The sequence below is a fragment of the Epinephelus lanceolatus genome, chromosome 19 (genome assembly GCF_041903045.1).
Source record: "Epinephelus lanceolatus isolate andai-2023 chromosome 19, ASM4190304v1, whole genome shotgun sequence".
NCBI lineage: Eukaryota > Metazoa > Chordata > Actinopteri > Perciformes > Serranidae > Epinephelus > Epinephelus lanceolatus.
Genome location: NC_135752.1, coordinates 29,132,669 through 29,237,838, shown reverse-complemented (window position 1 = coordinate 29,237,838; position 105,170 = coordinate 29,132,669). Strand labels below are relative to the sequence as shown.

The 105,170-nt window shown below is 41.3% G+C and overlaps 1 protein-coding gene across 1 annotated transcript; it reads left to right on the top strand.

Moving 5' to 3' along the window:
* Positions 1-1,749: 1,749 nt before the first annotated feature.
* On the top strand, positions 1,750-100,648 carry npr2 (natriuretic peptide receptor 2). Its single transcript, XM_033646468.2, has 22 exons — positions 1,750-2,759; positions 18,455-18,636; positions 24,504-24,617; positions 25,051-25,186; positions 27,166-27,260; positions 34,107-34,242; positions 39,231-39,315; positions 51,547-51,667; positions 52,910-52,984; positions 55,622-55,699; positions 58,095-58,199; positions 62,406-62,477; positions 66,356-66,515; positions 66,629-66,784; positions 73,878-74,046; positions 85,468-85,614; positions 89,106-89,229; positions 93,242-93,310; positions 93,498-93,672; positions 95,589-95,687; positions 97,897-97,988; positions 100,064-100,648. The coding sequence occupies exons 1-22, from the start codon at positions 2,063-2,065 to the stop codon at positions 100,124-100,126; spliced, it is 3,150 nt and encodes a 1,049-aa protein (XP_033502359.1). The 5' UTR covers positions 1,750-2,062; the 3' UTR covers positions 100,127-100,648.
* Positions 100,649-105,170: the final 4,522 nt, after the last annotated feature.

Below are 105,170 nucleotides of genomic sequence, written 5' to 3'. Positions count from 1 at the left end.
ACACTACAAGAGTTGGACAGGGCCGTGGAAGGGCATCAACCCAGCAGCAGGACCGGTATCTGCTCCTTTGTGGGAGCAGGAACAGGAGGAGCACTGCCAGAACCCTCCAGCAGGCTACTGGTGTGCATGCTTCTGACCACACTGTCAGAAACAGACTCCATGAGGGTGGCTTGAGGGCCCAATGTCTTCTATTGGGACCTGTGCTCACAGCCCAGCACTGTGCAGCTCCATCAGAGAACACCCGAATTGCCAAGTCTACCGCTGGTGCCCCGTTCACAGATGAGAGCACGTCTACACTGAGCACATGTGACTGGCGTGAAAGAGTCTGGAGATGACGTGGTGAACGTTCTGCTGCCTGTAACATCAACCAGCATGACTGGTTTGGTGGTGGGTCAGCGATGGTCTGGGGAGGCATATCCTTGGAGGGTCACACATACCTCCAGGTCATAGCCAAGGGTACTTTGACTGCTGTTCAATGCCGGGATGAAATCCTCAGAGTGATTGTCAGACCGTACGCTGGTGCAGTGGGCCCCGGGTTCCTCCTGGTGCAAGACAATGCCCGGCCTCATGTGGCCAGAGTGTGTAGGCAGTTCCTGGATGATGAAGGCATTGATAACACTGAGTGGCCCTCTTGTTCCCTTGTTAATTTATGATCCCATTTGTTTTAATAATTCAATCCCAACCCCTAACAATTTTGTCTCAAAAACTTTAAACGTCAACATCAGAGATTTTTAACTCAATATACCCATCAGTTTCTTTTCAATTTCCCAAAAACATGTAGTTTTCTTGATATTGAGAGACAATTTATTGACATCAAATTAGATTTTAAAGATTTCCAACTACCTTTAAATAGCTCCCTAGAGCAAAATAAGTTTTTATTGTACAATAAATAAAATAATAATAACAAATTTTAACAAACCAGTAACATTGCAAATATCATTTATGTAAAGGTCAAACATCAAAGTAAACTTACACCTTTTGGGTGGAGAGGGAACTTTAATTTTCCCCTGAGCCAGGATCCAAGGCGAGTCCAGCAGGGGGAGCACTTCAGTGACTTTGATTGATAAGCTGTCATGGGTATCAATCAAATTAATCAATCAGTCTTCAGCACCATCAGCAGGCAGCCGCTTATTTAATACAGCAGCTGACATCTGCTAAAACCTATGAAATCAACTGGAAGCTGCACGCGCGTGGGGCCATTAAATAACCATCAATCACTCAGCAGTAATTACGCACTGGAGACTGTAACAACTGTGGGGCTGCTGTGTGAAACGGCCGGCAGGGGGCGACACACGCCCGTTTTAAGGGCTTTATGTATACACTGCAAAAAAAGAGTGGGTCTAAGGAATATTTTAACATATAATTCAATCAATCACACTTTGCTTTACAGTCACAGTTTTCCTTAAAGTTGAACAACTTGGCTCCAGGTGCACACCTGTTACGCTTTTTTTCTGATGCAGTTTCATTTGTGATTTTTTTTCTTGAAGAATAAAAATTAGTCAGAATCTGCTTTATTATGTAAGAAGGGAGAATAAAACTCATCTCTCATATGATAATAAAATACACATCTACACTGAAATGATTTAATTCCATTTGAAGCACACTAAGGAACATGTTTACCTGAGCAATTATCATTTTAACGCCAGTGGTCAACTGATTAATGAGGTGGACTTTTCTTGCAGTGTGTGACGTGTGGGGGCCGAGCAGAGGGCTGCACTGATTTAAGTTGCAGTCATCTGGATGGATGTTATCACTCTCCGAGAGACTGACAGTGTGAGGACCACGCTGCGCTGAAGAAGTCGCGTTGGGAAGTACACGAACTTCATTTAACGTGGATTTACGCAGCGGAGACGCATGGCACCGCCGGGCTGGCACCACAGGATGATACCTTTACCGACTTTATTTTACGTTTGAGAACGAGAGAAGGAAACGGGGAGCGAGGGAGACGGATACTTATGGTGTGGTGTCAGGGTGCCTCAGCCGGCCGTGTCTCCTCTCCAAGCGGTGCGCTCTCCGTGGCCGTACTTTCCTCTGTGGGACTTCCGAGCGGCTGGGACGCGAGATGGGATACGGAGGCGCGCTGGGATGCTGCCTGCTCGCTGCGCTGTCCTGTTGCCTCCTCCCCGGCTGCAGAGGTAACATAACCGTGGCGGTGATGCTCCCGGACAACCACCACAAGTACCCGTGGGCTCTGCCGCGCGTCCTCCCGGCCATCCTCATGGCGCACGAGGACCTGCACGGCAAACACGGGCTGCTGCTCGGCCGCGTCATCAACATCTTGAACTACAGCACCGAGGACCCCATCGCGGGCTCTTGCGCCGAGAGCAGGGCGCAGGTTGTAGCCGTGGACGCCAAGCTTTACATCCGCCCGGACGCTTTCTTCGGGCCCGGGTGCGTGTACCCGCTCGCCTCCGTGGGGCGCTTCGCGTCCCACTGGAAACTCCCGCTGATCACCGCCGGAGGACCCGCGTACGGCTTCGACAAACGAGAGGAATACCGGACCATCGTGCGCAGCGGGCCGTCCACCACCAAGCTGGGGGACTTCACCAACGTCCTGCACACGCACTTCAACTGGACGTCCCGGGCCGTGGTGATCTTCCACGACCTGCGCCACGACGACCGGCCGCACTACTTTCTCTCGGAGGGGATCTACCTGAACCTGAAGGAGGAGATGAACATCACGGTGGAGGCCCAGCCGTACGAGGACGACTTCAAGTACTACAAGGATCTTATTAGTTTCATGAAGGAGCGCGGGAGAAGTAAGTCCATGCTGCAGGAAAAGGTGTGATTGAGTGTGAAAGTTTGAAATCCACGAGCATAGCGCAGTTGAACAAATATCCAGACTTGTAGTGTCCTAGATATCACCTCCAAAACAACTTTAACTGTATCTGATCTACATTTTATAAAAACAAATTCTTTAGTGTCCTTTGCGCCTTATCTTTGACGCATGTGCCTTTATCTCTACATAGAGCAGATCACCAGCTGGTTACTATAAAGATAATGTCCGCGGATTGGAAAGGAAATTCCCTCTAACAGGATCATCTGGGAAACTGTTTGGTAAAATTATCTCCCGCTTGCAGGCATCTCCTCTTTGCGGAAAAAGTGCGCTAAACTGCGAGGGAGGCAAAAACAGCTGATAAAAATATGTCTATATAACTTGTTTTTAAAAAAATGCTGCAATAACAGATTCCTCTCTTCCACAGTGAGGTCACACTGAAGTTTCTCCCAGCAGATACAAACAGAGGTGGACTGGAATAGGTGCAGGGAAAAGCCTGTTAATTCCGGGAGTTATTACAGAGGAATGTTTAGGCTGTGGGCTGTCTGCTGCTGCTGCTGGTTTATTGCCTGCAGGATGACCACCACCTGCGCTCTTTAAAGGCAGAGACAGACGCAGAGGGTTGTGATTGAATGGGTGCCCTCTCAGTCTAAACATGCCTTGTTATATGTGGCTTCTTGCTGCTGGTGTTCATTCACTTGTAATGAGGAGCTCATTCCAGTCCACACAAGTTTAGGTTTTAAATTCAAGTGGAGATGCCATCCTAAGATATAAAATCAGGTGGCTAAATGTGAGGGAAATGTGTGTAAAATGATGCACAAGACATCTAGAATATTTCTGTTTGTTGCCATAAAAACATGGAGGCTTGAATATTTCACTCAAGTGGAAACACACATCTTCAATTCAGAGCTGGAACAAGATGACACACACTATATATGCTCTCAGCAGTGTGGCATAAGATGATTTTCTGCCCTTAATGCTGCTTATAACAAAAGCAAGGGAGTTAAATGGTTAATAGAATTAATTATGAAATATCTGATCAAGTTGCAAAACACTCATTTTCTTTTTCACCCGCGTAGATCGCAGCTGTGTTGGCGATGAGGCGTAAATCACACAGCAGAGTGGCTGTTAATCACTCGTCACTGTTCTCGCTTTAAGTTTAATTAACTGGAAACATTGTGAGGCTGACTTAATCATTACTGCTGTTGTGAAAAGTTGATTGTGGGACTGAGAGGCTGGATTATGGCTCGTGCAGCTGCACATGTGTTTGAGGAGAGACAGAGATCAGCTATAAGAACACAGAGGGAAGTAATGGCATATTCCTGCACCCCAACATTTAGCTGTAGCTCTTGGCTTTTTTAATAGTAAATAACAGTAACAACCTTTGGGTTTTCCAGGTGTGTATAAACGCCTGTCCTGTCTTGTCCTTACTTTATAGTAATATTGTGGTTATAAGCGTTAATAATTCATTAAAGTCACAGTTTAATATTAGATAAATTACCTGTATTTGCTTGCTTTCCAAAACTTAGATGAGAAGATCAGTTCCATGTCTGTGTCAGGAGGCAATTAGCTTAGCATTAGCACAAAGACTGGAGGCAGGGAAAACCATAGACATATTAAGGTCCATGTAGACGTTATATTGACTGTGTCAGACTGTTGCAGTGACATGTCAACATCACTGCCATATTGGAGGGGGCAAGAATTGCCTGTTGAGAAATGCAAGTAACTGGGGTGCTGCGATTTCTCTGGATTTCAGTGAGTTGTTTTTATATTCATAAGTTTAGTTGGAAGAGTGAGTACCAGTGAGTATGCTATAGATATAGCTAACTTTTTTTCCCTAATACATGGAGATCATAAAATCAGTAAAACTGGATGAGAAATGTTACGGTATTGTGCTATTTATCCAGAAAAAAATGCCGCTACCCCTGGTTACTTGCATTTGTTTACGGGAAAGTCTTGCCCTCTCCAAAATGGTGGCAGTGTTTACGTGCAATCCAGCAGCCAATGAGGCATCAGCATCTATGTGGGGCAGGGATTGACAACGGTTACTGTCAAACGAGCAATGTTTAGCCAAAAAAAGAAAACAGCCTTGTAAGTTGAATCTAGCCTATCAACATTACTAATAAATTTACATGAGCATTTGTTAATATGTTTCAGCACAAGGTGGCAAGATTGCAGTGGGCAATTTATGATTATATGGTACTTTAACTTTGCAGTGTTGCAGATGAAAGCAACATAATTGGTGAAGAATCATTTAGGCCTATAATAATGAATAGAAATTAAAATGTTAAAAAAAAGAATGGTTATTCATCACCATCTAATTTTTTTGTCAAAGCCATAGTGTGCCATTGGAGAGCGCCTAAAGAGCCACATGTGACTCTGGAACCACAGATTGCTTACTCCTGAGATGGGGAAAACATCTTTGCTCAAAGTAAAAAACATACACCTGTACAGCTCATTAATCAACATGTTGTATCTTGTTTGTTTGGGCTATACAAGAACACTAAAGTAAAAATCTCAGTGTGTTGTTTTGGTGGCAGTTATGTGGTGGAAATATTTCCTGATGAACAACAGCCGGACTCAGTGACAGCATGCAGCTTCCTCAAGTCTTGTCATAGTGAGGTTGCCAGGTGTGGTACCATCATGCTTGTACAGAGATGAAAACCAAAAGCGCAGCTCTCGACTGTATCTGGCGGCCCGCACTGCAGCCAGAGATGCTGCATGGAAGTACTTGTCAGATGGATAAATCAACCTGGTGTCACAGAAATATGTGAAATGACTATGACCTCTTATCGCATTACATGAAATTTCATGCCGGCACAATGGAAACTATGCTGTTGCAAAGTAATTTATTATCCTTTGTCGTGGTAGTAACACACATTCTCTGGTTCAGTGGTGTCATGCAATGGGCACAGGTATATATTACCACCCCATAGGTGCTATATAGAGCAAGAAAGTTTGCTTCAGGAGGAAGGTTGGGATGATGGATGGGTTAAACAAACACTGGACTTCACCTTGGAGACCGTTGTTCATGTTCTGTGTCAAACTTAAGGTTAATGCTTCTTTTAACTCAATATACTTAAGTGCTTTATGTAGTTACATCACGTTGCATGATGTACTTATGTCACTTTATGTTGTATTTAGGTCTTGCATGTAACAAACAGTTATTTCAACCAAAAAACAATCTTTTTCTAAACCTAAGGAAGTAGTTTTGCTGCCTTAACCCAACTGTGCCACCACCATATAATTTCTACACAATATGTGCCTCCACTATGTAATGCAGTGTTAAGAGATCATGGTCACCTTATATATTTCTGTGAAAACGCGTTGAGATAAACTGTTTTTTGTCAAAAGATAGTTCTCTGTAACTCCCAGTAAAACTGCAAATAGGATTTTATATTTCTGTTCATGTATAGAGGCAAACAAGATATTCAGTATTTACTAGGGCTGCCCCCTTATAGTCGACCAAACGTTAGTTGACCAGAAAGGTCATTAGTTGGCAAGATTTCATTGGTCACTTTGTCGCAGAAAAGAACAGAAAAACAACAACATGAAACTCTATTAGGAGCTGTGCCCTGTCAAAATAAATCAAAACCTATATGACTTGCCCATGTGGGAATTTAATTTTAAAGGACAGACACAGGAAGTGGCCGTGCTCAGCAGTCAGATAGGAGTCAGGTTAATTTCCAGGGCTGGTACCTGCGGTTATTCCACAGGCTAGTTAATAACATATCGGGCAGGAAATCCAAAGCGTGGGATCATTTTGAGAAGGTGAAGGACGAACCCAAGGTGATATGTAAACTCATCTTCATTGGTCGACTACAAACATGACGTATCATCTGAAACATGGAAGTAGCTGCATGCCCATTAGCCCACAGCGTCATTAACAGGCGGCTCGCTCAGTGTGTGACGTGCACTTGTAGATAAAATATAGGCCTATATTAATGAAGGTTCATTAGTACGGTTTGTATTTCTCTGTAATGTAGCACAGTGTTAACAATGTTACTGATACTATTCTTTCTCACACCTTCAACTCAAACCATTGTGCTGCCCCGCCCAAAATATATCATTTAATAATTACGTTAACATCGTAAAAATGCAGGTGACTAGTCTAAATGACAACTATTGGTCGACTAGGAAAATTCTTAGTTGAGGGCAGCCTTAGTATTTACCATTTTAATGAGTTTCAGAGGTGTTCAAAAGTCGTATCTTTGAACTTTGGGGTGACCCAGGCTCAGTTTTCACTGAAGTAAAGGTAAACAAAAAGGGGCGCCTAAAAGAAAACAAAATCCCCAAACTGAAGATAAGGATCAATAAAATAGTTGGACGAAAAATAATCAAATTCTGGGGATTTCCATGCTTTCAGAGCAGTCAGAGGTATTACATGCTCTTCTGAGACTGTCCTCTCAAGAAAAAACTGTAGCATCAGTTTTGTGCCTGAACCAAACCTTAACCAGAGAGCGGTCATATCAGAAACACTAACATTAACGTTTTGTTAATGGTTATTTGTGACAGTTTTGGAAGGCACTGACAAACAAAGGCTTCCTGCCGACAGGGACGTCAAAACACTTGTGCAAGTTTTTTTGCAGGGAGATTCCAAGTGACACATTTTGTCCTTTAGTTTGGAGAACATCTCCAGGTTCGGATAGTTCTCTGAAACACTTGAGATGATGTTTTAAAGTCACTGTGTCTTACGATGTGTCTTTGCAACCATCAGGTGAAAGTACAATATTTCCCTGTGAGTTGTGTCAGTTTGAGTACACGTGCTTCCCACCTTTTCTTGTTGTTACACACAGTTATGTCAATTTAGTATTTTTCTCTAATTGGCATGTTCTTTAGAATGAATATTGCATCGATGTGTTGCAAAATGTGTTTCTCCCGATACTCCTGGCAACGTTTGGAGGGAATCATATCTGGAACCAGCTCAACATCTTGGAGCGAAGTTTGCTTCCAACCAGTAAATCTTGGAATATTATGGTCTCTGGCACTGTGAAACAAACAAGACTTTTACAACAATCTGTTGTTACAGTAACGGCATCAACAAATAATGGAATAAACACAGCGTAAAGGTAATTAAAGGGCGGTGTGGCAGCGAGGGAAAGAGGTGAAAGGTGCAAGCCGCCAAACACCCCCACTCCTTCCCCATTCCCAAATGAATTATGGTGCTACCGCAGTGAACTGGAGGTCACGGAAGCTAATGGTTTTGTCAGGGCTTGTCCCGGCTCGGCATTCAGCTCACTTTTATCCCAGCAGATAACCTCCGGGCTATCAGCTCTGTAATGTCACCCGACTGCTGGTTGGCTTCAAATGGTGGGAGGCTGGGCCAAGGTGGGAAAGGAAAACGGGGGCTTTTAATGTGAAGCCACACATCATTGGAGCTTTGACAGCTGACCAAGTAATTGCGTGCCATTGTGGAGTTAAACATCCCTCCCACCACGGCCTCTAATTCCCTGAATTCCTCATTTTAATACCTGGTAAATGCAGATGTGGGATACAAATACACAAACTCAAGTTTTCAGGAACCTCACTTGAGTATTTTTTCCTTATGCAAGACTTTCTAGTATTCCTCGACTGCGTTCATTTTACTGCCTCTGACAGCTGGGAATACTTCACATTGAAGATCCTTATTTTACATTCAGCACTAGATAAGCTCATTACCAAACACCCAGACTCTTCAGGCCCTCTGGAAGTCCCAGGTTGTCAATATTTCACGGTAGTTTGATTAATTGCACATTTGTAAGGGAATCTGCACCAGAACAATATCAACTCAGGCAGGTCCTGCATTATTACCACTGTAATTTTGTGGCCCTGTCTTGTTGAGGGTCCAGGCCTCTAAATCACCGCCAAGTAGCTCTGGTGTCATGTTAATTAAACAAGACTAAGAATCTACAGCCATGCTAGCAGCTCTGTGAGGCTGTACCTTGGAAGTATAAGGAGAGCTGGATACAGCATTGGAGATAGGGCTCATTATCTCCTATGAAAGTTGCTCAGTGGTACGTGGTGCCAAAAAAGTTCAACTTCTCAGGTATAAAATTACCTGGATCAGGCGCACTAGAGGTTTCTGCTGTCCGAGCCAGCTTCTCACGGTTTAGTCTAACTTGAATGTTATCGGACCAAATGGCTCAATTTCATTAGGGCTCTGATACTCAGCCCCATGGCGTCACATGATGCATCCGGAAGTTGTCATCCAACAGTTTTACAACTCAGTCAAATTGGCTTCAAAGCCCGGTGTTGTTGCAGGGTGTATGGGCTGTACATGCTAACGCCTTCATGCAGTTTAGAGTGTTAGCATGCTAACATTTTCTATTTAGGACTAAACACAAAGTACAGCTGAGGCTGATGGGAACGTCATTAGTAAGGGCCCAAGCACTGGACGCAGTTGGTCACGAGGGCCCTGTTGGAATTGAAGGGATTATTATTATTACGATTTTTATTTGCGGTCTTTGAGCACATTTTTGGGATGCGTGGGATGCTCGAAAACTCATTAAACTTTGCACACTTGTCAGACGTGGTAAATAGATATCTGATGGGGGTTTTAAGTTTAGGCCTGGCAAATTGGCTCAGTAGCACCCCCAAACATTTTTCAAAGTAAAAGCCCCCACCTTTAACTTTAACGTCATAGACAAATGAAATTTGGTAGGCACATGTAACACTCCAAGACGTACAAAATAGCCTCTTGGAGCCATACTCTTAACCTAACAGTCTAAAAGTCTGCCATTTTGAGTTTACTGTGCAATTTTGATGCATTTATAGTGCAGGGTCTGACTTTTACAGAAATGAACATGGGCATCAGCCAGTGTCTTGCCAGCACCCCCAAGCTGCAAGGGCCCGTTCATCACTGCTTGCAGCTTTAATTTTGTGTTTTGTCATAAACCAAATTGTTGTACAAATTTGTGAGCTCCTGACTTTTCATAGCTTCGTCGTCAGCTCAAAATGTTAGTCGTTACATGCCCCCTTTACGTACCTTAAATATCTGCCCCAAATTTCGCAGCAGTCTGTCCAATAGTTTGAAATATACATACCTCATAAACAAAAGTCAGCCTCATGGCAGTGCTAAAGGCGAAGTCAGGAAATCAGCAGTGGATAGATGGGCAATGAAATTCACAGAACGAATGACTGTGCCATCCCTGTAGCTATGCCTCTAGAGGTGCTTAAAACAATCAAGCCAGTCAGAGCTTTGTAGAAAGGATCAAAAGTAAGGATGTCATCTTCTTGAACCAGAAAAATAGGCACAATAATGAGGACAATCATGAATGAGATTGACACAGCTAAGTCCACTTCCAGAAATAACTCTTGAATTGGCCAATTTCTGGAATTGTGGGATAAAGTTAACTGCATGGGCTCGGCAAGGAAACACTGTCTGGGGATTCAGAGCAAGGACGTTTTGCACTAAAATGAATGTAACTTTGGATATGACTGCAACCAATAGCTCTCTCATGTACATATGAATGAGTGAGCATTGTATTACGATAGACTTGAAAAATGTGAACCTATCCTTTAATGGGAATTTGGCAATGACAGGGTACATACAGAAGGCATAGTAGATCATAGGTGATGGCTGGAGAAGGGCCCAACAGTGAATATTTTGCACTGGGATCTCCCAACCAGTCACTCCAGCCATGGCTAACTAAATCTCCAGAGTGTCAACATTTCAGAAAGTCCCTGTTGAAGTCGATGCTCAAATCCATTTCAGACATACCTAAAGTGTTTTCTCATCCTGTAATGGAGAACATAACCTTTCCACTGATGTGAAAATCTATTTCCTTATTATCTCATTGTCTCCAGTTTTGGGGATTTTTATATTTATAACACTCTTACAGAGACCAGTCCTCACACTCTCCCGGTCTTCCTCGAAACTACTTTTTTTCCCAAGAAAAAATTCCTATGAAAACTGTTCTCACTCAGTGTATTCTGTGGATGGAGCATTATATTGGGGTGGAGGCAGAAATTGCAGAGATGGAAATCTAAAAACTTGGACAGATAAAAGCAAAACTATCCATATGGCTGCATGACCCTTTAAGTAAAAGGTTCGGAGCCCCTCTTCTGGCTCCGGCGCAGAGTGAGATGAAAGCATTATTCTGACCGCAGTGAATATATTCAAGTTCCCAGCACATTGCCCAGTGACACTCTTGCCTCAATGCTTTTCAGTCCGCACAAGAGGGAAAATTTCAGCTGTATGAGTGGAAGAATACATGAGGCTTTTAAATTTGTTTTTCACGTTCATTTGCCTGTGGTTAGTAGCTCCTGGTGAGTGATGAAAAGAGTGGCTCTTCACAATGAGACTCAGGTATTGCCGCTGTATAATCACAGGGATCCTGTTCCCTGTGAAAACACTCCTAAGATACAATAATAGCAGACAGAAATATTAACCACACGTTGCTTTCACAGACTTTGTTTTGCTACATTTTTAATGCAAATAATTGCAACAAAGCAAAGCGTACGAGTCGTAAGAGCCCCGCAGACAGATTAGAGCTTGAAGAAACAAAGAGCTGGAGGATAATCTTCTCTGATTCAGACAAGACAAACATTACAGAGTCGTGTTAGAAAATCAAGCACAATCCAATCAGAAAAGTGACAAAAACACATTGAGTGCAGGAAGTACTTTGTTTGTGCACTTGTGGAGCTCTTCATTACGAGTTGTCATTTCTTAAATGTGTGAACGAATCTGCAGACAAATCAGCTTGTTTTCAGTGATATTTGCTTGATAGCTCATTCATCTTTATGTCTTGTTTTAAGACACTCTCACTTACAAATATATTCCTCAAACAAGAAGTAATGCAAACATGTACGAAAAGAATGGACAAGATGGAGGATAAGAACCCCACAACCTGAAGAAGGATAGTGCTTCTTCCAGCAACTTCACTAGAGATGTTGAATCAGCTCAGTCAACCATGATCATGTTGTTTGTGCTGCTGTTGAATTGAATTTTGTTAGAGGTGTATCTGAAATGTTGTCCACCCCATGATGCAGCCTATGTTGATAACGGTAGATTAAAACATGGACATTATTACATTCATGAAGGGAGGACTTGTTGCAGGACTGTTGTTGTGCTAGACTGTAGGTGGACCAGATAAGCAACAGAGTGTAGATTGCATACTGTGAAAACTACTATTGGCATGGGTTAGCGCCGATGGCACTAAGTTTGGTAACAAATACATTGTTTTTCTTTGAGTGCTTTACAATAAAAGCCACCTTGTGTTTCGCCATTTGAATGCTTTGAAGCAATAGCAGTAGGAAATGCTGTAACAGTACAGCTCTGATACCCAAATACAGTGAGATCAAATTACTGTACAATAATGCTGGATTACATGCTCCACTGTTTCCTGTGGAACACTTGTGCACTGATTGTTAATCTGAATCCTGCTTGGGAGTGGCGGACTCCACCACTGACAATAAAAACTACTAAAGAAGTAATACCAGAATGCAATTACATTGGTTGACTATTGCTGAAAAAAAAAATCCAGCCTCAAAAACGGAATCTGTCCTCACTCCCAGCTCATCAAATACAGACACTTGGTCAGGGGCCCTCCGAATAGCAGATAGCAACGCGTCAGGCACCCTTTAGCATCTGTAAGACAGTGGTTCCCATCTGGTCCAGCCACGGGTCCAGATTTCTCCTCACTCATTAGTTCAGGGTCCACACAGTTTAATACATTCAGCGTCATACTTGCAGCATTTGGACATGTCATTGAGCTAGTTTGCTGTCTCTGTCAAGTAGCTGTCCATTAGTTACTCACTCTACAGTAGGAAACAGCACTTCAAAGTAAAACTTTGTGCCAGAAATTCACTTCATTTAAAAATTAAGTGTGTTTTTTACAAACTTGACACGTTTGTGAGTTGCTTGCAGTCCATTCAGAGTGGTCCCACGACCCTGTTTTGGACCATGTCCAACCAGTTGGGAAACACTGCTGTAAGAGATGGAGCAGGCCGCATCATTATTTGATGTAGGGCTGACCTTCGAATCCATTTATCGACATTCGAAGCTTCAGAGCTCAGAACAAAGTTAATTCGAAGCATTCGATGATGGGGGGGGGTTAAAAAAAAAAGAAGGCGAAAACGTGGTTTCTTCCAACACTAGAATTAAGATAAAAATATTCACAAACGAAAAAACACTAATGGTCGGTGATAAGTAATGTTTAACTTTTGATTGAACACTAAATCTAAATTAAAACCCTCGGCGCATACTGCAGCACAATCAAACAGATGCGCAACTCAGAGCATCAGAAGAAGACTCAGAGCGGACCGGTGGAACTGGAAAATGCATATTAGGCCTACTACTTACTACTTACGTTTTTCAAGTGATTTCCCAAATTTGTTGTTGAGTTGTGATATGCCAATTGCTTTTGGCAAATCTGGCACTCTGCTTTCTGGGGGTTGTTGGGGCATATTTTAAAATTGCAGCCACACATCTGATGACCTCTTGGACATGTCTGCCAGCTCTGAGTGCGCTCGTTGTCAGTATCGGACTGGTGGGGGTTAGTGTTGCGTTTATGGCCTCCCCCCCAAAAAAAAAAAAAAAGCGCCGAAGCTTTGAATTTTTTTTTTCATAATTGAATCCCATGCCATCGAATGAAGCTTCGAGGCTTCGAATTTTTTGGGTCAGCCCTAATTTGATGTCCACAGTATAAAGAGCAAGAGACTGTGTATAGGGTGGGATGGACTTTCACCCAGGTGACCACTGTTCGTGTCCCATGTGAAACCAAATATCAACGTTGCGTTGTTTTAAGAACGTAGTGTAGTAGACATGTGTGATGTACTGCATGTCATGCGACTTACATTACATTATGTTAGGAAGAGACATAGTTATTTTTACCTAAAACTAAACCTAACTACATACTTTTGTTGCTTAAACGTAAGGAACCTAAAACAAGTAAAGCTACATTGGAAGTTAATTTTGAAACAAGACTGTATACATTTAACACTATATATAACAAGCAGAAATTGACACGCCATCCCTGAGCGTCAGTTTGATGAGTAGGGCCACTGACCAAGTGTCAGTATTTTATGAGTTGGGAGTGAAAATGTGTTGAAATAGTATAAATAATGGGGGGACTGATACAACCACAAGGATTTAACGGTAATCAGAAACATGTATTCATTAGCAGTGGATTGTTTTATCCACAATGCAGAGTTTATCTTTAGAAAAACCAGCGAGCAAAGCTGAGAAACATCCCCTTTAAGAGCTTATATCATCTGCTACTCAGCTCTCAGGAGTTTCTTACGAGGTGAGATAATTCTATGTTTTATTACATTGTTCTCCTTGGCACAATTCTGTGTGTCATTATCTTGAAACATGGCAGACTGCATTGTTATCAAGGAGAGAGCACTTAGAGTGCTCGCACATCCATCATCTGTATCTGTGTTCTTGTATGTGTTATTTTAATCATGGAGATGTTTAGGACTTTAGATTCAGAGGGTCAATATCGGATAATCACAGGGTGTACGGTGCAGTTGTTCATGGGAAAATACTGATTTTGCTATGTTGCAATGTTGAGAAATTGTGTTTTAAAATCCTGGATCTTCATCAAAACCCAAATTGCTTGTTCTTTGGCTCGAGCGTAGAAATCTGTCAATAAGGTTTTGGGATATTTTACCAAATCAGTCAAAAAACTAACAGTGCTTAAAACACTGGCTCCTTAGTGGAGGCAAGAATAAGACTTGATTATGTAAAATTCTTCAAACAAACAAGTGTTATGAAAATATAAATATGGGACTTAATAACAGGCTAAATTATATAAGAAGGATATTTTCTGCAGTGTGGAGAGCCGAGCTGATTGCCATCCTGGAGTCTGTGAAGTGGAACAACTTGTACCAAACAATTTAATGTGCATTTGTGTGAAGTGAAGTCTCGGCAGGTCTATATACTCTACAACTGCTACAACACAGGAGGACATTTTCCCCCGGCTGTGTAGCACATTTATTTTGGGAGCGGTCCAGGAGACAGCAGGACTCCTTGGCATGGTGAACCATGTTGGAAGAGATGAGAGTTGGGGTCTAAGCAGCAGCCGACTTTGGTCTAACACATGAGGAAATGTCTGCTAACTGGGAGGACTGCCTCGCAGCTGGCAGCAGCCGCTCTCTGACATACGCTGCGAATGGAAATAATGCTACGCTTTTTTTTTTTTTTTTTTTTGCCTTTTTTTTTTTTTATTCATGACTCAACAGCAGGAGGGTGTAGGTGGCAGGGTGAAGGTAGTGGGTAGACACACTGTCAGAGCCTGTAGCAGAGGTCTAGAGTTTGATTCCTGCAGCAGCAAACGTTGATGTGTTGCAGTGTCTTTGAGCAAGACCTGCTCATTGAGTTTAAAGGTAAAATGTTCAACTTTCTATTCATGTTTGAGTAGGCGTGTGTATTGAAACTCAATACTTTTTTGGTGCTGTTCAAAATGTGTTTGTAGTACCTAGTATCCAGAGATGTACTGACAGTGGGCAGACATAGGGTTTAAATGATGAGATTATGTTTTATGTAGGCAAAGTTCTTGTACAACTGATACCTTTGGTCATGTTTTAGGTACAAAAACAAGGGACAGAGTAAAGTTAATGGTTAGAGTTAAGTAGGAAAGTAAGGAAGGAAACTTTTGTTGTCATGGTTACAATAATAATGACTGTTACAGAAAGAGAATGACCATGGCTGCAGATAAAAGAAAAGCAATTATAATAGGGAACAGAAAATGAATGGCGATGCTCCATTTTAAAGTCCAGTGTTTTGATCCAGCCGTTCAGTGTTGCTCTTTAATAACCTCACCTAAATTCCTCTTTTGCACCCCATGGAAAGGAGTTATAACTCCCACCTTTGCTAGAGGGCTTTGTCACTTTCAAGGTCTAGTGCAGGGGTGAGCAACCTTTACCATTAAAAGAGCCATTATTAGCCAAAAATAAAAGAAAAATAATCTGTCTGGAGCTGCAAAACATATTCCAATAAAGGTAACAACCTATCAAGTCTAAATTAGCCCTATCAACATTACGAATAGGTCTAAATGAGCAGTCATTAATATGATTTACAACAAGGTGGCTACTCTGCAGTTGGCTATTTATAGTTATTCAGTACTTTAACTTTGCAATGTTGGCGGTGAAAGCAAATGAATGAATTAATGAATGAATCCCTGGTCTAGTGTGTGGCATCTAGTGGCGAGGTTGGAGATTGACACCAACTGAATATTCTCACCTGTGCCAAGCGTGTATGAGAACCATAGACTGTATGAGATAATGGATGTAGCCACCATGACATCACTCACTGGTTGGAGGACTCCTATTTAAAGCCTTGAGCTTAGCATTTTAACTGTCGCCATCTTGGTTTTTGGATCCAGAAGTGACCAAATTTGGACCAAAGGCTGAAGCTATGGAGAAGTGAGGGGTCTATCTGACTCATAGAATATAGTGACGCAGCGCAGAGAGCCTAGCACTCAAAGTGGCCTGCCAAAAGGCCTGACCTCAAACATGCATAATTTTAAGCCTTAATGAAATGTTAATGAGTTATTTAAAAATTCATCCCCCCTTCAGCTGTCATGAAAAGGGAATTAAGTTACAGAGACCAAAACTGTTTTTTATACCAGGCTGTAAACATGTTTAGTTCTGCTGTAAGGTTGAACAATGAACATTTAAACATGGGGGGGTCTATGGGCGTTGACTCACTTCTGGAGCCAGCCTCAAGTGGCCATTCACAGAACTGCAGTTTTCTGCACTTCTGTGTTGGCTTCTTGTTTCAGCCCTGGAGGTTGTTGCTTGAGGAAAACAACAATGGCTGATGCAAAACCCCAAAACGCAAAAATGTGAGCTAGTGTTTAATTTGTCCATTTTGGGCTACTGTAGAAACAACATTGCAGACTTCATGATAGAGGACCCGCTCCTTAAGTAGATGTAAATGGCTCATTCTGAGGTAACAAAAGATTGTTTTTTAGTTTCAGGTGATTATACCATAATGAAAAAATAGTTACGAATATTATATACCAATATATCCTACCAATACATCCCCCTGAATCCTTCACACTGGACCTTTAACAGAAATACAAGATGTTTGGGGCATTTTCAGAAAGGAGTGAGGAGGTTGCTTTTCCTTCTTTCCGATTCCTCCACTGTGAGAAGTCCTCTGACCTAACATTCACCCTCATCCTCAAATGATTTCTGTCTCCATTTTGGCTTCTTTGTTGCCTCTGATAGATGTTTGAGGTCTTTTTTTTTTTTTCATTTTATGCAAATCATGCAGGAGATTGACAATCCCTCACCTCTACAGGATATCTGAATAAAACATTGCAAATGTGAAATATATGTGGAGCAGAAGAGCAGAGCTAGCGGACTTCCTAGAAATGTCTGAAACTTATTTTTGTGATAGGAGTGAGTATATCGACAGAATCAAAGGTCACTTGAGGCAAAAGTATAGACTTGAATGTCTGGCTGAATATTTTATTCCTCTATCCAAGTCTGTTATCTACTATACTGTTGATTTCAGTATGTGCAGCTACAAAAAATGGTGGAAAATATGGCACTCGACTCTGGTTTTAACAGATATTGTTGGTTAGCTTGAATAGTAGCGAGCAATTAAATGGAAAAACACATAGAAGCAAATCCAGCCACAGTAAATATGCATGCTCTGCAGCCTCATGCACATAACATGAAAATGTTACAATATTATAACTAAAAGAAGTCACATATCTCCCCCTATTTTCCTCCCAGCTCACTGCAGATGTTTTGAAACTCAACATAGGTCACAGCAGAGGTTCAAAACATCAACACAGAGCTAGCCGAAAGGAAATTTGGGGATTGGACAAGCAGCAACAAAATCAAGGAGTCTATTTCAGGGCAAAGAGGCGAGTAAAGCCCTGCCCACATGCTTCAAGCTCCTCCCACTGCTCTAGTGGACCCTCCAACCTCTGAACGCTGGGTTTCCAAGCCCACCTCCTGCTCCCCAGCCTCAGTTATTATGTCTGTCTTGTTTGTGCCTTTTGCAGATGGCGATCTGGCTGTGCACGGGCTTACATCTGGAATTTATTCCTGTATGCTTACTGCTTGTTTTGAGTGTAAATAATCAAATGTGGCTCACTGCTGTAACTGGAAATGAACAGGTGGCCAAGATTTAGAAACTAGACCAGCTTTGGAACAGTGTGTTGAGTCCTCTGGTGTAAATGTGGCCTTTGACTTTGCATTGAGAGCAAGTGAAATGTATCTACCAACTTACTCTGACTGTAGTTAAAAATCATTTATTGATTCATGGGTCGAAACGCTTCCATGGTGCTGAACCATAGACATTTACACTGAGTGAGCTGGCCAGTCATTTTTTATACCCCTACTGCAGAGCAACCATTAGCTTTAGAGCTTCGGATTATTTTTCCCTTTGATTTTTTTTTTTAAGCAAAAATTGGTTGCAGTTAAAGCCCCCTGCTCTGGGTGATTCCCTAGCTGCCGGCCTATGTCCATTTAGGAAGAGCTGCCGCTGTTATCAAGCAATATCGGTCCATTATTGAGCCCTAAAAGGCTCATTTCACCTGTTTTCAGCACAAATCAACTTGTTTCAATGGTGATCTTGAGTGTAAGCATCAGAAAGAAGACAAAATAGTGCAGGCTGCTGCATGAGAATGAAGGAAATCATGCTTAAATCCACAGGGTCTCAACAAGTTTAATGAAAAGCAACATTTTAAAGAAGCAAGTGATTGATCAAGATCTTTTCTTTTGTTCTTTCTGCAGTTGTATACATCTGCGGGCCCCTGGAGACTTTCCTGAACATCATGAAACTGTTCCAGAGCGAGATCCAGGACCCAGAGAACTATGCTATATTCTACCTGGACGTGTTCGCAGAGAGCTTGGTGGATCGCAAACCGTGGCAGAGCGCCGACTCTGACTGGACCGATCTCATCAAGGTCTTTAAGGTAAAAACGAACACAGAACACACATACATGCGCATACAGGCACTCATACACAGTCTGTAGCAACAGCTGTGCATCTGTTAATAAATTGAGACTGTGTTCAGATTCTTTGCAGATTTATTAAATGTGGACTGTCACAGTTTCACCCACATTGTAATTGGAGGCAGGAAATAAGGCAAGACCAAAACCACCATTTGGCATGAGAACTGGAGGTCTCTGACAACGCATATTTTATTCACTGTTTGAGTTCATTTTCTCTCTAAGTCCCATAATCTTTATCAGACTGAACTTATTGAGTAGCACAGAATAAAGTCCTCAAATCCAGCTAAAAACTGACAGTTGGTTCAGAATCAGTTGCATCTGATTAAATATCACTTTTTCCAAGAAGTTTCTTAAAACACATCAAAACTGCGGGAAGCTTTTATGGTAACGACAGACACGTATGTGCACTCCAACTAATGATATTAGAAGGCTATGTCATTTCTGCCAATAGGCAAATTGAGTCTCCCAAAGGACGAGGACCCCTCAATCCTTTTCGACCATGTTAAGGCTTGAAATTCTTGTTTGACATTAATGAATGGGGGGGATGTGTTTTCACAGGAAGCCATTTAGCCCGACAAATTAGTGCACTGAGACGTAAGAGAGTGGGCACAGATGTGTCGCTCGTCTAATTTGTCTCCCTAAATGTCACGCTGGCTTCTCTTAATTCTCTTTGATTCAGTGTTCACAAAGTTTTGATGGAGAGTGGCTTTCTGAATAATGAATCCAACATAATGTTGAATTGATTATGGCAATTTCTATCATAATGGACTTCACTTAAAATGCCTTAATACAGTTGAAACATTAACTTAAGAATTTAATGGAAATAAATGCCTTCCTTTGCTTTCTATTCGTGGGACTTAAATGTGATTTAGTGTTAATGCATAACTCCACATCTCCAACTTCTATACCCCCACTTAATATTTGTCCCGGTGAAATCTGTTGTTTGCTAACAGCGTAGCAAATGCAACCCAGTTAGCAGAATGAATGTTGGCATTGTATGTTTCTGCAAACCACAGATATGTAACATTTGTTCAGTATTATGTAATGGATATGTTGAAACTTTGGTGGCACACCGTTGTTTCAATTACCCAACATTTCAAAGCCCTGTTAGTCCAACAAATGTCCCATTGGACCAAAGTCCCATATCTCCAACAGCCCATTCTTCCCAAACAAATGCCCATTGCTCTGAAGTCGCATTTCTCCAAAAATACAAACTCTCCGCAGTTAGTTTCAGTTTCCCAGCAGCATTAGAGCCACTGCTGGGTGTTTTTCAGTGACCCGTCCCTGCTTTTCTAGCAACTTCTGTGCCACCAAATTTGAATCATTTTAGGCAAAACATATCCTTTCCTAACCATGACCAACCACACATTCACCACAGCATTGCTGACAGATGTAACATATTCATGGCTTACAGAAATGTACAGTACATTTTTTCTGGGGCTTGCTTTGCCCAAATGCAGGGAGTGTGTATTTTCGGAGGAACAGGACTTAGGAACAATGGGCATTTTTATTTGGGGATAACGAATTGTGGGAGAAATGGGCTTTTGGTCTAATGGAATTTTGAGCCAATAGGCAGTCCACAAAACCTTATGTCGCTTTACATTTCAACAATGCTGTGGTTACTGTGTGGTTGTGTATGTCATCCAAGAAAGACAATAAAAACTAATGGAATGGTCAAAGTTGTGGCGGTGAAATTTAAGGTGTACTGATGGATTCATGTTGTCAACTCATACATTGAGTAACATTACAAGCTAACGTTCCACCTTAAAAGTTGCCGGCAGTCGGCCCAGTGAATTCAAGTATTTTTTTTCTCTCCGACTGCAGCTGCTGCGAGAGGCAGCAAAACATCCTTTCATTTTATAATATAACTCTCCACGGCAAACAGAGGTTACATGAGCTTCAAAACCAGCCACAACTCAGCCCTGAGCAGAGTGACTGTCCTCTACTGACCAATCAATGGACTGCAGTGTTCACAGTTCCACCATCCCCCTCTGTTGATCCCCCCCAACAGAAGGGGGACCAAACATGGGGATGGTACAGAACGGTTCCTTTGGTACCATCCACAACTTTTCACAGTGGAAACAGAAAAAAAAAAGCTTACAGAACTGAACCATACTGCTCGGTGAAAATGGGGCTTAGGTTTCAAACAGCTGTGGTCCACGGCATGGCAACCATGCATGCAACGTACAAATGTAATGTATCTGTGGTTTGCAGAAACATGCAATGCCAACATTTTCTTCTGAAAACTGGAACCATTAAACAAGTAATCTCTTTTGTTCAGTCAAAGCACACAAATTGATAATTCAGAAGACCAATTTTCCCTATTTTATTTGCAGCTAAAGTTTTTTTATTGTTATTTGAAAAAAATCTTCAAACAACTATTTTAATCAGCCAACACACATTTAAGATGTCATGAAAGATTTAAGTGATTTGAAACCATAAACTGGTATCAAACAGCTCTGGCATCAAACACAGTGATCTCAATATCTGTTTATCTGCACTTCCCCTAACCTTGGCTGCAGAACAAAACTTTGGCTGCCATTTCTGCTGATCACGCAAGGCGTTAATTTGTCTGCGAGTCATAACAGGGCTCATTATCGCAATATGCTTCCTTCATTGCAGTAATTGCTTGTGGAAGTTTGTGGTGGGGTTCAAATAACTGTTGTAACATGAAAAACGATCTACAGCTCTTCCAGTTACGAGCAGAGCAAGAGGATTTCCCAGAAATGTCCAAAACCTGTTTTTCTGATAGGAGCAATCAATCGACAGGATCAAAGGTCACTTGAGGCAAATAGTTGAACTGAAATGTCTGGCTGAATAATTTAATTCACTATCCAAACACTTGATCAAACATTAAACGTCTCTGTCAACACTCATGTGGTGTTCGAGCTATTTGTAACACATTCCAAATCAAAGATCATGAAAGAAGTGAGAACACTCTCTCAGCCTGTCATTTTAGGACCAACAATGTTTTCATATCCAAGCATAATCGCATCATAATGAACGATGATGGGTTTTTTTTATCAATCCTGTATCCTTGTCGGTGTTTCAGTTCATTTGGAGTTTACTGAAATATATTGAGGAGTACAGTGTTTTCCACTGTGTTCATAATTCATTAGCTGCTAACATCTGCATTGAGCCTCAAGCAGAACGATGAAATACTGTAACACTAGTACATGTACTAAAAACAAGCTTATTGTCTTGTAGTGACACTCCTTTTATTATTTATTGTGTAATATTATGTATTTTTATAATGTTATATCTTTTATATTTCATTTTATGTGACACTCATTTCTAGAAAATCTTATTAATAGTTGTAGCTGATCTTATTTTGTACTAATGTGGCCTATTACAGACCACAGCTGTTGTCATTTACATATAATATCCGCACCAGATGACTGCAGTAGTATGCCAAAGTAATTTGGGGTCACAAAACGCTGAGAGGGCAGGAATGACTGTTAGCCTTGGTTGACCGAATATTTTATTTAACCTTTACAGAAAACACTTCTTGTCCTGTATCTTGTGTATTTGTATACTTTGCCAGATATTTAATACTCTGTTGTTCTAAAACTGGGCCCAGTGAGTGACCCTGACCCAAGGAAACCCACTGGATGTTCTGGTTGTGAACGTTGTGGTTACTGTACTTAGTGTTACTGTAATTTGAAGAGTTCGCTGGCACAAGTATTTCCTTTGAGAGCAATAAAGTTGATCGAACTGAATTGAATTATATTTAATCCGAGAAAAACCAATTGAGATTAAAAAAAAATCTGTTTTTCAATGGTGCCCTGACCAAGAAGACAGCAGAGTTACTGAGAGTACATGTTGATTATGTACAAAAAAGTACATCAAGACAGGCTAAAATTGTTTTGCATCGTAGCAAGAACAATTTGTGGTAAGGACCTCTTTTAACATTTGCTTAAAACTGGTCAGAGAAATAATATAATAATAATATAGACTCCTTTTCCAGCCTCAGTCTGCACCGGTTGCATCTTTACTTGTGGAAGATTATTGGATCTAAGATTGTAGGCGTCATACTTGCGTTTGGCTATGTCATCGTGATAGTTTGCTGTCTCTGTCAAGAAGCTGTCAATAAGTCACTCACTCTACAGCAGGAAATGGCACTTCAAAATAAAAACTCTTTGCTGGAAACTCACTGTACTTGAAAATAGAGTGTTTTTGACAAACTTGACATTTTTGTGAGTCACTTGCTGTCCATTCAGAATGGACCTGTGACCCACTAGTGCTGTATCCCATGCTTATTAAGTGAAGACCCTCCGACCAGACTGTACAATGTGCAGTAACGAGTCCTGTAGCTTGAATTTGAAATATATCTCAAAGCAGCACGATAATGTGGTTGGAAAAATCTGTAAATTAACATGAAGACAGAGAGGAACTTGACTATAATCTGTCAGAAATTCAGCAAAACGACTAGCTGCTTAGGCAGTTAACAGTGTGTGACTCTCAACCACAAACAAAAAGGTGTCACTGACGACAATTCTTCATGGATAGTTTGGGATTTGATATGTTGAAGTAGGCCTACAAAACGGTCAGTTTTAGGATTATTGACGACTAAAACCAAGACAAAACAGAGCAGCATGTCGACCTTTACCCCATTAGCATACTTTTAAATGATTTTTTATGATTAAGGATGAAAACAAGACTAAATAACATGTAACAGCAATTTTATGTTACAGTTAGAACATTAAAGTCACAAATATTTGTTTCTGTGAGATTCAGTGTCTTGTTCAGCCTGATACATTGGATACTTGTATGCCTCTGTGCTGGCAATAGCCATGGCTGAGGCCTTATGTTTTCAGGTTGTCCATCTGTACGTCCTTACGTATGTCTGTCTGGCCAATTCTTGTGAATGTGATATGTCAAGAGCGCCTGAAGGATATATACATATATATATTTTTTTTTTTTTTTTAAATTTGGCAAAACTGTCCCCTTGGATTCAAGGATGAGCTGATCAGATTTTGGTGGTTGTAAGTCAAAGGTCAAGGTCAGTGTGACCTTGTCTGTCTTATCCTTGTCAACACAATATCTCAAGAACACCTGGAGGGATTTTCTTCAAATTAGGCATAATAGTCCACTTGACTCAACAATGAAAGGTCAAGGTCACTGTGACCTTGCATCTGCCTCATTCTCACGAACAAGAAGTCTCAAGAACACCCTGATGGAATATCCTCAAATGTGGCTCAAACATCCACTTAGACTTAGCAATGAACTGATTAGAATTTAGTAGTCAAAGGTCAAAGGTCACTGTGACCTTGCATCTGTCTCATTCTCATGACCAAGAAGTCTCAAGAACACCTTGAGGGAATGTCCTCAAATTTGGCTCAAACATCCACTTAGACTCAGCAATGAACTGATTAGAATTTAGTGGTCTAAGGTCAAGGTCACTGTGACATTAGACCACTAAATTTCGGGCCAATATACTGATTATGACTAAACTTCACAGAAATGTCTAATAGGATAAAATGATGAAGTGATGACATTTTATATCCAAAAGGTCAAAGGTCAGCTTCACTGTGACAGTAATGTTCTGCGAAAACACTTTTCTGGCCATTATTCAGCATCATAACTCAGTAACAGAGGAGTTTTTGGTCACATACTCAATTGGTGACTTTAATCTTGGGTGCCCACCTTGAAACTGTGCTGATTGTTTAGATCTTCTGTGCTGCCGGGGAGAAGATGTGTGTGAAGCAGCCGTGTTTTCACAGACATGGATGTACACTGTAACTACAACTTGACGGGTGCGCAGAGACATACAACCGCAAGGCAGTAATTCTAATTTTTTGTTTTTCCACCTTCTGTGTCCCCTCCAGTCTGTTTTCGTCATAACTTATCGGCCTCCTGATAATCCCGAGTACAAAGACTTCCAGAGGAAACTCCATGCCAGAGCTCAGAGGGATTTCGGTGTGCATTTGGAACCATCACTGGTAAGTTACAGCCTAGAAAAACTGTTTTCTCAGCAGCATCACAACCTCTTTCATCTTTTATAATATTCTGTGCAAAATCCCCACTGTGCAGTGTAACTGGCAGCGGTTAATGATGAATGCTGTTGACAATGATTTGAGCAATTAATACTTTGTCTTTTATTACTGCTTTGATCTCAGCCATCAAGCATGGGAGTTTCAGAAAAGTGAATTAAACTGTATTTTTTCAAAGAATAATCATTTAGTGTGATTGTTGGCACGTGGCACTTTCACTGACCAAACTCATATTGTTTCACAGAAGCAGGCCTTTGAATGTGAACTGAATAATAGGCCTGTCCTCCCTTAAATTCCAGCATTAAGGTCTTTGATCATAGTTGTGTGGAGTTCACGAATTTTCATTGTTGCTGGTTCTTTGAAATGATCCCTACCCTTGCAGATGGACTACATCGCCGGCAGCTTCTATGATGGTTTCGTGCTGTACGCAATGGCCTTGGACGAGACGCTGGCAGATGGTGGAGCCCAGAACGATGGCATCAACATCACAATGAGGACGCAGAACCGACGATTCTGGGGTGAGCAACTGGTGACATGCTTCATACATTATAGTAGGTTTTAAACAAGTGGCGACCTCCAGGGCTGCCAAAAACTACAGTTCCTTGAATGGCCACTAGTCAGCAAGTCAGTCCCCACTGCCCCTCATGTTAAAATGCCCAGCTTTAAAGCAGAAATATACCTTTATTGCATAGTACAAAAAATGGTTTTGGTCTCTGTAGCTAATTTCCTTGTTCATGACAACTGTACATGGGATGAATTTTTATACAACTCAGCCGTTTAAATGTTATTAAGGCTTAAAGTTACACATAGTTAAGAGTATGGTTACTTTGAGTGACAGTTGGGTGCCGTCTATTGACAAGTCGTTGCCACAGTGACAACTTTGGTTTGGTAACCATGACGTAACCGCAGATTAGTCAGCGGCATAGTCAGATTTAGCTGCAGAGTGAGTGCTCTTCACTTTATGCTGCCCTTTGATACAGACAGCTGCAAACACGCAAGCAGCTACCCAGAGAAGAGAAGGCTTTCCCTGGAGGCTCCAAGATAAAGTTATCGTCTGCCTTTTGCTTAGGCAGCTTACAGCAACTTGAGACAGTACAGTCTCTGGCTTTTGTTTGGTATCTAGTGTTGGCAAAATGTTGTTGCCTATTTACGATCCATCTTTATCGTAGTTAGCTTGTTTACTATGTCCCACCAAACATCCCGCTGATTTCGCATCTGACATAGATCTGAGTCTGGCGCAGCACTAGCTATTTTATTGTGTTTCCATTTCATTAAAGTTAATTGTAACTCATTGTTTGCTAAAAAAAAGTTTTGTTCAGAGTTTGGTTGTGGTAAAAGACCCTCTAAGGAGTTGAATGTTCAGCTTTCGCAGTAAGTACATTTTGTTTAAATGGTTTCACCATGCTAACCAAACCAGCAGCTAGCATGAGGGTTAGCTCCAACTTCTCGTCCAAATATGGTGACTTCTGATCACAAAAATCCAAGATGGCGGCAGTCATGGCTTCAAAATGGAAGTCCAGAAACTAATGGGTTACATCATGGTAGCTACGTACATTATTTTATACAGTTTATGATTTCAAACAATAAAAGTTTGACTGTGGCAATCTGTCATATTTGTACTGTTTTACGCACACTCTAGTACTTTTTGGTTTAGATGTGTGTGTGACACTGATCCCACATCAGTTTGACATTGTGTATATGAACTTGATATTGATAGACAGTGTAAATGCAGAAGTCATTTTGCCATAAAGCCATGGCTGCCTCTCAGATAACAGAGAATGGTGCTCTCATCTTGCTGTTATTGGACAGCACCATTGAACCCAAAATGAGATTGAATATATAACCTTTCAACACAATAGTGTTATTGAACAGTTATCACACAACAGTCCGGTATATAGTCCATTTGATGTTTGATGAGGGTGCCCACGCACTTCCTTGTTTACCTAGCCGGCTGCCAGATCTGCGTTCACATCATATTGGAAGATGCAGAACAATGGGATGTTGTTGCTTCAGATTAAAAGGGTTGATGAGGGCTGTTTTGCTCAGCATGATGGGAAACAACAAGGAAAACAGGGCCATGTTGAAAATAATGATGGAAACTTTGGCTTCATTACTGTGCATGTTTTGACGTGTTACCTTGTTTTACAGAAGCAAAAGCTTTTTCAAATTTTGTAATGGGGGTCATGTTCCAAATATTTTTCAATCTTTTCTACATGATCAGTAATTATAGAGGTTAGTTAGAGAGAAATGCACAGTGTGTAGAGCCATAAAGTGCTGCAGAGTCATCTTAAACAGAACTAAATGACACAGGCAGTAAAATCAGCCTAGTAAATACTGTACGGATAAATAAAGAGTCCAGGTTTATGATGCAAACACTGAAGACATTAAAAACTGTATAGTGAATCATCCACATTTGAATGAGCAGTTCTCAGTTTATATAAGCACCACATACGATGTTGAATCAGACCCTTAATGTGAACATTGCTTGTGTTTTTAGGAGTTACAGGGCTTGTTACCACAGACCACAAAAATGCCAGGGATATAGACGTCAACCTGTGGGCGATGACCAACCAGGAGACAGGAGAGTACGGGGTAAGTCATGGTTTCACTATTACTGTCGATAATTCACTTTGTGTTTAATGTGGTGGTGATGTTCAACATGATATGGGGAGGTAATAAATGACCGAAGAGACAGTTTTTTGCTCTAGTCCTTTAAAGTGCACTGTAAATAGATGATTTTCTCCTGTGGTGTGAAATGGTTTTCCATGAATGCGGTGGTTTGGCACAGGATTTAATGTTGGGAGGAAATCCCTTTAAAAGAACAGAAGTCAATGAGATAAAACATCACTGATATTAAAGCTGCTACAAGGAACTTTTAACTGGATATGCAAAAGTTTCTCGTTTCTGCTGATGTCTGTGCGTGACCTACAACAGCAAATGAGACCATCGGTGTGAAGATAAGCTATTTCTATATAGTGCATATCCATACCTTTAGGAAACTGTCCCCGGGTCCGCCCCAGGTCACTTCCAAGACGAAATGATTTACGGCACTCAGACGGCACACGTCATCTTACCTAGCTGCTTATGTTTATAGTGACTCTTATAAATAGTCGCTATTCCTCCTCCTCGACCCGACATCCACGGGGAGTTAAAATAGCAGCGATCATCGGGTAAAAGTTCTGTGAAAGCACTGGACTCACCAACAGTCAGCCACGTCTCAGTCATACAGAGAAAATCCAGTCCTCGGGAAGTCAGGAAATCCTTCAGGATAAACGTTTTGTTTGCTAGCGATCTAGCATTTACCAGCCCAATCCTGGCAGGAGCCGGCGAGTCCACGGCTTTAGCTGTTTGGGGAGCCACACACAGAGGCCGCAGGTTGCGCAGATTCACCTCGCACTAGCAGGGACGAGGAGAGCAGGCGTGGGACTGGAACACCTCATCCGGGCAGACGACAGGTACCAGCCAGGCGTCGACAGGGTCCAGTGAGTGCCAAGAAATAAAGAGGCGAGGCACCGCTCCATACTCAGTCCAAGAAGCCGTGGAAGTGCTTACGCCAGAGAGGTGGAGATGGGGCGCGGCAGAGGTGAGCTGGGATCCCCGATAGGAGTGGGGGCAAAGTTTTCCCGTCTTGTTGTTTCATTCATCCCCAAAACAAACACATGCGCAAGCCAGGTAAGCGTCTTTATGACAATACTCGCTAGAGCTCATGGGAAATGTAGGCTTCATTCCGGCAAAACACTACCGCTTTTGTCCATAGGGTCGCCAAAATCAACTCAAAATGAAAGTTCCTTGTCGGGGCTTTAAATAAGATAGAACTGGGTTAAAGAGCAGGGAGGTCAGCTGAATCACCATGATCTCATCCCTAGTCGTCATATCTTGATTCTTGGGCAGTCTTTTGCATTGTATTGTGACACAGAAGGGTTTGGCAGTTAGGTTTAGAAAACAACTTGCTTAGGGTCAGGAAAAGATCGTAGTTGACGTTAGTCATGAGTCACATCAGTTGGCTCACTTGACTGATCAGCAGTGTGTCAAAATAACTCAACACTGACTTTTAGTTTCACATGGGACACAAACACCAGTGTCCTGGATCAAAGTCCTGTGCTTGTTGGACCCATCCACCTCCTCTCCCAACCACCCTAAGCAGACTTTCTCACTCTTTATACTACGTCTGTTGCTCTGAAAATCTAGTAATGATGCAGATGGATTTACTTTGGAGATGGTTGAAAGCCTTGTGCATCTCATACAGACGCTAAAGGGTGCATTGTGTGTCTGTATCTGGCGTTTTTTGATGCCCTGGGAGTTAGACCAGGCTGGCTAAATGGACCAAAATCTCTTTACTGGTTCAAATTTTCATAAATGCCCCAGAGTGCAGAATTTTGGACCATTTGTAAGAAAATTGGATTTTAATAGCAAAATAAATACAATTTACATGTGTTTTGTGTCAAACCTGTGTTTGGACTGTACTGACAGATAGTGCAACAATGCACTCAGGGGTTTTTCCCTGGCTGCATTGTTCGACACTTAAGAGGCACATTTGGCATTGAGACATTTTGTTAGGCATGGACTGGGCTGATAAGCAAATGAGGAGGGACTTTTTCTGAAGTACCGTGTTATTTTCATTCTTATTTTTCAACACTAGTATTGTCTGAATCCCACGCCTTTCTTAATACTTTTCTTAAAGAAGTATGAATAGATTTTTATACAAGTCGTTTCTTGTCGTCTTTCTTCTTTCGGCTATCTAATTAAGGCATGCAGCAACCCCCCCAAAACAACCATTTATTGAAAGCAGAATAAGCGCAATGTGACTTTTTTCAAAAGGTATTTGTTGGGGCTTTTTGCCTTTATTTGATGGGACAGCTAGAGCATGAAAGGGGACAGAGAAAGGGTGAATAACATGCAGCAAATGGCCATGGGTTGGAATCAGACCCGCGTCTGCTGTGCCAAGGACACAGCCTTTGTACATGGTGTGCCTCTCTGTCAGGTGAGCAAGTGGGCGCTCCAGCACAGTGTGACTTTGCCCAGATAAAAAAGTCTCATAGTGGACAGATTCAGATTAAGAGAGCAAGTCAACAAGACTACAAATCAGCCCAATCGCCAGAAAAAAATGGCTTTTTCCATTTCTGCGAACCACAGATATGTTACATTTGCACGTTAATAATGCTTTGGTTAATGTGTGGTTAGATCAAAGCACAAAAACGACTTGGTTATGGTTGGGAAAAGATCATGTTTTGGCTTAAAATACTTGCTTTTGTGCCACTATCCAGGCAGGAAATAAAGCGATGTCTTAGGTAAATAACAGCTGCTTTATGTGGTGCTATCTCCATTGGAAAAACAGTGATGGGGCACTATGAAGAACCCATGTTTGGTGCCTAAAAAGCTGCTTGAAATATAGCAATGACCCGCTAAATCACAACCCTTTTTTGTTGTATGTTGGTCTTGAACGGAGGTCTTCAGTAGTCTGCAGCTTGGCAGCCGTAAAACCTAGATGACACACCATCCACCGTCCATTCCATCATCCGTTGACATTCAGCTCATATACTACCTGACTTTTGAAACACTGATATGATACATTTGAAATGTACAAAATGTAAGTTATTCATGGTTTGTAGAAAAATACAATGCCTACATTTTCTTCTGGTGATCATGTATGCCAACTTTTGGTCTTTGGCAGTTTTCAGTACTCAGTGTTACAAACCCATTTTGGTTGGGAGCCAAAAAGAACAGAGGTTCAGTTAGAAACATTTTAGTGACCATAGGGGTATTAAACAAACACTTATAATATTAATCAACTTAAAAAACATAAAACATGTCATCTCCAAAAAGAAAAAAGTTTTGGGAACCTTTTGATATAAACTGTAAAACTTACTCATCATGAATCATTTTCATCCTCAGTATGTCGAGCTGTTGACACAAAATAATGACATTAACTGAAGACAATGCAGGGCTTATTCACTTCATGTGTCTCTAATCACTCTAATGAGAATCCTCTCAAAGTTCTTTTTAACATGATACTTAAACCCTCAGCCTTTCTTTGTGTTTGCTTGTTGATGCATTGAGAGCAGAAGAGTATTACTATCTGGGACATATTCTGGGGTCCTGACTTCTCTAATGATAAGATGCATAAAACCTCAAATTTCCCGGTCCCAGTCCGATGAAAATATTTGTGTATGTTGTACTCTGCAAACACTGTTTAGTGTTTTTTTCTCTCTCAAAGGGAAGAAGAAGTGGGTTAGCTCGATTTGACTTCAGTTAGAATTTCATAGCAGTCCTCAGAGGCTGTCAGCGTGACTTCCTGGTCTCATTTCTCTCCGGCTTTTAATTGGTCCATTTGTGTGGCCGATTGACCCGAGTAGCCGACAGCCTAGTTGAAAATATCACGGGACGGTTTTGGCTTTCAGAGTCTCAAACTGCTTAATGTAATAAACAGAATAACAATATCAGAACGACTGATTCATTTTGACAGAAGGCCAATTATACATTTAAAGGATTGTTTGTCATCTTCAATTTTTACTTTTGGGGGGACACAAATAGGGAGATACATGGGGCAGAATTTCCCTTTATTGCCACATCTTACAGAGATATTTTAGACAGTAGTGTGTTTCCAGCTTTGTGGCAACAGTTTGGTCAATGCACATTCCTGTTTCAACATGACAGTGCCCCCTTTGCACAAAGCCGGGTCCATAAAGAAATCATCATCACATGTAGTGGTGTAGAATGATGGTATCCACAGACATTTGGCCACATATATTCCATGTTTTCAGCATTTGTTTTTTATGTATTCCTTTAAGCAACCTCGATATATCTTTAGCTGCAGGGGAAATAAACAAAACTGTCTGCATACTTGAAGGCATTAGAGGCTTTAAAAGTGAACACAAGATGAAGTTGTTGATTCTTTGGCAGTGCAGTGCAGTAAACACAGCCCCTCGTGCAGCTATTTTAGACAGCGCTCCCTCTGCCCCTTCACCCATCACATTCTGCATTGTTTTGATGACCCTCTGTAGGGGTGACGGCCTTTAAGGTTTTAGCAGAGACGACGCAACACGCTGGGAGCACGGGTGGAAAACATAAAAACTCCTCGGGCTAGTTAGAAACACAGGAGTCGTGTTTCACAGCAGGACAACAGATGCTGCTCGTGACGCTGTGCCATCAAAATAAAGCTCACACACAAGCTGTTCAGAATGTTGGTCAGACTCTGCTTGTGTAGATGTAAGGCGCTCGATGGAGACAATGTAGCTGTGCTTATCAAGGACATGCTAATTAGCTCTCAACATATGATTCTTGATTAGCTTAAATGTTTTAATGGTATGTCACAGAATAGGTGAAACAGTGAATCAGTAATTGTTGCCATCTCAGGATGTGTGGCTAATATATGAATTGCTGTAGTAAATGCTTGTTCATTTTGAAATATGGAACCAGGAACACTTTTAACATTTTTGGACCAATGAAAGAAACCACTCATGAAAAATGTGTCAGAGATTATAGATGGCTGCAGGAACACGTTGTGAAGTATGGAAACCTATTTCTGTTCATAAAATATATGGAGAATAATAAGAAACCTTCTCAGAATAATGATTTAGTATTGGTTTTTTATTATTATTTTAAAATATTGGGTCAACACTTTGAGAAAGTTTCTCATTATTTTGAGATACTGAGTCAGCACTTTTGAGATACTAAGTCATTGTTGTAGAATAAAAACTCTATTTTGAGATATGAACTCATTTAGATATACCAACTCATAATTTAGAGATATTCTATTTTGAGATACTAACTCATTATTTTGAGATACTAACTCTATTTGGAGATACCAACTCTTTATTTTGAAATACTAACTCATTAGTTTGTGATACTAACTCTTTATTTTGAAATGCTAACTCATTATTTTTGAGATACTCTTTATTTTAAAATACTAACTCTTTATTTTGTGATACTAACTCTTTATTTTGAGATACTAACTCATTATTTTGAGATATTTGTTCTTTATTTTAAAATACTAACTCTTTATTTTGAGTTACTAACTCTTCATTTTGAGATACTAACTCATTATTTTGAGATACTAACTCATTATTTTGAGATACTAACTCTATTTGGAGATACCAACTCTTTATTTTGAAATACTAACTCATTAGTTTGTGATACTAACTCTTTATTTTGAAATGCTAACTCATTATTTTGAGATACTCTTTATTTTAAAATACTAACTCTTTATTTTGTGATACTTACTCTTTATTTTGAGATACTAACTCATTATTTTGAGATATTTGTTCTTTATTTTAAAATACTAACTCTTTATTTTGAGTTACTAACTCTTCATTTTGAGATACTAACTCATTATTTAGAGATACTAATTCTATTTTGAGATACCAATTCTTTATTTTGAGTTACTAACTTTATTTTGAGATACTAACTCATTATTTAGATATACTAACTCATTATTTTGAGATACTAACTCTTTATTTGGAGATACCAACTCTTTATTTTAAAATACTACCTCATTAGTTTGTGATACTAACTCTTTATTTTGAGATACTAACTCATTATTTTGAGATATTTGTTCTTTATTTTAAAATACTAACTCTTTATTTTGAGATACTCATTATTTTGAGATACTAACTCATTATTTAGATATACTAATTCATTTAGAGATACTAACTCTATTTTGAGATACTAACTCATTATTTAGATATACTAATTCATTATTTAGATATACTAATTCATTATTTAGATGTACTAACTCATTTAGAGATACTAACTCTATTTTGAGATACTAACTCATTATTTAGATATACTAACTCTTTATTTTGAGATACTAACTCTTTATTTTGAGATACTCATTTTTGTCATACTGACTCATTATTTTGAAATACTACTTCCTTGTTTTGAGATACTAACTTATAAGCTCCATTTCCACCAAACACTAAGTTACCTTTGGAACCAACAGTAAACTTCAGACATGGTGTTTCCACTGCAAACAGTACTCTTAAATGTGGGCAGGGTTGTTGTCACTCATTGCTCCATCCAGCATTCACTGTGTTTTCTCATCACTGGTGACACAGATGGAAGTCTGCACTTTGTTCATCGTCCACAGAACAGGGTTACACATTGACATTTTCAGAACTAAATAAAACAGGCTGCAGTGAGAGTCTCTCTCCATGGGATATTTAAAAATAGCAGGTTTGTGCATTCATTCCTTGTACGGCAAGCTCAGGGGTTTAATATTGCTGTATCCCACAGGAACGACACTCTGTGATGCATAATATTAATTATATTAGTTCACATAATTTGGTAATTTCAAAAAAGTTTCTCATTATAAAGACCTACAGGATCTTTTTTTCTTATCACACTGGCAGAAATGGGCTCCTACAGTGAAGTTAGTTTACATCAGGCTCCAAGTATGTTTATTTTCATTCATTTAAGTGAGACTTTTTTCTGTGTTTGCAGCTTGTTGCGTACTTCAATGGGACCACCAAAGACATCATTTGGTCCCAAACAGAGAAGATCCACTGGCCTAATGGGGGTCCACCACTGGATAACCCTCCCTGTGTGTTTTCCACAGACGACCCTTCTTGCAATGACGGTATGACAACTCTGCCTCATCCCTCTTGACAACACACTTGCCCTCTACTTAAAGCTGCCTACAGATGATTACACCTGTTTCTGAAGTATTTTCTACAAACAAGCGACATAAGGTTGACTAATGGACACGCTGATGTCAGGAAATTGCATGAAAGAATTACGACAACAAGTTCACGCACAGCGTTATGCCACACTTAATGGCAGAATTTTTCTCATGACTTAGAGCAAGATTGAATCAGTCATCAGATGAATATTACAGCGCACTAATGCTTTGTTTATATTATCACTCTCATCTCTGCGCAGTCTGTGATATTTTCATCCATGCTTTGATGATAGATGTGTTGTTTTTCCTCAATTTCATTCCAACTCTCTCCCTCAGTGAAGCGAAAGAGCAAATGTAGAAGTGTAATGTTTGCTTGAATAACAAGCAGCGTGAAAGATAAGTGCTGGAAATGGTCTTAGCTGCGTGAACAGAGTGACGGTTGTCACAGATGATAAACTGAGGAGGAAAACCACTCCAATTACAAATGTATTTTGGTGTGAAGGCGGGATAATGAGCGGAGGGGCAATAAATCTGACTCCGTCACACAAATCTGAAGCCAAACAGTTTGCAGAGTTGAGAGCCTGGGTGTCGTCTCCTTCTCCAGTGTCCCTCTAAGCACAAAGGGCAATGAGTGTTTGGGAATTTGATGACACATATTGACGACTAACAACATGTACAGACACACAAAGCTCAATAGCAGCAGTGTCTCATTCACAGAGTAAAGAAACAGAAATGGCCAGTTTACTGTAGTTGTGCTCGTTTGTTTCCTGGCTCCAGCTGTGTCAACACTGCACATGATATCAGTCTTCTCATCTCAATCTTGGAATGAAAGCAAACATTGTAACCCAAAATGTTGAACTATTCCTTTAATGCTTGCTATTTAACTGTATTTGCAGGTAAGAGAACACAAACACATCATCCATTCATGTCATAATCCAACATATCAGCACGTTTTCTGACTGTTAAATCTATATAATTTCCAAAAATGTTTAGATTTATGCAGCTGAATGAATAAACTGGACACTGAAGTGCTTGCCGACTAATACAAAAGAAAACTGTGATCAGTGTTTGTTGTTATGGTGACAGCACACATCAGCAGGACCATAAAAAGTGTCACGCTCACAGTTTGAGAATGCCGTTTTGGCCTATTCTTACACCTATTTTCCTCATTAAACAGAAAAATACAACCGAACCACATTTCTCTCTTTCACCAGCGTTAGCTTAATTGCCTCGTTAACTCATCGTAAAACACACATCATTCAAACTCGACAGAAACAAAATAAAACTTAACCAAAATGATCTTGGTTAATGTTAGTCTTTCCACTGTTTTAACAGTCACCGACTTTGGTTTGGTGGAAATAAACCCTTAATTTGCAGAGTTTGATGTGAACACATGCTGGATCTACACACTTTTTATTTGATTTTATGCTAAAATACATTGATAAAAAATATAAATGAGTAGAATTTACTTTTCTGTGACAGGCAACCTACTGCTGTCTGGAATAATCATTAGCAAATGTAATCATAATCAGAAATAAACTCATTTTATTGCCAGTCTTATTACTACCACTTCTAGTATTACAGTGTAAGGCAGTTCTGCGTCTTGTTTGTCCAAGTGGTGTTGCTGTACCCCAGTACAACACTGCTTACTGGCATAGTTAGCTAACATTAATGTCTTTGTTAGGGGCCGGGCAGGCAGTCCTGCCAGGACCCTCTTGTTTTCCTGCTCATTCTTTCTTCTTCTTCTTCTTCTTCTTCTTCTTCTTGAGGAAATCCTACTTCCCATGTGCGAAAAATCACCAAACTTTGCACAAAGGTCCAGTCCTATGCCAGATATCCTCAGCTGCAACCACAAGTCAATAGTCCTGATTGTTGCTCTACAGCAAGCGTCTAAATTTTAAAACTTTGAAAATTCACAACAAATCGACTGTATGTGCTACAGCTTCGCAACTTTAACCAAAATGTATCCCCAATACTGAAGAAACCTTTGTACATTTAAACCTATTGCAAGTTATGAAGTCCATCACTCTGTTTTTTCAACAACTGTAAAACTTCTTAAACCTATCTCCTCCCACAATTTCTGCTCAATTGACACCAACCTTGCTACAGAGCATCTTCAGACTGTCCTACACAGATTGTCCTCACAGATTTTTGATTTATCAAAAATTGAGCCTACAGTGCATCGAGATGTTTCACTGTAAATGGTACTGTAAACCAGGCGTCGCGTTAACCGGATATTCGCAGTCATTGACCGTTTTTTTACAACAATGACTGGAAAATCTGAAGGTCATCAGTCCTTTTGACCGGTTGCAATTACCACCCCTGCCCACTTGGCGGCGGAGTGCACAGTACTGCAGGGAAAAAGTCATTCATCTGCTTCATGTAGCGTTGTTGACATAACGCCCTGGACACACCAGACACGGAACCGAGGCACAGTGCCCAGCAGCGGAGGCAGTTTTCAGTCAGCACCCATGTTAACCTATCTGACTGTCCACACAGGCCGCTGAGCAGAGCGGAGCGCCCGCAGAGTAGAGGCAGCGCTTCAGTTCGGGAGCCGCGAGCGCTTCTGTCAAGCTGGATCGAGTGGATCGTACCAAACAGGAAGTCGGACACAGAAAAGACGAGAATCCGGCCAATTTCAAAATAAAATAACAACAGCACGCACTGAGGAACGTGAGGAGAAAATACCGTGTTTATAATTTAAAATAACACAACAGTGCATAACCGAACACATTTTTCAATTAATTCACTTATTTCAATTAATAAGGACATGAACAAAAAGATGAACAGACATCCACACACCCGTGCCATTAGGCTTCGCCCTGGACACACCGGATGCGTTAGTGACACGTTAGTGCCATCCGGTGTGTCCAGGGGGAAGCCTAATGGCACGGGTGTGTGGATGTCTGTTCATCTTTTCGTTCATGTCCTTATTAATGCACACTTTATAACTTGCTTGTTGGATTTATTAAAAACGAACGAATGAAAACTAAATGTCTTTGAATATCTTTATTATCATTTAAAAACGAAAATTAAAATGACCGGTAAAAATAGATTATGACTGGATTTTTATGACCCAGCGACAAAAAAATCTAGCGCAACATCTGTTGTAAATATATACTTGCAAATTCTTGCTAAATAAGTTTTCATAAAAAAAATTTACAAAATTTTGGAGTCACGGTAAATGATGTTTGGCAAATATCAGAATTTTATATCAAAAACTGTATTTTTGACAGCATTTTGAATTCTGTCCTCACGTGAACCATTGCTGTCAATGGGAATAGAGCATCTTTACACATCAGTTTTTCACTTATGGAGTACATCAATCATTGTTAAAAAAACAAATTAACAACATCTCCATGCTGTCTAGATGCAAGATGTGTATTTTCAGATTTTTGTCTTGCTAACTGAATTTATGACAGCAGTTTGAAATCTGCCTTGACAGCTGCTGTCATCCTGGTGGCTGGCTTAGTCAATTTGTGAAGCCACAGATAAATTCTCACTTGCTAATTAGCTCAGTCAGATAGAAGGTGCTCCTTGGTGTCAGAGGTTGTGAGTTCAACCATCAACTGATGCAAAATGCACATTATAATGGCAACTGTCTTGTTGTCTTCCTATCCTGCCTCTTGTTGCTCAGAATTTCCTAAATTTGCCTAAAATTGCCCCGACCATTGCTGAAGCCAATATCTCAATGCACACCTATATTGATATCTGTTCACAATAGCTTCTATAACATGTGTTATCACTATTATTACAACATAAGACAATAAAAGATAAGACGATTAGCTTTCGTGATACTGTCCACTGTTTTTTCCCTCTCTTTTCTTTCGGTGGTAGGTCGTCTTCGCTGGTGCTTTGTTGTAATTTGCTCTCTACAAAAAAGCGATTCCTGCTCCCACTAACAGCTTTCCCCTTTTAAATGTTATCATCCCTCACACTGGCTGCCAATCAGGGATTTTGATGTGCCACACACTTACAATTCCCACATGCGAACAGGGATAAATAGGTTCCTTGTGAAGGTTTTTTAAAATTTAATTTAGTGTGCCTGTTTATTAGGAAATGGGTGCACTCAACATACTGATACAGTCACCTAAGAATTCATGCATAACTTTTTGTAAAGGCCCAGTTGAATATTACAGTAACAATCTGTGGTATCACAAAATCCCACAGCACACCTGGATTGGCATCACGGCACACCATTTGAGAGCCACTGGTGTACTGCTGTGCTTGCTTGTGATAAATAATATAGTAGAACACAAGTCCACGTCAACATGTTGAGTCCATGGCTACAGCCTCGGTCTCCCCGCTAAGCAGTAGCTCATGACATCATGTTTCAACAAACAAAAGACACAAGGAAATATTGTAGTAGTTTAAAAGTAATGGACTGCTTATTTAGAAATGGACTGCAAAACCTCACCTCAATGAGTTTGTGACAAGTCAGCTTGTTTATACGGAAGTTTAGGAAGTCGTACACATAAAAATGGTCACCGCTCTGACCATCCTGCTCCATTCATTTAAATGGGAATGTCCGTTCTGCTCTCATTATATTTCTATGATACTGGCTGAAAAATGCAGACTTTAATTGCTTATTACAAGTAGTTAACTGTTTCTTGAATGCAGTGAAGTGAAACATCTCCTGGTGTTCGAACTGATATTTCTCCTAATGATGAGTATTATTTTATCCTGTGATTTACAGCAGGTGCTATAATTAGTCTCCATTAGGTCTTTATATCGGGAATATCGGAGCTGTGTAATTGTGTGAAATTGTTTGCCGGTTTTTGCGGTTGACAGATTGCTTAAGCAGCGCAGCTGTATGTCAGGAAGTCACAGCTGTGAGAAACACAGCACAGAGCTTTTCTCTTTCTCCTTTCAAACATATGAATGTGGACATCTGTTGAACATATGAGCGACGACTGAGCATGGAATCCTTCTCCTCCTGTTTCCAGGTCATCTGCCAGTTCTGGGTATTGTCGCTGTGGGATCCGGCTTAGCGCTCATCATTTTCGGGATCTCCAGTTTCCTCATTTACAGGTGAGTTTGATCGCACCGAGCTGATGCTTCCTGTCTGTGCTGCTTTTAGCTCCAACAGTAGAAATGCAGAGATGTTTTTTTTTTTTTTTTATTCCTCTCAAAGACTGAAAGAGAGAGAGGGAGAAAGAGATGTGTTCGATACAGAATTTATGGGTCGTGCTGCTATAGGTGCCAGTAAGGTATTTACACAATTGTTGCCATGGCAACAGCTCAGCAGGTGACGGCATTAAAGCAGCGGTGAAGTGTGTTTAAGCTGCCAAGTGAGCTCATATACTGGCCTAGAACAACCTCCGCTGCTATTCTCACTTAATGATCATTAGTGTGTTCATTAAGTTTGTTTTCTTTGTGCTGGATTAAAGATAAATGCCACCTATTTTAATAATTCACACGCATGCTGCTGATGTCAGATGAAAATCATCAGCCGAGGTGATGTTTGTGCTCCTCTCAAAGGATTACATGTTTGTTTGTATGTTGTCATAAATATTTTGGCTTTAAAATCCTATTAGGAGCTCAAAGATGTTTGGTCTTGAACTTGAAAACAAGGCTGTATGTTTTACACTGCAAAAATATGAGGGTTTTTTTTTTTTTTTTTAACAATTTAAAAAACCTGCCCCTGGGATAAAGTAATTTTTAATGTGCTTCCAATGCAGAGTAACTGTTTCAAAGAGTGTTCTGTTTTCTTATTTGTAGAAATGTTTGAAACAAGAAGGACGTGAGGTTCCTCAGGGGGAGTTTTATGTTTTCCAAACTGAGGGTCTAGGGATGGAGGGTGCTGATAGTGAAGCAAAGCCCTTGGGGCAAATTTGTGGTTTTGGGCTATTAAAGTAAAATTGTCTTGATTTGACAGGGTTCAACTCATAACTTTTAAAAGTAGATGCCAGGCGGGCAACAAGGCGTCAGCTTTTTGATGCCAAAACCTGTGATACATCAGCTTTATAATAAAAATCTGACATGAAAGAACGTTAAAAAGATTATTACTGTAACCGAACAAATTTCTTTGTAGTTTGTGTTTTATCTATTACAGATTTTTACTCCTTACTCTGCCTTATTTAAACTTCTGTGGAAAAGCTTGTGCAGATCATCTGCAGAGATTGTTTGCGGGGCTCGCAGAGAGCAGCAGAGATGCACCTCACATTTCCTAAAAATGTGATTAAACGCCAGGCACTACCGATGCCGCAAAAGTTTGATTGAACATCAAAGCTTAAACGTGGGATTTCCAGACAGTCCAGACAGAAATTACATGGTACATGCATTCTGCCGCAGTAAGATTATGCTTGGCGTGCCCACACCAGCCCGCGAATAAGGCATAGGTGCACAGCCGCAGACATATAAATTAGAAGAGGCCTGTGTACACGCAAGAAAATGCACTAATGTAGGTGCAGTACCGACTGTAACAGGGCTGGGTGATATTGCTTAAATCAGATATCACAATGTTTTTGACCAAATACCCCAATATCAATATTGTGATAATATTGTAGGGTTGATTATTGGTGCGTTTATTAAATATAGTCAGGGGATGACACATATCAGCCCCTGACTATCACAGGGCTGACACATAGAGACAGACAACCATTCACACTCACATTCACACCTACAGACAATTTAGAGTCACCAGTTAACCTGCATGTCTTTGGACTGTGGGAGGAAGCTGGAGTACCCGCAGAAAAGAGAGAGAGAACATGCAAACTGTGCATGGAAGGGGGTTTACCCTGGGTTCAAATCAGTAACCCTCTTGCTGTGAGGCAACATTGCTAACCACTGCACCACTGTGCCGCCACTTAAAACATTATGATTGTTATATCATAAGAGAGAAGGGAGATGGATGGGTCAAACAAGTACCAGACTTTCATCCAGGAGGTCAGTGTTCGTTTTGTGTGTGAAACCAAAAGTCAACATTGAGTTATGTTAACACTGATTCTACACCAAACCATGAACTTTTTGTCAAACCTTGCCCAGGAAATTTGTTGCCTAAACCTAACTAGTTGTGCAACTGCGACTATTTCAAGTTGCAACCGTGACTGCTAACAGTCATACACGAGCTGTTCCATTGTCCATCAGTAGGTGTGGTTATTATTTAGGAACATGGTAGTATGGGTTGAAGAACTTGTTGTAATGCTTCCTACAAATACAACAAATATTAAAAAGGTATTTATTTTGAGGTTCCCACTTTTATGAAGGCTATGTTAAAAAGGCAGAGAATTGGTTGACAGTTTCTCGAAATGGTTTCCAATGGCAGCCTGGCAAATGTTATTGTCATGCCCTGCTTGACTGTGGCTATGGCTGCACTGAATGCTCGATATTCTATTTACATTTTACAACAACAAATACATATATTTCAGATTTCTTTCTACATCTTTCATTATGACTATTTTTAGTGCAAAAATACACTTGTGTCACCATGTTGTGAGATAAAAGTTGCACAAAACTTTACCGAACAGTTAAAGGAATGAATGCAATGTGGAAAAAGCTGTCTGTTCAAACAGTTTTTGGGGGGTGGTTTGGAGATGCACGGGAAGAATTTGAACTCATGACCTCAGTATTTCTAAAATCCTGTTACAGCTCTGCTTTGAAACAAATCAATTTGTATTCCAAACACATTAAAATAATCCAATTTTTCCACTTGTATCAGGAAAAGAAAACATTTCTGACTCAACAAAAATAACATACTGTGCTAAGATGAAGTTGTTCTGCAGTATTCATTTGTTAGATTTGGCTTCAACACAGGTGGCATTAACATCTTTAATGAAATCCTGCAGACTGTGTGAGCACCACATTGTTTAGTTAAGAATAAATGGTAATGCCTGAGTGTAATCAGGTTTTTTAAATAAGTGTTCGCTTTCGCTGCCGCCCCCGAGCAGCTGTGTATCTTTTAGATAAAATAATTGCCTGCCCCGTTTCTAATGATTGTAACTTTGAGCTCTGCATTCAGCTGTAAAAACAAACTGGAATGAAATCATTACAGTGTCCCGAGCGGCACAGTCTACATGTTTATGGAAATCACTCTGAGACTGAACTTCATTTAATTACACAAAAAGTTAATCATGCATGCCCTCAGCAATTAAGCTACTGGAAGGATTGCTAAATTCTGGGTAATGTCATGGGTGAAATCTGCATGTAATAAAAGAAAATTAATGTTTCTATTTTTCCCTTTTCCATCACTTCTTCAAAGGTGTCTTTACATAGGCGGTTAATCATGTTCACAGCTAATCAATGTAACACAGCCCTAACTAAAAAAGAAAATAAATGACACCAGTAATCTGATTACTTTTCTAATACTGACTATTAACACAAACAAGTGTTAATCACCAGCCAATCAGAATGGATTTTGATCAGAGGAATGGTGGAAGAAAGACGGAGGAGCAGCTATCCGCCTGAGGTAAATCCGCCAAACCTGGAGTTGATCATTTTTTAATTTCAAATTAACTTCCAGATAATTAGACACAGAGTGTGCACTTAATTCTGACAACACTGACATGTTCTTCTCCTCTTCTTTTGCAGCTCACAGTTCAGCAAGCCCAGCATGGTTTCCTAACTAGCTAGCTAGTTTCCCTGGACCCTCGGCCAGTAAGTTTGATGAAATATGCTCTTCTTTTCTTGGAGTTTCTTTTTTAAAGATCTGGGATCCAAGGGTAACATTTGGTGACTTATGGCAACAAGTGTCTATTTCTGTTATGGGAACCCAACAGGGAAACTCTGTTATGCATTTTTGGTCCTGACCCGCAGTTTTTGCACTCTCTGCTTTAGTCTGACTATATTTAGATTCATAATTTACATAAATGACAGTTTAATATATGCAAAGCTATTTTGAACACACTCAAACATGCTGCCTTTTATTGGATTCTGAGGCTGTGAAATTGCTAATATAACCCTCCCATTCAAGTAAAAAGCATAAATTACACCACTGGTTAAAAGTTTTTCTGTGACAGTTAAGGCTAACAAATCACTTCCTGTTTTCGCAGACACCAGTGGAGCTTTGCTGATGGACAGAGGCGCACGGCCAAGCTGTTTACAGCTGTCTGTAAGATCCTCCAGCTGCTGAGAGGAGGCCTCCGTGTTCAGGGCTCGTCCTATAAAGACACCACTAAAATGTTTAACGAGTTTTGTCACTGTTTGTAGTTACTCTCAGATCAATCAACCTTGGGGTCGCTTGATACGCATACAGGGATGCAATTTATAAGAATGATTTATAATAATATTTATTTGATATATTTTTAATAGGAGAAATAAATATATATATATATATAAATATATTTTCATTTATATCCATTTTATATATTTGCTTACGGGTTTGGTTTTTTTAATAAATACAGATTTTTATAATCAGATTTATACATTTTCTAATGGCTGGGTTAATGGGATTGTTAATCTAGTTCACAGGGCAGAAAAGGCTACGAAACCAAAAATGAGGAAGCTCTGTACTGTGAAATTATTGCCATATTTTGTATTTTTTGGTGCGTAAACGGTGGCTGGTTGCATAGCTTTGGTAATAGGTTGCACCTCTGACATGATACAGTGATTTCCTTGCAACTTTTTCCTGTGTAAAATGTACACAGTTGTAAAACTGGGTGAATTTAATAAAAGGAATCCTGTGTATTAAATTGTCTGTGTCCTTGTGTTGCTTTGCTGTGCTGCAACAAACCATTTGAGTGTCTTAACAAAGACATTTAACCTCAAATTCAGCCTTTAAGTCTAATTTAAATCTCATTTTTCTTAAAGACAAGAACAAGATTGTTTTACGAGTGTCAGAATTAAGGCACACGAGGGTTTCATGTCAACATTTTTGGGGGTCATACATATGAAACGAGAGGTTTGGGGTCCTTTACCAGGAAATTTTTAGCATCAAACACTTAATTTCCTGCATTTAGGTGATTTTTTTTTGCATCAGTTTAGTTGGAAATGTCTAATTTCATCAAAATAAAACTCTGCTACTTTTATTGGTAGTTGACAAATGCTAGATGTTAAGGGGGACGTAACCCTCCCAAAGGCAGAAGACTGCACTGGTACATTATTGTTGAAACAAGTTGATTTCTATTAGAAACAGGTGAGTTACTCAGCTTGTCCACACACAAAAACATGCAGTGTACACATGCAACATAGCCAAAATGAACGCTCACTGATTTTAAGTTTTGGTGGCGCGACATCAACATCAAAATACCATCGTGCAGCACTCAGTAGATTTAACCTGGTGGACGGTGGGCAGTTGATCTTGGAGTCTGGTGTGCGGCAGCAGTGTGAGGGGATGTTGAGCAGAGCAGCAGTGGCTCTGTTGTTTTAATGGAGGGGTTGGTCCAACAGAGGTATTCACATATGGGACTTATGAAACAATAGGCCCAGTGTGGAGCCCCACACTTTGCCCCTCTGGCTGCCAGAGGTCTCTAAACGAGGCTCCTTAAATAGAAAAATACCTTTTTTTTTTTTGGTGGTGGTGGAAGGGGCTGGAGGGCACCGGTGGTTTAATGGTGTTTCCTGCCCTCAAAATGGTTGCACATAGTCACGGCCGGGAGTATTTGTAGACACAAACAAGCATCAGAATCCCCTTTAAGTTTTCAGACTGTCCGACTGCCCAGTTTGTCCCTGGTGAAATGAGGTGTGTAAAGAAAAAAGGAGCCACTTTTTGGGGATGGTTTGAGGAGAGGCTAAAATGCAGTGATATGCAAACACTGCAGTAATTTCCTGCAGCCATCTGGAAGTGTTTTACACCTTTAAGATTGTGCTGGAATGTATGGCCTCTGCTCGTTTTTCATTTCTGAGTGGCTCAAACTGAAAATGAATTTCCTCCTCCCACCCCCAAAAAAGAAAAGCTCTCCAGTCTTCAAAACTCTGGGCTAATAGTTTTATTTGTGCCGTAAATCATTAAGTATCCAGAAACAGCAGCTCCTCTGAGATTTGTCCCAGATGTGTTGATTCGCTGCCTCTTCCCGTCTGTGGCGCTCTGTGTTTGCCAGTCGGACTGATTATAAACAAACAAAAATAACACTCAAAACAAGTCACAAATATAACTGACATGAAAATTGCTAGATTAATTAATTTGGTTAGCATGTGTGCGCAGACATTTGGGGGGTTGTTTGCCGCTCTGGAGCAGTTTCTATCCGTTTCCACTTTAATGCATCCAAACGTAGTTCACCATAGAGGAGACAGGAGTGGCGATCTCAAAATTCAATTGTATTACTCGGGAGATTACGCTGACTGGGCCACATTAAAGACCAAAATTACCAGCTAAACCTGTTGCTGTTTTACTTTCAGCCCATTGTATGTTTCTACAAACCACCGATATATTAGATTTGTATGTTTCTTACATATCATTTCAACATGTCTGAAGAGATGCAGTATATGAGCTGACTTTGCTACTGGGAGGTGGAGGGGACGATGATCGGTGTGACACCTAGGTGCACCAAGCTGCAGACAGTGACCAGTAGCTCTTTTTCTTGTGGCTTTTTAGCCCCCAAACGTCACTGTTTTTCCTGCGGTGACAGTGGCATATAGAAAGCAGTTGTTATTTACGGAGACAAACTGGTTCTCCAGCGGGGATTGGGTCCCCAAAACTGTGTATTTTAAGCCCAAAAATGGTCTTTTCCGAACCATTGGCAAGTATCCGAGTTACAACGTATCTGAGCCTGACCTGCCAGATTTCTAGCTACAGCTCTACAGCTTGTTCTGTTTGTTTTACCTGCGCTTTGGCGGCCACAGCTTTTGCCTTAGAAGACTTAAATTTGGCATGGAGGTAGCAGATATTGCAAATTCACGCTTGAAGTACAAAGATGCAAAACAGTAAATCAAATGCACAGTGTTTAAAGCGGCCACTTCATATTAGCACAGTTCAGATGCTTATAACCAGACATACAGACCAATAAATTAATGTAACATCCCATATTTTTAGGTGAGCAGCACTGCAACATAATTGACCTTTCGCTAAGCCCCGCCCATTTGTGATTGTCCACACTGTAACTAACTGCACTCCCTGAAGAAATATTATCATATTTTTGGACAAATGAAAGAGTGATTCCAGAGAGAAGCAGACAGAGGAGTCAGTCTGTGTTTAAAGGATATATCCAGGATGTCAAACTGACTCAGCAGCAACAACAGGTTAAAAAGACAAAGATAGTTAGAAGCTAAAGCCAAACTATAGGCTACAGATCACAGTGTAAAAGTGAACCACCACATCACTGCTGATCGCCACACAAGACAATGAATATTCCCTGCTTCCCTTCCCTGGTTCCTGTACAGCAGGGTCGGCCTTTGTTTCACTGTTATAATCATTACAAAGCAAAAGCAGCATGTGTGTACATTCAGTAGGCTATATCTTCAGTAGCTAGCTAGCTAACCCTACACTTTTCAGGGTTTGATTTTGGTTTTGGAACAGGGAAGAAACTTATATATTTTTCCAACCTCTCCAGGTAACGAGTATCATTAATACACAATGTGCCCCAGGCACAACATTTAGCTCCAAATCCACAAAACCAGTCTGAAAATGAAGGAAACGATTGCATTAGAGTCAGTGGAGCACAGCTGTGTTGTTGTCTGAACCTGGTCTGAGCCAGCCTGATGCTACATTATGATTGGCCAGTCTGCGTCTGGGGGTGGGACTTAGCGAAGGGTCAACTGTTTTTCACTTCCCCTCTATTACGATATATATTTCTTTTCATTTTTCACTATAAAATGTCATAAAGTCTGTTAGTGTAGTCTAAATTGTAGTTTACTGTGTTATCTTTTCCAGCATTACAGTATTAGCTTATTATATTGTCATTACTCTACATGATTAAATAATGACGCAAGTTACTGTTGTTTAATTGTTCTTTGTATAATCTTTGAAGAAACAACATGCTTTTAAGGAAGCATCAGCTTTACAGTGTTTGATTCAGTAGTTATTTTTGCACCAGTGTTAGCACTAAGATAAGGTTAAAACATCTGAGTCCGCTCTCAGTGAGTTTGTTAAAAATAAATAGTGTGGGAGTAAGAACTGAAGTGGATTCTAATCTTCATCATGGTTGTCATTGTTTTTCATTGCTCTTAGAAGAAAAGACCTGTGAGTCATCAGAACAAGTAGCTCTGTTTAAAGTAGGAGAAAGACAGATCTCTCAGCCTGACATTCAACTCATCATTTCAAGTCACAAGTAGTGATTGGAAGTCAAAGAAAAGTGGTCGACTTGACTTTTAAAGCAACACTTCTTCTTACATAAAGCTACTGTTTGTGTTGATTTCCTTAAATCCCAGTATGGGTCTCTACAGCGTGATGTTTTTGCATATTCAGCATGTGTGTGAAAGAAAGAGCTCTTTGTTTGGGACTATAAAAAAATCACCTAAAGAAGTTTTCCACTTCATCAAAGTTCAATAAGCAGAGCATATGGACCCGTGAAGTTAAAATCTAATAAATGCAAACACACACGCCTGCACACATAAACACACGTACGTCACATTGCTGGACGTGAAGCAGTCAGATCTGAGACCGCTGTCTCAGGAAATACCACCAGGAGAGATGGAGATCACACGTAACGGCACAAATGGAGGCTTTTTGTTTAAGGTGACTCGGCAGATTGAGTCCACGTTGTTTTAAATGTCATATTCCTCATAATGCAACCGTGAGTCAACAGACCACCTCGCCTCTGAAGGATCTCTGTGAATTTATTTTGTTTGTATGAAATGTGCCATTAGAGAGACGCCGCTGCGTGCAGAAAGTTGAGATTTGACAGTCACGATTCTGTGGTGAAAACACCAGCTGACTCACTCCTGCCTCAACCCCGACCAAATCCTCTTCATGTGACATTGGCTCTCATGCGCAACAGTCTCTTTAATTTCTTACATTTTCTCTTAATTTTCTGTTAAGAGAAGAAAAAAGTCCACTCATGATGCACTGAACGTTTTTAACCATCCAAATCTGCTCCTTCCCCGATGTGCTGAGTGATGAATCCCACTTAATCATAGGTAACCTAGTGGCATAGGTAACACCCCCTAAGCACCATAGAAAGGCAGGTGTGCCGTGTGCAAAGACTCCAGCACAAAGGCTAGGAGGGTTATAAAGACGTAGTAGATTAGGGATCCCCCCTATGGAGTCTAGATGCTGATGGTAATGGTGGTGATGAAATGAAGAGGGAGCTGAGGATCTGGATGTGAAGACAAGTGGGCTTTTGATGAGTTTGTCCTTGGCTGTGGGTAAGGTGCCTGGAGGTGAACGGGGTGGAGCAGGGTGCGACGATTCCACCGAAAACGACAGCTGACAGGAGCAGAGAGGAGAACATATTTAAAGTTTGGCAGCAGCAACATAAATGGCTGAAGGAAATCGTGGCGAAGTTTACTTGGAGAGGGAACACCCATAGTCAGGTGATTGGTGGAAGTGGTGGGAGTGGGATAGAGAGAGAATTGTGAATGGATAATAGCGTAAAGCAGGGGCGGAAATCCCGGGGGGGACAGGGGGGACATGACTCCCCCTTCAATAAAGCTGTACCCCTCTAGAATAATTTGACTGACGAGGAGCGGCCATTACGCGCGATTATTACGCACGGTTTTGAGGTGCGCAGCGGCAGATCTCACAGCACACTGTTTATAAACCAGTTCACCAGTTTAATTGCAGGAAATGTTTATCTAACTGCCGGTAAAAAAACGAAAAAAAGCAAACAAAACGGTTTGCTCCTGCAGCCAGCCAGAGACGACGGATCTATTCCACACACCTGAGCCAGATGAAAAAGAGGGAGAGAAGGAGAGAGATGGAGTTTCTGTCTTTGATGAATGAAGCCTTATTGTTTTGCTGCTATTAAACAATGACAGACATGTTTTCTCCGTTTACTTAATAGCATAAATATTCACAATACTGCTCTGCTCCAGACACACTCAGCACCTTGGACAGCATGGCGCACCTGACTGTTGTCGTTGTGTACATGTTAATTTGATTTCAATCATTTTGTTTTAAATCTGGACATGTGCAGGTGGACTCAGCCAGTGCTGAGAAAGGTCTTATGCCTGCCTGTTGGAGAGATAGAGAGAAGATTAAAGCGTCAAATTGTGGTAAAAGATGCTGTATAAAAGACAACTTTTTTTCCTTGTCCCCCCCTGGAATTATTCTCTAAAATTTTACTGTTTATTGTCCCCCCCCCAACTATGAAATGGGATTTTCGCTCCTGGCGTAAAGTCTTCCATTTTGAGTTTACACTGAGCTTCATTGAAATCAGTGCACAGATGAAGTAAATTTTTCTGCGCATTAGTACTGACGTTAAAGGAGAGTCCAAAACCCATCAGTGGTAAAACATTTGTGATGCTGTGTCAGCAGCACTGCTGGAGGAAGTATTCAGATCCTTCACTGAAGTAAAAGTACTAATACTCATTCATGTATTCATTATCCATGACTGATTGTCCCATTCAGGGTCATGGGCTGTCTGGAGCCTATCCCAGTTGACAGCGGATGAGAGGCAGGGTACACCCTGGACAGGTCACCAGACTATCACAGGGCTGACACATAGAGACAGACAACCATTCACATCTATTGGCTATTTAGAGTAATCAGTTAACCTAACCAGCACGTCTTTGGACTGTGGGAGGAAGTACTGATACCAGACAGTAAAAATACTCTGTTAGTTGTAAAAGTCAAGCATTCAGAATGTTAGTAAAAGCAGAGGTATCAACTCGTGTTACATGATTTGGACACAAGTCAGAGTTGAGTAGAATTTAATGACTTTAGATCAGATTTTACAAAATCAGAAAACATTTACAGCTCGACTTAAATTTTTAACACCAATGACTCGTGACATCACTTGGACGTGAGCCTTCTTACCTAACAATACTTGATACCTTCCTCCAAAAATTAAAAAGTTATTATAATGTTATTTAAGAAGTGTGACAAGAATGAATTAATTTCCTCTCGTTTTCTGATTCAACTAATATTAACATTATTCATTCCAAGCAAGCTGACACTTAATCCTCCAGATCCACTTTGTTTGAACAAATCTGACACATTTCTAATCAAGCTGTAAGAGAGAACCATGAAGAGCGAACATTACCCTATTGATCACCAGTTGCAGAAAGTAATAGTAAGAATTATTTTTTTTGCAGTCAAAAACTATGGTGGGTGGTCAATGAAAAACAAAATGCACTATGCAAAACTTGACAGTTGAGACTCAACAACTTCGGACAAACTGCTTTTTAATGAATAAGATCTGAAAAAGCATTTGTGATTTTTGGAAACTTAATATGTTATTGCTCTGTGGTTTAAATGGCATTACATTCGGTGAAGGGCGCCTTTAGACTTGTTAAGGGCTCGATATTCAAAGTTTGGAACCTGGGACAGGACTTGGGACTTTTCAGTCTTAGCTTGAGAGTTATGTGTTAAGACTTGAGACTTGTGACTTGCAAAACAATGACTTGGTCCCACATCTGAGTAAAAGTATGTAAGTTTAATCAGGAAAATGTATTTAAGGATTAAAGTAAAAGTACTCAATACAGAAAACTTTAATACATTTAATAAATCAAAAAATAATCAGAATGACTAAAAGAAAAGCAGCAATGGCATGCTTTTGCATAAAAAGTGACAATTATATGACATGAAATAAAGACTTTACTTTTATTTATTTTTTTATATCTATATATTTTTTTAATATATTCATTTATTTTAATTAATTTATTTTATTTTAATCATTTTATCATATATTTACTTAGTTATTCTCTTCTTCTTCTTCTTCATCTTCATCTCTTCCTGCGCTCAAGACAGTGTGATTTGTACCCACTAGGACATTTGGGAAGGTGGGAGGGTGATTTCGGAGTGATTGCTTCGTAATGTGTTGTTTGTTTCTATTTTTGTTAATGGGATGAAAAATTTACATTCTAGAAAAATCTCAGACTTCTGTTTTGCAATGAGTACCTGCACTATGTATTACTTGCTTTGAAGTCTGTTTAATAAACATACTTTAAAAAAAGCAAACATATTTTCTGGTGACATGGAGTAGAAGTAGAAAGTGGCATGAGATTAATAATAAGTAAAATAAAAGTGCATCAAATTGTGTAAAACAACAATATGTGAACTGACTTTTTTCTTATCTTGGTTAGAGTGCTCTTGACCACTCATAAAGTTTTCTCTTGTCTAAGAGGAGAGCAAATCAGTGTGTACTAACAACTAAGAACAAATCATAGATGCAAAGAAAAAGGAGGAAAGTTATCCGTGTATAGCTTCCTGCAGGAGGCCCAGCGTCCCTCTGTTCTTTGTGCTGCTGTCCTTGTTGATTTCACCACCTGGTTTTTCCCTCTTTGCAGGAAACTGAAGCTGGAGAAGGAGCTGGCTGGAATGCTGTGGAGGATTCGCTGGGAGGACCTCCAGTTTGAGAGCCCCAATAAATACCACAAACGAGCCGGCAGCCGGCTCACCCTCTCGCAGGTAGATTATCGTCTCAGACACAGATTTACGTACCCACACTGTCAGACAAAACATAATAAAAATGTGCAGGTGAGGTGACAGAAAACAAACGTACCAAAGCGCTTTGCGGCTCCTGAGAGTTAAAAACTAAATACACCCACATGATCTCATATTAAAACTGGCAGCCCTGAACATCTCCTCATAATTCTGAGCTTTATATCGCCTTTTATTCCGTCAGTGTTGCTGGCTCAGCCTCCAACGTGTGATTAACAAGTTGTTTTTCTTCTGGCAGGTTACATTGCCATTCCTGCCAGTGGGAAAGACTCAGCACTGGGTCCGCAGCTTTCATTCATACACGGATGATTATCAGTGTCGAGATGTCGCTGCTGTAAAATTAGACCCGCCAGGAATTGAAAATGCTAATGCTGACATGTTTGAAGTGCAGAGCTTCACCCTGTTTACACACTGCGCTGTGTATTAAAGTGCAGTTTGTGGCTTTTCTTAGAAAAAGCAAACGCTGCAGCCCTGACAGAGTCCAAATCCTTTGTTAGTTCACACATTCCTGAAAGCTTTCCCAGTGGTTTATTGAAGGTGGCTGAGTTTTGCGGTGGCAGACGCATATTAAATGATTGTTAAAATAAGCCCCCGTCTGGCCCCGCTCCCTACATACATAATACCTCATCACGTTCTTCAAGTATCAGGTTCTGTTGTGTCGAGGGGGCTAATGCATCTCCTCTGGGGTTGTGCTCCGTCCCACACGTGCAAGCGTTCATGAGAAGCACATGCACACACCTTTTTCATTACTGGTTTTCGGTCCAATTCCTGGGATAATGTGCGTGTGGAAAACGCAGTAATTTTCCAGACCAATGTATTTTCCAGCATGCCATGTGTTGCCAACATTTGCATTCTATACAAATGTGTAGTTGACTGTGCTGGCTGGCTGTATGCACTGCGCCCACTTGATTTTTATTCACTCTGTGTGTGCATTGCAGACATTTGCCCAAGGACTCGAGTCGGTGTTATAAAAACTGAAAACACTTTATTTTCTCAAACATAAGCGAAAGGCAATTTCATGTTTCACTGTGAGGTATTTTGGACGAGAATGTCAGTGGATGAACCCTTTTCTATGTTGGAGTGAAGTGGAAGCGGTCTTAAATGACCAAAAATTTAATCCTCTTTGCTCTAATCTACACAACACTAACTGACTCTTCTTCTTTCTTTTTTTTCCTCCTCTCTTCTCACTACTCCTTTCCACCTTCTCAGAGAGGCTCCAGCTACGGCTCCTTGATAACTGCCCATGGAAAATATCAGCTATTTGCAAAAACGGGCTATTTTAAGGTAAGGCTTAGTGAGTTCTGACATTTTCAACTCCTGCGCACTCCTTTCCCACCCACACATGTGCACACTCGCAGAGAAAGCCGAGAGAGAGCTGGAGAGGAGAGAGAAAGAGAGAGTGTGGGCGAATTTAGGTAGTTGGTTTTAATGTGAGCTGCAGAATGCTTCAGTTTTCTTCTTCTTCTCTGTTTTTTTTCCCTTTCGTTGTTTCTACACTCCCGCCTCGCAGTCTGGACATGGCCGTCAACTTGTTGCTGCTGCTAATTTATACATTTGAGATGGAAGAGGTGTGAGGAAGTGTGACAAAAACAAGCCCCTGGTTAATGACTGGCGTGGTGTTTCGCTGCGTGATGCAGGTTTTATATGAATGCTGATGTCACGGTACAGCTTGAATGGATCACTTGAGGAACTGATACACTTCTCAAATTCAGTCGAAGCTGGAGGTGATTAAATCTGACACCAGGCAGAGAGAACATGCAGATAATGAAAAATAACCCCCAATGTATCAGCTCTCAAACATCATCAGCTCCTAACTGTATATATAAAGCCCCCACATTGGCTCACACATGAACTGGTTTCACAGTTGCTACAACATTTTCCTGCAATCTGTCACTTCTGTTGCTCCGAGATATTAACCTTGCTTTCTTTGTTTACTGATCCTCACATATCAAAGCAGCAGATACAGTTCTTCTTCTTCTGCAGCAGCAGACTGAAAAAGGCCCCAAACGTACCTGTAGGCTTTACTGCAAAATGCTGTTCTCTCCTCTGAACGCTGCTTTAATGCTCCTCTCTCCATTTTCATGCTCCGTGTTGACACTTTTTATAGTATCAGTATGATGCTGTTGATGTTTTTTTCCCTGCCTTATTTACATCTAAATCAGTGCATACTGATCATGCTCTTAAAGGGACAGGTCTCTCTTAAATCAAGGATACATATTTTTACTCTTCACTGTCATGCTACACACAAACTAGACTGTTTTGGTGTGAGTTGCAGGGTGTTTGAGATGTCTGCCTCAGCTTGTGGTGCTCAAAGTGCCAAAAATGAAAAAGCAGCAATGTCTCTTTCCAGAAATCATGACCCAGTTGCTCAGAAATCCACAGACCTTGTTGTGAGCAGTTTCATGTAGGAACTACTTTCTTTCTACCAAATATGAAGCGTGCATCTACTCATGGACAGGAGACTCGTGCTTGTGACAGTGTGAGATGTAACCTTTAATGGCGTCCTTCTCATCTGAGCTGTAAGGTTAGCTAGCTCAGTGGTGCAAGGTGAGCTAGCAGTGGATGCACGCTTCTCTCTGCATGGTAATACGGTTGGTAGGTGTAGTCACAACAAGGTCTGTGGATTATCTTGAGTAAGTAAGTAAGAGACATTGCTGCTGAGTCAAATGTATTTGTAGCCAATTTTTGTAGCGGCCAAACATGTGCCCAAAAAGACTTTTCCCATGGATTTACATTGTGAAAGACACACTTGTAAATCAGTGGATACATTTTTAGTGCGTCTCAGCTCCCACAAAATGACTTGTTTCACTATCAGGATTTAATCTGTCTAAAGTAAGTCTAAAGGAGCGTCACGATTAAATTATTTTTTTCCCATTCCATTTAGCAGAGCGCTAAACAAGAAGTAGCTAGCTTGGCTGGTGAAAGTCTTTAGTGTGCCTTCTCTGTGGGCCAGTGCTGATAATTTGGGTAATTTTATATACACAGCAATTTAACTTTTTATGCTTCATACGCAACTGAACTAGCCTGGTATGAGCATCCTGATGATGTGAGCTGGACTTGGTTCCACCCCAAACACTTTCAGTGGGCGGAAATACTCGCCTTGACTGGAAAACTCCTTCAGCCAGTCAGCGTATCAAATCACTGGGGAACATCTCCTTCATTACCAACCGAGCCAGATGATAATCAAGCTTTTGTCAAATTCTTTTGGAAGTTAATTGGTGACTCTTAATTGCCCGTAGGTGCAAATGTGAGTGTGAATGGTTGTCTGTCTCTATGTATCAGCCCTGCAATAATCTGGTGGATAAGCAGTTACAGAAAATGAATGGGCGAATGGTGAAAACGTCTTTTCCTCTGAGAAACTCAGAGCCACCATTACTGTTCCGCAAACTGCAGCCTGTATTTTATGTCGTCAACTACAACACAGTCCCTGATTGTCTGCTTACATTGTCAGCCAAAGTGCAGATCTCTGATTGGCCCCCAACCGCATTTTAATTTGTGGATACGAGATGGCCGTCACCAATTCCAGACTGATACAGGGGTTGAGCTCACGTAGTCTGGGTGGTCTTACCAGGCTACAACTGAGCAACTTTCATGTAGGAATGGATGGAGCCCTGCCTCCAATGCTGAATGCAGTTCTCTATACATCCATGCTTTGAGCACCAAAAGCCAAGTGTCATCTATTTCCATTACATTCAAGAGAAGGCAGACATCTCTATGGCCAATATCTCAAACACTCTGCAACTCACACCAAAACAATACAGACTGTTGAATAGATCTACAGATAAGAGGAGGAATATGTACTCTTGATTTAGGGGTGAACTGTCCCTTTAAATGTCTTCATAAAAGTATGAAGTGAACCCTACATCAGTGTTGTCCCTCATGCTGGATTCATTGCTCTGCCTCTTCTTGTGCTGCACACAGGGGAACCTGGTAGCAATCAAACACGTCAACAAGAAGAGGATAGAGCTGACCAGACAAGTTTTACTGGAGCTCAAACATGTAAGTGTTTATTAAATGTCCTGTGAAAGATTGTTTTACAGTGCTGAGTGGATTATTTTGTATCAATCAAGTCGGCTTTAATTGATTTTTATAGCAACAAATTCACAATGTTTCAATTGTCACAACATGTAAGACTAGGGGTGCTGTCATTTTATTTTTCAGTGCAGTTTTTGAACCCTAAATCATCTGCAATAGGCCCAAAATGCAGCTGCAAGGCGTTTAACCCACCCTGTGTCCCTTCACTGGTTTCCAGTTACAGGATTTGAGGAATACAGTTCAAGTTCATCACAAGGGATTACTCAACAGCGATGTCCCTTTCCAGAAATCATGACCCTGGTAACCCAAACTTGTTGCGAACAATTTCATGAAGGAACTATTTCTTTCTACCAAACTACGCCCACCAACCGTGTCACAGCACGGAAGGATGCGTGAGTCTGCTCATGGGCAAGAGGGTCACGTAAGCTTTAATGGCGTCCTCCTCAGCTCAGTGGTGCTAGGTGAGCTAGATGCAAGACCAGAAGAAGCAGAAGGCTGTTAGTCTTTTTTTCCTTCAGCAGAAGAATCCAAAATTCTTGCTTTTGGTTATGAAATCCATCTGAGAGGCCGCGCTGGCTCATGCTGTTGTCTCTGAGTGTTTGTCAGCGGCCTCAGTGAGATGAGAGCCAAGCGTGGAGACCTTGGAGGTGAATTGTATCTCAACAAGTTGTATTCAGCAAATCGTTTATTCACACACTAAAATAAAACAACCATGAATTGACATCATTGTGTTTACCACCGCAGCCAAAAGACCTTCATACAAGGTTCAGTCACTCCACCTGCTTTACAAAACAAGTTCCTCAAATGTCTCACTGCGTCGGCATGGAACATTTTCTCTGACTCAGTGAGACAGTAAAAGCTTTATGTTTTATTGGTGAGCGACCTGTTTGCAGGATGTTAGACCCAGCTCTTTATGATCACGTTGGACCATCGCAGGATGTTGCTCGTTAAAGAGTCCTTAAAACGTCTCTTCAACATCATCGACAGCAGCTGTTGATGAAAAGGTCCCTTCCACTGGGGGATATATTAGGAGAGAGCGATAAGGAAGCTGACGGGGAAAAATGCGTGTGGTTTGGTGATGGAAACACAGTGTGGCACCGGGAAACCCATAACTCGGAAATTACACGGGTGCTCGTGAACAAGATAGATGCTCATGGGGAAGATTTTTGGCCATTTCTTCACTTTGTCTTCGCTCAAGCCTCTCGGCTCCGCGCTGTATTTTTGATCCTTGTTTTCGTGTGAGCTGCAGCCCGCTGGAGGAGAGCAGTGTGCGCGTCTTGGATGCCTCTGTGGCCTCTTGGTCAGTCGGCAGGCACACATGGGAGAGAGGCTGCTGTCTGAGCTGGCAGCTTCTCAGACGCCCCGGGGGCCTGATCGGCTGTCAAACCTCAGCTCATGAAAAAGCCAACCAGATGGGGGAAGAGACGGGCCTGCCAGTGGAAACTTAACCACTTGTCTTCCAGCACTCTCCTCCTCCTCCTCCTCTTCTAGTAGTGGTTCTCCTCCCCCTCCTCACCAGTGTGCAGCAGGGGAAATTATATAGGCCAAAGGGTAGGCTAACATCTCCAGAGCCGTGAAACAGGAGCGACCAACTCCCTGGTTTTGGTGTGAGAGCGGCTGTCGCTCAGTGTGCTCAAAGAAGCAAAGCACACTGTTGAAACTGTGAACACTGTTTTTGAAGTTTCATGCTGGCTGCAGAAAGATTGGCCTTTTTTTTTTTTTTCCTGCTTAAGCTGCTTCTGTCAGCGCTCACACAGGCTGGAATGAAAGCACGAGGAGGACGTCCATGTTTCTATAAAAGAAAATCACTGGGCTTTTTCACACTTTCTCATAAAAGGAACCTGCCAGAAAATGTTCCCTCTTAATCACTTAACCTCAAACATCTCTTGTTTTCATACATTTTTACATTAAAAGTGATTCATGTTTTGGAAGTCACCTCGTATCGTAAAAACCAGTGTGTGATTGTGATTATTTTCCATGTGGAGCAGCTTTACACGTCCCGCCTGCTCCGCTCTGATATTCCTGCTCCGTACATCCTCTCAACACCTTTTTTTTTTCCATCATCCTTCACACACAGGCTCATTCATAACCTCCAAGGGCAATTTATGCACATGCACATGTTTCAACAGGGTGCCCTGAGCAGGAATGCGCCTCAACACGTAGAAAAGGACACGGTGCCAGGTAGCGGACTGCAAATAGACTATTTTGATGAACTGCTGGCAGTGTTATTCTCAAAACTCTGTATATAAATGAACCGTCAGTCCTCTTCCCCCGTCCTCTGTTTCCATGGGGTTAGGGAATGTGATGTTTGGAAAGAGTTACACTCACAGTTGCAGTGTGTTTGTGTGGTTATTTTCAGATGAGAGACGTTCAGTTCAACCATCTAACCAGGTTCATCGGAGCCTGCATTGACCCTCCCAACATCTGCATCGTAACAGAGTACTGTCCCAGAGGCAGCCTGCAGGTAACCTCTCCTGCTCCTATACTTTCATACATTAAAGAAAGTCCTGATTTACAGTATATCAGTATCAAATCATGACAGTTCTGCTCCTCAAAGTCTTACTTCACTCAAAAATATGTTTTACTTGTTGCTTCAGTTAAATGTTTGAGCTTATGTGCAGAGTTTGACACCAAAAGATTGTTTTTACATTCATCTCCTGACGGGTGAAAGGCATGTACGAGCAGGATTTTGTAACTTCACAACTTGTTTTGAAACCGATCACTGTCCAGAATGCATCTTACACAAATGTGATGTGGAAACTCCAGGTCACATATGTGCTTTTCAGTGAAGCAGGGGGATCTTGTGTCCGACAATAAAACTTTTGAAATGAAAAATGCTTGCGTACTGATAAAGAGTAGATGTAACTGTAAGAATTTTTACAAGGTAATTGAATCTTTTTTGTGGAAGAACCACATGAGACATACGTTAATATTCATAGCAGAGTATTTTTATATGTCCTGAAAAATGTCTGTAGGGGATCTTTAAAGGAAAAAACTTTTTAAAAACTATTCAACAAGCAACTTAGAGGCTCCAGCGCCTCTGCCAAGGCTGTCAGTGCTCATCATCGAGCATTTTACAGATACAGAATTTCTTGAGAAAGTTTATGCTGTTAATCGATCAACAGAAAATAAAAGAAATGGTTCAACATTTAGAGAACAATTCTCCAATGTGAGAATAAGCTGGTCTTTTGTTATGGATAGATGATCAAACAAAACAAGCAACGATTTGAAGACGTCACCTTAAACTTTGAAAATTATGATCAGCAGTTTCACAATTTTACAGACTAAAATTGAAAAAAATGTTAGAATCCATAATGAAAGTAACTGTTGTTTGCAGCAGTTTTTTATTTTACATTCAAGCAAATCCCTTGTTTCTTGACTCATGACCAGACTTCCCATCAAATTTCATTGAAATCTGATGACAGGTTTTTGACTTTGTCTGAAATCAACCCAGTTGCAGAATGGCAGAATTGGCACTGTACATTTCCACAAACCACAGATACGTTACATTTGTATGTAATGATGTAGCAGATGCATTGAAAGTTTATGTTTCTTTATTAGGATCCAGGCAGCTAAGCTGCCAAGACACTATTGTAATCCTAGGTATTCTTCTTCTTCTTCTTCTTCTTCTTTCTTCTTCCGAGGAAATCATACTTCCCATGGGTGAAAACTCACCAAACTTTGCACAAAGGTCCAGTCTCATGCCAGATATCCTCAGCTGTAAACTCAAGCCAATAGTCCTGATGATGGCGCTACAGCAAGCGTCTAAAGTTCAAAACTTTGAAAATTCATAACAAATCAACCATACGTGCTACAACTTCACAACTTTCATCAAACCCCAATACTGAAGAAACTTTTGTACACTTAAACCTATTAAGAATTATGAAGTTCATCACTCTGTTTTTTTCAAAAACTGTAAAACTTCTTAAACCTATCTCCTCCCACAATTTCTGCTCAATTGACACCAAACTTGCTACAGAGCATCTTCAGACTGTCCTACAAAAACTATGTTTATCAGATTTTTGATTTATCAAAAATTGAGCCTACAGTGCATCAAAATGTTTGACTGTAAACGGTACTGTAAACATATACATGCAAATTCTTGCTAAATAAATCTTCAATGTTCATGAAAAATTGACAAAATTCTAGAGTCATGGTAGACCTAACCCTTTTATCTCAAAAACTGAATTTTTGACAGCATTTTGAATTTTTCTCTAATGTGATCAATTGGAGTCAATGTAAAAATGGCAATTTTAAACATCAGTTTTTCACTTATGAAGCAAATCAATCATTGTTACAAACAAATTACCAACATCTCCATGCTGTCTAGATGCAATATGTGTATTTTCAGATTTTTGTCTTAATAACTGAATTTTTTACAGTGGTTTCAAATCTGCCTTTCCATGCACGGATGGCTGCTTGCCTACACAACAGTGAATGGCTTACTCAGTTTGTGAAGCCACTGTTGAGTTGCTGCTTGCCAATTAGCTCAGAGCGGTAGATGACCATCTTAGGTTCCAGAGGTTGCTCAGAATTGCCTAAAAACGCCCGGACCCGACCCATCGCTGTGCAGCAGCTATAATTGTTAATTGAATTTTTTTGGGTTATAGACAGTTAATCAAACAAAACAAGCAACAATTGGAAGACGTCACCTTAAGATCAGAAAATTCTGATCAGCATTTTCATAATTTCAGACTAAAATTAGAATAGATAATGAAAATAACTGTTGTTTGCAGCCTTGTTCTTATGTCTTACTTATTTTACATTTAAGCAGATCCCTTGTTTTTGGCTCACGCTCAAACTTCCCATCAAATTTTATCGAAATCTGACTGATAACAGGTTTTCGACTTTGTCTGAAATCAGCCCCTTCACCCCAATAAATGTTGGTTTTGTATGTTTCTGCAAACCACAGATACGTTACAGTACATATTTAATTATCTAGCGGATATGTTGAAACTCTACGTTTCTATATGTTTCAACAACGCTGTAATTAAAGGGATGCTTTGCTGATTTTAAACCAGCTTAGTATCATTACACTGTGAGTAGTGTGTAAACGAACTGGGGCAAACTTCTCTCCATCCACCAGCACCCAGATCTCTCTGCTCATCTCTCAGCCCAGTTTTCACTGGCTCTCAGGCTGTTGCTCAAATTACTGATCGTACCTCCTTATTTTTGTATGCCCGCCATCAAGGACACAAAGATTATAGAAGCAAATAGAGAGAAAGACCCACCCCTCTCCCTCTCTGTCTCAAACTCAGATCAAACTGTAAAACTAGACAGTGCTGATCAAATATGAACTAAGATCCTGTCACTGTGTTGCTGATGTCTCACCTAAAAGGTTCTCAGAAACATATTTTAGCTTACTGCACAACTGTAATACAAGGTTGTGTGTCACTCACCAGCGGGAGCGTTTATCGTTCCGGTGCAGCGCAGTGCATTCTGGTAGCTGCCACAGCCACTTTCCTGTTGTCTCTGGTCATGTAGCACCAATTTCAAAAGTAGGTGCATCTTTCTACTTCACGGACAGCCTGGTTTTATGAAAAGACCATCTTTCCAGCAGTACTTCTTTAATATGTGATTAGATTAAGGCGCAAAACCACTTGATTATGTGTAGAAAAAGATCATGTTTGGCTTGAAATACATGCTTTTCGTGGCACAATCCTCACCGGAAATGCAACGATGTCTTAGTAAAAAAACAACAGATTTTTGCGGGACTATCCCAGCTTGAAAAACTGTGACAGATGACGAAAAAAAAGCCACATTTTTGGGCTGAAAAGCTGCAGTAAAACAGCGACAGAGCCCTGAAAGAGCATCCAGTTTTGTCGCTTGCTGACTTTGAGTAGTGGTCTACAGCTTGGGAGGCATCTCACCTCGCCATCATGCCACCCACCACCTCTTCTTAATGACAAAGTCAGCTCATATACTTTTTTCTTACTTAGAAACATACTGCAGTTGCTTAGTGATTAATACATTAGTACATTGAAAGTGCAGCCTGTTTAATCACTGTATAAAAAGTTTCTGACAGAATCCAGCTGATGGACTCTTCTTGTTGCTTTACCATGAGAGCAAACAGTTTTAGCATAGACATCCTTGTCACATTGCTATTCCTGGCAGTGTTTGTACCGACCTCTGCCCACTGAGCTCCGCAGCAGCAACTAAAATCATCTTTTTCAGTCTCCAGTGACGGCACAGTACGAGGAGAGCTCACCTTTGAAGTGTGACATATTTTTATTCTTGTCTCACATCTCAGTCTTTTGTACTTTTCCTTTTTATTTCAATACGAAGCACATGATGCTTTTCTTGAACTTGTTCTTGGCCCGCACTCCGTGTTCCCGACATGCCAGCAGCTTCTTAAAATGGACGAGCTGGGAAACAATGGGAAACTCAGCCATGGTCTTCATCACTCACACTTAAAGAAAGACTTCTGTGTAAAAGGCAGATAGCTACGAGTGGTTTGATGTGGCTGGATGTCAAAAGTAGACCCAGATTCCCGTAACTGCCCAGCTGCAGGGCATGTGAGGGTAATGTCCTGCAGGGCTGAGTGTGTGACCCTGAGGATGAAAAAGAATAAATGGTATCTGGAGTGAAGGTGCTTTTGTATTTAGTCCCATAATACACATTTGACCTGTCCAGGGTCCTGCTCTATTTTTAATTGTTTTTGTTTTCCCAGGACATTTTGGAGAACGAGAGCATCAACCTGGACTGGATGTTCCGCTACTCACTGATCAATGACATAGTCAAGGTAAGTGGCCGTCAGACTGAAAGCTCTGTAAACAAAAAACAGAAATCAAAGCCAAGACGGTCGATTTATGTGGTGCTTTTAAATAAATGTTGACAAAAAAGGTTAATTTTAAAGCACAGTTCACCCCCAAATCAATAATACTTATTTTTCCTTTTAGTTGTGTGCCATTTATCAATCTAGTTGCAGAGTGTTGGCGATATCAGCCGTAGAGATGTCTGCCTTGTCTCGAATATAATGGAACTAGATGGCACTTAGCTTGTGGTGCTCAAAGTGCCAAAAAAAATACATTTGAAAAACTCAACAGCAATGTCTCTTTCCTGAAATCATGACCTGTTGACTCAAGATAATCCACAGACGTTGTTGTGAGCAGTTTCATGTATTTCTTTCAGCAAAGCCACAACTGATAACGTACAGGGTTCCCACAGTCATGGAGTTCCTGGAAAAGTTATGAAAATAGAAAAACGTTGTTCCAGAACATTTGACGCTGGCAGCACGGGGGAAACGGCCCTGGTCAGCCATGCTAAAGGGAAAAAGCATCGAAACAACCAAAAGACCGCTCAACAGACTGCCAGCGTCAGTGCGTATTTCATGCATTTTATAACAGGTGATTCTTACAGCACTCATCACAGCCACCTTTACTGAAAGGTTAGTTGGCCACATTTGGTGTTGAGACAGGAACAGCATTGGTATTTGTTTATTTATAAAGCTTTGATGCTTCCACCCCTTTTTTCTTAACTCTGACCTCACGTAACCTTGCTGCTTGTTCACAGAATAGATTGTTGCTTCACACTCCCCTAATCAGATCTGAACTAGGAAGACAGTCATTCTCTTACAGTGCACCTTATACATGGAATAATCATGAAAGACCTTAAACTTAGACACTCTGCTACCTTTATGGCTGTTTAAATGCCTTATTTCTGATCTTGTTTTAATTGAGCATAAATACTTTTAACTATATGTCTGCACCTTAGTAGGGGTGGGAATCTCTAGGCACCTCACAATTCGGTTCAATTCTGATTCCGAGGGCAACGATTCTCAATTCTAAAACGAGCCAATAAGAAAATTTACACTAGATATTGAAAAACATTATTGTAATAAAGCTGGGAATACATATCCAGTGCATACAAACTGTATTACTTACTGTGGTTGAGATGACTACATTCCACCAGTCTCCACCGGTCCATCCTCCTCATCCACAAATCTCAACGGGACTCTCCTCTCCCTCATCAACCTCCTCGACATTTCTCCTCCAGTATTTACAAAACTATAACTGACTATAACTATCTATGAGCTATAAAAATACAAACTATTAAATAGACCAATTCCCCTCTCTTAATCTACAACAAAAGCGACTGATATCTGTTATCTACAATAAGATTGACCAATGGGAGAACATTTTAAAACTGATCCACTCTTCGTCAAAATGTGCCAGGCACGGCCTATTGCAGTGGAGGGTGCTTCATAGAGCCCATTTCACCAACGCTAAACTTGCTAAGATATATCCCAACCACAGTGATGCTTGTAACCGCTGTAAACTTTCTCCAGCTGACCACTCACATATGCTCTGGTCGTGCCCGAAGCTAACTAACTTTTGGTTCAACATATTCCAAACTTTCAAACAGGCCCTCAACATTAATTTAGAACTGAATCCTCTAACTGCTCTGTTTGGTCTCCCTCCAACTAAAAATCTGCCCATTACTGCACAGCGTGTCATTGCCTTTGCCACTCTGCTGGCCAGACGTACCATCCTCCTCAAATGTAAACATGTCTTTCCCCCAACTCACAACAGTTGGATACGTGAAATTTTACAATCTCTACAATTAGAGAAGTTAAGGTTCTCACAGAGGGGATCGCTGACAACATTTCATAAAGCCTGGGTCCCCTGCTGGCCTATATTAGCAATAACCTTACGGTTACTCCAGATGATGTTGAAAACTCCTAAATAGAAAGAGAGAGAGAGAGAGAGCCCCCCCCCCATTTATTTATTTATCTATTTTTATTTATCAGTTTGTTTATTTTCATTTCCTTATTATTGTAATATTTTATGCTGTATGTTACTTTACTCATGTTTGCTGTGGCCGCAACTAACATGGGTTGTTGGGAGGGATGGTGGGGTTTATTTTGGGGTTTTCTTTCACTCTAAAGTAGACACTCTGGTGAAATTTGAAACGGATGTACCTTTTTTGTATTGTCTGCAGAAAATGAAGAAAGAAAGAAAGAAAGAAATTTGGAAAAAAAAAACAGACGAACTCTTGCAAAAAAGACGAACGATGGCAAAACTACGAACTATGGTGAAAACATGACGAGAACACGGCAAAAAACATTGAAAAACACGGCATAAAAAAACTCAAAAGCTCTCAAAAAAACACAAATACTATTATTTACAACACTAAATATTATTTACAAAGAAAACGCCACCCAAACGCCACTAAAACTCACCAAAACTCCGCTAAAACACCGCTAAATCACTCCAACTTGCACTCTCCTCGTCAGCTGTCACTCTCCTCCTGCTGTGCTCATTTCCCTCCCCTCCTCCACAGGTAATGACATCACTACCGTAATGTACCATATATCACTGGAAAGCCTGAATGGTCGAGGAGTTACGGTAATTTGAAAAATAAGTATATAAATAAAATTAAAATCGATTATGAGTTTTCCACATCCCTTCCACACACCTTAGCGTGTTTATCCCGCTGCATTTCTACTTTTAGCGATTGGACTTTGTGAGGGCTGTGCTGAGGCCTTGTGCTGTTAGAGGACCTGAGCCTCGGGACCAGCTGACTGAGAGGACTCCTCTCTTGGCCATAGTAACTTTACGTTAAACACTTATATTGAGGGCATAACGTCATTCCTGGGCTGCTACAGTAATTCATAATATCACGCGTACTGTTGCATGAGGATACACTGATTATCTTCAGTAACCGGGTCATGATTTCTGGAAAGAGACATTGCTGTTGAGTTTTTCAGATTAATTTTTTGGCGCTTTGAGCACCACAAGCCGAGTGCCATCTAGTTCAATTATATTTGAGCGAAGGCAGACATCTCTACAGCTGATATCTCCAACACTCGACAACTCAAACTTAAACAATCTGGACTGATAAATAGCAGTACAGGTAAGAGGAAAAATATGTATTTTTGCTTTGGGGTTGAACTGTCCCTTTAAATCAGATACTCTGTGTGTTTGAGTCACACAAAAAATGTCTCTGTTGCCATGGTTTCACATGGACAGTTTGTGAAAGAGAGAGTGAGGCAGGGAAAAGGAGTCAGAGGGGCCGACATGTAGAAAAAGTATTTCTGGCACAGCACAGTGGATAAAACTACAGTAAATATTTCTGTTATATAGTGTAAAGTAGGACAGAATCATAATCATAAACTTTGCTCAAAATTTCCTTCCAGCTTCATCAAAACTAATCACGGACTTAACTTTAGAAGATTATTTTTAATCTGTCCTAACAAAGAGGCTTTTTGTCAGCTGCCTCTTGGATGGACTGGAGATTGAACTGCACGCATGACAAGGAGCTCCGGCTAAATTTACTCCTCACAGATAGCAGGGCTCTGCGGAGACGAGGCACTGCTGAGGTTTTGCGGGATGTTTGACTCACCGTTTCCCCAAAATATCGAACGCGAGTACATTCAGTTCCCCGCCGTCCCTCTCCTAGAGGAATTAACAGTAATTTCACAGACATTCCCTCGTGACTGTGCCGTCCTTGAAACACGGCCTCTTTTCAAAACCTTCAGCATACATCCACTTGTCAAAGCATATTATTTCCATATGTCTGGATCTGTGTGTTTTATGTATGATGTGCTGGAGAGGGAAAAAAAAAAGAGGGAGAAAGAGAGCACCCCTTAATGCTTGACTTCATGCTCCTCTCCACCAGGGAATGAACTATCTCCACAACAGTTACATTGGCTGCCATGGAAATCTGAAGTCATCTAATTGCGTGGTGGACAGTCGATTTGTTTTGAAAATCACGGATTATGGCTTGGCCAGCTTCCGCTCGTCCTGCGAAAACGATGACTCGCACGCACTCTATGCAAGTAAGTGGAGTTCATGTATACGGTCACAGCGCTGAATACTTTCATTCACAAAAAAAACCCGTCAGAGCTCCTGTTGTGCTGCAGACATTTTAATGAGTGTTTCTGTCTCTCAGAGAAGCTGTGGACGGCTCCTGAGCTGCTCATATACGACCGCCATCCTCCTCAAGGGACCCAGAAGGGTGATGTGTACAGTTTTGGCATCATCCTGCAGGAAATAGCCCTGAGGAATGGACCTTTCTATGTGGAGGGCATGGACCTCAGCCCCAAAGGTAAACACAACTGACTTGTTTATAGTCCTCAGGGGGGGTCAGATGACCAATCAGGAGGTAAACTAACGTGTAAGACATGACATGGTGTCTGCAGGTCCTTAAAATATCTTAAACTTGTATAAATATTAGGCCCTAAAAGTCATTAAACAGTCTTACTTGCCACAAACATTTTATCCAATTTCATTTATACATCTTTTAATTTCTTTTTGTCAAAATGAGTCAAGCCCTTTTTACTGAAAGACATTGTTTAATTTAGTTTATTTGCACATACACATGTATAGAAAATACAGGAAAAACAAATTAAAAGTTGAAACATTTTGCAGGAGAGGTTAGAAGCCAAAAATGGCTGATGAAGATACCTCCCCTATAAATAACAACTATCATACTATAAAAGAAAAAGATAAAAACGAAGTTCCAGACTAAGACGTATAACACTGTAAGTGTTAAGAGTCTTTGCAAGTTAGAATCCTTTTCAGATGTTTTTTAAATAACGATAATGTGGATGATAATTGTAGAGATGGACGAAGGTTGTTCCAAAGAGATGGTCCTCTTTATTTCTGTGAATATGATGAAGAGAAGTCCAACAATATGGAAGATAAAGGTCCTTAGAGTGTCTTGTGGAATATGAGTAAATGTCTGAGGAAGACTTAAAACAGTTCTGAAAAACACTCGGCAAGTCATAAGTGAGATGTACATACAGTATTTATACATGAATACACAAGTCTGGTATATGCTCATATTAAAAAATGATAATTAATCTAAAAATAAAAACAAGGCCTTAATTGGTATTGAATTGTCTCCAATCAATCTTTCAAAGGTCTTAAAAATGCTAAGAAAAGCGAAGTAGGATTTTGTGAATTGTTTTTTTTCCTGATGTTGCATTGCTAAATCTCAAAATATCCGGTGATATCCATTGTTTAAAAATAATTTACAGATTGCCTCTTACATTAAGATCATGCAGATGAGTATAGCAGAAGCATCAACACACATATTTAGCTCCCAGCCGGGATGCTCAGAGCAGAGGATCCACTGACAGCCAGCTGTCACTGCACCCTGGACGACATGGGGAAGTGCAAATTCATGAAAATTGGCTTTTCAACCAGATTCAACCAAGTCAATGCTTATAAGGCTTGGTGTATTTTATGCAAAAAGTTTGTCAAACACTGCATAATGGAAATAGAGGCAGTGAATTCCCTCATGCATGAGTGAGAAACACAAAATCTAACGGCAGCTCTGTTCCATGCTCCATCTCTGCCGTGAAAAAAAAGTCTTAAAAACTCTTGAACCTAATTTGCCTTAAGAAACACTGTTTAAACCTACCACCAAATCTAATACTGTCAATATATGTGTACTTACCTGCTAAAAAATGTAGAATAATCTCACTCTGCCAACCATATTCTGACATAAAACCGACCTCTGCATCGGACCACATAGATACCACTTTTCTTTATACCTTTCTGTGATTAAGAAATGTATTTCTTTCTAAAAATGAGTCCTAAATTTGTTTTAAAATGACCCTGAAAATGTCTTAAAAGTATTTAATTTAAGTCTCTGATGCCTGTAGACACCTTGAACACAAATGAAAAGTAAACAAACAGAATAAATCAGCACAAACATGTTTTTTGTCTGCAGCATTATAAAGCGTCTTTATAAGAAACTAGTCTGAGAAATATTTCTGTAGACTCGGACAAGGACAGAACAGACTGAACTTTACATACTAGGAACTTTATCCATCGGCTTTTCACTGACATTTCAAAGGTTGGGTCAGACTATTAAAGCATGTCCCTGCAGCTACGTACACAAACAGAGAACACATGTTGGCCAGATGTCAAAGGCAGGTGGAGTCGAACCAACATCCCATATCTGGGACAAAAAACTACGTGTAAAGGTGAATGAATAGCAGAATAAAATAAGTACAAATTAAAAAAAATCAGTACATCAACAGCCATGAGGCAGCCCACCTCAAGTCAGCGTGTGCAACAACAACAACAGGTTTCCTTTAAGGTAGATTGCAGGAGGATTGTGTAATGCTTAAAAACGAAAAAAGTACATTTCTTCAAAGAGTAAAGAAAGCAAAGAGCATAGGAGGAGAAACAAAGCTGGTACCTTGGAGACATAGAAAAGCAACCCTGCCACCAAAAAGAACTTTACAGGTTTGAGACAGAACGTCTCTACAGAAGGAAAACACTATTTACTGCATTTACGCTGACGTAAATCATCTACTGCTGATCCATTATGAGAGTATGTGCCAGCCCTAAAGGTTAAGGTCACATTTTTCACATTTAAACAATCCTCACATGGCCTTATGTAGACTGAGAGCACTGTTGATCCCTTTAATTATTCTCCTCCTCGTCGCCACTAACACTTCCTATCCCAAAGCAATTTCTGTGTAAGTGATGGGGGACAAAATCCACAGTGATGTTTCTGTGGAAAAATTAATTATAAAGGTCAACCGACGCTAGAATGAGGCTTTGACAGTCTGAGCTCCAAAATTATTTTTATTACTATCCCTCCACTGCAGCAGAGCAATAAAGACACTGTCCTGGGACACAGAGAGGAAATCTGGTATAAAAAGGCTCTTACTTTGGAAGTTGCTATAAAATATATTGGCATTGTACGTCGATACTTTACATTTGTAGGTTATTATGTAATGGATACTTGAAACTTTACCTTTCTCAATATTTCAACAGCTCTGTTGTTAATATGTGGTTAGGTTTAGGTACAAAAACAACTGACGCCCCACTTCCATCAAGCAGCACAGTACGGTTCAGTTCACTTCGCTTTTTTTCCGTTTTCACTGTGAAAAGCTATGGATGGTACCAATGGCACCGTTCCGTACCGTCCCCCCTCTGTTGGGGTACCTAGCACACAGATCTGGTGCTAAAAGGTGGAGCTGTGAACACTGCAGTCTGATTGGCCAATAGAGGACTGTCACTCTGCTCAGGGCTGAGCTGTGGCTAGTTTTGAAGCTCATGTAACCAGTGTTACCATACATACCATGGAGAGTTTTATTCTGCCCCCCTGCAGCTGTAGACTGAGAAAAAAATATCTTAATTCACTGGGCCAACTGCCAGCAACTTTTAAGATGGAACGTTAACTTGTAATGTTACTCAGTGCATGAGTTGATGACATGAATCCATCAGCACACCTTAAATTTCGACTAGATTGTGTGAACTGCATATATTCTAATCCTCATTTGGAGAAATAAAAGCAATGCAGAGTGTCGTTCCTGTGGGCTCAGACAACACTAAACCCCTGAGCTTGCCTGAGAAGGATTAAATGCACAAACCTGCTATTTTCAAATATCCCATGGAGAGAGACACTCTGTTTTTTTTTTTTTTCGTTTGAAAATGTCGGCATGCAGCCTCGTTCTGTGGACGATAAACGAGGCGCAGACTTCCATCTGTGTCACTGATAATGAGGAAATACAGTGAGTGCTGGATCTAGCAGTGAGTGGCAACAACTCCGCCCACATTTAAGAGGACTGTCTGCAGTGGAAACGCTAGGGTCTAGGTCCCATATCTGAAGGGTTACTTTTGGTTCCAAAGGTACCATACCAAAAATGTTGGGTGGAAACGGGGCGTTAGTAGCAGCAGGAAACGCAATGATGTCTTGGTGAAAAAGAACCGACTTCTGCAGCACTGACAGCAATGGAAAAACAGCAATGGGTTGCAAAAAAAATACCCACGTTTGGGGGGCTAAAAAGCCACTGAAAAAAGTGATGGGTTGCCAAAATGGTCCGCAGCTTGGCAGGCGTCTTGCTTAGGTGCCATGCAATCCTCCATGCCGTCTTTCCAAAGTATGTCATTTTACGGGCCACAGTAGCTTAGTCCATAGGGACTTGGGTTGGGAACCAGAGGGTTGCCAGCTCAAGTCCCCGTCCAGACCAAGCATGTGTGGACCGGTAGCTAGAGAGGTGCCAGTTTGCCTCCTGAGCACTGCTGAGGTGCCTTGAACAAGTAATCCCAAACTGCTCAGGGCACCCGTCCAAGGCAGCCCCCTCACTCTGACATCTCTCTATTTAATGCATGTATAGGTCCTGTTTGTCCACGGTCTACGTGCGTGTATTTCAGGCCTGTGTGTATATGACAACAGTTAAAAAGTTGAATTTCCCCTCAGGGATTAATAACTATATCCTCTTCTCCTTTTTCTTTAGAGACGTTGGTATGAAAAGTACAAATGTAACATATCTGTGGTTTGCAGAAACATACAATGCCAACATTTTCTTCTGGTGACCGTTCTGGTGACTCACACTGCTGAAGCCTCATATTAACGTCAAATGAACTTTTTCTCGCATGGACATACTAGATTTTGTCCCCCATCACTTCCATAAAAAATAAAATCCCTTTAGAGAGGTATCTGTTTATTATCATTATGGACAGGAGGAACAACTGGAGCGAACAATTATGCTTTCTAGGCTTAGCTAAAGTCTGTAGTGCCAGTATGACATAATTCTTGTGAAATCATGTCTTTGGACGACAGCCTTCCTGAGAGATCTTGTGCTTGCAGTAGCTTCCTCTCAGTGGAAAACTATAATGCAAAATTGTTATCTTCTTAAGTTAACTAAGACTAAAAAATCTGAGCGTAATCACTGCTGACACTTTGGCACTTCAGCTTCCTGCACACATGTTGTGGTTTGACCAGTTTCTTCACCACCATCTTCTTTTACCTCCACCACTGTTTCTGCTTAGTGACAGCAGGGAAAAGTTTAACTTCCAAAGCAATCCAGGATCAGGAGTTCGACTTTTACGCATCCAAAGTGGATGTGTAAAACCCTCCCGGGGCGCTTCCTCCATGCGATGACTTTGATTAGCTTTTTATTCACAGTCACGCTCGATGCTGATTGTACAAGAGCCTGATACTTATCCATTAACACACTGAGAGCAGAGGAAGCCAGCACCTGTTCCTTAGTGTCTGAATGTGTTAACACCACAGCTGCAATTATAATTGTGTGGTCTCAAAAATGACTTTCATGATGATTATAATAACTCAAAGGAAAGGATGTATGAGATTGACTTTAGAGAGGATATCTCACACAAACTTTTTAATTTATATAATGAATGCATCAAAGAGGAGAAATCCGCACAGAGAGTTGATCTGTGATGCTGAATGCATTAAGGCTCATCCAGCAGAGATAGCACATTAACAGAAATACAGAACCATAAAAAGAATATCAATATTCCTGAAAATCATAATCGAGGTTTGAAATTTCATTCTGTTCCTCAGTCGCTGAGTGCAGCATCTCCTGCATGTAAAAAAAACCTGAAGGGAATTCAGGAACACGGCTGAACTCCCTGCAGAGAAATTAGTAACACTCAGTAGCATTAGAGTGGTATCAATCTTCATTTCATACCCAGTGAGAATGCAAGTATTTCTAAAATGTCAAACTGTGCCATTATGAGCTTTATACTATTATTAAAGTAGGAGTACATGCGTATGGATGTGCTTCATGCATATTGTTTTCCATACACTGATTTAATTCATCTTATTTTAACGCAGAGTGATTTCTCTACATCAATCAGACCACAAATGAGTCAAGAATGAGCTAGCTACCACACTCTGCGGTCGTTCCACCTTGCCCCCTGCTGCTGTGGACTACTTGGCCAGGGGCTGGGCAGGAAGGGCAGCAGCTCTAGGGACGAACACTTAGTTCACAGCTGGAGCAGCTTGAACTTTAACAGCCACAGTAAGCTGGTGGTCAGCGGCAGCGCCAGGTCTCACCTTTGTAACAGCATCAACAGAGTTGGGTAGTCGGAGTGTACTGGTCCCCTGGTGCTGGCTGAGTTTGAGTTGCCACAGCAGCTGGCAGGGAGTTAGTGCCTGGGGCTGCTGCCTGCTCTACCTCACAGCGAGGTGGTCTATAGTGGTGGAGAGTGAGGCAGAGGATGCACTGTGATTCAAGGCTCTAGTTAGCTACATGAACATGAATGATAAATGTTAAATGTTCCTGCATTTGTATTGTGCTTTTCTAGTCTTCTGACCACTCAAAGCGCTTTTACACCACGTCACATTTACCCATTCACACGCACATTCACACACTGGCGGCCGAGGCTACCATACATTGTGCCACATGCTACTCAGTAACCATTCACATGCTCTCACACACCAATAGAACAGCCATCGGAGGCAATTTGGGGTTTAGTATCTTGCCCAAGGATACTGCCACATGCGAACTTGAGGAGCCAGGGAACCGCCGATCTTCTGATTGGTAGACGACCTGCTTTACTTGTGAGCCACAGTCACGCCTAGCTGTAGCTAGCTTAGCAACATTTTCTCTCCATCTTTAAAACATTTCACCAACACTGACACGGTTCATTTAAAGGTATACTATTCACAATTTTTCTAAAAGAAAATGTATAGACTCATGTAGAAATCATTCCTCTCAGTCATCACTTATTATGACTAACTAGAAGTGTGTGGCAATGTATTCTTCTGCAGAGACTCTGCCCTCTGCTAGTATTTTAGTATCTGTGTGCACCCCCACAGTGCTCAGGGGAGAATGAAACTTTATAAAAAGGTAGCGACCAAGTGCCAGACTGTAAGCACCAAAAAAAACAAATTTAGTGAGGCAAAACGGTAAAAAAGAGAGGATCTGCGGTGGCTTTTACTTTCACTTTCACCAGTCAGCGTGCATAGTATACCTTTAATTTATTGTCAGACTCTCTTATAGACTCTTCTTGATAAGTCTATCTCCGTTTTTTGGGTTGCTTTGCAGTGTAGGCAGTTGTTATCAATGCTGGAATAGCAATCTTCTCCATTACTGAATCTGGCTTTCACCATCTGAAGGGATGTGCATGGGCATCAGCAATTGTAGAACAGCCAGGAGGAACATCCTCTCTCTGAAATAACCTGTAATTGGCAAAAGTCTCCTGTCAAGGGATGGATTTTTTTAAAGCCTGAAAAGGTCTCGTTATTTCAGTCCACTTGAATTACAATAAGCTCTAAGTCTATTAAAGGATATTTGCCCAGTGATGCCAAAATAAAACCAGCTTTAAGCATTTAATGCTAATCTAAATTCAATTCAATCAGTCAAAAATTTGGAGATATACGGATTCCAATGTGAATTGAGTCTCTCATGTCCTCTCCACCACAGAGATCGTACAGAAGGTGAGGAACGGTCAGAAGCCGTACTTCCGGCCGACAACAGACAACAGATGCCACTCGGAGGAGCTGACAATCCTAATGGAGGGCTGCTGGGCTGAGGACCCTGCAGAGAGGCCCGACTTCGGCCACATTAAGATCTACATGGCCAAGCTCAACAAGTGAGTCCTGAACTTCACCTTCAGTCTCATAGTGCTTTTCCTTTAAGAGTCAGTTCACTCAAATCAGACTGTAGACATATCCCAATACTACACGCAAGCTAAGTGAGACAACACTTATTTTTAAACTTGGGTAAACTGTGACAAAATTAAATTACACCTAAACACGAGTATCTGGAAGCACTCCTTATTAATTGAATGTTCTCCACACTTCCATCCTCCTCTCAAGGCGGAGATAATTTCACAAATTGAAATCGACAGTCTGTTCTTTCTCAAACTATCAGTATCTCCCCTGCCAGCTCAAGTTACGGACACAGTGTCGAAACCCGATGTCCCTCCGACTGCTGTGCAAGTTGATAGGTCTGAGAGATTAAAAAAGACAAACAGGAAAAAGAATCATGTTCTGGAAATCGTGGAGGCAATTTTAGATAAAAGGCTGTTTGTAATTCCTGACAGGCGGCTCTTGACAGGAAGAGCTCTTTGCTGCCGTTCCATCTCCGAGTGTGTGTGCATGCGTGTGTTTGTGTAAGAAAGGCGAGTGTGTGAGTCCGTGTTTCTGCTATTGTTTTCAATGATCCCATGAATCATTCATATGCATATTTTGGTTCCGAGTTTTTTGTCGATGCAGGAAGGGAGGCATGCAAGTTTTCCCTGGAGTCGGGAAGCTCTGTCAGAGAGAGTTACTGTATGAAGCATCCTGCTGATACAAAGGGACACTAGAGCAAACACACACACAACTTACAGCACATTTCGTATTTGACTAGAGGCTGGCAGGAGCTGTTTGGGAAAGTGTAAAATACTTATGTTTATGAACAGATATGATAATGAAAATGGTAAAAAAAAAAAAAAAAAAAAAAAAAAAAGGAGTTAAAACACAAAGTAATAGGAGTAAAATGTGTGTTCTGTATCAAACAACAACAATAACAAATTAATTGTCCGGTACGATAACTTGTGAAGGTTTGCAACGGGTTCACATGAGCTGCTACAGGTCAAATTATGTCCTAATTCAGTCAGGTGACTTGAATTTGATCTATTTAATTCACTTAAGCTAAAGTTTACATGCAAGTTAAGTAGTAACTCAGGCCATTGCGTGAATGTGAAAGCAGCATTAAACTAAAGTGAAAATATTCAAGTTAAGCCAGACACAAGTGAAGCTCATTCAGTTCACCAGAGAAGAAAAATGGAGGCCTTGTTTTGTAATTTTGACTGTCATGTCTCATACTTTTGAGAAAAGGACTTAAAATTGCAGAAAATATCTCAGAATTAAAAGGAAACTATCTAATAATTAGGCGGCACGGTGGTGCAGAGGTTAGTATTGTCGCTTCACAGCAACCCCCCAGGGTGGGGGATTTGAGATTACATGTTCTCCCTGTGTCAGCGTGGGTTTTCTTCAGGTACTCCAGCTTCCTCCCTGAGTCCAAAGACATGCAGGTTAATTGGTGACTCTATGTCTGTCTCTATGTGTCAGCCCTGTGATAGTCTGGTGACTAACATAATAAGCGGTTATGAAAGAAGAATGAATAAATGAATGAATATCTCATAATTTAAAAAAAATGACCTCATAATTATGAGATCTTCTCTAGTGACATAGTGAGTTATAAATATGAAAGGCATACTTCACCCCCGAAATGATCATTTGTGTATCAGTTACTCACCTCAACAAACATTCCAAAAACAGAGAAAAGCCTTGACAAATTAAAGTCACAACAACAAAACTATACCAAAACGTCCTTTGCTCAACGGGATGTTCAGTGTGAAACCAGCATTCACATGATATAGCGAACAAGCTAACTGCACTATCGATGGATCCGAAATGTGCAACAGCATTTTTTGCCAACACAAGACATGTTGTATTAAGTTACTGTGAGCTATAAAGTCACCACTTGTAAGCAGAAAAGAGAAGATAATGTTATTTTAAAGCCTGATGGTGCAGTATCTCCCTTGACTATACCAAAGAGTATATTGAAAGTAAAGAGCGCTCACTCTGCAACTAAATCCGGGGATCAAAACGTCCTCAGAAATACACTGCACAGCACGTGGAAAAAAAAAAAAAAAAAATTAACGACTGATGATTTGAATCTGCAACTTGCAAAAATACGTTTTCAGGGCCTTTATAATTCCAGTCCTAAAAGTTTCCAACAATGCAGCCATTGGAACAAACAGATACTTAAGTACACACTGTATGTGTGACATAATTCCCCATGACTTGGCATAACAGTGTTAAAGGTGTTAAGGGTATAATTAAAGGTTACATCAGGGTTGAGGAGGGTAAGCAAAGTGCTGAGAACATACAGTTCAGCTGCCAGAGGTTGTAATGTACTGCCAGCTGCAGTCGACCTTCCTGTCCCGTGAGTTGTGACATGGAGATCAAAACACCGGTCACGGTCCATTACACTGAATGGCAACTTGGACCTTTCTGCTTCTAACATGGTCATGTTGTGTGGTATTGTGCTCAGCTTAACTTTGAATTACACTTGTGTAGCTCAGTGCTGATTTTCACCTGTATTTACCACCAGGCCGTGTTGTGCTTTAGTCGTTCGCCTCACATTGTCTTATTGTGTTTGCATTTTTCAATTCAATCTGTGATATTGAGCGATGATGCAGGTTTACCTCGTCTCGCTGCTGGAGAGGACGCTATTGCCGTGCAATCAATAGCCAAAGCAATCCTGTCGACATCCTTTCATTCAGCATAATAGAGAGTGAACAGTGGAGATCGCTTTGTTAGATGTGTGTTATTGAGAAGGAGAAAATCACCTTTCCTGATGTTATCTTCCACATCGACAAGTTCCACTGGCACTGGAAGCTCGCAGGAGAAAAACATGTAACATTTGTTCACTTTTTTGCAGCAGATATGTTGAAACTTTACGCTGTGGTTAATGTGTGGTTAGGTTTAGGCACAAAAACTGCTTGGTTATGGTTAAAAAAAGATCATGCTTTGGCTTAAAACACCTCCATACATGATGTCTTGCTAATGGACAGACAGTTTTGTTGTTCGTTGGTCTTGAACAATTGTTTGCAGCTTGGCAGCTGCCTCACCTATTAGAACTACATCTCTTTGGAAATGTTGATATGATACAAATGAAATGTACAAATTATGGTTTGCAGAAACGTACAATGCCGACATTTTCTACTGGCAGTCCAAGCTGACTCATCACAGTTAGCTACAGCGGCTACGCTCAGTGCTGTAGTCATTGGAGCCTATCCCAGCTAACACCAGAGACTATCACAGGGCTGACACATAGAGACAGACGACCATTCACACTCACATTCACACCTACGGGTAATTTAGAGTCACCAATTAACCTGCATGTCTTTGGACTGTGGGAGGAAGCTGGAGTACCTGGAGAAAACCCACGCTGACACGGGGAGAACATGCAGACTCCGCATGGAAGGGCTCCCCCACCCTGGGTTCAATCCAGGAAACTTCTTGCTGTGAGGCGACAACGCTAACCACTACAACACCGTGCTGCTGGCTTTTTTTTATTGCAAAGGCTAATTGTAACTTGAAATTGAATATTAACCTTTAACAGCTTGAATTATATTTAAAATAAACATATGAATATATAGAAAACACTATTAACCAAATCACCTAAACTCATAATAAGACAAACCTAACCCAACTACACTTTAACACCTTCTGTATTAACTGTTAGAGGAGAAATAATATTTGTGTTGGGATCAGTAGTTGTGTCCTTAACTCAAGAGAGACTCGGCAACTGGGCACTTCTCCATTATGTCTTCAGGAACGGCCGAGAGTGTCACTTCATTAATAACAGGTGGTCCACATTAACAGTATACCCTAAGGGAGGCTAACTTTGCTAACTTCGGGGCTAACCCCCTTCACTTTAATCAGCAGGTGGGAAGGATGACATAGGAACTTGGACTTGTAGCATTTCTTCAGTAACAAAAAGCCTAATATGTATTCACATTGCACCACGACGTTTAACTTCATACTCTGCTCCAGACACCACAGCCTCACTGTCACATGTAACTAGCTACGCAACAATCTGGCACCAAAAAAGGCTCTGAAAACTGTGTTGTAAGTCAGTCTGGTAGGTACTGAGGTTTCGATAGTCGACCTGTAGTATGACAACGGATTGTCCAGGTATCAGAATTATAGTCTGTGTAAAAATAAAGGACGTAGCCACTGTGATGTCACCCATTTATTTGTGGACATCAGTTTTAAAGCCTTGAGTCTGGCATTTTGCTGTCAACATCTTGGATTTTTTTGAGCCAGTAGTGTCCCAAGATGATCATATGTGGGAAAGAGAGTCAACTTTTGAAGGACCGAGGGGTGGACCAGACTAAGAGCCAAAGCTGACGCCTCGCAGGCAGCCAGTCACTCAAAGCAGCACACCATTAATTATGCAACACTTTAAGCCTTAATAAAACATAAACGTGAGTTATATAAATATTCACCCTGGTACATGGTGGCGTTATTTCTGCTGTAAAGTTGGGCATTTTAACATGGCCATCTATGGGAAGTGACTCGTGTCAACCAGCCTCAAGTGGTCATTTGAGGAACTGCAGTTTTGAGCACTTCCACATTAGCTCCATTTTTTAGCCTCGGAGGTACAGCTAATGCACCAGTGATGCTTCCAGTCCATCTTTCAAGCCTGCTGAAACTCCTTATCCAACATTTTTAATATTCATTATTTGAACGGAGAACTTGCTGTTGACTTTTACAATCAGCACAGATAATACTCCGTTCTGCTTTGCCAGAGCGTCACAGCAAATGCAGAAATATGAAGTACTCTTAAAACAAGCAATCCATCACAGTGAAGATTTCACTGCCTTTATTGTTTTTGTGGCTGTCACCTCCTCGTTGGTGAGTTCAAGGACACTCTGATGTCAGAGATTTGAGAGTTGGATGCCAAACAGCACACAAGCTACACTGTTGTGAAATCAAATTCATAAGACTGGAGCTGCATGTCTTTGTGCACTACTGTATTGTATAGTGACTGCTGAGCCTTGAACCTCAAGGACAAACGATATGCGCACAGCGATGTGATGAGGAGGAAACTGTCAACTGTCATTTTTTTTGCATGATACGGTTGCTGTTCTCAGTTGACTCGTGGATGCCAGGCCATATTTTACTTCACCAGCGAGGGAGAGTTTTCAAAACATAAATGCAGACAGATGCAGAAGCTACAATCCTTTAAAGACAGAATGAGCGTGACAGCTTGTGTTGATTTGGAGCAGCAATCTAAAAACAGGTGGTTTGGACGGGACTCTGTAAACAGATCTGTGTGGCTGTTTATCCTCCCAGCCTGACCTCTCCTCTGTTAGCTCTGTAAGTCAGCGCAGGATGAGCCCAGTGATGTATAGCTTTCCATTTGCAGTGGCTTGGAGTAGAGAGCTCTGTATGATTGACATCCTCAGAAGCACTCAAGGATGCTCTGACAGCTGCGTACAAAGTACCTCCCCGTGTGTGTGCCTCGGCCACTGAGGCCTGTGCGTTAATGCTCTGTTTGCCGGTTATTTTCATTAGGTAAATGTATGTTGTTGACATGACATGATGGATGGCCTGTTATTTTTGGTGTGCGTGTGTGCGTGTGTGTGTGTGTGAGCTTGGGCTTGAAGGGCGCGGTAACAAGAGGGGTGTTCAGCAGTAAACGGGTCGGTTTAACCCACACAGAGAGCTGACACTTTGCTCGCCATGAATAGCTGACCTCTCCCTGTGCACATCAAGTCTCTCACTGTTTGCCAGCACCACTTATGTTTATTTCACTATTTCATTTTTCTCACATTATAAAACCCATTTTTCTTTTACCCTCAACTGCGTTTTTCTCTGAGAAAAGTGGCACGTCAGCCCTGAGATTTGAGGAAAATGTAACTTCCTGAATGTTTAGCCACTTTGTAAACAAGAAAGCACTCAGAGAGCGCTTTCCTCTGCCAAGACTGCACAGTCTTCTACATTTGTTTTATAAATAGTTGAAAATGTTTTTAATTTTTAATCAGCGTCTAGATCCAGATCTGCATCAAAATACACAGTGATAGACAAATGCGCTGACTGGCTGGTGACAGCCATGATTCCCTGAAACTACGTCAAGGCTGGTTGGGGAAGTTACAACTTTGAATAAATAATTTAGACTCATGAGATCTAAGTTATTTAAATGCATTTAAATCTGTCAAGTTGCTGTAGGCTCATCTCCAGGTGAAATGCCATCAGATTTTAATCTGATTTATGTCTGGTTGCAACTGCACAAAGTGTTCAATAGATAAAACAGTTTAATTCTGTCAGTAATATTTTAATAATTGCTCAGGGAGTTTCCTGGACAAAAATATGATTTGGTACAAACAGGAAAAATCTGGCAATAATAAATCACCAGAATGGCCATTAAATTCCATGGATAAGATTATTCCTGGGGTCAGAGACAGTCAAAGTGGACTTATTATACTTTTATGTTTTGTGTCTAGTATTACGTATAGTGTTTTAATGAAGGATGTCCATATTTAACATAGCTAAAATTTCAAATAACAAGGTAAATGTATGTCAAAGTAATCCCTGAGAGTAAAAACCTCGCGCCTCTGACTGTTCTGAACACTCTGTTTTCAACACTTTGTTTTTTACTTTGGCTGCAGTGTGACATTATAGTGTGCTGGATTCCTTTATGCTCCGGGCACATGACTGAAAAGGCCACAACACACCGGCGCGAATGCCACGCGTCAAAAAATGCGCCCCTAGTATTTTCAGTGTACAACTTCACACTGTTGGTGGCTAGACACGCGTTGGCACCCCCAGACGTCACTGTCCTATTTCCAGCTTGCTGCCCCCGGAATTCAATGCTTTTTCCTCCCACTCACTTTCTGCTTGTACATGCCAGCTCCCGTAGAAGCTCTTTTTCTCTGCTCCTATGGCAGCTTGACTCCTCTCCTCACCATGGATGCATAAAGAGAACTCTGTTGCTGTTTTTCGTCGGAGACAAAGAATTGAGGAGGAGAGACTCATTGTTGAGAGAAATATCCTGAGCTAAACAACCCACAATCCCATCACCATAAGACTATGGCCAAAAATATATTTCCTGGCGAGTCATAGCTCTGGGGATTGGCAGTTTAATAAGTCAAGTCAACTTTAATTAGGGGCTGTCCACACATGATTTTAAGCTAACGCAGAGGTGGAGGAAGTACAGATCTTTAAGTAAAAATAGCAATAACTTTGGATGGTCATCTGTTGACAAGCTGCAGTGTGACACATCCAGTGTGTGCTAGGGGCGGTACTTAGCATGCATCACATGACGCGCCACACTGTGGCAGCACCAGTGTGTTTTCATCTTAAGTAGTACACTACATTGCCTACAATGCTACATGTAGCTACATGCTAATGACAGTGAAACGTGTGAGCTTGGGATCCCCTGATTTGGGATCATATTCCACTGTTACAGTCATTCCCTGGCTGCAATGACAATGCAGTATGGATTTATAAAGATAACTAGATACAATGCTGGAGGCAGAGCCCCATTCATTCCTATGAGTGTTGTTCAGTGGCGCATGAAGCCAGAAAAGCTTTGTTTCCGTGGTATGAAATTACCAAGATCTTCTGCACCATGGGTCCCACAGAGCAAGCTCACATAGACTTCCCCTGATCGAGTGGCTAACTTCCGGTTTAGCTTAAATGATGGTTCAGCTTAAATGATGGAAAAAAATTATTTAATCATGTGACTCGCCTAAGTTTGGAAGTGTTATCAGACTAAATGGATCAAATCCTGATAGTGATCAGTTATTTTGCAGGAGTTGTGATGCTCAAAAAAATGTATCTACTGATTTACAGATGTCTCTCTCATAAGTTTCAGGGAGAAGTCTTCCTGCGGCCTGTGGCATCACGTGATGGACCCAGATGTTGCAATTCCACTTTTGTCCACTATGTAAAATTGGCTGCAGAGCTCAGAGCTGTTCCTGGGGACTTGCAGTGCAAAGATGCCAAGATAGGAAAGACTCGAAAACACTGGCCAATCAGTGCAGACTAGGGTTTTTTTTTTTTACGTGTGGGACTAATAGAGGCACTAAAACAGAGACAGGGGTGAATACAGCAGGTGTTACAGCACAGACAGTAGGACAATAAAGTGTTTTTGACCATTAAAGCATGTGAACATGTTCTAGTTGAAACCTTAAATACTAGCATGAACCTGAAAATGAACATAATAGATCCTTTTTAAGTACAGTGTAGCTATGGACTTGTTGAATTCCAGAGACATGTCCTTTAATTGATGGTAAATTGATGATACACACAATGTCAATAAATATTAAGTTATTATTGGAACATTTATTCATGTTTGCTGAATTTTATGCTTGTCTGTAGACTACTTTCACATTATCACATGTTGAGGTGACCTGCTGTGCACTGACTGACCGACTCATCGGGTTACACGGACAATTAATTAGACTTAATTAACTGGTAGTTTACCAATTTAAAATCGTTCCCATTTTCCCTCAAATTAGTGCCAGATGACATCAAGCTTTCCAGTAGCCTTCCTATGAATTTACAGCTGCATAATAGTTGCTTTTTTTAGGAAATTGGCTCAGACATCAGCAGCTAATAACCATGCGAGATAGGGGAGCAGCAGCTGCCCTCTTTCTCCTTGCCTCTGACCTTGGTGTCATGGCGAGGTCAACAAAAGAGGCGGTGGTGGTAACTGCTCACGGTTTATTGGTCCGTGGCCGAACAAAATTTCAGACGTACAAACAGTAGAGGCGACAAATGAGTTATCTGATTTATCTAAGAGATGTTTTCCACTTGCTTTCGGAGGATTAACAGGATACAGGATTGAATCACTTGCTGAAGTGATTATTTTCTGGCTGCTCGTCTCTTTAGCGTCTCGCTCAGCATGGAGACGCTTCTCAGTTTGGTTTGGATGAATGGTGGGAAAATATGGCCGTCTGTGATTTGCGGTGCAGTAAACAGTCCACGGCCTGTGTGATTGAGCTCAGTGCGGTGATACTCATCACTGTCTTTCATGTCTCCCTCTGATGTTTCGCTCTTTAAACTTAAACAACATGTGGGTGTGTGTAGGATCTGTGACCCACAAGAAACATGGCAGTTTGCCAGGCATTGATGCTTTTAGCCGCCACAGTGGTGTGGATGACTCACCTTCTTGCTCCGTCGGAGTAAATGCGTGTGTGTGTGTGTGTGTGTGTGTGTGTGTGTGTAAGCATAGGCATGTAGAAATGCCCTGAGACACACACATTAATCACACAGTCATATATCATATCATTATAATGTATGTGAAATGCTACGATCGCAGCAGTAGAGACGTAGATAGAGACCCGTCATATGTTTGGAGTGTCTGTTTTTCCTCCATGTTGGAGGGTAACAACAGCTGCTGTGTGTTCATGGTGGGAGTGGGGGAAAAATCAATACAGTACAGTATCACAATATTTTGTGTGGCAATATTGTATCGATACAGGAATGCCAAATATCGATATTTTATTATATAGATTAATGCTGCAAATACAACTTAAACTTTGGTAGCGTACTAGAGTAATAAAATCTGTTGCTTTTTCAGTCCACTACTTTTTGTTTCTGCAATAAAAATGACTGAAGTGAGATGAACAGACTGAAGCTCCACAACACATCCAATTCAAAGTCCTTCTCCTCACTTACAAAGCCCTCCATAACCAGGCCCCCTCCTACCTCACCGACCTGCTCCACCACCACACTCCTTCTTGCAGTCTCTGCTCCTGTGATGCCAACCTCCTAAATCCGCCACTCAGGACCAAGCACCAGACCTGGGGTGACAGAGCCTTCTCCATAGCTGCCCCCTCCCTCCCGAACTTACTCCCTGAACACATTTGAGACTGCATCAACCTGTCCTGATTCAAATCACTCATCAAAACTCTCTTTAATGTGTGAATGATGTTGTGTTTATTTTATTGTAGTCTGTTTTATGATCATTTTTAACTAATGTAAAGTGTCTTTGAGTACCATGAAAAATATATTATTATTATAATTATTAATTTGCGGTTAAAAAAGGTAATATATCTCAATATATTGCGACCCAAGCATCATGATAATATCGTTTCGGGGCGCCTCTGTTGATTCCCTCTACTAGGTTATATAGAAAGATACTGTACGCAATCAAAATTTAAACATAAATGTCTCATGGCCATGTTGGAGGAGAGACATCAACAGCACTCAAAGATACCGTGAGGCCTTTGACTGATTAGATTTTTACCTCAATCATTTACACTGCCACTTAACCTCTGATGGTCGTTAAGGTCAGTTTTCTTGTCATGGTTAGTACTACTAACTACTAACAGTTGTAGATCTTCTTTGGGTCTGGAGGAGCAAATCTGGGAAAATAATGCTGATGATGTCATCACTGTTGTCTCAGACTAACAGTGTTCGAACAGAGAGCTGCATTACAAACAGGGCATTAATCAGGCAGGGAAGGTCCAACAAAAACATGTTGTTGATTGCATCTTTGGAAATGTGGGACCTAGAGTTTCTGGAGCTCGGCCGATGCCAGGGACTAAAAATGGGGATATCTCAAGCTTTTGCTGCCTCACAATTCCTTTGCATTTCAAGAGAACGTAGTCGTTTACTGTCTGGACTCGAGTCCAATTCATTCGCTTCTATTCACTCACCAAAGCAGGCAGTATGAGCAGTACGCTATGATAACAGCGGGGGGGAAACAGGGTGTCTATAGGTCCTTTAAAAGTCTTAAATTCAGATTTTATGGGTCTTAAATATTTTAGGCCACATTACTGCTAAAATTTCTCCAGCCTGACAGACCAAGTGACTGTTTACAATCATTGGACAGAGCGAAGAATTGCAATAATAAATAGCGTTTATGACAGCGATGAGATTTTGTTTTCTTTTTTCATTAGGCACATTAAATTTAAACTCACTCAATTGTTGTAATTTTCCTCACTGTTCATATATATAATGTGTATTTCTATTGCAGGTTTGGTCTTAAATTTCATATAGGTTGTATTAAAGGTCTTAAATTTAACTTGGTTATATCTGTAGACACCCTGGAAAAGACTTGAATCCATTAGCACTCGGACATTCAACATGCTTATCCAGTACACACCATACCATAAACAGAATCATTTGTTCATTTCTGTCCATCAATAGCTGCACAAAAAAGTCAGAGAGCTCTGATAAACGGTAACGATTGAGAAAATACACTGGCACTCAGAAAAAAACAGGATGTAGAATCTCACATATGAGTACAGATAACCAAAAACTTGAAGACGAACTGTACCGATTCCACACACCATCTGTTTACAGGTGTTGCAGAGTACTACTGCTGAAAGAAAAGTTGCCTCCTGTGTCTCCAGAGGGATCTGTGTGAAATCTGATCCATTTTCTTTTATTTACCACATTGAGCTGAGCTCTTGACCCGAGGTTTTCACTGACCAGCAGTTTGTGTGTTTACTGCCTAACTCTTTTCTGTGTGTGTGCGCTTGTGTTTTCCGCAGGGAGGGCAGCACTAGTATTCTTAACAACCTGCTGTCCAGGATGGAGCAATACGCCAACAACCTGGAGAACCTGGTGGAGGAGCGAACACAAGCCTACCTGGAGGAGAAAAGGAAAGCAGAAAACCTCCTCTATCAAATTTTACCACAGTAAGTACAAACAGCAATCACATGCGCACTTTTGTCCTTCCACCCCGAAAGCTTAAAACTCCAATTAACTCGAATCCAGCAAATAGGGCGAGTGTTACCAGCACGGCTCAATGACACTGTCAGTTGTGTTAAATCCCTGTATTAATTAAAGACTGGAAATCCCTCCCAACACCACATTTTATTCACAGATACACATTTCCCCTCGGTGCGATCACACTGTAGATGAAAGGGAACAGAGAGAGCTGACAGGCAAACTGCTCATTAAGTGAGACAGAGGAGCAGACGTGATAGTGGGTTTGTGCATTTGGATAACACCACAGTAGCAAATCTCATCTTTCTCGCACATTTATCCTTTCTCCTACTGAAAAATCGTTCCTCCTTCAAAGCTGTGCAGACACACAGAGAAGGGCCTGAGAGAAAGGACAGAAATCGTTTCTCACAACACTTTTGAATTAGACTAGCTGACTCTTGCCACGCTGTTTTTGCCGTCGGTATTATTTGATTAGGGAGGAAATTAACGCGAGCAGAATAAGCAAAGATGAACTGACATGCGGTTATAATTGAACCTGCCAGGTGTTTTGTGTCTGCGAGTCTTTGAGGAAGTGGAGTCAACAAGACAATCATCATTATCTCACCACCTCTTTGAGCCTGCAGTCGCTTGTTTAACCTTATTTTTTGGCTGGAACTCAGCATGCAAGGCCAGCCCTATAAACATGACAGTCTGTCCATCAGTGAGTGAACATGAGTGACTGAGTAAGTGAGTAATGAAGTTACACTATTGGCTGGAGTGGGTGATGACGTGAGTGTTTGTGTTTCCCCATTGGCTGTTGCTCTTTTAAAATGAATAGGCATTGATGGAGGTCTGTGTACTTTGCGGCCATTCGTTTTTCGTTTCGAAATAACAAATTGAAACACGGAAAACCAACCATTACCCGTTTTTTGTTTTGAAATGGCCAAACAAAAAAGGAAAAAAAAGATCCGTCTCCCGTATTTTTATTTGATAATAAAGAAAAGAAAAACGGAAAACAAATCGTTATTCATTATCCGTTATCCGATTTAATTTGGGGATTTAAAAAAAACCCTGTGGGAAACTCCTTTCTCTATTTTTTGTTTGTTTCTTCTCTGTGACCAGTAAGTTGCATTCATGTGGTCTATGAAATGTACATACAGAGCATGTACATTTCCTATAACTACTAGAATATTGCTTTATCTGACATGTTATGCTAATAAATAACTTTTCTAACTAATCTAGGTCACTTTACGTGGACAGCAATTAACGGCATACCACATTACACATTACATGTCTGCAAAAAATGATATGCAATATGTGAATTAATAAAAAGTTTTATTACCATGGACCAAACGTTCCTTTTCGTCCGCCAGTTTTCTGTGAAAGTGACGTCAGTTTCAGTCAAGTCGGCAACTCCTGTTCCAAAATTATCTCCGAGTAGTTTTTCCGACATGAGCGGGCGTTCATGTGTATTTTCCCAGTCAGAAAGTCATTTTTCCGATTATTCTGACACCACATGAATGTAACTTACTGGTCACAGAGAAGAAACGAACAAAAAACAGAGAAAGGAGTTTCCCACAGGGTTTTTTTAAATTCCCAATTAAATCGGATAACGGATAACGACTCATTTTCCGTTTTTCTTTTCTTTATTATCAAATACAAAACAGGAGATGGACCGTTTTTGTTTTTTTGGGGTTTTTTTCCCTTTTTCGTTTGGTCATTTCAAAACAAAAAACAGATAATGGTTGGTTTTCTGTGTTTCAATTTGTTATTTCGAAACGAAACACGAATGCCCGCGAAGTGCACGGACTGATGGAGCCATGAACACCAGGCACCCAGGGTGTGGGCCTTGAAGCCAATTTTTGTAGTGGTCAAACTGTGAAATTCCAAATTGGTCATGTGATGCTTTGTGTTGAACGTCTAGAAGAGCCATTTTATCCCCATTCAAGTTTTTGGAGCGCTAAATCAGAAGTAGCCGGCTTGGCCAGTGAAAGTCTCTAGTGTGCTTACCCTATGAGCTCCACAGTGTGAAGGAAGTGCTGATCATCCCGTGGATGTATAAAGAGAACTGGATACAGTGTTGGAGGCGAGACCTTGTCCACTATATTAAAAGTTGCTCAATGGCACATTAAGTTCAAAATGTTTAACTGCCGTGTATACAGTAAAGCCTTTTAGGGCGGACGTCACAATGACATCATTTTATTAGCTGGAGGCAAAACATGCTAGGCTACATGAGGCTACATAGAAGTCCTAAAATGTCGTCTTGTTGTGTTATTGGGAGCCAGAATAGAAGGAGTCATGGCTCAAAACTTAAATTTGAGCACATACCACCCAACACTGCCCGTCAGCAAAAACGAAGACAACTATGGTTAAATGCGATAAGACGAAAGGACTGGACGGAGGCGATCATCAAAAATGCTCACATGTGCAGCACGCACTTCGTATCAGGTTAGGGAGAAATTATTTACTGTTGTAGGGATGAATAACGTTATGTTGATAAGGGTTATTATGTCCACATCATCAGAAATTGGGGAGGTATTAATAGGAATATTGGATTTCTCTGTAACGCTAACTTTGTAGCGCATTAGTTAATGCTAGCTTTGATAGCAAAACAAACTGGAGGAAACTGTTCTATCGTCTTCCTTTGTAAGATTGGCAAAGTAATCCACCACAAAGCCGACCATCCCACCATCCTCTCACATCATCCATCCACTGAGTGAGAGCATACGGGTCGTGCGGTGCTCTGGATAACCGAACGGTTCATTCAGACAGCGCTCCAAATTTAGGAACGGTCTAGTTTTTGCCAGAGTGCGCTCTGGCACTCGAAATGAGTATTTCTGAAAGCACCACTCGCAACATCTTCCTCCAATGTCTAACACAGCCAACAGAACTTGCTTGCTAGCCCTGCATAATGTCTGTGGAGAAATGTTTCGCTTCCAGCTAAGTCCCGACCATCAAAAATTGTCATACTGTTTACTAACAGTGAAAGGGTCTATAACCCGGATGATTGGCGCTGCTTCCACATCATTTGGCCCATACAGCAGGCACAGTAGAGTCATCCACTTCTAGTTTAGCAGTCTACTAACTCTGTTGCCAATGGCTGCACAGCCTCCACCAGTCACACGGGTATGTATATCGCCGACCGGAGCTGAAGAGGAGAGCGGTTGCGTTAAATGATCAGTGGGTACAGCTCCAGAGAAAGCAGGTCCCCTCTACTGTGTCAGTGTGTCTAAGTGTATTGCTCTTAAGTTTAACATGTATTTTAGATGAAGTTTTTGGCTGGACTACAACAGCGGGGCACTTCCTGTTTCAAATTAAAAGCCCTCTAGCGTGTCATACAAAGTTCAGCTATTTAGAGGTTTAGACTTGTGAATCTCCTCTGATCACTAACTGCCCCTTGTGTCTAGATTCTTCTGAACTTATCTTTACAGTTTCACAGCATGAACATTTTGACCTCATGTCTTTCTCTCTCTGCATGCAGTTCAGTAGCAGAGCAGCTAAAACGAGGGGAGACAGTGCAGGCAGAAGCCTTCGACAGCGTCACGATTTACTTCAGCGACATCGTGGGCTTCACATCCATGTCTGCAGAGAGCACACCGCTACAGGTACGCAGCAATCAATATGTCACTGCAGTCCTCCTCTCTGCAGCTCACCATTTCTGTCAGTGTTATTGTGCAAGTTTTCCTGACTTCCCTCAACATCTGCTAAGCTCATCTAAAAGCTTGTTCGTGATCATGGTGAATTCTCTTTCTCTATTCATACATAAAAGTGCTCAGCAGTATCAGGTCTCTACCTACAGAGTGTCTCATAGTTCCCACAGTGTGCATTCCCACACACGGGCCGCAACTCAAAATAGTACAGTTGTTAGATGGAAGAGTGTGTTGACGCAGAGTTGAGTCACATTATGCCACCACATATCTCCCTCTCTCTTAAATACCAAAGAGAGGTTTCTGGGGCAAATACGTTATCGTGATGACACACATCCAGGCAGAGGGTCTGAAGTGTTGATGGTCAATCTGACACCCACGCATGGAGTGGAATCACCGCAAGAACGGACGTTTATTCTTCTCATCTTCATCTCTTTTCTCAAAATGTCTCTTTACAAGGCCAGATATTTGTACAGTACAACAAAAGATCCCATACAGTTACATTTAACCAATTGTTGTTGTAATATACCTGTAAACATGTCACTCCACATCGAAGATGCCATTATCAGTCAAGGGGGTCGGTTTGGTTTCAGAGGGGTCCTCAACAGAAACTATTTGAATACTGCATTTATATCAATGTTGTGAATATTACAGAAAGATATTATGAGCCATCCCATCCCTGTATGACCAATGTGAGAGCTGCGTCTGCTCACTCGGCGTAAAGTCAAACACGTTCTTAGTGGGTGTTGCCCTCCGCCAGGGTTGCCCCTTGTCACCGATCCTGTTTGTGATATTCATGGACAGGATCTCTAGGCGCAGCCGGGGGGGAGGAAGGGGTCCGATTTGGGGACCTCAGAATTGCATCTCCTCTTTTTGCAGATGATGTTGTTCTGTTGGCTTCATCACACCGTGACCTCCAGCACGCATTGGGGTGGTTTACAACCAAATGTGAAGCGGTCAGCACCTTCAAATCAAAGGCTATGGTTCTCTGCTGGAAATCGGTGGATTGCCTCCTCTGGGTTGGGAGAGAGTCACTACCTTAGGCTAGGGAGTTCAAGTATCTCGGGGTTTTGTTCATGAGTGAGGGTAGAATGTAGCGTAAGATGGATTGGCGGTTTGGTGCGGTGGCCGCAGTGATGCAGGCGTTGCACCAGACTATCATGGATAAGAAGGAGCTGAACCGCAAGGCGAAGCTTTCGATTTACTGGTCCATCTACGTCCCAACCCTCACCTATGGTCATGAGCTCTGGGTAGTGACCGAAAGAATGAGATCGTGGATACAAATGGCCGAAATGATTTTCCTCAGTGAGGTGGCTGGGCTCAGCTTTAGAGATAGAGTAAGGAGCTCTGACATCCAGAGTTCAGAGTAGAGCCGCTGCACCTTGGTGTCGAAAGGGTCAGTTGAGGTGGTTCGGGCATCTGATCAGGATCCTCCTGGGCGCCTCCTGTTGGAAGTGTTTCAGGCACGTCCCACTGGTAGGAGGCCCAGGGGCAGACCCAGAACATGCTGGAGGGATTACATATCTCATCTAGCCTGGGAACACCTTGGGGTCCCCCAGGAGGAGCTGGAAAGCGTTGCTGGGGATAGGGACGTCTGGGGTGCTTTGCTTGGCCTGCTGCCCCTGCGACCCAGCTCCTGATAAGCAGATAAAAATGGATGCAATATTTTTGGCTCATCTCAGATCATCTGGAACATTGGACCAGCAGCTTGGAGCTTGTTTTTTTTTGTTCTGCTTTGGGGAACAGCTAAAGGAGACAAACCGGAGGATCTGAGGGGTTGTCCTCGTTCATATACTAAAAGCATTTCTGAGAGGTAGTCTGGTGCTCTGCATGGCCATGTAGTGCCTTATATACTAATTAAAGAATTTTAAAATCAACACAACAAGTAACAAGTGTGAAGACTTAAAAATAGGTGTAATCTGTGTTCACTTTTTGGTCTCAGTCGGCACTTGTGCAGCAGAATTTTGAATGAATTGTAGCTAAGTTATTGTGTTTCTCAGCAGACCAGAAAGGACAGCGTTACAATAGTCTCGCCCGCTTGTTATTAAAGCATGCATCAATATGTCTTTGTTGCTCAGAGAGAGAAATGGCCTTACTTTGTAGATGTTCTTCAAATGATGGTTGGTTATATATCAGAAATTCAATGACAATAATGCTGTTTTACTAATGCATTATGGGTCTTATGATGAATAAGACCACTATCTTTTTCTGCCTTTATAAATCACAATACAGTGGGGTATTTTTAACCCCAAAAAAACATAGAGAGGAGGTGACAGCACTTGTTGTGAGCCCACAGCATTGTCTGCAGCTGCTTCTGTCAGGCTATATAAAAAGCTCAGACACCTCCAACCCCCCTGCCAAGCAGAGATTTGGCCCTCGGTCCCACTGTCAGCCATTCAGTCAATCAAACACTTCACCTTGTGTTGACCTGTAATTGTACTGGCTGTTTGTAATGGGGTGTTGCCTGCATCAAGACCAGGGAGATGCAGCTGTGTGTAACATATACTGTGTACGGCTAAAAGGTATAAGAATGGCATTACATTAATATGACACAATGCACAGGCACCAAGTGTCCTGTGTTCTGAGTTTGGTGACAGGACAGACTTTAAAGGGACAGTTCACCCTGGTCATAAAGGGATGGACACGGTCAGCAACAATACCCAGGTAGGCTGTGGTGTTAAAACCATGCTCAGTTGGTACTAAGGGGCCCAAAGTGTGCCAAGAAAATCTCCCCCACACCATTACACCACCAGCAGCAGCCTGAACCGTTGATACAAAGCAGGATGGATCCATGCTTTCATGTTGTTTACACCAAATTCTGACCCTACCATCTGAATGTGACAGCAGAAATCCAGACTCATCAGACCAGGCAACATTTTTCCAATCTTCTATTGTTCAGTTTTGGTGAGCCTGTGTGAATTGTAGCCTCAGTTTCCTGTTGTTAGCTGACAGGAGTGGCACCTGGTGTGGTCTTCTGCTGCTTTAGCCCATCTGCTTCAAGGTTGGACGTGTTGTTGCTTCAGAGATGGTCTTCTGCAGACCTTGGTTGTAACCAGTGGTTATTTGAGTTACTGTTGCCTTTCTATCATCTTGAACCAGTCTGGCTATTCTCCTGTGAACTGCTGCTCACTGGATATTTTCTCTTTTTGGGACCATCCTCTGTAAACCCTAGAGATGGCTGTGTGTGAAAATCCCAGTAGATCAGCTGTTTCCGAAATACTCAGACCAGCCCGTCTAGCACCAACAACCATGCCACGTTCAAAGTCACTTCAATCACCTTTCTTCCCCATTCTGATGCTCAGTTTGAACTTCAGCAAGTCGTCTGTCCGTGTCTACATCTATGTATTTTTGATTTACGGGTGAACTGTCCCTTTAAGAGTTCAGTATGGACAAAATGACAGAGCATCCCTGTTTAATGTTCTCATCCACTTAACACTACTGACTCTTCGAGTACAGCACAAAATGTCCTGACTAGATAAAGACCCAGCTGTTTTTTTTTTCTCAAACACAATTATAAAAATTGACATCAAAGTTGAAGCCTGAATAGTACATTTGTCTTTGAACAAACAGCCAAACCCTGACATTACTGCTACATCACAACCATTATGCCGCACAATTTGGCAAATTTGATGCAGATTGTGTTTTGTAATATTCCATCTGTGGATTTGATTTATGATCCTGCGAATGTGTTTGTCAGTAAGCCTCGGCGGGCGACCGTCCAGCAACAGACAAACACATATTATGTGGGAGACTGGGAGGTTTTGCAGACGCACTGGCCGCCCAGTCTGTCAACCGTTAAACAAAAGACAACAGTATCAAATGTTGGATTAGGAGTCTGTGTTTTTGCATGTCTTATTTAGGCTGCAGTTCTGTCAGTTGGCACACAGGCGTTAAACTAAACATGTTCAGTGCTTATCTCCTTTTTGCTTTACTGGAGTCACATTATTCAAACTCTTGTGTCTCTCTACAGGTTGTCACGCTGCTCAATGATCTGTACACCTGTTTCGATGCCATCATCGATAACTTTGACGTGTACAAGGTAAGTCAGGATTATGGGAAGATGCATTTTATTGCGTGAAAGCTCGAGTGGGAAACAAAACCTCAAACACCAACATCTCAATACAACTTATTGATGCCTTCAGGACTTAGAGAGGAAGCAAAATTAGATGAATTAGGTTTTATTTTTACTCTTTGATGTATAACTTTTTTCATGATCCGTCCCTCAGGTGGAGACCATTGGTGACGCCTACATGGTGGTGTCAGGGCTGCCGGTGCGGAACGGTAAACTGCACGCCAGAGAGATCGCTGGGATGTCGCTGGCGTTGTTAGAACAGGTCAAAACGTTCAAGATCCGACACAGACCCAACGACCAGCTAAGACTCAGGATAGGTATACACACAGGTGAGTCTGAACTCTCGCAACTCTTCTTCACACAGAGCAAGCAAGCGAACTCCGGCGGATAGGGAAAACAACTATGAGGGACAACAACATTCAGGGAGCCTTGATTGAGTCTAAACAACGGCTTGCTCATGCTCTGACAATAGGTTGGAGGTGTGCAAAGCTTTACAAAAATGGAGCCAGGGTGAGCATTCTTTTAAACAAGTGAAAAACTGTAACAATCTGATGTTGGTTCGTTTGGTCTTTCGCACCATGTCCAGTTAGGAAGGGGTATCAGCCTGGTCCTGAACTGTGGGGGTGGCATGCTGGTGCAGTGGTTAGCATTGTCGCATATAGCAATTGTATGTTCAAGATTTGAACACAGGGTGGGGGCCTGAACCCAGGGTGGGGAAGCCACCCCGCATGCAGGATCCTCTCCACGTCTCCGGCTTCCTGGTGACTCTAAATTGGCCGTAGATGTCAGCCCTGTGATAGTCTGGTGACCTGTCCAGGGTGTACCCCGCCTCTCACCCAATGTCAGCTGAGATAGGCTCCAGCCCCCCTGAGACCCCTAACAGAATAAGTGGCTACAGAAAATGAATGAATGAAAAACTGAAACAATCTGATGCTGACTCATTTGCTCGTTCGCACCACGTCCACTTAGGAAGAGGTATCAGCCTGATCTTGAACTGTGCACCTGCACTAAGGTGACCTGGAAGATCCCAGATTTAATCTTTCATAATGACCAGTCCTCATCCTGTTGATGATCGCAGATGAATCATTTTTCACTGATATACCTCTTTTCCTCCCTCTGGCACAGGAAGATGATTACCCCCTTCTTAATTCCGTCTTGTATCTATCAACAATTGATTGTCTCCTGGTGGGAAAACTGCCAGTAATGAGCACAACACCAGACCTTTTTGAATTGTTGAGCCAATCGAAGATGCAGGCAGTGATTCAGAGGGCTGAAACAGGCCCCTTCAATATTGTAATTATGGGAACTTATTCAGTTCTTGCTCCCATTACCAGGAAATACAGTCAGCCGTCCAAGTATGTGTTTTGTGATTGAAGCAGCATCGGGATTTCCCATGCATGACTTGTCTCTTTCCCCTCTGAAAGGGCTCTGGGCTGATCTCACATTTATTACAATACATTTTGCAGAATTATGAACAATAGATTTCACAAACTTGGACCAGCCAAAGCACATTTCTCTTCTACCATGTAATCAAAGGTTTGCACAGCTATCAAAACTTCAGTGCTACTGTGAGTCCAAGAAAGATTTTCGATGTTTGTACAGTAGTGTGTGTAATGTGACAACCAATGTGCTCTACAACTAGATGAATGGAGTGCTTGTGAAAATGTAGACTAAATGATTAGTTTAGTCGGCCGTGTCTGTCTTTTTGTCTTTACTGTAATCTCAAAAACTGAAGCTTCATAGAAGTAGGATTTATTCCTGGACCACTGTGTTAGCCTGTATTAGTTTTAGCGAGGTATATCTCATAATCTGGCAGCTGAGTGTGTATCATTGTTGTGCAGTGATTTGTAACTTCCCAGCTCTGGATACCAGTGTCCTGACTGGACATAAACACTCAGGATGTTTTATCTGACCTGTCGGCAGCATTTAGTCTGAGGTAATTTACGAGAGGCTCCTGACACAGTATTTAGACTGTGTCAGCTCATGGCGGCACTGTTTGTGTTCTTAATCAGACACTTGACATGCAACAGAGACGGACCAGCGTGTGTAGGCTGGTACTTAGCATTGTCAGAGTAATTTAAAGCAATCTGTGCACAGTTTCAATTCACTCATACCTCTGTCGTTTTATTTAAAAACATTTACACTGCGGCGCTGGTGTGTCATAATGACAGCAGTTCTCAGCGTGGCGGTTATTTTAGTTTTTTCCTGCTGTAAAATGTGACTGTATTTATCTTGTGTTTTATAGGTCCAGTCTGTGCCGGGGTGGTCGGTTTAAAAATGCCAAGATACTGTTTGTTTGGAGATACCGTAAACACGGCGTCTCGAATGGAGTCCAACGGAGAGGGTGAGTGTCACTGTTTTTTCTTTTATATCAGATGTTTCCAGATCTGGATTTGAAACAAGGAAGAACAGGTTTCACAGGGTTTTTTTTGTTTTTTTTTTTGCATTTACAAGGACTTCTTTGTCTTGAGATTGTGGTTACTCTGCTATAAATTATATATATTCCTCAATCAGATTTATCATATTGTAATTCTACTACTGTGTCCTGGTAGAGAGATCCTCTCCCTGTTGCTCTTACTGAGGTTTCTTCTTCTTCCCATTATATTTTTTCTTCTTTTAAGAGGTTTTTCTATATTGAAGGTTTAACGATAGATCCATTTTAAAGCCCTCTAAGGCACATCTGTGATTTTTGGGTATAATATTTTCTATTTGAGAGCTTGTACCAAATGACATTCTACAAAAGGGATGTCTATAACCTCTACTGCACGTGAGATTTTTTATTCAGGGATGGTGTTCAGGGCTTTAACTAAAAGCATTTAAGAGGTTATTTCTATTCAATTCAGTTTTATTTATAAAGCCCAATATCACAAATCACAGTTTGCCTCAGAGGGCTTTACAGCATACGGCATCCTTCTGTCCTTGGACCCTCACAGCGCATAGAGAAAAACTTCCCAAAAAAAAACCTTTAACAGAGAATAAGAATGATAGAAACCTCAGGAAGAGCAACTGAGGAGGGATCCTCCTCCAGGATGGACAGATGTCCACTCGTCGCTAGGCTAATTTATATAATGTAAAATGCCATAGGCTTGTGCTAATAGTGTTAGCTAGTTATATTTGTTTTGAAAACGTGTTCAGTATAAGACAGTTTTTTTGTCAGTGAACCTTGTGAGTTGTAATCAAGCCAGATTTTGTAACGTTACCTATGTTAAATGTTGCTGTTGTCCCTGGCTTCATATGAACAGAGGAAATGTTCGCTAGCTGCTAGGCTAATTTATACAATGTAAAATGCCATAGGCTTGTGCTAAAAACATTAGCATGTTGTATTTGTGGGGGAAATGTGTCCAGCAAAAGACAAATGCTTTGTCTGTGAATGCTGCGAGTTATAGTGGAGCTGATTTGTGTTTGAAATTGTCTCTATTAAGCCATGTTTAATGTGTGTTTTGGGTGTGTTTTGAGAAACCTCTGCCGCCGACTAGTGTTTTGGAGGTGTAACTGCAGAGTGACACAGACATGTATAAATGCTCACAACGGCGTAGGCCACATGCGCAGGCTACGGCATAGGGTCTGCCGCATGAGTATGAATCCCCCTTAACTTTTGCCAAGTCCTGTCATAAGTACAACAAACAGATCTTCCCTCTCAAGAAAAGCTTTTAGTGCAGTTGTTTGTTCTTTTAGCAAAAATATACCATGCAGCTTGTTCAACATCGACACGATAGCAGCGTCAACAGACAGTTCCACATCTGCTTCAGCCTGCTGGGTTATCTTTGAAAACAGAGCTCCTCTTTACTTTCTTTGTCCTTTTCTGTGTCAGCTGTGACTGGCTCAGCACATCTCAGGCTGTTAGAAATCTGTCCAAAGCGTAGGGGAACCAGATGTAAATGGGGACTCCAGTAAACACTAAATAAACACTTATTTGAACAGTTTATTAAATCCTGTGCTCATAACACACTCTGTGATTGAATCTTTGTCTCCACTGAACTTATAAACTGTCATGTCTACCTCTCTGTCCCCTGATGTGCTTGGATGGAAACATCCTTCAGCACAAATATGATTTTAAAGCTGAATGTAATACATATTGACCTGCTGAGTCGAATACTTCCTACTGACATTTCTGCTCCTAACTGGCAGTGACAGGAACTGGTGTTATGAAAGTGTGGTTGGATATTCTGCGAGTGAATCATCAGATGTATTGATTAACTACTGAGTCGCTTCCTGTATTGTGCCTCCACTGGTAAATAATTGATAGCACTTACAGCTGAGGGCCCTTAGCCAGCGATAAACTGCACAGCCTGGAACTTCACAGGCAGGAATCTCGTCTCACATCTCTGCACTGTGTGCATTAATTGGACGAAACAATACGGGTTTTCATCACCGTTAGCATTTCATCCGCTGACGGGACCGAACGCATCGTCTCGTCTGGCTCCCCAGTTTCCTTGTCTGCTGCATATCCTGAGGCCTGAGATAAAAGCAGAGTGGTGGTGATGCCAATATTGTCAGAGTTGTTTTTCACTGTGCTCAAACGCTCTTTGTTGTTCTCTTGGTGTGTTTTGCAGCCTTAAAGATCCACGTATCCTCGGCCACCAAAGAAGTGCTGGATGAGTTTGGCTACTTTGATCTCCAGTTACGAGGAGACGTAGAAATGAAGGTAAGAGACCGTGCTTTACTTTTTAGGAGCTGACCGAGCTGAAGCAGCAGAAAGGAGCAAGCACTGCACTGAGACGGGCTCTCCCACTTGTGTTTGTCACCGCTGAGTAACTGCACACTGCAAAAAATGTCTGTCTGTACAACTCATCTGGCCTCAGATGCAGAGCTGAGGGTTAAATTATGACTTGTTTGCTTTTTTTCAGACACGTACCAGAAATTATTTTTAAAACAAGATGGATCAACTGAAACAAATGAATTCCTTATTGGAAATACACTGAATCACCATGACGTCACACGAACAGCAACAGTCACTTCAGGGTAAACAACAGGCGATTGATTGTAGTTGCAGAGATAAGTGAAATTGGCAACCTTGCTTATTTTTGTTCTCATTTTCAGCTGTGACTGTTTAAAGATAAACAGTTAAACACAGTGGTGCCACCAATCTGACATCTCTGCTGTGTTTTATTTTATAAACTGTGCTGCTTTGACAGACTAAATCTAAGGAAGCTAAGCAAAGCGCTGCTGTGGACGGTGGGACAACAAAACAAACTTTAGCCACCAAAAAAAATCAATACGAGTTTAAGTGTATGCTATTTTTGGAATATTATGACTGTGCACACTAACTGGTCGAGGCAGCGGTAGTCTAGCCACCAGACTCCAACAACTGGAGTCTGGTTGCTTTGAGATAGAGGCTTCAGTTCCCCATAAGGAAGGACCATCTGACAGCTGGGTAAAGCTGTGAAAATATTCTAAATATAGCATACGCCCAGTGCTGTTTCATTTTGTGTACACAGTGTGAGGGTTTTCTACCCAGAAACAATGTGATTTAGTCTATAGACTTAATACAAGACGCAGTGGTTGTTAATATGAAGATTTGCAATAGAATTATATCTCTAAATTTTAAGTTTGAAACTGACATCTAACCTTACAAAGGGGCGTCCATTTGAAAACCTCACATCTCATTTCTGTACCTTTCAATGTTCAAATAACTGAAGACTCCTATGCTGCTAATCCTGTGCTAATGCACTGGCCTTAAAGTGCAGATTATTTTCAGTAGTCTTATTTTAGTAGCTTAGTCTGAGGATTATTTTATTAATCAATTATTTAGTCTATAAAATCAAAGCTGTAGCTGCTATGGGGGACACTTACTGTATGTCCTCAGCGTTTCTGTGAATTTGGCGATTTTAGCAACCTCAGGAGGAAGACTTTACACGCAGCAAATACAAACATTTAGCCCAAGTATTTAAAGGTACACTGTGCAGGATTGTCGGTTACTGTTTGCAAATACACTGATTAATAAAAGTGAATGTAAAAGCCAACCCCAGATTAAAGGCCTTTGCACGCTGAGTCCAAAACTTTCATCCGTCATTAAAATTTTAGGAACAGGTTCGATTTTCTGCGTCTTTCGCATCTGTCAGAGCCTTTAAAGAGTTGTTTGACCAACAATCAGTGCAGTGAGTCTGCCAGCGAGACACAGCTGTGACAAAACAGAGGAAAGGGACGCACAAAACCATTTCATAATTCAGATAGCTCACTTTCAACAGGTAAGATAGTAATATTCAGGCGGATGATGATGAAGAGGAGGAGGATGTGGACCGCGCACTGAGTGTGGAGGACAGTGAGGGAGGACAGCTCCGCCCCTCCATGCAGCTGCAGTGCAAAATGAAAGACAAGGCGTTCAGTGTCTAGTTAATATTTTTTAGGGGGATTGTTCTCAGAAATCTGGACTTTGGGCCCTGGCCTTGTACAAAATCAGAGAAAATGGTGTAAAAACTGAAATATATTCCTTTTATATCCTCACATTTGATAAGATGGGGCCAGCTATGTTGGGTAATGGTTGTTGATTAATTTTCTGATGATCAGCTAATCATTTCAGCAATATGCTTTTAGCAACGTGTGACCATGTGGTTGATGTTTCTCTGACTGTGCATTATGTTTCATTGGTGGAGGTGTAAGCTGAGCTGCAGTAACCATCAGGGTCACCCTTAAAACGAAGGGCAGGCTAATAGAGGATATCACCTCCCACCCTCTGCTTCATCTCCATTGATGAACCTATTGATTTCTGTGTTTTTCCAGGGCAAAGGCAAAATGAGAACGTATTGGCTTCTCGGGGAGAAGACTGATGTGTATGTTATCTGAGAGGCCTGCTGATAATGTGGCAGCAGCAGTGGAGACGACAGCAGAAGCTCCGGTGGCCGAGCCACTACTTTATTTGTTCTAGAATAAGTCCTTATTGGTGATTTCCGTGCCGAGGAAAAGAGAACGACACCATGTGACAAAAATAAACAGAGGGAATTCCAGGTATATTTATTACCTGCAAACTGTAACTGCAAAAAAAAAGAAAGAAAAAAAATATTGTAAAAGTTGTTTTTTGTATGAAGAACCTTTCTGTCCTGAGAGTGAGTACTTTTCACTGATAAATTCTTATTTTTTGTGCTTTCTATATTAAGATTTGTATAATGTGTTTGGAAGTCAATGATGTGTTAATATTTCCTTGAACATCCATTGAAGTTTGGAGGCACAGCGTTACAATTGATGTCACTGCAGGGGTTCACACACCGTGTTACACAGTACAAGATAATATGTATATATGTATATCCAAGATACTGTAAGATATTTTGTTCAATAAACTGAGTAAAACACTCTTTTTCCATTTACGGACCAGGTGGTATTTTTTATTCTATTCATAGTGTGGTTAGTTATTGATATTTGCATCCATAAAAGGTGTAACATGAGACTAATATATAATCAATCAAATAATCATTTGTATCTCAATTACTCTGTGTTATGCTACATTTGTGAAGAAAACTCCTCCACGGTAAACAAAGACAGAGAAAATTCTTGGTGAATTGAAGTAAAACATCAATTTATAAACTCTGTGCCTTTCCTAGACCTACGCAGAAAGCCTCTTCCACGCGCCTACATGGAAAGCTTAAGGCAGAGAGAACACACTTCTCTGCCCTTCCACACGCAAACAAGTAAAGCCTGCGGCAGAGAGAGCAAACCTCTCTGCCCTTCCATGCGCCTACATGGAAAGCCTAACGCAGGAAGCAGCAGCAGCAAAGACCCCCCGGGAACAGAACAGAGCAGCATCAATGACAAACAGAAATGACATTGATAAGTCAGACACAACATGAAAAGGAGGAGCTGGGGTGGAGGCAGGTTGCAAAGCGGCTTGCAGAGGAAGCAGCAACAGTAGGCAGGCCAGAGCAGTTTAAATAGGGTGCCCTGAATGAGATTCGCCAATTGGTTGCATAGAAAGGAATCATGTGATCTATCAGCTGACTCCCTTCCATCAATCAGCTGCTCCATCAGTTGATTGGGCTGTTTCAGATCAGCTGACATAGCTGGGATGTGAGCTGAGCTTGACATTGTGTCCTGTCTGAACTAACACTATGCTCAATTTTGTGTTGAGTGAACTTTGTGAATCTGAACTAACCCTTTAAAACATCAAATTTTCTTAGTTTTCAGATTCTTTATTCAGTGTGGAGCTATGTGAGAAAAACAAAATGTTCTTCGCAAATTCGACATAGCACAGGGTGAGTAACTGATGAACAACTGTTAATTTTGGGGATGAAGTGTTCCTTTAATCCACCCTCATGCTGTTCATGTGAACTCTCCGGATGTATCTGGGTCATAACCTCCTGGCAGTATTCATCCAAATGTTTTCATCCAAGTTTAACCCAGAAAGAATTTATAAACGACCTTGTGCTGTCCCCTCTGAAATATTAAATGTCCTGCTAGAATTTCACATTTAAAAGGCAGGACATTCTCACAGAGCTAATGCAGAGGTGTCGAAGCCGGTTCACCAGAGGGCCAGTCTACCCCGTGTAACCTTTTAGGAGCGTCTGTTGAAACTGAGCTGCACCTTGAAGATTTTATTTTCTGTTTTTATCCTCCATTATCCTCCATCCCCTTGCAAGTCCTGACAATTAGTTCAGGTTTATGTGATGTATATTAACCTTGTCACTTTACATTTCACAATACTGCCAGCATTATTATATTATTATTTAAATATAACAAGTGTACCGTAAAGGAACTGTGTGCAGTCTAATTAACTGCAAGCAGCTGTGGCCAGATAAGGGAGGAAGTAGTGGAGAAAGGCGAGTCAGTGGCAGGCAGCTGTGTGTTTGTTGTAATGACATCACCGCTCATTAGATGCTCATTATCAGTTGTGGAACGGGGGCATGGGTGCTGTGTGTGGCTATGTGTTGGTGTGTGTGTGTGTTTATGCGTTTTCATCTCTGCAGGAGCACATCTTCGCCTCCTGCACGGCTGTAATTACCACCCACTTTCTCACAGCGACACACCGCCAACGCCTGTTCGAGCTTCAGCAAGCAGAGTGAAGGTCTCTGCTGAACCCGCGCTGACCCTGCTAAGTCCTCACAGCTGACCCGAGTGTCTGTCATCTTGTCATGTGTTATTTTCTGCCTTTTCACACAGCCGAGACCTTGAAGTACAAAGCCTGTGAGCATACTGCATGAAGGTGTGCATTAGTCAAATACTTTGCAGAATAAAATTTGCAGAGCTGTAACATCTAAAAGGAACAGTTTACCCTAAATTACCCGTGGAGCTATGTATCAATCTAGATTGCTTTGGTGTGAGCTGTGTGTTGGAGATATCGTCTGTAGAGATGTCTGCCTTCTCTCCAATGTAGTGGAACTAGATGGCACTCAGTTTGTGGTGCTCAAAGCACATCACACCAACGAAACAAAAAATACAACCTGGCTACTCAAGATAATCCACAGAGCTTGTCGTGAGCACTTTCGTGTAGGAACTTTCTTTCCTCTGAACTACAGATGTAAGCGTGTATCTACTGCTAGCTCATCTAGCACCACTGAGCTAGCTAACGTTACAGCTCAGCCAAGGATGCCATTTATGTTTTGGTGTGTCTGTTTTGTAAATAGCATTGTTGGCTATGGGCACCTGGAAACAAAACATTCTGCCGTTATGATAACACCCTGCGCTGTCATGAGCATGAGCCTCTTGCCCATGAGTAGATGCACGCTTCCTTCAGCACAGTGATACAGTTGGCGGGTGTAGTTTGGTAGAAAAAAAATAGTTCCTACAAGAAACTGCTCACAACAAGGTCTGTGGATTATCTTGAGTAGCTACGTCATGATTTCTGGAAAGAGACATTGCTGTTGAGTTCTTCAAATGCATGTAGGTAGGTATTAAAGGTATTAATACCTGTATATATTCATATATGCTAGTATATGTAGGACTGTGTGTGTGTGATAGAGAGTGATGAAGAAAGAGAAGGTGGAAGGTGGACTATTGCAGGCAATGTTCCTGTACGTTATTAATAACTTGAACGCTGTGGGTCGGGCCTCATCACTTGATACAGATCTTCACTACAGTTGACAATCGGGGATAACCGTCCGCAATTTGTCGGACTGCCAATTTAATGCTTGACACAGATTCCTGCATGGGTCCTTTCTTGAAAACCCATTCCTGCCCTTACCTATAGAGCTCAGTACCAGAACTGACCCCTTACCCGTCATTATGTCTACGTCAAAGCCCAAAGACCCGTGACCCGACCTGAACCAGTGATTTAACACACATGGGCTACAGTCACTCACATTAAGCTGGGTTCTCCGTTCTTGAATTACAAATCCAGTGGAGGAAAAGTCTCTTCCACTGGATGCGCTCAATCCTGGGATGGCAAAAACATTCTGTGCAATCGCTGCAAGGTTAGGAAATATTTTAGCATGCTCCTTCCACCACCATAAAACCTCCAAAGGATCCTCCTTGGGTGTCTTGAACTTGATGGAGGTTGCCACCTCATCCTTGGGATACAAAATTTCATGGCTGGAGTCCTCCATTTCGGTGACACATGTGAGGATGGTCAAAGGTCAAATGTCAGACTTGTGTCATTGCCTTTCAAAATTAAGGAAGTGTGGCTTGTTAATAGTGATTAAGATGTCAAAATATTGCACATATACTGCACATCTTTTTTATTTGTTTTAACCTGAAAGATACGATATATTTTTTGTTTTCACTTGCTGCTCGCAGGCATGTAGTTCATTTTTACCCATGCCCATACCCATGAATTTAGAAATGTACATATTTTTACCTGTTACACAGCTTTTTGGGTACCTGACCTGGTGCAGGACTCCGGCTTGAAGCACAGGTTGATGACTGCACTGAAAACACTGGCCTCATTCATGTCCATTCATCCGCAACCTTGGTATCACCTTCGACGATAACCTCTCATTTGAACATCACATTAGCCGCCTCGCCCAAACTGCCTTCTTTCACCTCAGAAACATTGCCCGTCTCCGTCCATTGCTCTCCTTCTCTGCCACTGAAACTCTCATCCATGCTTTCATCACCTCAAGACTGGACTACTGCAACAGCATCCTCTACGGCTCATCATCCAAAGTCCTCAACAAACTTCAGTACATCCAAAACTCTGCTGCCCGCCTCCTCACCCACACCAGCTCCCGTGAACATATAACCCCTGTCCTGCAAAACCTACACTGGCTCCCTGTCCTGTACAGAATCAACTTTAAGATCCTCCTCCTCACCCACAAAGCCCTCCACTGCCAGGCCCCCTCCTACCTCACGGACATGCTCCACCACCACACTCCCTCCTGCAACCTTCGATCATCCGACAAAAACCTCCTCTCACCTCCACACAGGACCAAGCACCGAACCTGGGGCGACAGAGCCTTCTCCATAGCCGCCCCCTCCCTCTGGAACACCCTCCCTATACACATCCGTGACTGTCCAAATCCATCCACCTTCAAATCACTCCTCAAAACCCACCTTTTCAAATCTGCTTTTAACCTTTAAACATTAGCTTTTTGTTCTCTGTTTCTCATATACCCTCCGTTTTTTTTTGCATGTACTTCTTTTCTTTGTTTTAAATGTACAGCGTCTTTGAGAGCTGTAAAAGCGCTGTATAAATAAAATGTATTATTATTATTATTTTTATCATTATGTCTGACACTTGCCAACTTCTTTCAATTTCCTCCACCATTTTAGTGTTAAAAAAACAAAACACAAATTGAAGCATTCGAATATGGATTGGGGCACCGATTACCATGGCAACAACTGAAGCTCTGAAGCTTCAAAACACTGCTCACTGGGTCATCTGATGGTTCAGATCAGGGAATTCTACACCATATACAGACAAAGCTTCCCTACTCATCTTGTTGTAGGGATGAATGTTCCCCCC

Excerpts from the sequence above, each read along its gene's own strand:
- npr2 (XM_033646468.2), top strand. The coding sequence starts at position 2,063 with ATGGGATACGGAGGCGCGCTGGGATGCTGCCTGCTCGCTGCGCTGTCC. Across the intron at positions 52,985-55,621 it reads CAAAAACGGGCTATTTTAAG|GGGAACCTGGTAGCAATCAA; the intron begins GTAAGGCTTAGT and ends TGCTGCACACAG. Across the intron at positions 66,516-66,628 it reads CTCGCACGCACTCTATGCAA|AGAAGCTGTGGACGGCTCCT; the intron begins GTAAGTGGAGTT and ends TCTGTCTCTCAG.